At 43.6% G+C, this 144179-nt stretch overlaps 2 protein-coding genes across 7 annotated transcripts; one reads left to right on the plus strand and one right to left on the minus strand.

The window, feature by feature from the left end:
• Window positions 1-3510: 3510 nt before the first annotated feature.
• Window positions 3511-108257, minus strand: dock4b (dedicator of cytokinesis 4b). 6 transcript variants are annotated; one of them, XM_062382923.1, is made up of 53 exons: window positions 108101-108257; window positions 79138-79221; window positions 76478-76518; window positions 74922-74977; window positions 74745-74841; window positions 74027-74175; window positions 71889-71973; window positions 66138-66289; window positions 60866-60947; window positions 60650-60710; window positions 60409-60541; window positions 59479-59567; window positions 53957-54082; window positions 50726-50850; window positions 49990-50152; window positions 47708-47814; window positions 46072-46225; window positions 45005-45102; window positions 44721-44804; window positions 43661-43761; window positions 42729-42810; window positions 40939-41109; window positions 38720-38912; window positions 37943-38079; window positions 36241-36375; window positions 35525-35623; window positions 34387-34481; window positions 33576-33651; window positions 32921-33021; window positions 32695-32753; window positions 31751-31899; window positions 31459-31544; window positions 29986-30012; window positions 29551-29646; window positions 29380-29440; window positions 28849-28942; window positions 28560-28708; window positions 26874-26960; window positions 26438-26542; window positions 26039-26180; window positions 24589-24755; window positions 22320-22406; window positions 21054-21230; window positions 18427-18510; window positions 17327-17446; window positions 16484-16605; window positions 15144-15255; window positions 13854-13935; window positions 12613-12722; window positions 11694-11766; window positions 8910-9026; window positions 8151-8212; window positions 3511-5097 (listed from the first exon to the last, which is right to left on the minus strand). In XM_062382923.1, the coding sequence occupies exons 1-53, from the start codon at window positions 108135-108137 to the stop codon at window positions 4642-4644; spliced, it is 5937 nt and encodes a 1978-aa protein (XP_062238907.1). In that variant the 5' UTR covers window positions 108138-108257; the 3' UTR covers window positions 3511-4641. The 6 variants fall into 6 exon arrangements, with proteins under 6 accessions (XP_062238907.1, XP_062238906.1, XP_062238912.1 ...); XM_062382922.1 differs by having other exon boundaries at window positions 8151-8215; XM_062382928.1 differs by lacking the exon at window positions 29986-30012.
• Window positions 108258-135752: 27495 nt separating this feature from the next.
• Window positions 135753-141733, plus strand: ifrd1 (interferon-related developmental regulator 1). The gene is made up of 12 exons (XM_062382749.1): window positions 135753-135988; window positions 137937-138041; window positions 138391-138472; window positions 138663-138787; window positions 138943-139100; window positions 139250-139300; window positions 139571-139749; window positions 139855-139963; window positions 140199-140333; window positions 140491-140619; window positions 140904-140999; window positions 141109-141733. Exons 1-12 carry the CDS (start codon window positions 135958-135960, stop codon window positions 141193-141195), a joined length of 1287 nt encoding a protein of 428 aa, XP_062238733.1. The 5' UTR covers window positions 135753-135957; the 3' UTR covers window positions 141196-141733.
• Window positions 141734-144179: the final 2446 nt, after the last annotated feature.

Genomic DNA, 144179 nt, shown 5'->3' on the forward strand with positions numbered 1-144179 from the left:
TCTGAACCCCAAATGCAAAAATGTCACTTTCTGGGATCAGCAGAAATTTGTCGCCTGCTTAACTCTCTCTTGTCCTTTAACCAGGAGGGGCTTTGTGTGTCTCCAGTACAGCTAAATGCAGCTCCTTTCTCAATAATGGGCCAACTGACAAGCCTGAGGAGGTTTGCAACTGACAACAATCCTCCCGGGCCCTGCTAAATAGCAAAGGCATGTCTTTCCCGTCGATGAAGTACGCCCCCCCCCCCCCGCCCTGTTAAAAGGGAGACTCAGCGTTGAAGCAGGGAACATGTTCCTTGGCGTGATAATTGCTGTCAAATTGCCAACCACCAACAATTATGACGAGCGATGACAGGTGAGTGGTGTACGTTCCTCATCCGCCATCAAGACTTCCAGACGAGCGCACGCAGTACGCCTTTGAGCAAGGGCGTTGAGGGATTACATGTAATTTACACAAACGCCTAAACATTTAACAATTGTCCAAGGTCCCCCGGTCGAGCAGCACAGTCCAATCAACACATAACTGTTGTTCTGATTACAGCGTGAGACCTGTCTTCAGTTCAACTGCAGCAGTGGGATAATTAGACACTTTGTGATGAACAGGGAACTCGCTCCCATGTGGGAATGTGTCCTCTCCTTTCACACACCAGTAACTCAAGTGCATCCTTCTGAATCGCACGCGGCGGAGCTAGATTTCTATGGGGCTTTGTGTGACAGAAACTTATGGAAAGGAGCCTTCAAGCTAATTATAGCTGTGTATCAATTCAGAGGTTGCGTTCTCCAGAGGCTGCAATCTATAGACAGGTGCGTCTCAGCTGCGTGAATAGGCGGTCCCATTTCACAGGCTCCTTCAAATATGTCCATCAAATGTGTCCTTTAATCCCCAAGGAACAAAAGCTACAATACATGGATCCCCGCGACCAACCTATCCCAGAATCCATTACGCTTCGGTGACGAACCCTTTTCCCGAGAGGTAATGGCGCCTGCAAGCGACAAGTATCTCGCTTCAACTAAACCAATCAGCTTACCTTAGAGATATATTTTTTTTTAAACATTTAAACTTTCTTGTCAAGTCCAACTGCAGCTCTGTTGCTAGACGACGACAACAAGGTCAGGGCGAGCTGATGATGCCGATCATGGAAATCCTCTGTAGATCAAACCGTCCTATTTCGGCTGTTCATGGGCAGAGTAGACCTTCCTCTCAGACTTGGGATCGAGCTAATGTTAAAATGCCCACAACATGATTTTAACTTTCAGTTTGTACTCCTTTAATCTCTTAACCTAGCACTTAACTTAAGTTTTGAATGGTGCTGCATAAATGAAATTGTACCTACTTACTTATTGAGTTAATCAGCAAGTAGTTTGTATTTCTTGAATTTGATTTAGCCTGCCAAATGTTATATTTGTTATGTTAAAAGTGGCAAAATTGGGCGTTCATAGATAACCAACAATTTGTTAAACTAGTGACATTCATAATCCTGTTTTTGGTTTATATGTTTAACATACCTGCTGACAGGAACTCATCTTTAAGGCTAATACAAATACCAAATTGGCCTAATTCATAAAACAAGAGACTATTACAACTGGGATAAACAGGACAAGAACGTAATATTAAGGTCAGAATAATAATTAAATGCTGTTACGTGATCATTTATATTTAAACTCTTTAAACATAAAGACTGCAAACACGTCACATCTCAGTAGTTAGCTAACTAGGACTCGGGCATGCTAGCACTTATACACGGCGGTGCTAATGCCAGCAGGTTAGCAGCAGCATGTTCAATGCGTTAGCTCGTGTGTTAGCATGCTAAGCGGGGATAAAAAACATTAGCATCCTCATTAGCCGTTTTCCAACGTTAGCATATCTGGAAGCAACACCAACTACATAAACTAATTAAATCAATCTCACTTTAAACATGGCTGACAGGAGGCTAACACAGAGCTATCCACAGTTATCAGGGAAGATGGCTAACGTCAAGATGGCCACAGCTATTAGAGAAGGTGGCTAACTCGGAGCTAGCCACCGCTATCAGGGAAGGTAGCTAGCAGTGGCTAGGGTAATGTGCAGGCCAAAAGCGACACAAACATGTCTAAGCAAACCAGCTCCATTTATAAATAAAGAATAACCTGAACAGCGGGCGACACAATGAGTATGACCGTGTTTGTTTTCACTCAAAAAGCTCAACTTTACCTTTCAGTCCACAAATGTTGTTTATCCCCCTGCTAATGCTAACCGCCGCTAACTGTCCTCACCTGGTCAGCAGGTTAGATTGTAGAAGGAGAATCCATAAGATCCACAGTTAATGAACCTGATAACTTTTATACACAACAATTATGTATAACAATTAATAATCAAGATATGTGTTTTATATTGAACATGGACGATGCTCATGTGACAGCTCCAGGTGTAAATAATCTCATGAGGTGCTCTTGACCTTCAGGCTCACATCTTTAACCTTGTGATTTTCATTGTGTAAAATATATGGTTTTTAATTCACACATTATAATATAACAAGTCAGTGTTTTCATTAAAATCGACCTTGGTTTTGCTTTTAGACAAATTAAAAACTTATTTTATGACGAAAATATAATTATATCCGTGTTTTCCAATATCCCCAAATGCCTTAATTAAGAATCATTACTCTGATAAAGCTTTTCTTTTTTTAAATTAGAGTAGACAAACCTTCACCTCTGTTTCCAGACATATTTCTTTCAGGATTCTCCTCCTGACCCGAGACAACTTCGATTTTCAAGGAGCTAAACGCACCCTTGGGTGTTTTTCTCAATTCTTAAGTGAATTAGCACCCTCCTTGTTTTTTTTTTAAATTGCCACTGTGTTCCTGCTTCCACCCCAAATTGTGTTAACCTGGAGGAAAGGCAGAACGTCTAATAATCGATTGTGTAGTAAGTGGTTTCAGTTTAAGATCCTCAATCACAGCAAGAGGCTGTTCACCCACACAAACAGGAAGTAGAAACAAACGTTCATCACAAATCTCTCTGCTCTCATCACGTAGAAATCTGTCTATTGATGCGTTTGTATTACATAGGGCAGTTTATTGAAATTGTAAATGTGTTAGGTGCCATTACGCATGATCTTCTACACTCACAAAACCATAAAAGTTTGAACATTTATAATAATAATAATAATAATCATTTGCTGCTTCAACATTACATTCAAAGCTGTAAATTGTTATAGCTACATTTTTGTTAAAAACACAATATTTACATTAATTGTAATACACAAATTTGTATATTTGGCATACGTACATTAATCTCATCGTATAATTTACAGTTTCTCAAGAAACATACAAACAATACTAAAAGCTAACCCCTCCCCCCCGCCCGCCCACACCCTCCCACAAAAATTTTGCACAATATTTAAGATTGATGAATATCTTATACCAAAAAATGTCCATCTGTTTCACGAAGTTGTTTGAAGTCCGCCCGCCACAGAACACGTCCTCCCCTGCGACAATGGCGTTGAACCGAGCAACTATTTATAGTGCAGTCGACTCACGTCCATTTTTTAATCAAAAAGAAAGTAAATCTCAACTGTACAAATATTTGACAATGATTAATTTGTAAATATTTCTGTGATAGAGTCAGTCGACGCGCCTTTTGAGGTCACCGCTGACAGCAACACTCCAGTTTCAATCACGTCTTCATCACACAGAGACTCCGCGGTGACGGAGCAGATGATAAAATATTGTTTGTGCTTATCTAGAGTTTACATGTAAACTACAGTTTCAATCAGGATGAGTGGGTACAATTCATTTTTTTCAATTCTTAAAAATGTCTCTTCAGCAGAGAATTTCCCAAACCTCTTGAGTCCAGGTCCCAGTTTTAAAAAAAGAAAAAAGTTTTGTTACAGCACATTGTACATTTTCCTTTGGCACAATACTTGGTAGCCCCCACCCCCCTAAATATCTGTTATCATTTACATCATGCAGGAGGATAAGGGTGTGTTCACATAATTGGCAATGACCAATGGTAAACTCTTCATTTGAAGGTTTTATGAAGAGAAGAGTTGCGGCAATTAGCTTTTAAAAACTTTTCTGGTTCTTTAATTTATATCGAATTAAAATACGTTTTTTTTTCTGTACCATTGATTGTGTGGATATGAGAACACACCCTAGTCTACTACACGTCACTGAAATGCATACTAAAGGCCTCTAGCACCTTTTTAGCCACATCCAATACAAATGTACTGAGTTGTTAAAAAAAAAAACGTGCAAGACTCACGGATAAAAGACTCTGTTTCCAATACTTAAGGCAAAAACAACTGTCATATATACCAATATACATATATTTGAGATTATTACATCTATCAAAAACTGTGTTCTGGTAAACATATGTTGCGACTGACCGGGGCGACCTACTGTACGCACTAGAGCTAAAAGTGCTGAATGACTGAGTCGAAGTCAATGCAATGCCCTCTAGTAAATACAAAAAGAAAGTTTCTTCCTTTTGTTTTTTGGACTGCCAGTTAATCGGTAGGCCTGTTTCTTTAATTGGAGAGAAGGTCAGGAATGCCAAACTGTAGATCACAAAAAGAACAAGTGAGTGCCCAGTAGAAAAGTGCAAATTACGCCAGTGTTGTTTCCTTCCACAAACCCTCCTTAGACCTGGAGCCCTCACCAGCATCTATAGCTGGGACACCTTCCTGGGCAGAGGCCTCGGTCTGGGGACCCGCGGGTCCGAGGTTCCGTCCAGCTTCATGCTGCACGTGCGGAGCTGGTGAGGCTTGGGCGGCAGCGCGGGGGGGTCAATCTGTGGGGGGATGGAGAGGCTGTGGGGCAGCGGCACAGGTCTGCGCGGGTTGTTCCTCTCGTACACGCTGTAAGGAGGCGGGGTCTTGTTCTCCCTGCGGATGGGCTCGTCGGAGCTGCTGGAGACCGAGTTTGGCAAGGTGGAGGGCGGAGGCAGCGGGTGGGGCAGGTGGTCGCCCGCGGGCAGCTCCGTGCCCGAGGCCTCCGACACGCTGCAGCGACTGAGCGACGAGATGCCGCTGCTGTAGCTGCCGGAGAGGACGGGAGAGTTGGAGACCAGGCTGGTCGACTGGCACTCGGTGGGCGAAGGGGTGAACGGTGGCACCGAGTTCTGGAGGGAGAAGAAACAACAGGATGTGATATATACTTCTTTTATCTTTTTTTAATTCTCAGAGAGATTCAATCCAAGGATTTTTTGAAGCTCAAACAATTAGATAAAGTATGTCACATGCTTTTATACAACACATTTCTTCAGGGCTTTTTGTAATCATACTGTTTCCCTGTAGATTCATCTCAGGAACCCTTTGGGGTTTTTGACCTTTAAGTTGGAAACCACTGAAATGAAGCATCCTATAGTTACCCTTACTTAATCTCCATTCATCCCTCCATTCATCCCTCCATCCATCTATCCTTAAAGGGTCTTCTGGGTGCTGTCCACTGCACCACCTTGCCGCTCTTGATTTGTATTGTGTTTATACTGTATAGTGATTATGTTTCGATTAAATGATCTCAATGAAATTTTAGTGCAATGGTTATCACTGTTTCCTCATAGCAAGAGGATAAGCAGTATAGATAAAAAAAAATTCTCTGCATTTTTTGTCTTTCAGAAACTCTGTGAGCCATTTCTGTGGTAAGCATGTGACCATAGTGAATCCAAAATGCTGACACAGCCATAAAACAACAATAAAAACTGAGAGAAGAAAGTTGAGTCGGTGAACAGATTGAGAGGAGCAGGTTTTTCCGCCCCGTCTGCTGGCCCTGTGCACTGAGTTGAAATAAGGCAATATGCTGCACCAGCCCCTCCTCAAAAAATCCAATCACTCATCGAAAATGTTTTTCCAAGCAATTACACCATTCTGCTATTATATCTGCTGGGACTTAATTGGATCTAGTGGAGTATGCAATTGATAAGTAAGGTTGTACTGTTCATGCTACAAGGGGTCTACACAAATAGTTCATCCTTTTTACATGCACAATTGACCAAACGTTTCCACGTAGCGGTTAGCCTTGTAACTGTATTTAATACAGTTCTGACGAGCTGATTCAACTCCTGGTCAAGTTTTCAGCAGAGAGACTAAAACTACGACTAAATATGATTTCTACCTCTGGAGATGAGAATGTGCAGCTGTTGTCAGGCACTGTGAGTTTTCTGCCGGTTCGCTACTGTCCTGGGGTTTGTGGTCTGGTAATGGGCCCCTGACTGATGTGTGTGCCTGTGTGTGTCTGTGTGTGTGTGTGTGTGTTTGTGGGTGTGCCAGATAATGGGGCCTGCTGGAAGTCCGTGGAGGACCAGTCTCTGGCTGCGCCGTGATGGGCAGCTTGAAACTTCGCTCCAGGCCTCTTCTGTCGCCGAAACACACAAATGCGGAGACAGGCGCACACCAATCCACACAAGCACACATGCACACACAAATCTGATTGACAGAGTGTGCTGAGTGCCAAGCTGTCACTCACACTTTAGTTTCCTTTCCCTCATACACCTCATACGCGCGCACAGACACACACACACACACACACACATTCTCAGCTGTCACATGTTAGAAGACACATCACACTTGCAACAAAGCCAGAAGCTCAGCACTGCTGCTTGTGACGAAGCCCACAAAGAAGAGTTAACAAGAGAAAAAGCTTTGGTTCTAAACCAAACTCATTCACTGCGTAGTTAACCTCCACTCAACCTCCTCTGCTTCTGCAGACTGCTATAACTACTAAGAGCCTGATTAACATTACATCAGAGCTGGGAGACAAAGTGAGAGTAATCAGTTATCTGTAGATAAACTGAATAAGAGAAAAATAAACGAGGTCAGAGATATTAAAAACTTGTTCTATCACATAGTTTAGAGAAGCTAAAGGGAACATGGAGTACAGTTTTCATCACATGAACTATAAAGGGAAAGAAAAAACACAAATAGGGTTCACGCTTTGAAATTTAAATTCGCAGACAAATGCATGTTGTCAAGTTGAATAAATCTGTCTGGTTTTGCATGTTTATTTCATGCAGGACAGATCCCATCCATTTTGAATTAAAGCAGCAATTACGGGAGGTTTCTAATCCTAAAAAAGCAGCTTCAAAATGAGTTTGATGGCTCACTGACGCCCCTCTCTTTCCACTGGTCAACAAAACAACTAACACCCACTAACATCTGGCTTTTGTCTGCAATGGATTCAATCAGCACTCACTCCCTCTTCAAATGACTCTGCAGCAGACACAGGATTTCATCGGCTCCGGGTCTAGACTGAATTCAATAGAGTGAATGGGCAGATTTGGCGAGACAGCGAGGTGAGAGAGCACTTCATTTTTGGGTGCATTAGTGACTTTGAATCTGTTGTTCCTGAGGGGAAGAGCAGGAAGGCAAGCTGCTTTACTGGCAATGGGGAAACAGTCAATCACCTTTTCTGAACAGGTTTACTCACGTTAAAAAGTAACCTGCGCATACATGCTCACTTTGGTGTGAAAGATTTGGACTTGGATTTAGGGAGAGTGATTTACCAGTCGTAGCTCTGAATGTCTGTTCATGCTCTATGTAATATTTATGAGTGGGTACGATCTCCTGTGAGAAGTGTGGAACTGACTGATAGTCACAGTTTAATCAGGCCCAGGAATTAACGCTGAGCTGCTGATCAGTTAAAAATACTTGAAAGTCATGAAAAACCAGCGATTATCACTGATATCCAGCCAGGAATTTATTTTAAATAGAAAGAATTCTAAACAGAACTTGGTGTATTTGTTAAAGCGGCAGTAATAACAGTGAGTAATGTACTGCTGAGTTCTTGTTGCTTTAACCCTCTGGAGTCTGAGGCGTCATCATCAACTTTCACATATTTCACCAACCTGAAAACATTGATCTCAAAGAACTACATAGGCTTCTAGTGTCTGGTCTCACGTTCATGCCAATGGTTCCATTTGTACTGAAATGAGGGTCCGGTCCGGCTTTCCACGCATTCATAGGTACTTCTATTTCAGTAGGCGGATGCATTGACACTAACCAAGTCGATGCGACTAGTCAGACAGGTCACAGATCTACACATGGACGTTCACATAGGGGACCGTGCGTAACCCGTCGCTGAGCAGGGTGTCTCGAGGAGAAAAAAGCGAAACAGAGAAAAGCCCCAAAACTGAAAACTAGAAGGAGAGAGGAAGTGAGTGACAGGAACATAACCAACCTTTTGTGGCGATCGGGACACGGGGACGGGCGAGTGCGACCTCGTGTTTCTAGCCAAGGAGCCTGCTGACAGTCAGGGGAGAGAGACAGAGAAGAAAAGAGGCCCAATTCAAATTAGCGGTGCATTTTCTTCTTTACACGAGGATGACACAGCGTGAGTCATGCAAACATACACACACGGCGAGGAGAGGGCCAGTCGCTTAAAGCGTCAATGAATCAAATATGTGCTGATGTTCCTGCAGGTCCTTAAGGCTGCTTTAAGCTGTTTCTACATCCAACAGCTGCCTCTGCTCCACGCAGAGAGGGCACGAAAGAGGAGGGGAGGAGGGGAGGAGGGGAAAAACACTCCATCTGCTCATAACGCTGCTGGGCAACGTGATACAACACAGAGCAGTGGGAAATAAGTGGAATCTGTTAGATCTGTAAATAAGTAGATAACTTAAACACAGTCAGAGTTGATGATGGAGAAAACTGTTGTTGAGAGATAATGACATGCATTTCTCAGGGGGGTCGAAAGGAGCAAATATACAAATCCGGGAATTGACTGGAATATCAATCGGCATTGATTTCAGTTTTTTCTCAAAGCTGCTGGCGTCGTCGTGTGTGTGAGCTGAAGCGAAGGAAGCGGCAGCTGAGAGCCTCAGATGGGGGAGGGGGGGGAATGCCAAGAAGAGGCGGAGAAAGCACCAGGTGTCAAAAGTCAGAGAGGAAGATTAGTATCGTTCTTCACTGGAGGAGTCGCAGCGACGGGCCGGTTTACCTGAGTACGGAGGCCTAGGAGGGACAGGAGGGCAGAGCAGTTTGCCCACAGAGTCAGTGAAGGATGGGGCGCCCGTTTTGACACTGTCTAGGCTCCAGCTACTGGGTGTGGGTCTCACTTCACAGCACACAGAGACATCACAAGTCACATGACAGGAAATGGACAACACAAAAGACAACGTGGAGGGGTGGGACCATGTGTGAAGTGGATGATGAAATGGTTTATCATAAAAAACACACCCAAAATATTCAAATGGAGTTTTGTGGTGGAAATAAACACCAGTTCAGTTTGATTGGTGCTCACTTAAGTATGAATTTTTAATAATTTATAGAATAATAAATATTACTGTGTCCTTGTTCTGTTCATTAGTTTACAGGTCACTGTTAATCAAACCTTTAGACGTTCAGACTTTAAAGGGAGAAGTTTCTGTAAAAAAGTTAAGCTGCAGTTTACACCCAATGTTTTTTTAAAGTTCATATAAGCTGTGAGGACTTTGAAGGGATTTTTACAATGTATTTAGTCATAATGAGCGTATTCATTCTTGAGTAATGGCCCAAAACATATCAGATCGAATCTGTTCATCCTTTGAGTCCAGGTGAATGTAAATGTCGTCATAATTTAACAACATATTTTACTGAGCCTATATTTGGAATCCAGAGTTAAAGGTTCAAGACGAATCACACTTTTTTATGCAGTCACGGGTTTGGTGTGAATTCTTGCGCCTTTTTTTATTGTCATATGCACAAAGGTGTGATGTCACCACGTTGTGTCAGTTCATCTGTCTCTCGCTGCATTATTCACAGATCCCACTCCAATCAACATGGAGGGGCGTGTGTGTTCCTGTGCGAGTCTCACGGAAGCTTTCGCATCCACACACCTCGCGCCTCCTTCCGAAGCGTCGTCTCCTTAATTACTTCACAAAGTGCTTTGAAAGCTGCTCCTGTTTTGCGTCTGCGAGCGGCCATGATGAACAAGGGGGAGGAAAAAAACTGCACATGTTCAGTTTTGTGGAAAGTTCAGAGAAAGGCAATCAAACCGCTCAGGTTTCTTGTGTTTTAATTACACACTTGGGAGCAGCTCTCGATTTACATGCGCATTTCTCCTTAAAAACATAAATAAATGAATGGATCCCGGGCTCTGCTTAGCAAAATGACAACCTGGGGGATATGGATTCATACATATGATTATGAATGTCACGCATGTCCCTTAGCCCTGCAGGGAAAGAGCCTGCCATTTTATCAAGCTTATGCACCAAGGTAAGATCAAATGCTATAATCTAAACAGATTCTGCTATAATGAAAACCCAGCATGTGTGTGTGTGTGATCTCACATGCTCCCTGTAGCAGCTGTGTGAAGACAGATGCCTCCAGTCGCTCTGTGGTCGAACTGTTACACACTCACACTGCTTTTCCAGACAGATGACCACCACGCTGGGCAGTGGTGTTAGCATCAGTGAGTAATAGAGAAGGTGTCGGCTACTGCTGCAGCAACCATGCAATATAATATAGTTAAAGCATTAACGTGTTATAGCGACGGAAATAGTGGACTTCTTGCCACGGCCTGCAGCTCCACGGTGACGATCTACTCCCTGAGGTAAATGGAAGAGGATTTTGAGGTGATCTTTGGCCAAGGGGACACCCACCATGACATCACCCAGTGGTTTGTGAAATTCCGTTTTGAACACTCAAGGCATTTTTCATCTTGGTTTTTTGAAACTAGAAGTATTTGGAGGATCGGAGGGTGGAGCCTGACTAAGAGCTCCAGGAAACTGCACGCCCAGCCCCACCTGCAACCTGCGCCCACTGGACAGTACTAGCTGTCAATCACAGAGTAGCCACGCCTCAATAGACAATGTGCCAAATTGTTTATTTTACTCTAAGTGGGGGCATTTACAAAATGAACACCATGATGTATTAAGATGTTAGAATTTAATTGAGAAAACATTTAATTGTTGATTTCTATAGAAACGCACTTATTATGGAGAGGCGGTGGTCTAGTGGCAGAAACTTGGACTATGGGCAGAGAATGTCTCTGGTTCGTCTCTGGTTCGACTCCACGGAGAGACAACAAAAGACGAACCTGGAGTGATCTGTCCACAAATCCAAGAGTCTCCCTACCCTGTCTAGTGCCCCTAAGCAAGGCACCTTGATCCCCCAACATCTGCTCCCCGAGCGCCGTACATGGTCGCTCACTGCTCTGTGTGTCCTGCACCAGATGGGTCAAAAGCAGAGATTAAATTTCCCTACCTGCATGAGTGTGCCTTTGCATGTCTGCGCATGTGTTTGGGACGAATAAATGCATCTTAATCTTAATCTTAATCTTTTGCAACCAGTGGAGTTGCCCCCTGCTGGTCATTTGAGAAAATACAGGTTTCAGGCACTTCAGCAGTTTTAAATTACATTTTTGCAGTTAAATCAGCTGACTATTAAATGAGTTAATGCTTCTTTGCATATGATTTTGTCATTTGAAGCCATGAGCAGTTCTTTATAAACAGTCCTTGCATTGAGCACAGCTAAATTAGCTCACACTGGTTGCAATAGATATGCAACTTGTCTACTTTGACTCTTTTGTATTTAATCATTCGTATATCTTTTGGGTGTAGTTTTTATACAAGCCGTTGTCTCCACCCACCCTACATGCACATTTACATTTCATTCATGCATTTATGTTAAAAAAAATATGACTCGTCACAGGCTGACATTATGATTCTCATGGTGGTGAAAGGTGAGAGTATATTCAAAGGTCAATGCACGGAGGTGAGATACAAAAATAACAGTGTTTTACCTTTGTCTGGCGCTGAGAGGTTGGGGTCACTGCGTGGTAAAGTGGAGTCTCCTATCTGATGGGGAGGAGCTCTCTGCACACAGAAGAATGAGCCCACATTCATTACAAACACACACAGCAAGAACACAATATAAAACTGGTATATAGCAGTTTTAAAGCAAAGCAAAGATAAATTATTATTTTAAGTAAATAAATATAGTGTGAAGTCATTCCCTAAGAAAAGATGGAGGAAAGACAGCAGCAGCAGAGATGGAGAGAAAGAGTGTTGAATGAGTATGGATCTATATGTCGAGCAGTGCTGTTTGTAGCAGTCGGTGAGCACATCCATCCTCCAACATATATAAATAAGATGGGTTTTTTTACCCAGTTGCTGTAATTACAGTAGAATGTATACAGGTAATCTATGTTTGTAATAATCAATATTCCATTAGCAGCGAGCAGTGCTTCACTGTTGTCAGGTTGGAATCATTCTTTCCCTCCCCGACATCAAACCCACTCTTGTGACTCAACTGGACAAGAGAAACAGGGGAACTGTCCCAGCAGCATTGACTGGAAGACGTATGACTCTGAGCAACAAAAACACAATAAGTCTCTGTTACAGCAGCTTTTTCACAGACGACGGAGCGTGTGGGATTGTGTGACGTACTGCCCTTTAGCGAGAGAGAAGAACCTGCAGTATCATGTTGTTCTAGTTGGTATTGTGGGAACATTAGTTTGTTGTGCTGGAATGTGCGTTTTAAATGAATAAATAAACTAATAAATTGACAACTCGATTCAAAGGGCAAAACTCTGCAGTCTTTGTGTCTATGGGTTTGTGTAATTCTATGTTTTAGTACTAACAATTAGGCGATGCAGAAGTCATTATGGTCAAAAATTGTGGTTGTGTGTGTGTGTGTGTGTGTGTGTGTGTGTGTTTTACCTGTGCAGGGTCCAGGGGGTTGGGAAAGATGGCACTGACTGGTCTCTCTCTCGGAGACAAACAGGCGTTTTCTCTGGAATGCTTGTGTTTTTCTGCCATTTGGGGAGATCCTGTAATACACACACAGTATGAGATAACACAGTGTTAACACACGTTTACACACACACTTAAGGGCGCGTGCAAACGCATAAGGGACCAAATAACAGCAAGGTGTTCGACTGTTAGCCACAAATGCTGGCCACAAATCAGGAGAGGCCAATCTCTTCTCTCTCCAAGACTCCACACCATTCTTTCAGCCTCACAAGCTCCACAACATGATAAATGACCTGCCACACACACACACACACACACACACACACACACACACACACACACACACACACACACACACACACACACACACACACACACACACACACACACACACACACACACACACACACACACACACACACACACCCCTCCCTCCCTCCCTCCCTCCCTCCCTCCCTCCCTCCCTCCCTCCCTCACCTCCTTTGTAACACTGGACAATTACAGCTGACTGAGACACGTGCAAACCCTCAAATAAGGAATCGCATGCAACCAAACACACAACTACTATCGGTATACCATTATCATCTGGTGTTAGCTACCGTGTGGATCTTAATCCATTAGCGAAGACGATGGCACTTGGAAGGCTATCTTAGCCGAATGCCGGCAGCTCGCCAAAGGGGGGTGTATACACTCACGTAAACGTCATCATAAATTCATAATCTTTACAATGTGGATCAGGCTGAAAACACAGCTGTTCACACTCCACTGTGAAGGTGGACTTGGACAGCCAGATTCAACACTAGCCTGGCGACCGCACTGAGGTCAAAGAGGGACACTCCACATCGCTGTTTTCGTCTCTCACTGGCTCTTGATTGTTCACTGGGTGCATGTTTCTCTCGACGGCATTTGTCCCCACATCTCATCCCAATTCAGTTTTTCATCTTGGCTCATTTCGTATTCTCTCTATTTCTCAGCCTCTAACTTTCCATTCAAGCCTGTATTCTCATTGCTCTCTCTCTCTCTCTGTCTTTTTTCCCTCCTTGTCCTCATCTCCCTCCTCCACATGGATCCCCCCAGCTGTCTAACCTCGCTGTCTTCGCCAGAGAAACCTCTGTCTGCCAGCCGCTCTGGATTGAGATATCGGTTAAAACCTGTTTACTGTGTATCACGTTGCACCATGAGTGGGCGGCGCAGAGCGCAGGTCTCACCTCTGGCACTGGACGGTGCTGAGCTGGTGACGTTGGGCGAGGCAGAATGGTTGGAGCTGAGGCTCGAGGTAGACGGACTGGGCTGTGTGGGGGGACAGACGACAAAAGAGACAACTGCATTAATATCACCAACAGAATATCATGTACACGTCGTTAACATGATATACAATGAACAACAAGATTAAGCTTAATTTAAACCACAATTACACACTGTGATAATACACCTTACACGAAACGCTACTTGATCTATAGAATTAAAGCTAGGATGATCAAATATAACGTGGTAATCTCTTCTGTCAGATCCTCTCTCTCTCCCCTCATGCTCCTCGCTGTATAGTTCCAGGCCTGCCAGGTGCGGAGTACAAGCCTGCCAGGAGTTGTCAGCAGCTTTCTGAATTGGCCAAATCCAGTTTAGATTACTGCCCAACTCCGGCAGGCTCCCTGGACAGAGCGCACAAAGAATCGTGTCCTTATTTGATATAATCACGACAATTTGCTCGGCCAGACAAAGCTCCAGACAAACAGAGGGGAAGGCGGAGAGGGAAAGGGGGCCAGAGGAGAAGAGGAATGAGGCCAGAACAGACGGAGGGTGGATTAAAAAGTATTTTAAGTGAAATCTGCAGGGAGCATGAGGCCAAACGCCGGGATGTGGATTCAATCTACTACCTTAAGAGCCTTTGTTTGGGTGTGTGGTGAGGCATAGGAGATTGCACTGGGTGTCTGGCAGCTTTTTTTTTGAGTTTTTAAACTCTGTCCACACAAGTATTTTGGCTAAGTTTAAATCCCTGTACATACTAAAGCCCCTGAAAACGCACAGCCTGCACATGAAGGTGTACACAGATATTTAAAATACTAATATAATAACCTACTCAGAACTCTGTCATAGTAAAATACAGAATTTAACTACAACCAGTTGTTAGGAATGACATCGGTGTCAAAAACACTTTTAATTGATCATCCATGTTGCGCTCTACACAGGCAGCCAAGGCTAATGTCTGTTGTTTTCTTATGAAGGGGGTCATGTGATAGAAGTCTAACGAATCAGCAAAGGCTCCATTGTGACTCAAAAAGACCCAATCAGCAACTGTTGTGACTGTCTCTACTTCCTTGTAATCAAAAATCTCCATCCCTTGAGTTTTTTCAATCTATAATGGGACCAGCAGCGTTTCCAAAATTCTGAAACTCGGATGCAGTGTTGACAAACAGTGTATTCATAACAGAGGTAAAGTGTTTTTAAACAGAACCATGGTGGTGTGGATTTAGCCTGAGAGAGGAAGAGAGAGATTGTACCTGCATGTTGAAGACTTCATCTGAGCTCTCCGATTGTCCCGTGATGTTACTGACTTCATTGGAGGCTTGAGACGACAGAGAGGACGAGGAGTAGCGGTTCACCGCCGGGTAGCTGAGGGGACTGAGGGTGAGAGAAGGACAGAGAGAGATGGTTGTGGCAGCTTTTCATAAATGGAAACAGATGCTGCATTAGCTTTGAGAATTTTCACTCACCGAAAAATCACGCAGAACGGGCCGAGCAATGTCAGACGAAAAAGAGGGAACAAGACAAACAGGGAGGAAATGTCAGATTAGAATGAAATAGTCGATTCGGCAATCACAGCATTTCATCAAGTATTTATCTGGCGAAAGGTCAAAGTGTAATAGAAAGGTTATGGAACAAACACAATGTGGCTGTTTAAAGGAAGGTGAAAGCAGAGGACTGTAAACCGTTTTTTTGTTGGCAAACGAAAGGAAGCAAAATCAAAACTCAACAAGCAAAACACGAAATGTCACATGGCGATTGAGGTGATGTGACTGTGTGTATTCTCTCTGTGTGGCCGTGCCCCCTGGGATCAGGCCGAGGAGGCAGAATGTCGCAGGTAGACAGAGTGGTAGAGTCAGTGAACACATCAACACACACAAACACACACACACACACACACATTCTACTCCTAGATGGAGGCACACTCATAAAGAACGAAGGAAGAAGAAGAGAGCGTGATGTTCGAGTCGGGGGGGGGGGGGGGGGGACCAGCTAAGCTGACGACCGATGTCTGCAGGGAAGGGCAGCACATCAAGAAAGCAAAGAAAGGTCAGACACCACAAAGGAGTAATTCAAAATAAATCCTGATCCTAAGGTAGACGAAGTGACATTCAATTTATTCAATATTGAATATATTGTATTTATTATCCAAATTGAATATGTGTGTACGCAGCATAATCTCTTTCAGCGGTTTGACATAATGCTACCTTGCTCGCCTGTTACACTCATTCTGAAAGACTATGGAATAACTTTCACTCAAAATCTGATTTCGCACTATTAGCTGGGCTTATAGCAACGTAAAAAAAATGGTTGCCACATGTTTGAAGCCTCCCAACTCGCTCTCTCTTTTCTTGGCGGCTGATGTATGAAGTTCTCATCTGCTCCAGGTCATGGAGCTAAGGGATCAGTTAGTTAGTTCTCATTCTCAACCTCAAGGTTCTTTGCCTGGATCTGGGGGATGGATTCCTTTTTTTTTTTTATTATGATTGTTACCTTGAAATGTTGTATATTTAGTTTATTTTTTAGATACTCAATACAGACAATAAAAACACATACATACAACATAGAATATTAAAGAAGAGAGAAAAGGAGTCACCTCCGCCTGACAATCCCTCTGCCACCGTCTGGGCTGATGATGTTGGGCACAGAGTTCCTGCAGGTTCGCGGGCTTCCGTTGGTGAAGTGCACCGGACTTGCGCCAACGTAAGCAGGAAACTCCTGGGGTTTCAAATTAGAGATGAGGAAATACACACGATTAAATGCTTATTCACACCAGCATGAGGTATGCGAGTGAAATACACATTAAGTGGAGAGTGCTCCATGAGGGGTGACACAGAGTGCTCCATGAGGGGGGGCACAGGGTGCTTTTGTAGAAGATTCCATTAATGATTAGAGCAAAAAAGATGATACAAGTTGAAAGGTTTTAATCTTTCTTACGCATGATTTATCATCACAAACTAACTTTAAAGGAGACATAATCATCTTTTTTCATGCTCTTATCTTCAGAAAACATAACTTTGCTCATACTGTCCATTGCTGCAGCTCCTCTATTCAGCCTCTGTCTGAAACACTTGGATTCAGATGCTGTCTCTTTAGGGTCCCCCTCCTGATAAAGCCCAGTCTGCTCTGATTGGCTAGCTGGTCCACTCTGTTATGAGTGGGCAACCGCCTATGGTGTGTGGAGCAGACGTCAACCTCTGCTGCCAGTTGACCGGGCTTTATCAGGAAGGGAACCAGACTAGCCAATAGGGGTGCATTATTCAAATGTATGCTACATGGTGCTGAAGTATCCAGAGCTTCAGGAGCAGCCAGTGTTTTCAGAGTTTGAGCTTTTTAACAAATTTGTAAGGAAAGACGAAACTAAGATAGCCTCACATGTTTCCTTAGAGCCTCACATGTCTCCTTAAGAAACTCTCAATGTCCCCATGTATTGCCTTACCTGTATGCCGAGACTGGACTTCATCAAGTGGAACTGGTCCACCAGCTTCTTGTGGAGAGGCCTCATGTCCTGAGGAACAACCTTTTCATGCACAGCCAGGCCGTACTCCAGGATATGAGCCTGTGAGAGGAGAGCTACAAGTTAGAGTCTCCCCCAACATCATCTGTGTATCTCTGCTCGTTTGTTCCACACATTACAATAATAATAATAATAACTTTATTTGTTTCGCACTTTTCAATAAAAGCAACAAAATGATTTACGACAAACAATAAGGAATTCACAAACAATCAGAATCAAGAAATTATAATAACAAAGATCCAAATAATAAAAGTCATAGATATCATACGATAAAATATTTATGCTTGGTTAAATAAAATATGAAGATATTATATGTAAATTGCAATATTTTACATGATTTTACGGGAACAATTTAATCAGGTGACATATCTGGAAATGATATGGGTCAAATCAGATAAATCAACTTTATCTCGTCATGCGTTTTATGTGCTACAGCTGAACTGATTAATTGGCCAACATTAGCTTATCTTTTATAAGTATCAACATATTTGTTGGCTGATAAGAAACCACAGTACAGAAACACAAACGTATAAGGTTCTCAACATGGTACTAGCTGCAAATCACACAGTATCCAAGCCAAAATGAATACGTTTCTTTATCGTCTACTTTACTCTTAATTATCATAATAAAATTTTGTATATACATATCACCAATAAACCTACTCTACCTGATTAACATTTTATCCCCTTTCAAAAATACCTTAATCCTGATATTAATTTCTAATCTAAATGGCATTAAAGCATTGTCACATTAAAAAAACAACACACAGTCGTTTGTTGTGGAGCTTTTGAAAGCCTCATCAAATCTTCATCTGCAGAACAAGCGAGTAAGAGAGCTTCTGGGGAGCGTGTTGTGTCACAAGCTGTATCCGAGGTTATTTTATATTTTCGTTTCCATGTCAAAGGACAAACTCGTTGTCAGATCATTTATATATCAACATCATAAACAGTGTTATTTTTTTCCCTTGCATATGAAGCACATTAGGAACATATACGCCACCTTTTAATCTCTTATTTACCAACCTGTTCAAACATGAGCTCCCTCAGACGCCCGATCTTCTCTCCGTCCTCGGGGTGATTCATTACGTAGTCCTTCACGAAAAAGGCCTGCGTGGAAACAGAATGCAGAGGATCTGTTACGCACACGCACCAGGAGCTGAAGCACTGGCGCTTTCTGCATTGCAGTGATACCTGAATCCCAGCTGGGCTGACAAAGTGAATTAGTGCCCCTAAGTTTTTGTTCATGTTATTGTTAAAAAAGCAAACAGTGTAAACTAACAACAAGCTCTGATGTGGTGTAATATTCCTGCCTGGGTTTGAGTGTGTGATATTAATATCAACTTCAGGGACCAGAACAAAGCTGCAAAGCTGCTAAAAATACACCAACTCTGTGCCAACCGGACGTTTGAGGATTTAAATGATCACACTTTGATTTTGGGGCCAATTCGGTCTCAGGTTTTGAAAGCATTTTTCATGTTCATTCATGTCTTTGCTTTCCTGTTACAGATCACGCCTCTTCAAAAACATCATGCTCCTTGATTACCGCCCTTTCTCTCCGCTTTCCCAGACATAGCCTTCCAAAATAAACACAAGAAAGCAACTCCAAAGAGAAACGGCTGAGATGAAAAAAGCCCCCGGTCCGCTCTGAATCACGATAACGCCAGGTCCCCGCTGTTTGCGACGCCATAAACACCTGTGATGTGTCTGAGGATTATGGCAAAGGCTTTTAAATCTTCATCAGAGTATGCAAAGGGGCGAGACAACTGGCTGATGAAATACCCTGGTTGGCTATCACGCCTTCAAATCTCCACAGAGGGAAACACGAGGTAAAAGGGGGGAGATTGCAAAAAAAAAAAAAAAAGAAGATCAGCACAATTTCTCCCCTCGGGACACAGCTGTCTATCTCCAAAGAAACAGAGCTCGATGCCGATTAAAGAGAAAAAGATGCTGCTTCAAAAGGGAGCAGACACAAACAAGGAGATACTCATCAATGAATCAAGTCAATGGCTCAGGGAAACAAGGAACAACAGTATTCCACTCACACAACAACCTTTATTAAAAAAGCAGAAATTAGTATGCACGGCTCATGATATGATGTTCCACTCGTTCAACAGTATTACTACGTTATTATGAAGTATGAATGCAGTGCAGGAGTCAACAGGAGTGTTCAAAATGTGCACAGCAGTGAAATTATGTTTAGGCAAGAAAAATTCCATCCGAGGACGTCCGGAAAAGCCAGCGAAAAATAATCAATAATCTTCAATGAGTGATGGAAATTTGTCGTCGGGCTGCAGGGAGAGGGACCTCGCCATGGAGTGGTTCAATTAATCATTAGGAAAGTCCAATTAGAGATGGAATGCTGAGGGGGAGGGTGGGGGGGGGGGAATAAATCAGACAGCATTCCCCCTTGAGGGCCTCGACTCATACTTAAGCAATAAATCTGAATATTAACAACGACAATTTCTCCTTCATTTGTTGCAGAGCGAACCTCCACAGCTGTCAATTGGCATTACGCTGAGAAATTAATAGATTTACAGAGGCGCGTTCCGCGGGGCACTGCTGCATGAGAGATCCTGCGATGAGAAAAATGAGCGCCGATGTGAGTGGCAACATGTTTGCTGTAGAAATGGTTCCATCTGGGTCCCACTCTTGCTAAATAAAACCGATACTTTCTATAGTGTGCAATATAAACGTACAATTTAGAAATGGTCGAATGAAGTTGGTGGTCAATCTTTAGCCACTGAAACAGCATTTACGCACTTGCATGCATGGGAACGGAAGCAGCCAACAGTGTATAAAAGTAAAGTGTGCTTCTTTTTTGTAATGGCAGTAAGGGTGGAAAGCACTTGAGCAAAGCCATGCCTTTGTTGCTCTATCAAGTATCCTACAAACCCTAATGGGCTACTTCTTCACAGAGGCACGCTCTCCTACACAAACCTAATAAACACTTGCACGCAACGCACACACACACACACACACACACACACATATGAACGTTCAACCCCGTATATGCACTCCCGGAGGAAAAGAATGGTTGCTATGCGACAAAGAGCTCGTCGCCTGAGCCACTCAGTCTGTTATGAGAAAGATCCTTAGTTGTATTTTTCTTCAATTGTGCTCCTCCTGGTTTAGAAATTGCTCCGTACTGTTGCCCTGCAATTGTCTCCCATCAGGGAGCTTTTGGAGGAGCAGTAGATACAAGTGTATGTCAATGAGATTGACCATATCTGGATGTTGCTGCCCCTTCAGCGTGTGATACACCAGCAGCATCAAACACTCCCTTCTCATTATTTCGGCCATTTTAAATCATTTATCTCGCTCCATTCCTTCCTCCAATCCCTCTGTCTGTCATTTCTCCCCACGTCTATCCTCCCATGCATCCATTCCTCCATCACCATCCATCTCCTTTCCCCGCTTCCACCCCTTCCTGCTCGATACTCATCTATCCGTCTGGTCAGACTTTACCCCGGCCATTCACGCATCCATTCATCCATCTATTCCCTCCCTCCACCTTCTGCAAAACGCTTTCTGTCCATACATCTCCTCGCTAAAACCCACCTTCATGCATCATTAGGCAATCCATAAGTCACGGCTTCTCACACCTCGCTACAAAAAAACTCCAACCATTTCTTCCACGTATCCATCCATACCTCTTGGTAGCGGGCCAGCCCCCCGTTGACAGCGGCGTCGATGACCCCGTTGAGGCACATGGTGAGAGGGTTGATGTTGGACATCTGCCGGCTCTGACACTGGGTGATCAATGTGCGCAGCTGCAGATTCTTGTTCTCGATCACCTCGATGGCGTTCTCCAGCGGGCTTACCTCCACCTGCGAAGGGAGTGGGTATAGAGGACGGAATAAAGTACATCAAGAGAAGAGCTTTTTACAATCTGAAGGTGGGAATAAAACAACCCTAATGAAGGTGAACTGAAAACAAAATATAGTGCTGAGGTCCATTATGATAAAAGTTACAACCAGGATATCTAGGCCGGAAGGCCTCAACCATTATATTTGTTTGGTACGGGGTCAGTTGCATTCAGTGTCAAATTTGTTTAGGTGCTGCTTGCTTCATCAGAAAACAAAGCCAATACTGTCAGGCTGAATCAAAACACCAACATTTTAGGCTGTGACACAAAAACAAGGAGCTGAGAGGGAAGTGCGTGGTTGGGTGATGTGTGGTATTATCTCTACCAGTGACACATTGCACATCTGAGCCACTGTTAATATAAAGACAACGACTGCAGCAGCTTTAAATATAAGACATACTCTGTATTGCTGCAAACGCACACATGATTAGTATATGGTTACTTTAGCACACACTCACGCACAAAAACATTATCTTCCCCTTTCTTTTTCTTCCTCTGTCTCCCACAAAGCTTAATCCCCTTGCTAATAGAGCTTTTGCCAGTTCTGTATTTTATATGCCATTGCACTGCATAACCATCGCAGAATAACACTGGGCTCACCAACCACAATTACACACAGCACGTTGCAGCAGCTCGGCACGAAGGAGCCCACGCTTACACAAACAGAGACAGACAATCGGTTGTGGACAAAACAGCATTTTCGAATCCTCCCACTCCTCAGAGATCTGAATGAGGAGATCCGAGACGAAAGGTGTCCGAGGGGGACTTACGTGCAAGACGGTGCAGAACTGGACTCAAATGTGAAAAGGATTCCTGGCTAAAAAACAGGGTATTGAAAAAAAAAAATCCTGAGGAAAATATTGGTTGGAAAAGTAATGACATTTAGCATCCAAGCAATCCAATGTAGGAAATCAAATATGTCCAATGACCCTGAACTCATGACCCGGGCTCTTATTGTTTTTCGATGTAATGGCCTGAATCGATACTCTAAATCGTAAGTAAAATTGTATTACGGCGTCCCCTGTGTGGCATTTATGTCTGTGTCACTCACCAGCTCCCTCTTCTCCACCTCAAACCAACGGGAGATGCCCGGGAGGCTCTGGACCAGCGTCAGGGTCGTTCTCTCCACCCACAGGCTCTGCAGGAACACACGAAAACACTCAAGAGTTAATAATAAAATCCATAGCTACTTATGCCTGATGCAAACACTTTAATTCCTGAGGCCTAATGCGAGGAAAAACATGTTGAGTGCACCCACTGCCAAACACCCACTTTTAGGTGTAGGTCAGGTGCCGTGTCTTATATCTCATGTCATCATTCATGTTCCACCACTTGGCCTGTCAGCCATCAAGCTTTCAAAACGCCAACCTCCCACAAGGTCATTCTGACAGCACGCGATCTATGGAAACTGTAGCGTTCACAGCAGGCGATTAACATGAGAGAGTCGCACTCACAGTATCGTCTATTCTGTTTGTTGTATGCGTGTGAAGAAATTTTGGGGTCAAGCTTCACCTAATGATGCCAGATGTGTGCTCAGTGAAGTTCCATCCTGCCCGAGTCTCCGCCCAGTACTTCTATATCGCTAATTCTTGTCTATGTTTGAATTCACAATATTAAAGTCGACTTTTACTTAAGAGTTAATTGTTGATACATTTTTTCTTCCTACTAAGCGAAGATGATCAGTTTATCATCACATGAGAAAAAGAGATGCAGTAAATCATCAAAATTGCGGGAGCGAAGCTAAAACGAGTAATTGTGAATTTCTACTTGAAAAAGGACTGATTAAAATTCTCACCAGTAACTAATCAACCCATAATTGTAATTGTTAGTTTCTGTCCTGCTTCTCCATCTCTATCAAAACTAAATCTAATTTTGCTTATTTTTCTCAAATAAACATTGCTTATTTTGTTTAATTAGAAAAAAAAAATACTTCATATAAAGATCCTCAGAACTGCAGTCAAAGCGTCTAAATTGCCCCCTGGTGGCTAGTTGCTGTCTAGGTCATAAATCCTGCCTTCTCCATGTTTGCAGATGGGACATGGACCAAACTCAAAAGTAAAAGTACACTTCAAATACTTTTTTCTCAATAGATGGTTTTAATTGATTGATGCAATAAAAACAGGATCAAACTTCATAATTGACAGCTAAGACTGACTCCTGATTGGTGGAGGGTGTGTATCTGGGAGACCCTGGGAGAAAGGTGAAACTGCATCACCGTGATCACAGCGGTTTTTCTTCTGAGCCCTCTCCCCACAGCCAAGTGAGGAACAAGGTGATGACAGCGTGCCGTTTAATTTAAGTTTAGGATGCAGTGTCTTGCTCAAGGACACTCCAGCAGGGCAGATAAGTGCTGACACGCCGCATCGATCCAGCGTCCTGAGGTAGAAACGGAGGCTTTCATGTCACTACACGACCCCGTTGCCCTTTATTGATTTGGGGCGTTTTAAGGATAAGGGGCGGACCTGAACACCACTTGTGTTACAGTGTAGAGAGCAGAGAAGTTAAAAGATGGAAAAAAAGAACTCAAGTCTTGACCTTTCCCCTGAAGACACAGGCTTCTTTGAAAACTGATTTTTTTCCCTTTCTTTCTTTATCGTGACAGATCCATATGCAGGAGGCCGCACGCTCTTGTCACCACACAAAGGTTCACCATATTTATTATTCCCACCCGAGGGCAGCAGTGTCGAGTCCTGATGGAAATGTGATATCATGATTACATTTATCCAAATAGCCTTGATGGAGCTGCGATAACACGTCTGCATCGAGCGTGTGTGTTATCATTGAATATTTATGAGCCTAATATCAGGGTCTGAGGTGTGTGTGTGTGTGTGTGTGTGTTTTTGTGCGAAGCTTTATACAGCACAGTATGGTATCAGTTTTTTTCGGGGTAATTAGTAATGCAGAAGTCAAGATGAATAAAACATTTGCGACACGCGGACTAATACCTGGGTGCAGGTTCAAACTGTCACTACCTTCACAGGCTCACTATCGATGGTAAGAACGGGAGTAAATGACGGTGTTTCGGTTTGCAGCGAGAAAAAAAATGCAATCATAAATGTATAATTGAACGTTTCTGAAAATTGTTCAGAGCGCGACATCTTGCAGCGACTCCACGAGCAGCGGGAGCCCACGAGTTCTTTTTTAATGCCTTATTTTCGTTCCGCAATAAATTCTGTGATTTGTATGGAGTGAAAAGGGGGAGGAAATTATACGGAAGATGAAAAGGTGTATATGACACTTCCCTCTTCCTACTTACCCATGCTTCATGTGGCTGCCTATATTCTTCTGTATTTCTGGTGAGTCCCCGTCCCCCCCCGTACCTTGAACTCGTTCTCCTTGTCTTTGGTGCCCTTGTGAAAGGGCCGGTCGTATCTGAACCTCCAGATGTGATTGAACTTGTAGAAGCTTTTGATGTTGTCGGGCACCCCGTCCCTCTGCAGCACGTCCTGACTGTCCGGGATCGGAGTGACGGCGTAGATCTGCAGGTCTGGAAGGCGCCGGAAGTTAAGGAAAGAAGCGAGAGAGCGACAGGAGAAAGCACTCGAGACCGAAACCGACAGCGCTTCTTCACTGACCTGAAAGAAACATCGGGAAGTCGCGCGATGCAATTACACACAGATGACAAGAATACACACACACACACACCAGACAGGCAGGCAGGCCGGGGTTTGCAGGGTTGTGTAAGTGAGTCATCGGGGGAGACATTTTAAAGGATCCCACCAGAGGCTTGAAATTATTGGACATGAGTCACAACCAAGAAAACAAATATTCGTAAATAGTTCCAAAACACACCAATGTTAAGACAAGCAAGTCTGACACTGCCTGTGTCTCGTAATCCTCGGCCACATGTTTTTATGGAAAAAGATTTGACAGAGGAGATGCATCAAAGACACACTTGGGTTCCATATTGATGTTCAAGCAGGACACATAGACACAGGATCCATATTTCACTGTACTGACTATAACGACTCGTATTACTGTCACTTAAGATAAGAATTTGTATCCCCACAGTTGCTAACGTCGATAAAGCTTTTACCGTCCGTGCAGACATTCAGACCTTGACGTTTCTGCGTAACTGCACTTCACTCACTCACCATAGAACATCCCTTCCTCTCTTTAGTCTGTGTCCTTGTCACTAGGAATCTGTTGCATGCGAGAGCGACCTTTCTGCATGTGCACCCCCGCCACTGACCTAGCCTGAATTCGTTCTGTGAGAGAATTTTAGCAGCGTTGGTCGTAAAGATGCGATATCTTGCCCCACAGACCTCTTGTGAAACCACATATAAATTAACTAGATGTGGATTTTTAATGGGAACTGGACCAAATAGCACACCCTCATGAATATCAAGTCAATATTGAGCTAGTGTGATGGAATCCAGGTCACAGAAGTCCTCCATGTACTCACTGCGGCTTGTAAAGCTTACAGCGATAAGTGCATCGTAATAAATGAGGCAACTCACATCACCATTTTTATCAATGTGGAGTTTCTCTCATCTGGATTATAGCGAGCACGAGGACGCTGCTCAGAGACGGCAAATCAGCACGGGGAGTTTGTGTGGCTTCCTGGATATGGGCTGTTTGATTATGACAAGAAAGCGATTGTGAGAGGACGAGTGAAGCACGGAGCGTGATAAAGTGCCTCATTACAGGATGTAGTGTGTGTAAGGAGCTGTGTGTACGATGTGCTTTACTTTGTCTGCTCAGCCTGGATGTATGTGTCCACAAACGCACATTCATTTTGTAGTGTCTCTCTATGAAAACCAAGGATACACTGTGCGTCCGCCTGGTAGATGGTCTGGTCCGGCTGGTTGACGTGCTGCATGGCGATGGCGTGGGGGAACTCGTTGAGCATCCGCTGCTGGAAAGCCTCCAGCCTCTCGTAGTCATGGCCGCGGCACACAAACTCCTTATTCTGCAGAGGGGAGGGGGGGGAGTGGAGGACAACGTGGGGTTAGCTTGACATCTGGTGGCCGCGCAGTGCAACTGCAGCCTCATCTGCAAACTCCGCCAAGGACGGAGGCTGTTACATCATTAAATGGCATTGAAAAAGAGTTGCTGAATGTCACCTCACTGGAGGAGTCTTATATAAGGGAAGTTAATTCTTCTTGCAGGAGAGGGTGAAAATATGACTGCTCAACCGTCACACAGGGAATATGGAGATTTCTTTACCCGTAAGAAGAAAGGGAACTTTTTTCCATAGAAGCCGACTCTGAAGAACTCAGGTTCTAGTCTTTGCTGGTCCATGATCTTGTCGTACAGGGAGGCTTCCATCATCTATCAAGGAAAACCACATTGTATCAACAAAAAAAGCTTTGGTCAGGGGCAGATCCAGGGGGGCACAGGGCCCTGCTTGTATATGATTGACCCCTGAAGTGCCCCTGTCCTTAAAATGTGGTAAACATGATGAAATAAACCCAATTCAGGTTGTAATGGTGAAGATATAATTGCAAAGCCTTAACATGTGAGTGCAGAGCTTGAATAATGTTTCAGACTTTATTTCTTTAAACTTAATGTTTTGTTAATTGTCATGTGGTTAGAGAAAGACTTCATCCAACAATCTTCTCCAGGGAGTGTGTCTGCAGCGTGTTTGTTCTGGAAAACTCACCCTCATCTTGCTCAAGTTCCTGTAGTCGTAGTCAGACTCGTACTGGTCAGCCAGCTCTCTGCACAGGATGATGCCATTCTCCCAACACTAAAGAGTAACAAACACACAATCTCAGTGAATACATACAAAAGGAAAAGAAAAATATATCAGAATCCCTCCCACTGTGCTGCTGTGCCACTTCACCCCCAGTGGATGGCACTGGTGAGTCAACGATTTAAGGAGTCAGATCCAGCCTCCTCATGCAGGTACATGCAGCTCTCAGCCATCTTGCTAATTAAATGAAATGCTTTCCCTCCCTGCTGCCTGCTAATCCCTGTTGGGAAGCATCGGCAGATGGCAGAGCTCATGAACGTGAAGGGAAATTGGACGATGAGTAACGAGAGGAGTGTTTTTAATGATTCCGTAGAGATATTATTTCAGCGGCAATGCAGATTTTTCTTTCCTTTTTCAGAGTGTGTGTGCGTGTGTGTGTGTGTGTGTGTGTGTATTGGGAGGTGTTTCATAATGTCACTTTTCCCTGAGAGTGTGGAACATTGACACAGGTACTGAAACCACTTGCGCATCCTGAATCATATAAGCTCTGTTTAAGTCCATTCTTTCATTGCACCACCAAAGCATGCCACGCTTCAACCGTCAGGCTGGCCTTCGCCCTCATCATCATCTCCAGCTATATTTCTTCCGGGGGTGGCGCGGGTAGGATATTGTGTGGATGATACAGATGCAGCTTTAATTAGACTCATCTGATCGAACCGAGAGGAGGTGCTGAGGCTTCGAGCCGCTGTCACAGTTCACGAGAGGTGGATATTAAATGTCTGACCGCAAGTGACATATTTTTTTCCACCGTTCTGTGATTTTAATCTCATGTAGGTGACGTCACGTCTCCAAAAAAAACAAGTGGGGCAACTTGTCATCTGTCGTCTTCTGTTTTGCTGCAGCTGCAATTAACTAAATAAACTAATAAACGTGTTCATTTTTCAATGCAGAGAATTTGAGGTACATGTATATTGTACGATTTTAGCAAATGAGTGGTTGAGGTCTTACAGAGCAACTCGAAAGGCACTGGTTAGAGTACCAAGGCTGATCACTTTTAAATTCACTTGATCCGGATCTGAACCAAATTTCACTTTGACCCACAACATCACTGACTTTTCTCATCTCACCGACTTATTTCTGAGAAATCAATGAAAACTGTTGAAATGTTGAAAAACACCTTTACCAGTGTTAAACAAATAAAATAACAAAAACCTTCCACAGATCTAAATTTGCTCAAATTGTTAATGGGCTGTTCCCTGACCCACATCACATCCTTCCACCGAGTTTCATGTTGACTCATCTTGTAGCTTTTTTTGTGTAATCCTGCTGACTAATAGAAAATAGCAAAGATTGTCTCTTCACAGTGATGCGGTACATTCCCTGGCATCGAGCTGCGTCACAAACCGCTTGTCAAGTGCTGCTTCTTTTGTGTTGCTAAAATTATTGAACCGAAAATGGGTCTCTATCCAGCAGCAGACAAGTCAGCAAATGCAAATGCAGACATCAGTCGTCACCTTAGCTGTTTTTTTCCACCCACCTCGAACATCAAGCTCTCTTCTTCTTCCTTCGTTCTTTACAAGTGTGCCTCCATCTAGGCATAGTGTTTGTGTATGTGTGTGTGTGTGAGTGTGAGTGTGTGTTGCTGCAGCTCACCTTCCCCCTGTCGAAGTTCTGGACGATGGTGAGATGCAGATACTCTTTTCTCTGCCACTCGCTCTGCATGGGGTAGTTGAGGAACTCTCTGAGCGGCCGGTCGGACCACTCCAGCAACTCGTCGTACAGCAACAGAGTGTATGACGCCTCTGTGACACACAAAATCAAACAGTCAGGAGACAATGGAATCTAAAGTTAAACATTAAGGATTTGGTGTCTCAGGAACATGTTTAACTCATGGACACAGATCAGGACACCTGTGCTGTGTGTTCGGAGGCTTTTTCTGTACCTGTGTAGTTTTGTGCTTTCAAGTGCAGGTCGTACAGTTTGTGAATGTAGCGGATGTACATCTCCTCTTTGTTCAGCTCCGTTTTGTAGAAGTTCTGACAGCAGCAGTGGGCGGTCGGACGAGGATTGGGCATGAAAAAAGAAGAAGAAAATCTAAATGATAGAGTTTATACATGCAAATGAGGACGATTTTCTAAAGTGAGGCAGATTTCTCTGTGGTCGAGGCGAAACAATATTTCAGCTTGTGACGAGCGGTGACTTCTGATCCAACTGCCCACACAAACAAAGACACACAAACACGCGCACACACAGACACACACCCACACCCCAGAAATCTTACTATATCAAACAATACAGGCCTTTTCAGAAAAACTGGCATCCTATCATTTGCCTGATTGAAGTCAGTTTGTTTTTGTTTCTTTCACTACTTGTTTCATTAATTGCTACTGTTTTCTCTTGTGCATTTGTTGTCGTTTGTGCATTTGTTTTGCTGTTTAAAGCAAAAACAGAGCTGAGCGTGACTGCTACTCACCAGTAAACTGACAGTACATCCAATCTTTTTACCATCCACCTCTCCCAGCTTCATACAATCCCTACAAAAGAAACAGAGGCCATTAGACATGCACAAAGATATTATTGAGAAGGATAAAGTGTGTGTGTGTGTGTGTATTGTGTGTTCTTAGGTGCATGTGTGCGCTCCCACCTATAATCCAGCAATCTCTCCATTAAGCGAGTGACGGTGGCGATCAGAGAGATGCCGCTCTCCCTCCACGTCTCTCTCTCAATCTTCTTCAGCAGGCTGGAGGACAAATGAAGACAGACAGAGCGAGACAGAAGGACGTGAGGACCCAAGGAGACGAGATGTAGACGAGAGCAGATGAGGAGGGACGGGCGATTGGGGGAGGAAAAGAAAGGAGAAATTACTAAGAAAAAGAAAAGGAGGTGAAGCAAAGAAAGGAAATCCCAGTCACACCAGTGTCACCTATGCTTGCTGGCCTGCCTGTGGGATTCAACAAAGTAAAATACCCCCCCATAGAGGCTAGAATTTGAAAGTGTTGAAATGTTGCAGTTGATTCCCCCCCTCCTGCTGCCCCCTCACACAGACGACACTGAGAGAACAAAGAGGAGAGCGTCTTACCTAGGGTACGGACCAAACAGAGGAATTCTACTCCAGGCGGGGAAGCATAGGCGGAATAAATTAATATTAATACTATTAATGTCAGCACACACAGTCACACAGGTTACTTCAGGGGTTAGTGGAGTTAGTGGGAGGGAAATAAATGAACTGATAAATTAATTTAGCAAGGAAACACAAAAAAAAATTGAATTTGTTAACTGCATTGAGGCTGAATTATAAATCAGCAGCTGTAATGGCTTCTTATGCATAATTCAAATATACAGCACATTATAGATTTTATATATATATATATGGCTTTAATAATATGTACTTATATAACACTATTCTCAGTATTAATTCACATATAAAAATGGTGGCCAAGACGATGATTGACTATGAAGGACAAAGGGACAATTACAGTAGATGCTTTTATTGGTAAATACTTGGATTCACATGTTTGTGATACTTAGAGAGACAAACACTAAGTCTGTGTGAATCAGAAATATGGCTTTGTTCCATGAAATTATATTCTTAGGTGTTAAAGATAAAGAATTTGTAGTTAAGAAAGACATAAAGATATGAAGAGGCACAGAATCCCCAAAAAGGCAGGGATATATATATACACACACACACACGCACACATACACATGCTAAAACACACACAAAGCATGCTAGAGCACAAACCTGGAAACACAAAGACAGAGATGACAAGGACCGACCGTGGAGGAGGTGACCGTGAAGATGAAGGTGACTCGAGATGAAGAGTGATCACTTACCTCTTATTATTATTATTATTTAAACAATCACCTCCAAAACCATCACTTTTAAATTACCAGCTAACCAAACATTTAAGGTATTTGTCGCACACACAAACCTTGCACAGGATGTCCGATGCGTTTTATTATTATTATTATTTGTTTGGATAATTCGCAGCTAACCCGACACAGGATGAAGTCGTATTTATTCCTTAACTTTCGCAACTTTTATTCTTTATTACCAACAAACTTTCTTTTAAAAGAATCGGAATGCAAATGAGATTCGTTCAATTTCAAAAAACACTTTCCTTCTCAGCAGCAGGTTGTCACAGTTTTGTTCAGGTGGCGCAGGGCTTATCTGAGGAGTAATGCAGTCATCTGTGCAGGTTTAAAAGCTCATTTTCCAAAGCAGGAGACTGAGACGCAGATAAAACGGCTGCTTAAGGAGGAAAACCACCTGCGTCGGCCACGCAGGCATTTGCTTGATGAGGTCTTGTGTGGGTCGTATCACTTTGATCTGAAGACTCCACAAACAGCTATCTTGACTGTCAGTGTAATGGTCGTCCCGAAATGGCCTCTGTCCGAGCCAATTTGTCCGCGCTGTTGTTATTTTACTGTCGAGCTCTGCCACTTAACCGCAAATGCTTCTCCTACAAAAAAAACTAAAGAGGCTGGGGAAATTTGAAGTAAATATGCGCCCACACATCAGCGACTATTCCAGTTGCTTTCTCTGACTCACATGCTGTTGAAGAGCTCCCTGTACGTCTCGTCTCCTTTGCCCTCGGACATCAGGCTGTCCAGTTTGTCGATCAGCTTGGCCTCCACCTGTGAGGAAGGGGAAAGAATATGAATCTCAAAAGAGGCTGCAGGATCAAACGATTGGGAACCAGTGTCAGTCCTTCAGAGATTGAAATCGTAAGTCGTTGGATACAATCATTTATTGAAAGAAAGTTTCACTCCGGATGATAGAGGCGACGGATTCCTTTCTCCCAGCGTCCACTAATGGGAGATGAACTTTCCCTGCTGAGTACCTGTTTGAAATTGCCACTGCGTCTCTGCTCCCAGTCCATCATGTCGTGGAAGATGGGGATCATGACATTCCTCAGATCGGGCTGTGGCACGAGCGTCACCTCCAGGAAGGGACCAATCATCGCCGGGATGAAGTTCAACTTGTGTTCCCCTGGAGGAGAGAGGTGACACTGGGGTCAGAGTCTGAGGGCAGCGAGTCAGAGGCAATTTTCAACATCTATAAAAACGGATTTTTCTAATGTTGCTTCCATGCATCAACCAAACTCCCCAAAAAAAACTGTATTTTCATCAAACTCATGATGCGGTTTTTATTGTACAAAAACACTATTTTTTAATCCACATTAACAAACCTGTGATTATTATAAAAACCTACAATTGTATAAATTCATCACTGAAGCAGAACAGAACAAAAGCCCCCACACAAAGCACAGTGAGGGATCCAGCTTGTTGCCATGGCGACAAATCATTTTTAGCATAAAGTAAAAAAAAAGCAAGAGTGTTCAAAGAACTACCAGAGTTAATTTTCTTTTACTTTCTAATGTTAGTGCGTCCCACTGACTTCAGACTGTTAGAGATACAGGACATGCAGCTGGAATAAGACAGACAGTTTTCTGTTCCTCACTTTACGGTATTTCCTTTCTTTTCAGAATAAGAGTGACTAAATAATATTTTTTAAATAATATTGAGGAGATGGAGCTTGCAGATTCCGTGACTCACACTTCTTAAAATCTATTTTTACAGACCTACCTTTATGTGATGTCATCTTTTTTTATGTTTCACGACATCTTTTTATTTCTACTAAATTCCTATTTTCTTTTTATTGTTCCTATTCTTTTATTTGCAGTTAAGGTTTTAACAGGGGTGTTATTGTCAAATGGCAATAAAAACAACAATATAGTCCATGTTAAGCATGCGTGTTGGGCCCATCTACGTTTTATCATCTTACCTAAATTCTGCCACATGCTGAAGATCTCACAGCCCATCATCACCCTCATGTCTCCGTACCTGCATGAGAAAATGTCGGGGTTAGAAATGTGTGCTCGCTGCAGGCAAGAACAGCATGCTAAGTACTTGTTGTGTGTGTGTGTGTGTATATGTGTGTGTGTGTGTGTGTGTGTGTGTGTGTGTGTGTGTGTGTGTGGTAGATGCATACATTTGCAAACAACACTTACTTTTCTAGGATCTTCTTCCTCTTGGAGGGGGAGAAGGACTCCAGTTGAAGACAGGGCTGGTTGATGAATATTACAGACAGATAGAAATACGAGTCCCACACCTGAAAGTGGCAACAAAAACGAATCAGTCAAGGTTTCAATCAACTTCATTAACAACCTCGGACAAATGAACTGTTCACGGATTGAGGTATAAAAAAATAAATAGATCATTTAATATTAGTATCTGTATTGAAACTACAAAGGGACATGTGTATCTATAGCATTTTTCAGGAAGAAAAGCATTTAATATCTTAGTTTTTGTTGCTGTTTCTTCTTCTCTTTCCTTCCTATGTCACTTCTGCCTCTGTCTATTTTGGTTTTCTGGCTTCCAGTTGGTTTTATCATCTGCCCTCAGTTCTTGACTCATGGATTTTTATCTCCGTTTTATGTCTGCATCTCTGTTTTATGTCTGCATCTCCGTGCAGGCTTTTGTTTTGGAAAAAGAGTGACGTGCAAAAAAAAATGAAAATGTGCATCTGCCTGTGTGTGTGTGTGTGTGTGTCTGAGGGAGTGTGCACAGTTGCAGTGATGTTTGAGGCTCGCAAAGTTTTGAAGCACGGCGGCGGCGCTCAGATCTCCACACGTCTACAGACACACGGCACATCTCTCCACCTACCTTGTAGTCGAACTTGTCATTGAGGAAGTTTTTCCTCAGAGCGTCGGAGAGGTACAGGACCGTCGTGATGATGACACTGAAAGTAGAAGCGAGCAGGAGGTGAGGAGGGTCACCTGCCTCAACATGAAGGGTCTACATGTTTATCAAGTAGCACTTTTAGTAATTGCGCCACCAACTGTCCATTAGGATGACCCATAGAAAAACCCACAAAGATAAAAAGAGCAATGTGTCTCTTTCCTTTGATCTGAGATTGTTTGACTAAGGATACGTAAGTGTTACAATGTTAGTATCGACAGACTCTGGTCAATTTCTACTTGAGCATGTGCATTGACCTTTAGGTGTTTCACAGTGTCCTCCATTGAGGTACAGCAGGTTAGCCTTGGATTAACTCTCCCTTCATGGAAAGCACTACATCAAAATCCCTCTACACTTCTGGTTAAATATTTTACTTATGCTTGTGCCTTCACCTATCAGTAGTCTAGAAATCTCGACTTAGTGAGACAAATCATCCCGTTGGTTCTTACTGGTGACCGTTGAGCTTTAAAAGAAGATAATAGAAATGTGGAACCCACTGGGCATACAGGAACAAAAAAGGCTTCTTCATAAGTAAAATGGCAAACTGCGGAAAATGTCAGGATTATTAGTTCCATGTCACAAAACAGCTCATGACTCGGATTTCCTCATGGCCCAGTCTAAGATGCAAACCATGTAATTTCCTTTGTATTTTATTTGTGTACTGTGTTGAATCTTCTCTCCTCTGTATGTGTGTGTGTGTGTGTGTGTGTGTGTGTGTGTGTATGTGTGGTCTTACTTGTTGGTGACCAACCGCATGACGGTCCAGTCTTTGGGGAACATTTCTGGTCGGATTAGGATCCTGAAGACTGTAAAGATCTGAAGGAGGAAGTCCTGGAACCACAACAGCAGACGAAGTGTTAATGGAAACTTCATCATCGTCTCTCTCCATGGTGCTGAAATTGTTGCTGCACTGTTCACTCTGCACTTATTTAATTCAAGACACTATCGTTTTACATCCCTCCCGCCAGGTGTTGTGGTGCATACCTGTACTTTCACAAAGAAAGACATTATAATATATGATATGTATAAAATATTTACAAATTATAACTGCATAAATGAGATTCAACTCAGCCCGAATCAGGCGTAAAGCATTGCAGACTTGTAGGACTTAGTATGCAGTCTGTGATGAGCAGAGACAAAAGGAAAAAACTCAAATTGAGAAATAGGAATAGAGACAAACAGATATGTAGCACTATATCCCTTTAACAAGTCCTTCTCTTGTCTTTTGTTTTATAAATCAAGTCTCTCAGTTGCCCTTGAAACTCAGGAGGATTTTCCCTGTGGCTCTAATGATGTTTCTGTTCCTCTTCAGAACGCCTCTGTCAGTGTCTAAAAAGAACGACCTTGGGGTGTTGGCAGCTCTTTACACAGTTCCTGGAGCTTCCTCAGTGGTGATCCACACTCTCTATCCACAGGTGAGTTTGGCGACCAGGCTCCAACTTCCTCACCTCCACAGATATTATTACATTGATATAATGTATTTCTACCTATGACTAAAATGTTGCTCTTGGTGCAATTTTTTCTGTCCGAGCCCAAGAGAGAACTGATCGAACCGAACCAGAGCAGAACCTGGTTTTCCAATTGTAGTGTAAAATAATCAAAAATAAAGCGTGTCCAATGTCACCAGAACCTCATCCAAGCCCCAATATAATTCCCAATGTTTTGTATGAACCCGACCCGAGCTCATCAGGACACATCTGGACTGTGTTTAATGAATGACACTGACTGTATTCATCTAGCATTTCTTTCATTTCAGATTCACACAGGTACTGAGTGCAACAAGAAGTTGCCACAGACAGACAGACAGAAAGAAAGAAAGACAGACAGACATAGATGCATATAGAGAGAGAGACAGATGGAGGTGGGGGTCTTACCCTCAGGTCATCTTTGCTGCTGAACGCCTGCAGCAGCTGCTGATAGTGTCTGTCACTCATCTGTCGCAGCAGATTCAACAAACAAGCCACAAACTCTCCCTGGTGGCAAAACACACACACACTTTTATTTTGAACCCTCATTATAATACAGTTACAATCAGCTTCAGGTGCCATATTTAACAGAACTATGATTATTGGTCACAACAATCACATAGAAATGAGTCAAATAGTATCACTGCAGTGGGACACATCTGACTTTGTTCATTACATGTTGACAAGAAATTAGAAAAAGTTTAGGAGAGACATGTGTTGCTGTTCCTATGTATCCATTAAAACAAGTAATATAAAATAACGCATTTGATTTTATTGAATCTATTGTAATTATCTTATTAACCTTTATTAGCCTCTGGCAACACATCAGAATTGTAGAAGATTAGTAGAACTGTATTACAACCCTCCATCATCACACAGTGATAATGATGATGGCGATCTTGTCATTATCCACTTCACCGTTCTTCACTTCAGCGCTGTATTACAAATTTTAATTATTGTTATTACTGTTAATAATGTTAGTGGAATCAGACTCGCCTTAGCAGCAGCTCAATTTAAAAATCTATAATTACTTTTGCACATTTTGGGAAGTCCCAAAACAATTTAAAGGGGGTAATACACACACACACACACACACACACACACACACACAAACACACACATACCGTGACATCCTGGAACTGAAGTCTCATGGCGGGCCCAGCAGACGGCGGCCGGTTGCTAATTTCCAGGATGGTCCTGAGGAGAACTCCCAGCAGGCTTTCCACAATCAGCTCCACCTCCTCAGACACCACAGGCTCCTACACGGTGAGGAAACACACACACCAGCTAATGACAGTGTTCACAATAACACAAAGGAAGAAACATGAAATCAATTTCTCTCCAAAAATACATGAATGTTCCCTGAAAGCCATCTCTGCTAATTTGCATCCGCAACCGTGATCGGCAGCCGATGTCATTCAGCCTCGGAGCCAAACTCTGCACCTCTTGGCCCAGTTATAGCACTTTCATTGCAATTTTAATGAACTGAAGTTTCATGGCCAAAAGCAACGTTTGTATACAGTTAGTTCACATAGAAGAAGAAGAAAGAACTAAAAGGAGTTGGAATACCAATGAGGAAGAGAAGGTGAGAGATTAGAGCATTTGAAAGGGAGCAGAGGATAAAATGGTGTGTGTGTGTGTGTGTGTGTGTGTGTGTGTGTGTGTGTGTGTGTGTGTGTGTGTGTGTATGTGTGTGTGTGTCTGTGTTTATTTGTGAGCATCTCCCCCTAGTCTCTACCGCTACAGGCAGGTCTTGGACAGAGCGATAATGAGAAGGAGCTTGAGACTGGCACGTTGGCTGCCACCGCTGTCACTTCCCTTTAGATGCAGTGCCACTCTGTGTGTGTGTGTGTGTGTGTGTGCGTTTGTGTGTGTTTGTGTGTCCCACTGGACGCCTTTACCAATAGCTGCCCCTCTGGCAGCGCACAGTACAAGTCAGGCCAACCCAGGCTGCACGCACACATATATCACACAAACATACAGTACACACACACACAGCTCAAAGTGACTGCCACTTGAACAATTCCCCGTTGCTAAATTGATGGGTCTCATTACCGTACTGTGAGGCCGCCAAAGTCCCTGTTACAGAGACTAATTGACCGTAAACACACAACAAACCAATCTGTTGTCGCAAAGTATTGGCGAGGAAATTGCCATAAGACTAATCCCTGAAGCCTTGACTTCCTTTAAAGCGATTTTCCAGTTGTTATGTAGGCAAATCGTACACATTGCCCTCCAGAATAGCAGAGAAGTTGTCGCTGCAGCTCAGGATAGTGTCACATGGTTGTGTCATCTATAATAACATTTATAAGGCACTTATCTATAGGAGGGAGATCTGAGACAAAGGTACATCTTGTGTTGGATTTGAACTTATTTGTTGAAGCTGAATTTCTACAATATTTTTGGAAAATACAGTTGATTGAGTCAAATCACAACATTGTCAAATTACTCTTTAGACCTGGTACACCTTTAAAGCTTGGCTGGTAAAACAGAATCCAATTATAATAAAAATGAATAATAATACCTTATATAAAGCACTTTGCAATGACAAAGTGCTTCACAACAAGCATAAGAGATTTTCACTGTTGTTATTGTAAATTACTGTTCGGAGGAAATAAAATCTTGAGTTTACTCCAGTAGCATCTATACTGATGCTTCAACCTCTGTAAACATCTTACAGTGTTACATTTATAGAGATATACACTATTCATTTTAGGCATGACATTTCCCAGCAGGGGTCTGGGAAAAGGGCCTCGTCAGCAGGAGGCTAAAAGACGACACCGATGACCATGTCGGCGTAATTTCCTCGGGCAGGTGAACACTCACCGCGGTGCCGTTCTCCTCCTTCTTGATGAGCGACAGCATGCTGGTGAGGATGCGGGCGCACATGACCAGGTCACGCTGCTCCTGCATGTGAGCCTGCAGGACACGGAGCACCACCGGCAGCAGGATGCACCGCGATTCTGCAACACACGCACACGCACATGCACACACACACACACACACAAACGGTAAGACATCAAACGCAGAAAACATTTGCATTCATTTTCTGTGCGTGGCTTGAGTTCATGTTTTGCCTTCATTTAATTTCTATAACATAATTAAATGTATATGTGAGGTAATTCTCTATGTGACATTAATGTGTTTTGCATGAGGGATGTTTATCATGTTACATTTAGCCTTCGGGAGCAGACTGGAAATAAAACACTGCCACACTAATTAGTTTCAGTCCACCGTCTTTATTAAGAGCAGCTTAATGACATGAGTTGGTTGCACTGTAGGGCAACAATTAGCTGAGGTGTGCTCTTGAATTAGTGCACGGCTGTGTCCTGTAACAGTGTAATATGGACTAAAAGCCTGTGTGTACAAGCTGCAGGAGAAAACAACATGCCACTGATCAGTTTGTCAGATTTGTTGTGGATGAGTCAATTTATTCTGTTTATCTGTTTGGCTCCCTCTGTGCTATTTACTTTTTCTTTTCATTTCATAATCTCTTCGCAAACATCTTTTGTATTAGTGTTATTTGCTCAGATCAGTGTGCTTACCAGGCTTTATCGTGCTGGTGTTTCAGAGTGTAAATAAACTGTGCGGCTGTTTGGTTACCTGGGTTAATATAAAGCTGGCTCTCCACCGTCTTGGCGATGCACTGCAGTTTGACGGCCTCCAGGGGGCAGTCAGCGTGCACGGTGGTGGGCAGGCTGCCCAGCATCTCCCTGACGAACCCGGCCACCTCCCGCACGGTGAAGATCTTCAGCAGCTCGCCGTAGACGGCTGGGAATGTCCGCAGGAACACGGCCTGGACAGAAACAGGCAGAGTTGGGCATGCAGACACAAAATGGAAAAAGCCACCACTGGCAAAATATAATATATTTCTGAAATTAATTTTTTTGATGCTTGACAGGCAATATCCCTCAAGCAAAGCATTTCAATATATTCATATATTGCTCAGTCAGTGCATTTCAACACAGTTTCCACATCACATACCATTATACTAGTTATTATAAGGGAATCACATTATCATGCTGATGTGAAGCTCCTGGGCAAAGCTTAGAAATAACAAGTTCTGTTAAATGATAGAAGTGCTTATTACACACAATTCTGCTCATTTGATTAGCAATATGCAACAGACTTTAATCTAAATCTAAATAGATTAAATCAATTGTAGTGTGTTGATTTGACACACCTATGCATTCAACACACCAGTTATTGCCACCAAAAAGTTGAAAGGTAAAGGTGATGTTTCGCAGGTCATTACCAACCCGGGAGGACAATGCAAGATAAAAAAGATTCTGAGAGCATCAATTGTGTTTGTGAGTTTGTGTTACTATTGTCGAGCATTGAATGTTTATCAAGTTTGGAGGTTTGTTCTTCTGTGTATTTTCCTGACGAAAAACATGGTCACAGGTCAACACAGATTGTCCCAGTGAGCATTTAACAGAGGATTCAAACTCCATCTGTGCACAAATCCTGTATTGACACGGAATTCACAATATTCATTCATCACCACTCTGATGGGACGACATCAGATGTTGAGTCGACCTGTGATGAAAAGTCTGACATTAGAGGTTCCAGATTATGTGTACCTGGCTCCGCGGTCTGTGTGTGCCCACGTGCCACAGATTAACTGGGACTGGCATCAACCTGACCTGTATCCTCAGGCTGCAATTGTTGTGTTGAGAATACGGATTAGTCCAAATCAGAAGTAAGTGGAGGGATGACGCAGCGCTTTTGACATTACACAGAGGGAGCCTGACTAGAATCTAACGTTACAATCATGATCTCACTCTCACGTACGGCGGGGGAGGCGTTTCACTCAAGAGCTTTAAAACACGAATCCAAAAGAAACCAAAGTGAGCCATCGTTTGTGAAAACCCGAAAAAACTGAAACTAACCTTTTCACAAACGACAGCTCACTAACCTAACATCTATGACTTGACCACAGTGAGTTACTCTGCTGGTTTCATTGTAAACATCCGCTGTCCCTCACTTCCGTCCTGGTTGCGTTTCCGTTGTGTTGTGGCTTTTGCATCAGTGTTTTCAGTGGATGTCTTCAAAAAGAGGCCGACTCAGTACAAAGGGATTTCTGCTATTACAAAGAAGAACTCTTGAGCTTTTGATGACGTTACTTTTTCTGTCTCTCGAGCGCATCGGTTTAATTGTTCAAATGAGCTGTGAAAAGAGAACCTGGTGGAGGAATGCACCTGACGAGAATTATTTTTGCCTTAATCCTTGAACAAAACGTATGCTCAGGGCCGACAGGGGGGAGATAAACGCCAAGAAATTAAAAGAAAAGAAAGTGCTATCACGCTTTGGAGAATTAACACACGCACAGAGGTCTGACTTGAATAGGGAAAATACAGGAAAGGAAAAGGAGGAGCAGACAAATGGGAGACGGTGATCAGATAAAACCCAAACAGACTCACAGAGGAACACACAGGTAGCGCCGAGGCCCTAATGTGGGTATTTCTCTGAGGATAATGCTTAAAAAAAAACGGCACACACAAACAGCCGCTGTGTAATTACAATTATCTTTGGCGTCTTTAACTTGTTTGTTTAGCACGGGTTTGAAAAACGAGCGAAGGCGGCCGTCCCGCTGTGCGAACCTCCCACCGGAAAAAGGGAAAGCTGCCGCAGAAAATCCCTGTTCCGACTCCAGGCCCTCCGGCGGCGTGAAATTAAATTACAGCCAATTTCTCACCTATCACGGCAGTCCTCCAGATAGAAAGCGTCATGTGGTGAACATGTGCCAACAGGCGGAGATTTACATATCCACAGACGCACACGATGATCACAAAGAGGCGACAGCGGCACATGCACGGTACCTGTGTTTGTGCGACGGGGCTGGCGCCTTTGCTTTCCTGCGACAGGAAGAAGCGGATGGACATGAAGAGCTCGTGGATGCAGACCCTGAACTCGTCCTCGCTCTGGCCTCCCGTCGCCAACGAGAAGAGCCGGCGGGATTGGATGATGTACTTGAAGATGTACTCGCTGGCCTGGAGGACAGAGGGAACAAGCGTTTATCATTTGTGCTGGGTAATAAAAAAAAAAGAGAGCCAGACTCCCCTTCAGGCGGAAGAACAATGTCATACTGAACTTTCACCTGATGTGTGCTTAAGCCACAGATGAAGTTTTATTACTCAATTCAATTTTAATTTTACTGAGAGAGCACTTGTGTTGAAATTACAATGACATTTGCCAACTGTGATAGTAAAATCATGTTTAAAGTGATTAAGGATTTCATAAATATTTGCAAGTACTGGCAAATGTTTGCTTGACCTTTTTATAGTGTGAACAGGAGATATTTTAGTTTTTGAAAAGTAATCAGTGAAATAAAAAATGTAAGCAGCACTCTTTCTAAACTTGCTTTGATGGTTCACTGACGAGTGTCTAACTGTCAAATAGCCGTAGCTAGTTGTTTTCTGTTACTTGAGTGGTTTGTTGTTTTTCTCTACATGAAGCAGGGGGCGCTGTTGCTCAATAAATCAACACAGTGTTGCTTTAAGACCGGATCTTGGATTTGGGATTTATGACGGTTAATTAACATGATTTTCATTCATTTTATTGAAATATAACTGGACAGGTAATTAAAGGATTTTGAGAGACAAAGATCAGGTAGTATAACCACATTCTGACAATGATTTAGATAACTTAAATCAAACATTGTTGGATTATTTATAGTTCTACATAACTCTGTACTATTGAATTATCATATCATTAAAGGTATCAGAAAATGGAACTTGATAACAGCATGTGGTCTAAAGCAGAGGTTCTAAACTTTCAGCCCCTGATCCCAAACGAGCGGTGCCTTGTGACCCCCCCACTGCCCCCAGAGAAGGTTGGGGCATACAGAGTATATTGATCTGAGTGAGTCCACAGAAAAATTGCCTACATGCATATGATTCCTGATAAACTGTAAACTGAGGGATTCAAAGAAAGCCTGAAAGCAGAGTATATTCTATTGATAGTTGTATTTTAAATTTAATTTATCATTTTTTTTTATGATAATTGCTGAATGGGCTTCTTCTAATTGTTTGTTTTCTGGGAACCATCTCGTGCCCACCCCTCGTCGTCCAAAGTTTGGGAACCACTGCTCTCAAAAGCCTGACAACAGATGTTTTATTGATCGTGTTCATGAGGAAACACATCTGCTCTCTTATTCATTATTTCCTGCATGACAACAGCTACTTGCATCAAACATTAGCTCCTGGTGCAGGATATATTCGGTGAATGATAAATGGGGAAACTGCACAACAGGAGCTGCACGTTGCTTCTCTGATGGTGCATCTGCCTGAGCCATTAGAATAATGTGATGTGCATTCCAAGCACCAGAGGCACTACATTTTACTTTCTGCTGATTAAAATTGCAAGCGGCGCATCAGACAGAGGAAGGGAATAATGAATGGCGTTGTGACATATTCACTGCTGATGTGGGGATAAATTAGCCCGGGGGGGGGGGGCTGACAGAAGTGTCAAGTTTGTTTGTTTGTTTGTGTTTCTGGATGCATCTGTGTTGACTGTGTGTAATGCTTGCGCTGCTTGACTCTGCGGCTGCACGTAGGAGTGTACGACTCGGATATATCTCAGTCTGCTTCAGTGATTCCAAGCGCCTCACCTTGAGGACCTGCTGTATGTGATCCTGATGCTCTGCGTCAACAATGCGGTCCACGTACCACTTCAGCACTTTGATCAGGTCCCTGGAGAACACACACAAACACACACACACACACACACACACACACACACACACACACACACATGCACACCATCAGCATTCCCCTCCAGCAACATCACACAAGGTCTCCCACTGGATTTTGAAAAAATAAAGATCAAGCAACGCACAGTTTATAGTGAAACGCTTCACCTCTGTTTACGTCAATTTCTGAAAAAACTTCTACCACTCATTTACTCATAAATGTTTCATGAAGATTTTAATGTATAAAAAGCTGTGGTGGGGAATACTGATCTTAGAATGACCAACAAATCCAATAAAACATTTAAATATGGACATTTTGGAAAGAATATTCGATATCAGATACTCAAGACAGACCTTGTTTCCATCCAAGAGGAAACTGATGTCAGAAAAGAAAATGTTCTCATTCTGATCAGGACTAATTGACACCTTGCTTCTCTAATAATACCCTCAGATAGTTCCAATTAATGTGTGACACTTCTAATGAAACAAAATCACAGGTAGAGGAGTTTAAAGCAGATGGATGTGGCAGCGGCAGCAGCAGCCTGTGAGCAGTGAAAAAACCATGATGACACCCGCAGCACAGTGTCTTAGCCTGTGACAGATTGGAGGAGAAGAGTCGTGATTTAATAATTCACTTTTCCTCAGCCAGGGGGCACCATAACCATTTTATTCGCACTTCAAATCAAAGCCCGGCGCTGAGTGGAGCAGCCTCTCAGCTCTGATGCCGGTTGACCTCTACGACTGCCTGTGATGTGACACTTCATTATAATACAGTACTGCAGGCTGGAGCTGTCGTCTTAAAACAGCCACATGCACAGACATGAAGGCAGAAATGTCCCCGTCACACGTACCTGTAGGACAGAGCTCCAGCAAAGTGGCTCTCGATGTAGGTGTCCATGACGGGTTTGAAGTGCTGGAATTTGCTGTCCTGGAGAAGGTTGATGATATGGACCTGGACGTAATGTATTCAGAGAATAGATTATTAAACAGGATTACTTTGCATAGAACATGCTGTTCTTTTAACCCTTTAAAATACAGTTTTAAGAATAAATCCGACCAAGAACCAACAGCCTCCTTAAATTCAGTCATGTGGCACCACATTACACACACTCGTGTTCATTTCTGGAATTTTTTCGTCAAGATCCATGAATTATCCAGTGATATATTGGTAAAAACGTCACAAGATATTGATGGTTACACTGAGTGAAATATTCAAAGTGAAAATTATACATTTTCCTGACCATACTCTCATCAGATGAGCATCTCGTCAATAAATGTACACACATTTACCACACACATTTGGTTCTTTGACGACTGTGGGGGAGATTAAACTGCTAAAGACTAAACTGCTCATTTAATTAATTATAGTGATATCTCTCAGAGAGGTGATTTATGAATTTTCAACTTGAAATTGATTGGGTTGAAAAAAAAGATTAGATTACACGTTTGAATATGCAAATCAAATCCAAAAATGAAATAAAATTGTATAACCCCCAAAAAACTAAAAGTAAATCAATAATGACAAGCCAGCTACAACCATTCGGAAAGTTCACTTGTCGGATTGATCTCAGAAACCACAAAAAGGAAAGTTGATGACTGCACCGGCTCGCTGGACCTTTCCATCATTTATAATGCTGCGCTGCGAGGAGAGAGTGTACGTGTGTCAGTGTGAGAGACTGATGAAGAGGGAGAGTTAGAGATATCGATTCCCCACCTCGCTCTATCGGCGCAGTGCAGCATGACCGGGGTGAGATTGGTTCAGCGAGCTCTGGAGCGGCACATCATGAGATCTTTCACCGGCGGTTTGTGTCTGTTTTTCTGGGTCTGACTGAAATGCGATGAGATTTGTGCTCGACCCAAGGGAAACGGTAAAATGTTAAAAAACCTCCACGGAAAAGACGACTTACTTACCAGTGAGTCAAACACCTTCAGCCCGTATCTCTGTGAACTTTCATCCAGAATGCCGAAGAGCGTGTCCAGGGTGTCCTGAAGGAACTGGTGATGTGAGAGGGAGAAAAAGGAGTTTGAACCAAGTGGCACAGAGCTGAAGCTTTAAATTAACTCTACTTCTCCACAGCTTGCTGAAAAAAAACACACGTGGACTCAAATCCAATCAAAAACAATCAATACTAGGAGAAGAGAGAGAGAGCAGGAGAACTCAGGGGGCCCGAGAATGTGACGATGTGTGAGCCTACTTTGACAATCTCCGAGCCATCGATCTCCTTCAGCTTGGAGAGGCTGTCGTTGATCCGCTCGGGGTGCGCCCTCCACTTCAACAGGTCCAGCATATCACCTGCAGGGAAATAAGAGGGAGATCAAACAGTGAATGAAGAAGATACAGAAAAGCAGAAGTGACAGGCAGAAGAGGATTGCTTTGTTTGTTTGTTACGAGCGCCGCCCACCTCGCCACACCCTTCAATTATCGCCCCAAAATCCAGATAAATTGTATTTTCAAGTGCAGGGGGATAAAGGAGATAAAAAGTCATTTTTCCTGAGACACGGTACCCAAACGTAGGCATGAATAAATCATTAGCCTGGAGAAGAAAGTCTTTCAGCCGTCTCTTCGGATTCTGTTCAACCTGAAGCGTGCGTGTCTGCAACTTTATGTGGGAATTTGTGTGCATGTGTGTATCTGCTTGTGTATCTATGTGTGTTGTTGCTTTGTTTGTTTCAATCTGTCAAATACAGTCTCCTTCAGCAAATACTTTGAATCAATTCGCCAACAGACTCCAGTATATTAAGGAAGTCAATTCTGCCCGTAGCTTTTTCTGTTTATTTATTCTACCAGATATTTTATGAGATAAAAAAAATAATTATTCAGTCTTTGAAATTCTGAGGATGCACTTGACTGTTAATATAGTGAAGTTTGAAATGCAAAAGTGACTGAGGAGAAGAAAAACAAACGTCTCCTTTGATGTTCACTATATTTCAATTCATCCTCATGGTTGGATAATGATTCTTTTCATCACAGATAAGGCTACAGATCGGTAATCTGCAGCCTGGATGCACATACACATACTCTTCTCACTTTCTCTCGCGACCAGGTATTAACATCCATCATTTACCTCAAACATGTGGCAGTTCAGCCTTTTGTTTGCCCTCTGTGAGGTGTTGATCACCATCTTTGGCAGCAGTGCTTCAAGTGCTTCGCTTTCTGAATTAAACATATGCACGGAACTGGATTGTGCAGCAGTATACACGCTAACTCACACCTCGCTAGGCAAGTAGCCAAAAAACGCCTCAATCCCCGGGTCTAGTTTACCATTCTGTGTGAGCTTGGTGGAGCAGAGGAAGCTGGTGATCCAGAAAGACTCTTTGGTGCCCTTCAGCGTCTGGTTGTTGGCCGGGAGGTTGGCCTTAGAGAACGGCAGCTTCAGGTAGCGCAAGCAGTCGGCCAGGCTGGTGTTCTCCTCACACTGAAGAGATACAGAAGAGACAACAGACCAACGCTTAAATGAGAAGAAGGAGGCGATGCTAAAGATAATTTCTTAACATATAGATTGAGGGTTTGTCGGCTTGTGTTAGTCATGACATGTGAATCTACCAATCCCAGTCCGTCAACAACATGATGTGGTTTCTGAGATGTGTTTTCATTCTGTCGGGATGAAGAAGCTGCACAGAATGGTGAGGTTTAGTTATTTCCAGGGCTTGAATGCGGAGCCCTGGTGCACAGCTGAGGTTGTTTGAGCTCCAAAGCTTCCACACAGTTTGGACTGATTCGTCTGTCTATTTTGGGTCTGAGGAGAAACTAGGCCATGCCGGTTTCATTGAGCTTTTCAGCAACTTCCATCTGGCATTACAATGGGCCCTTAACTCCCCCCTCCTCCCCGTCCACCCCGATGGTGGGAACACACCAGGTAACCAGAGTTGTCCTCCTGAACTGGCAGGCTCAGGCTAGGAAGTTATGTAACGGTAAATCGGAGAAAGGAAAAAAAACTAGGACCATAATAAGAGGAGACTTTGTTTTATAAGACATCTTAAATAAACGGAATAAATAATCAGACTTTTTGGTCACCGCTCCGCCACAGCAATAAAATGTATTATTGTGCTCCATGCTTTTTACCGCTCTCCGCAAAAGCCTTGTTTGTGCCCACACCCCTCTTGCCTGCAGCTGAGGAAAAGCATGTAGTCTGCAATTATTGTCAATTACACCCAAGAGGATTCTCGCAGAGGCTTTTAACTCAGGAAGACGGACATTTTATTTGCTTTAGTCGTTTGATCTGTCGAAGCCGAAAAGTGTGAAAAGATGACTGCGAGTCTCCGAAGGTCTGTAAAACCCAGAAACTGGACATAAAGGTCAAAACTAAACACTGAGATGGAGACGGGCGCTGCAGCTCTGAGACGACATGCGTCAGCTTGGGCCTGAAACGAAATGTGCCAGTTCCAGTCGAACGCCAAGTGTTTCTTACAGGAGCAAACGGACATATATTAACACTCACTTGTGGTAAAAATTGAAACCTCACAGCTTGGCGATGTTGCATAAGTGGACGTTAGTCACCGAGCTGTCAGGCCGTAATGGAGGGACGGGAGCTGTTTGTCAGGCTGCAGCGGCAAACGGCTCAACAGCAGGGAGACGGCGTTTTGCTATTTAGAGCAAATGATTCGCGTGATCATGTATAGATATAAAGTAGCCTTGACGACCCGTGTGACAGGAAACTGTGAGTGGGTTCACAAATGATGAATTCACTGGGTGATCATGGATATTTGACCCCTCTGCTTGGAGAACTCTACTGTTATGTCCGTTATTATGTCAAATCTCCAATATGAGGAATTAAATCCTGAAATTGAATCAAAATATAACTGTGTAGCCCAAATTTACAGATCTAGATGAACATTTCTGCAGTGCACTGTGTCCAAGCATTGTCCGAATGCTGGTAGTGAGGGTGTGTGGGTCTTACCTTGTGGATAATGAGCTCATGGGTGCCATCTGGCAGAGTCCTGCCATCCTCCTGCATCAGAGGAACAAAGGAGTAGCCAAACAGTTTCTTCTCTCCCTTGTCTTTAGCTGCCAAACAACAACACATGGACATGACATTGAGTCCAAAGCACACCAGCACAGGCTGCCAGCAAGCAAATACATATCAAAAGATAATATTGTGACACCGGTGCCGCTTTGCCTCAGAATGCAGTCTGTATGTTGAAAGAGGAGAGAAGAAGAAGAATATGAAGAACTCCGAATTTTAAACTTTTCATCGGGGCAGAAAACTATTGTGGAACTATTCTGTCTGGAAGTTAAAGGTACGCTGAGTTGTGCTGCGGAGCGGAGAACCATTATTACCTCGGCCAAAGTCTTCACACCCGACCGTTTGTCTGCAGGTTTATGCAAAAACTACCTTCCATGAAACTTGGTGGAAGGGTGGGCCAGAGAACAACCCGTTAAAATTTGACATGAAAACGGACAGCAGTGCAGAACAAGGAATTTTTCTTTTTTAATTCCCTGGTGAAGTTGTAGTTTCGGCTTCAATGTGTTCATGTAGTTTGAAAGTGAAAAAAAAACAAAAAACATGGAGGATATAAACAAAATGTGCTGCATTTATGTGATTAGAGCGTTTATATAAAAAGAGTAAAGAAAAATAATAGGGTGGGACACGCATATAAATAATTTCAAACATTGGCATGTTAATCATATAAACATCTGTATTGGCTAAGAAGTGATAATAGGTGCTTGTGAGAGATGAGCAGCCCTGATGAGGCCTCAATGACAACAGCAATGCATTTTGGTGAGTAACACAACAGGAAACCATTAAGGGTCGACCATAGCATGGAAACACTGTTGTGGGCAGTGTGACATCTTATGCATCTATAAATACATCGTTACCACCCCCCCCCCCCCCCCTCCACCCGGCCTTCTAAACAACCTCCACCGAAGGCACTAACAGCGTCTGATTATGTTGCCTCTGTGTATTTAAGGAGCTTTTTAAGCTCTGGGGGTCTTTTGCATGATTACATGTAATCTGATTTATCGGCTGCTTTGACAATAATGCGCTAATGCGCGCACAGCAGGAAGCAAAGGTTTCTTTTCGGTTTCATTCATCCAGCGTCAGTCTTGTGTTTATGTTTCGTGTCTGTGTTGTCTCCCCCAGGGGAAGCACGAGTTACTCCACCGGTGAGATTATATGTCTGTCTCGCTTTGCTGTGATTAAGTTCTCACACCAGGGAAGTTATTGCTTATATGTTGTTTTTGTTTTTTTGCTTGTCGTTGTGTGTGGTTCCCCTCAGACAGGGTTTACCAATATATAAACCCTCACAGACTTGGGCACAACGAGATTAGGGAAGATTAAGTGGTGCTGTGAGAAATGCAGGCTTAGCGGAGCTTGGCAGAACAGGTAGAGGATAGATAGATGTGTGTATGTGGAGCAAATACACTACACTGTTGTCTGGAATTCAGGGTTTTAAATTTCCAAATTTTCAAAGACCTTGTATTTTATTTATTTTATGCAAAACAAAGTATTTGCACTACCGAGGCTGTCAGGTCCTTAAACTCCACTTTAGCCTCATTTAGGAACAACTCTCAACTCCCTGCAAACAAATTAACCAATACAGCTTGCTGCATAAAAGCTACAAATACAAGAGCATTTAAGAATAATAACAAAATTTGCTTTTTCTCTCCCTCTCTCCCTTTTTGTCTGCACATGGAAGCAGGGAAGTTGTCCCCAGAGTTTGTGAGAATGATATGATCTCCTCAGTTCGGTGTCCCCACAGGCTCCTGAACCGGGCTCCTAATGGGCAACCCTGGAATGGCAACGCTAGCAATGGCAGCGCTAATAAGGCTACTATGTCTACTGCACACTCCCAGTTTGGTCTGATAATATCAGCTTGTTATGAGAGAGGAGATTTGGCTTTTCTCTCCCTGTGGCCCAGAAAGAGGGCGGGGGAGGCCGGTGAGCCGTATTTTGGTCATAATTAAAGCTTTGTCTCATTAGGAGGTGAGGAGTCGGAACAAACAGTCTCATTATGAAAATACTGAAACAAGCGCATTATGAGGAAATAGTCTATTTCTGAGGCGGCAGCAGCCTCGGTGCTTGAGGCTGCATGGTTGGCAGGTTGAAGCTGGAAGAAAAGTGGAATGTTCATTGTGTTGCTCTCCATGAGAACACCTCTTTACTGCTGCACCTCCAGAGGATGCATGAAACGGTCTGGAGTGATGGGATCGAGTATCCGCAGTCCCAGTGCGACTTACTGGAGCAGTGTCGGAACTCGAAGCGGACGTGCGACCCCCGAAACATGTCGACCGGGATGGGGAGCTTGATCTGCTCCGCCCAGCGCGGACTGTTGTTGTGGTACAGCACCAGGGAGTGGTACTCGTCCCCACCTGGCTCCCCCGAGCCGGCAGCCACGTGACTCTGAAGGAGGGAGAGAGAACGAGACAGTGAGCAGAGCGGGAGGAGGCAACTGATGCAGAGAAAGAACAGGAAGTGAAGAGAGGAAATGAGAGGCCATGACAGGATGTGGTGAAGAGCGAGCACGCGATGAATTAATATGTGAGCCATTGGTTGAAAACCGTAACACACGCGCCACAAATGGCAATTGAGGGGGGAATGACCTGGTTTGTGTGTGTGTGTGTGTGTGTGTGAGGGTTGCGTGCGCCACGGTGGCAGAGGCGGTGGCAGCAGGGTTATATTTGAGTCTATTTTCTTTCTGAGGCCGAGGCAGCGCAGGAAACCACAGAAGCAGACTGTCACTGTGCTGCAGCACAAATGAGCAACACACTGGAAAGGCACTTCTCAGTTTCTCATCTGGGTCAGCAATATTTAAATAAAGAGCTCGGCTCCAAAAGAACGACACAGATTATTTAGTAAAACTGTGAGTCGAATAAGAACTTACATTTTACTGTTCTTAAAGTACTTCAGAAATTAAGAATTTAATATAGAATTTAGATAACAGTGATGGTCTTTGTTAAAAAGATGTGTTCTTACCTTGAGGATCTGTCCGTCAATATCCAGCACGTACACGGTGATCTCTACGTTCCTGGCGACGCTCTTCCCTCCCTTCTCAAACTCTCCTTTCTCCAGTGCGATGTAAAGGTCATTCCTCATCTCTCCTGTAGGAACAAGGGGAAAAAAGGCGACAGGGCATTGATTATGCATACAAGCAAGAATTATTAATGATCTGTCTGCAGCTTGACGACAACTTCTGGTGTAATAGTCCGTGACAGCGGTGGACAGCTTTTACATTGTGGCCATTTAAAGATAAATCCTCAGCTGACATGAAATCTAAGCTTCAGCTCCTGACCTTTGACCATCTGAGAATGCAAGATTTAGAATATGCCATGTCAGATCCTGTAGCGATTATACCTGCGCCGGTCTTGCGTCCGATGGATTTGAAAATCTGATGTATTTTTAGGATAAGGAATCTGAATGACCTTGTTTTGAAAGAGTTTATAGTTTTTGAATAATCTCATGATGACAGTAGCTCCTTACACGGCCTAATGAGGCCTATTTCTTCCCATCTCCAAACCACATGATTTTTTCATGCGTGTAGCCCCGGCTCAAGTGACATCACTTCAAGTAAATTAGATTTCTGAATCCACAGTTGAGCTACTGTACCCAACACTCTCTCACATGCAGATGTGCAGCAGGTGTGTCAGGGCAGCACGTTGTACAGATTGTTAAATAGTTAATTCTGAATATGGGCTATACGAATAAAGAATGACTTGAGTGGATTACCTGGCCCATAAAGGGGATAAAATGTTCAGACATGATCAACATACATGTACACAATGAAGAAAAACAAGGTGTCACAGTTACCTGTTCCTGCACATACATCTCAAAAGACTTGGTAATAGTAGGAGCGTGAACAGTGAATACAGGGTGTGGAAATCATAAAAACAAAAATATGACCCATGAACTCTGATGCAACTGAGTCTATGGTCAAGTGGAGTATGAGGGAATAATCCTCGGAAGTAATATTTGTCTCTTTTTTGTTATTATTGCAGCTGAATGCACAATGTCTGGCTTAGGCAACACATTAATTTCCTTCTGTAGAGGAAGTCAAAGTGATCTGGGTGAGGAAAGAAGAGGCCTGTTTCCTCTGTAGTCCGACACATTGTAAAATAAGTTCCCTGGGTAACCTCTATGTGTGTGTGTGTCTGTGTGTGTTTGTGTGTGTGTGTGTGTGTGTGCTCATCATATCTCCATCTCGAGGGTCAGCATTGATTTTCTGCTCTTAACAACAGTAACCGTGGCAACGTGAGGCATTCTATACACACCCATACTGTCCGCTGGCAGCGCACACACACACACACAAAGACTTCAGGAAGGTGGACACACAAGGGAGCAGTTTTCTTAAGTACAACGGAAAAAAACAGGAAGTGGGGAAGGTAGGGGGCAGAGCGGCTGGACGAGGGAAAGAGTGAAAGGAAAAAAATCGGAGAAAGAGACAAAGAGATACAAATCCAGAGAAGAGGGAGAGTGTGTGGGGGGGGGGGGGGGGGGGGGAGAAGGGGAGACAGTTTCCTGAGCCCAAGGGCAGAGTTACACTTGCAGAAAAAAAGGGTGAGAGCGCTCAGCGTTCGGGGTTTGTAGTCAGACAAAGACAAAGACAGTGAACATAAATCTGTGTTAGTGAGACGCTGGGGGACCCACAGTCTGGGCTTCCTCTTTATCTCGGTGACCAGGCAGCACACCTCACTTATTTAAAAGAACTGCTCTGCTGAGGACCAAAAAAAATAACATAAAAATCAGTCCCCTGACGTCCAGCGCTCATAAATGAATGGAGAGACAAAGGGTGGGACGGCTCATTCAGCCGCTTTCCCTTTTTGTACGTTCCCTCCTGTATATGTAAATATCTTACATATTACATCATGTGACATTCAAGTGGCTGTACATTTGTCACCTAGGCAACAAGACCCCATCCAGATAGGCCCGGGGGGGGGGGGTTCTGCAGGGGGCTGTATGAGTGATGTCTATCTACCTGAATCAGGGGGAATATTTCATCTATCTGAGGGAGCGCCCTTAGGTGGAGATCACTCACGCAGCAGGCGTTACCTAGGCAACTACAGCAGACGGGATGATGATGAGGCGAATCAATGTCTACTATGTTAACACATCATTAAGTTCTTAGCCTCGAGGGTGTCAGCTAAAATATCAAGTCGGAGGTACACATTATAAAGATATAGATATAAATGAACTCAGTTTACTTTGGAAACAAGTATAGGTTATCATAAAGAAAAGACGTTTAACTGAGACAGTAAAAAAGCAGGATTGTTTTTCTACAATTTATTGGTCGGAAATTGTAGTTATGATGAATAAACTAAAATATCGCCCCTCCAGTGATCGCACCGCTTTATTTTTCCAGGAAGAAACGGTTTCCCAGGAAGTTCAATGAGGGAATTCAAAGAACCCTTCTAATCCAGCTGGAAGCCCAACAGTAAATAAGGTTGAGTTTTGAAAATGTCCAAACAATTCCAGGAAGTCTCAAAAGAAGCTAAATCATTTAGTAAGGCGGTAATACTGTGTGGGGCTGAGTGGTTCATCCACCATCAGACTAGTTGGGCTATTTCCATGAAACTGAAAATAAGGAAACTTTGCAAAATTCAGTGAAGCCACAACAAAAACTGAAAAAGAATCCCAAAGCTTTAACACACAGAGAGAGACAGAGACTCTGGTGCACGGACATCTTTTTACACATCTTTGGTACATGTCTGTTCATTCAGATGTGAAGGTGACCCTTCATCCACATAGCAACAACACAACGTGCAATTAACAGGAAAGTCCTCTTTTCAGTTTTTTGGCGATGAATCCATGTTCTTTCGATCATCCAGGACTAAATTGAGTTTTTCATTTCTGTATTTGTGCGGTCTGCCGTGATATAACCTCAAGCACAACGGATAGTTTGTTAAGTTTCAGCTCGATTGACTAATGTAATATCTGATATTTTCATTTTCTGAACCTGAATTCAACCATTGATTTGTTGCATCAATAGTCTTTAAGAAGTGTTTAATTACACAAAATCACTACTTATCTGTTTTTTATTTAGGCCATATTATTTATGTATCATTTCGCACTAGATGAAGTATATCAAGGGATGATTTCAGAAGGAGGACAATTGAACATCTGGCTCAAGGTTGCAGAGGCCGACAGCTTTGCTTTCTTTCAAACACCTGCTCTGTAAGTTCTGGTAGTGATGCTGTGTTCGTGCTGCTCTACCTGGCATGATGACGTCGGAGAAGCCCAGTTTCCTGGTGATGGACACGCCGCGGGTGAACAGGACCATGTACTCCCGTCTCAGCTGCTCGATGTCGCCGTGGAGAAGCTGCAGAGCCACCGCCAGGCCTGAAATGAAAAAAAACGGCAACATTCAAAACCTTATATCGTATATTCATATTTGCAGAAAAATCATGGCCATTTTTAAACCTCATATCTTATACCAAAGACACAAACAATGAATGTTCGAATTCAGAAAAAAGGGAATAATTCAGATGGATAGAATATATCTGTTAAACCTGCTATCCTCTTCTGCGCGTATGTCCATAAAAATAACATGGACGCCCAAATGCAAACAGCCTGTGAGTCATGCAGCAGTCTTTTTTTAACAGGAGGAAATCCCACATAAAGGCCGCTGCCTGGAATCAATATCCTTATGCAATAATTCCAAATGTCAGCACAGCTAAATTAAAACACAGCTCCCGAAATGCAGCTCCTTGATGTGCATGTGTGTGTCTGTCAGTGCTCATGACAAGGAGAGGCAGATACATTAGGAGCTAAACAGCAAGGGAACACACCAGAGACGATGACGATTATTGCTGTGGATGTTTTCAGGAAAGTTGGGAGGCAGCGGTGAAATGGTTCATTAGCTGTGTGAGAGATTTCCGTCACTGAGAGTCAACAAAGAGACGTGACTTGTTTGTTAACGTGTTCGCGATGTGCCAAACAAAACAGGGCCGCAGAGGCAGAAGAGGTTGAGGAAAAAAGAGGTTTCAGGTTTTCGAGCTGGAGCCAAATTGAGGATCTCAGAGAAACACACTAATATAGAAAACTTAATTTTGTCATGGCTGGATAGTGTTCTCGTTTTATTAAGTTATGTTGAAAGGGAAAAAATGAAACGATAAGATGCCAGGTGGGTTACAATCATTTTTTTTAGACTTTTTCCAAAACATATTTCTGTGGCCATGATAGTGTGTCTGGTAAAACACAAGTGTACTCTTAGTAAAAATGTAGACAAATATTTAGTCACTGTATTTTATAGTATACAGCTACAGCTAATACCCTATCTTGCCACGTCATCTAGACTGTAGCTGCACGCCAAATTCTAATCTGTCTTGCCAGAGTTTGTGTGGTGTTTTTAGCTGTTACTGCATTGTGTAGCTTTGTGCAGTGACATCGGCGACCATAAAGTTGTTGGACTGTGAGTTTTCTCACATGTGAGAGCTCGTTTTTCCCTCTTTAGCGCATGGCCACAAATGCGAGAAGGCAAAGCAAATATCACCACCAATGTATTTATTCATCCTCCCCCAAAGTGGAGATCAACTTTGGTGAACTTTGAACCTCAACTTTGACCCTCAACATTTGCAAATCTGATCTGCAACAGTCGGATCCTGTAGCCCCATGAGAGCGGTGTTGATATGCGTGCATGTGAACCTTCCTACTGTCTGTCTCAGATTGAATGAGTTCTTTTGGAAATGCTGCAGAGAACTTGAAACAAAGTGCCTTGATCTACCCATTTATCTGGAGCCGTACCAAAATAATAAATAATTCAAACCGACACACAGTCCATCAACTGTAGTTCAAAGTGGCACCAAGGTCCTTTGGGAATTGAGAGGAGAGTCCCATTTTCCCGTTCCAAGTTCAGGGGAGAGTTTTTTTTTCCACTCAGGCCTAATCTGCTGGCCCCTTAATGTGGATCAAGCCTTTGGCATCAAAACACACATTAACACACACACACACACAGGCTCTTAAAGCTACAGCCGGGCTACATTAGGCAAACCAGATTCAGTACTATTCTGCCTGAAAGATGGAGCTGATGCTGATAAAATACAAAAGAGTAAAAAAAAAAAAAACAATCTCAACCCTTGCTCCTCTCTGCCCACCCGGCCTGCCTCGTCACAAACTCCAAAACAAAACGTTGGAGTTGTCGCAGCCTCTTCTGTCGCTGCCTACGCCTGCGTGTGGAGGTGGGAGCCGATTCATCCACCTGACCTGACTCACGCACAGCCAGATTCTTATGAAAGACGCTTCAACAGTTACACTCTGCTACAAGTGAACGGGAATCAACCTCTCCTCTCATCAACTCTGCGTCTCGTCTTTCGAGTTGGATCATCCCGAGAGTGACCCTGAAGCCTACAGGTACAGAACAACGAGATATTCATTAGGCTACATGCGAGACAAAACAACTGTCTCTCCCTCGCTGCCTCTTTATTACCCAAACAACCCCGTGTTCTTTATATTCTAAGGGCCGTGCATTCGTCTCTCCCCTGCTAATTGGCTGCTAATAGGAGACTTCTGGCACACTGCCAGGTCTGTTTAAGAGGAGAGGATCACAGCGACACACACACACAAACACACACACACACTCACGCAAAGACCAGGCGCACAAATGGCACACACATATGCGCACATTACGTTATCTCAGTCCACTGCACTCTTGTTTTAATTGCCCTCCTGACACTAAGTGTAATAAATGGTGGCCTTTAAATTATGTATGGTGTTACTCAATAACTCCTGCACGGACATTCTACCGAAACATACTGAAGGGGAGACCCTGACCTGACCGAAAGATGATGCGTTCAAGTGTTACGTATTCTTTCATGTTTCTCCGCAGCAGAGTAATCGCCCTTTGGAAGGAATTGACTTTTCAGACGAGTAGCGTTGAGCTGTAGGCGATGCTGTAGCTGCTTTGCATGTAGTGTGGGCAGGACACTGTTAATGTACGGGCAATTTAATGCAAGACAAATTAAAAGCAATCTCAGACCTTAAGGCCGTAATGTTTAAATGTTCTCATTGTGTCTGTGCTGGTTTTGTCCGCACCAGATTCCTCCCACAGTCCCACAGGTTAAGACAAGCTCACACTTAATGATGAAATGCAGTTGGGAGAGCAGACACACTAGTCGGGGGGGCCTCACTAGGGGAAAGTTCAGGTAATGTGTGACCCCCTGAACATCTCAAGACCGCAAGTTGTGAAAGAACGCACGCAAGGAAGAAGAGAGGCTGAATGATCCTCCTGCTACTGTGAAATCACAGCTCATAGGCTGGAGGAGAGCTCAAACGCTTCTATGACATCACAGTTGTGAAGAATTGCCTAGATATTTAGTCTGTTAGAAATCGTGTTGGAGTCTGACCTCTCACCCAAATCAGCTGGAATAGGATCCAGTGCCTTGCGACCCTCACACGATAAACAGGAGGGATGGCTACTACCGGGAGATTTTTAGTTTACTTCAAACCAGCTGCTGAATGTGGATCTTCAAAAAGGCAACTTGTCTCAAATGTTACCAGTCCTGCTCGATGCAGAGGCAGAGCAGTGCGAGTGTGTGTGTGTGTGTATGTGTGCGTGTGCGTGTGTATGTGATATAATTAAAAGGGATAGAGGAAGTTAAAAAGAGCCAATAAGAGCATAGTCCTTGACAAGTGAAACTGAACTATGGGAGCTAATAAAAATGGTGATTAATACATGCAGCTCAGGCAGATGAATGGTGCTCATAACACGTAAATGAAACCTGGCATCGAGCGTTCATTATCTTTTGAAATTGAAGCGATTACCTCCGCCTTGTGATTAAAGCGCTTTTTCCTTCATTTCATGGGATCAATGTCAAATTCAGATAAGTGGTGGAAACAGGCTTTCGGGACAAAGTTGTGTGAATTAGCTGCAGCTCTCCTCTAATGCACTTTGAAAGAGGAGGCACTGCAGCAAATGGCCCGTTCGGCCCGATCGATGTCTCGGGGGGACAGTTGATCAATAGCTAACATCCAAGTGTTTGTGATAAACTGCAGCCAGAGAAGGACAACAAGCTCTTTCAAATAATTCACTTACGTGGGTTTATGATGTGTGTGCGCGTGTGTTTGTGTTGGGGGAGTGTGCATAATGCTGTCAAATCAAAGCCTGAAGCAAACACGCACAAGATGGAAAAAAAAAACATCACAAGGAAATACAGTGTCTTCAGGCAGCGTGCAGCCTTCTGTCGGGGGAGGTTGGTTTTTGATGAGAAAAAGTATTAATGACAACCAGCAGGCACAAAACACTGTGCAGCTTCTACCGGAGACACACACACTCACCTGTTGTGTGCTTTGAGTTTAACTACAACAACGATATCTGTGCTAACTAATCTCTACTTGAGTTTTTATTGATTGACAGGTTTTAATAATCAAATCTATGGTTAAAGTATAAAATATCAAACCCCAAATACATTAATATGTTGGGGTTTGATACCGACATCTAGGGAATCATTGCCAATTTCTTTATATATGTATATCGGTCGATATATCAGTTTCGGAAATGTTTTACTACCTTATATCGGCGCCGAGAGTCCATTTTAGTGCCATTCCTCAGTTTTATGTTTTATCCGAAATTAATGTCAACTTTTGAGTCTGCTCAGAAATACAAACGCTTTACATCTCCACCTGAGATTTGAGCTGGATGTTGCAGTTTTGTCATTCTCGGGTATTTCAGAATGTTCCAAACGGCTTTGTAGTCCTTCAGTTTAATTACGGCATCCCTTCAAGCCTAGTCGTGATAACTCGACACACTGGAGCTGTACCACTTCTCCTCAAGTAATTATTGGCGTTTCGGAGCGAAGGTAGAAAGAGGAGCTGACTCGGTAGATCCGTCTCACAGATTCTTGACATTCATATCATGTAGCCTCATTTTCCACAACTCCGGTTTGCATGCGTCACGCTACTTCAATAATAATCAACCTTTTCTATGGAGCCGGGCTGTAATGTGCCTATAAGAATACACGAGGGAGACGTGAGAAGACAATCAGCTGCGTGAATGTGGAAAATGAACGTTTACCATTATGAAAATTACAGCCCGGAAATCGTTATGTAAATCAACATCAAGGGAAACTCCTGATGAACTGTTGCTGCCGGTTGTGGATTTGACCTCCCGATGCAAACAGCTGCACACGGGCCGGCGCTTTCCAACGACTGCAGCGCGTCGTCTCGCTTCTGACTCCACTGCACATTCTAATTTAAAATCACAATCAAGACGTTCATCGTCTGTTTGCGTACACAAGATTATTGGCAACACAACTCCTCCGACAGCTGTAGCTTGATGATTCTGTCTGTAATCCACAGGAGGGATGTACAGCCCTCGGAGCCAAACAAGCCTTTCAAATATCAGACGACATTTCTTTGACGTTTGAAGAACTCCGTGTTTTAATTCTCCGCCAACCTGTTGCCACGGGAAACTGCCGACGTTGTTGTTCCATGTGGTGCAAACGCGTTTATTTATAAAAAAAAATCCTCTGAGTGCGGTTGCAGCAGCGAGCTCCGTGCATGTGAAGAAAGAGGAAACTTCCCACGCACGTACAAACTAAGTGGGACTGACCGGAAGCTGATTATCACATGGAAAGAGACTGATGATGATGATGATGATGATGATGATGCAAGTGAGCTGCTAGGTTTGTCATCACGGGACAACGGATGACTAAACCCCCCTCGTTGTTTTAAGTCCAAAGGCCAAGTGTGATGTGGAGATGTGAGGAAGCAATATTGGATAAAAGAGAAGTGGCTCTTACCGGTGTTGGATCCAGACAGGTTGTATCTGGAGCTGGCCTTTTTGATGATGTTCTCGTGGATCTGGTGCCACTCGCTCTCTGTGTTACACCTGAGAAACAGAGAATGAATAAAATGGAACAAATGAACTAGAGATTTTCATGATTAACGCGGAATTCCAATAACCGAGTCTTGAATGTTAATGCATTTATGGTGCTCACGAGAAACAGAGACAAAGATAACACTGGGTCCTTAATTTCTCATAATGCAACAAATCCCAAAACCCCAGTTTGAAACTTTCAGATAGAGATTCGTGGTATCCAAACCCATGCAGACGTTTTCACAGCAGACACAATTCAACTGTTTCCACAGGCTGGATTGTTGGCTTGAGAAATTTGACTTTTTTCTCTAAAATTGGACAAAAGTTAAGTTAAGTTGTCCCAAGGAATTAGTAGCGTGTCTATCAGGCTGTTCATTTCATTGCAGATGGGGTAAAAACTAATCATTCAACTGAGAACTTCCATGCTAATCCAACTGAAAGCTCTCAGTCTTAGTGCAGGTGTAGAGAAAGCGGTTGTGTTTTTCTCCTGAGCTTTGTGTATTTGGCCAGTCAGTCTGATCCAGATATAATCTAGGTCAAACCACTGTGTCGACAGAAGCCTTCTCTGTCCCTTGGGACCTTGCGCAGACTGGAATGGATCACAGAACACTTCCACGGCTGCTCTTTACCTCTGAAGTGCAAGAGGGAAATGTGTAACGTCTACCCTCTGTTTGTGAAATGTCGATGCTGCTGCCAGTTAATTGGACTACGAGATAATAAGATGACTGGAATTGAATTGCCTGCAGTTGCATGGAGCTTCTTCCAAGGCACTAGATTCCTGAGTTGTGAGTTGCCTCATGATAGTATATTTGTGAGAAAAGGACTTAGATGTGAGTTGTCTGCAGTGACTTACGCATAAACCTTGAGCAGGTGGTCGTCCTTAGAGTCAGCAGTGAGGAGGTCGGCGATGCTGACGACAGCACAGCCAAACGGCCGCCGGTACTGCACACTGCACAGGTTCTTCTTCTCCCCTGCTCCCATCCTCCCTGCGCACAAACACAAAGAGGGATTGTGTCAACAGAACTGCTATGGAAGCCTGAGGGATTTGAAAAAAAACGATGTCGTGTTCAGAAGATTAAAGAAGCAGCTCCCACCTATTCTTACGATGTGCACAACGATGTAGACGTCTTTTCGCAAATCGCTGCTTCCCAAATCCTGACAGAAGACACGGGAAAATACACATTAGCATCGGAATCAATCGTTGTCAACCGGTTGCAGAGCACTGACTGAGCATCCTCGTGCTTTCTGCATAATGTAGCATGACAGAGTCAGGTCAGCTCTACACAAGTTTAGACTGCTACACCACTAACCACAAACAGCGTGCATTGTCTCTCTGTCTTCTCCGGCGACTTGGGCAAGCCGCTCTTATTCAGCCGGACGAAGAACCTTTCACTGTACAGGAGTAGATACAGAGAGAGAGAGAGAGAGAGAGAGAGGGAGAGAGAGGGAACACACTCTGAGATGAATGGGGTCAGGAGTGACGGCTGGCTGTCGTCGTAAACAACTGCATCCAAGCCACAGCTAACAGGAACGGAATAAAGATTAGAAACAATGTCAGAAATGTCAAGCGCTGCACGGTGGGCACTGGAGAAATGTCTTCAAAGTTCAGACTTCAAACTGAAGCGGTTTGAAAACAGGGTCGCGAGGCGGGAGAGAGAGAGGCAGGCAGACGGGGGAACTGAGAAAGACGGAGAGGAAAAAAGAAGATATACAGAGTTTGAATTTCTGAACCAAATCCCCGACACAGAACGTCTGAAACATATCCGACGGATGGAGCGCACCTCCACAGCGGCTCCTGCACCGCCAGATTAAATATTCACGGTGTTGTTGCATGCTGTGGATTCTCGAAATGCACTTTTGAGCCCAGATACTGGACCGTCAGCAAAAATAGTGACAAGCTGACAAGAAGAAACGCGAAGAATTTCCGTTGTGTAACTGCCAAGCCGGTTTCATAAATCAAGTGTCTGTGAAAGGGGCGAGACTGAAACCCTTACCAGCGCGTTGAATACAGAAGGAAACTCAGAAACTAACTGATAAGAGCTGCTCATCGACGAAGGCACTATGCTGTCAATGGGATATTTGGATAAAACATTGAGAAATAATTGCATGATTCACACGTGTAATTGCTTGGTTCAGTCAAGTTAAATAAATCAGTTTGTTTAGCATAACCATCCCAATGTCAGTGAATGTCAACCTTGGAAGATGCACCATGGTAAGTATGTTACTTAGATAGAAACAGACAAGCAGACAGCACAAATACAAGCCTATGGACTTCATCACTCTGTCCACAGAACTACAAGCTGCTCTGTCAAATACAATGTTAGCCTGATGGTGAAGCAAGAAGTTAAGAAGTCAGGGGAGCACCGAAGTCTGTGGAGCTGCTTCACACATGCACTATACATTTCCCCCAAATTTTCTGGAGGGGTCTGTATGTGAAAACACAGAATGTACAAACGTCAGTTGCCCCCAATGAGTCAATTTGAGAATAGAGCAGAAAGAATGTTGTTTCTGACTGATGCAAAACTGGAAGAAAACAAATATCCCATGTTGACAAAGATGAGACTGATGAAGATGTCAATGTGAAAAGACAAGGAGATTCCTGAGTGTTTGGCGATAAGGGCTGATGTCAAAGGTCTCAAAAAAGTTGCAAGGACCAATTCACACACTTTTAACAAACTCTCGGGAGAATGAATGTACGTACAAACTAAACCAATCCATCCCATAGTAGTAATAAATATATCAGTCTGGGCCAAAGTGATGGAACGACCAGGTGACAGACAGACTGACATCCCCATCCCCAGTTCTGCGATGCTATAAACAGCAGCACTGAGACAGTGTGTCTGTCTTCCTGTCTGGAAAAACACTGAATCACAGTTTGGATCTTTTGAACGCACTCTTCAGTGAGACTTTGAAATATCATAGTTTGAGAGCAACACAGCGAGCTCTGAACAAACTGCCTGAAAAGAACAGCCCTGGCCTCAAACGCCCCACGCAGCCGTCCGTGCGCAGGCGTCCAATGAAGTGCATGTCGAGCACAAACAGAAAGGACGGACACAGACCGCCTTTTCGTTCTCTTTGTGCTCCGTCCGCTCTCGCTCGCTCGCTCCCTCTCTATCTCTCACGCACTCTGGAAGCGAGCGGGAGGCCTCCTGCTGGGCCCCGTCTCATCCTGGCTGGTGAGCTGGTGGGCTAATCCAGTTAGGTGACTTTCACAGTCCACTGATACGCAGAGAGAAAACCTTGTAATGCACTGGCGGCCGATAATGAGCCAAGTCGCTGGCACGGCTAACAGGCGAGGCTACGGCGGGGCCATTCAAACCAGAACAGAGTTTACCCCCCCCCCTCAGATCCTATATGACTCGACTTCCTGCTGCATGCTGCTACATTGGATTAGGATGTTTTATAATAGCTCGAGCCAGTTAGAGCTCACCGTAACTCAGTGCATTTGTACATGTAGGGCAGTGGGTGCCCACGTTTGAATTAATTAGGCGCCTGATTATTAATTATACAAATGCTTATGATTTTTCAAACATGTATTCCTTCAGTAGAGTTCTCCTTCTGTCGGCCGTATAGGAGCAAACCAGTAGAGAGCCAGTTAGCTTTGGACGCGGTCGCTCCTCATTAGCCGATCCGTGACTTTCCAGACCATTTATCCCAACACGTGGAGACGGATTCCTTTGCATTAGACATGAGACTTGCGTGCATGCATTCCTCAACCCTAATTAGTGCTCTGTTGTTGAAACCCCAACCACCAATTAACAGCCACTCCTGCAAACACAGACACACACACACACACACACGCCAGCCCTCTGCCTCCCTTCGCACGCCCTCACAGCTGCAGCGTGTTGATCACCCGAGCTGCGAGCACCAGTGCCCCCAGTGGGACCTTATCTCTCTCTATCACCGCTCGCATTAACATAACATGAATAGCCGGTTTCCCTCCCCTTCGGGCCCCCACAGCGCTCGCTATTCCCTCTCCTGATATCGATGATTGCATTAGGAGCTGTGAGCTCACCCGACATGGGGACTGAGGAGTGGGGATTGGGATGGTGACAAACTGGCGTGTAAAATACTGAATAAATTAACTGCCAATTGAGCCTACCACTCCCAACAGCTAATCTACCCTCAGAGGCCATGTCAAGGCTAGAAAAGGACTTTTGAATGGAGAAGTCAAGGAAAACTTTACCCTGAAAAACACAGAAGTCTCTTCACACACAAAATGTGTTCAAAAACCTGTGTGCACCCGCAAATTTTGTCATAGAGCTGAAAAAGAAAAGTATATTTGACAGCAGAGTCATGCAGAGAGACACAAAATGCACACTTAGCCTGAGGTCTCTCCTGAAAAGCACACACACACACACACACACATGCTGCGAGTTCAAGTCCAGCCATCCATGGATGACCTTGTTAGAAGTGAGCGGAGGTCAAAGTCGGAAGAGGGAAGAGCAAGTGTGCGAAAAGTTGCCATAAATGTGTGTTTGCTTGGAAAGAGCCACTAAACACACAACAAAACAGAGAGAGTGTGAGGATGGTACAGCATTCCCCTGTGTGTGCGTCTGTGTGGGTGTGTGTGTGTCCTGCTGAAGAGCCATCCAAGTCGTCTGAACTGAGCACAAAGAAGCTGCCATGGTGCACAGGGGCTGCTGGTGTTGGCACGGTGCAGAAACAACGGGTCGGACACCCATCTGGTCGCAGACACACACTCGCACACAAACCACCGGCACTGAGGGAAGCGCAGAAATGGCTCCCTGCCAGGCAGCTTGTGTAAATGTGTGTGTGTCTGCTTGTGTGCGACCAGACAGTGAGAGACAACGTTGGCAAGCTGCCATTGCAAGATTTTCCTTGAAGACAACCGATGTCATTGCCACACACAACACACACCCACACCCACACACACACACACACAACACAATGGTTAAGACCTTTCTCTGCCTTAATCTCCCAAAACTGATAGAAAATTGGTAATTAGCTGAATTAGTTAACAAGATAAACTGTAGTGAGGAAACTCAAGCTTTGTTTCTGTTCATTATTCTTGCTCCATGCTGTATTCACTTTGAATAAATGAGCATCTTGTTCGCAATGTACACTGAATATCCGAAGCTGCTGTTGTGTGACAAAGGTTTTCGCGCCACAACTAAAGTCGACATTATTGTGTTTCATTTAATGCAAATCAAAGTGCAATACACGACAGAAGTGTAGGAGTCTAATGACTCATACCTGGCTGAGGTACTCAAGCTTTAAGAAAGAGAGAGCAAGACAGACGGAGAAAGAGAAACATAATGAGAGAGACGGAGAGAGACTGCGCTTCAAGTGGAACTTAATTTGATGCTGCTAGGTGGTCATTACCCACTTCAAGACAAGGCACAGACTGCGGATCAGAGAAAATGTACCTGCATTACTGCTGAGCCTTATAGCTTACACCCGGATTCTGGATGTATGTGTTATAAGAAACAGGAGCATTTTGAAAAACTCTTTGCAGGTTAAAATCGCCTCTGATCTCCTGATATATATACAGTTTGGTTGACGAAGAAGTTCGAGTTCGAAAGAGGAGATTCGAGAGCTTTAGGTGATAAGGGCCGACGCTGGAGTGGATGTGACGCCCCAGCTCGCCCGAGTGCTATGGACACTTTCCTGTTGTTGTGAACGCGTCTCACTCCTGCTGCCTTCTTCTTATGTCCGTTCTTTGAAACAGCATTTTCACTTTCCACTTTGTATAACACAGAGCCCATTTCCTTGGGAGCTATTTATTCACACTGACGAACATTCTCCGTGTGAGGGTTCGAAGAAACTTGCATCAACCCACTTTGCACAACAGTAATTTTGATGACTCATAAATTGGAGTTCAGCAGAAAGTAGAAGTGGAGAAACAGTTCCCCTGCACACAATAATAAAACAATGAGTCCCATCAATGTCGCCCCCGTTCCTCTGATGTGACCCTAAGGGGCGGAGAGCGGCGTCAGACACGAGAACGACTTCTCAAAAGTCATTTCAACCCACTCGTTTCCCCTTCGCCTGATGGATCCGCTTGTTTGTGACGTGCCTTGAAATTTGCTTTGAACTGCGAAACTGAGGAGCTTAAACACAGTGTTCTATTTGGCCGACGCCCAATCAGGAGGCTGCGGTGAGTGTGTTGTCGTGTGCGTGCGTGTGTGCGTGAGTGTGCGGGTGACGTGTTCAGACTGTGATGGTGACAGGCCCCTTTTATGTGGACAGCAAGGACACGTTTTATGTGGGGAAAATAGCACGGCCTGGCCCATTTTTATGTGTCCAAGTGCGTTTTAACAACCTGCTTCATTTAATAAATCTTCAGGAATATAATTAGAGCAGAGTTTGTGGCACGAGAAAAAGTGAAGCTATTAGAGACGTCTGCTCTTCCACCTGCTACGCAACCTCTGAACACACATAAATCCTTGATTAAATATCAAAAGTATAATAATCAAATAGCTAAATACAAAAGTGATGCATTTTCCCTCCTTCTCTTCAAGCTGCTTTCAGACATGCACCTGGTTTTCAGACATTTTTCCAGAGATTCCTGAAAACTGTATTAAAAACAGTAAGGGATTATTTTCTCCAAGCTTCTACCTGAGGGGCCGGCTCTCTCGTCCGTCGTATATGTGGAAGAAGACCTCGAGCTCCTCTCCCAGGTTGGCGCTCATCAGGCTCTTCACGTGGACAAACAAGTGATGGGTGCTTGCGGGCGCGGTGGTCTCCTTCTTACGATGCCGATGTTCCATCTATGGAGAGGGAGGAGAAGAAATGTCACCACGTTAGTCTGCAAATACACACAAATGCAAAGATTCAATAAACTAAATGTGATTAAAATACGAAATTCCTATGCTGTTGTATGAAAGGTTGGAGGGTCTGGATTTTGGGAAGGTTAAAAAAACTGTCAAATCCATAAGCCCCCTAAACCCAGGCTCAAAGCTTATCAAATTTAATGCTCGGGGAAAAAAACAACATGTTGGTTCTCGAACAAGAGCTGCTGTATTTAAAGTGCAGAGTTTCCCAGTCAAAGATTAATAACATCCCTCTGAGAGTTCTCACTGTTTGGAGGAGATTTTTTTTTTTCCATATATATTTGAAGACAGTCAAAAAAAGATATAGATTCGGTTGATATTGATTTGAGTTAATATAGCTTGTGATAACGCAGCCTGTCAGCGGCACTTTAGGCTAAGAAGTGAGCTTCATTGTGAGACTGTGTCTTTGTTGCCAGAGGATTCACACAGGACGCATATATGGATGAGAATACAGACGCTCACATAAACACTTTCAAGTGCTTGGTGATGTATTAAAGCAATTTGTGCTTTCACAGAAAACCATTATGTCCTTTTTACCTAGAAAAACATCTTGCATAATCTCAAACAGGTATAAAAGCAACCATCTTGTATTTATGTACCTCTTATCTTGAAGTAGGCTAATTAGTTTATTGACACAAAGACATTTTAGCTGCCGTGATCTGCATCCCCCTTTTCAAATGGAGTCTTAATCTCCGAGAAATAGGAACAGAAGCTGTACGAATCACGCTGAATACGAATGCATGCGGAGGAACAGTCGCACAACCTAGAATCGAATCACATCTCAGGGTCTGGTGGTGCAGAGGCACTGTCTGATAATGCATGCTTTATTAAGTCAATCTATACCAGAGTATATATTAAAAAAGCCCCACAGAGCACAGTGCGGCCTTGTGACTACCATCCAGATCAGCTCGCACATTACGGCTCCGTTTTTTGAGAGGTTCGTCCTAATCCGCCGTCAGCGTCCAAAAATACAAGGACACACAAAACGTATCCAAACACACACAGAGCACCAGATGGCCAAACGTGCCCCCTGCCAAATGTTGCTCCATATTCACTTCTGTAGTGGGATGTAAATAGATGGGTAAGGGAGAGGGGAGAAGGAGGAAGATGGAAGGTCAGAGTGCAGTGGAGCATCAACACAGGAAAGCATCAGTGAGCATTGAGAGCCAAATGAAAACAGCCAAAGTCGCAGTCACCTGCAATTTGCTGCGTTTCTTTCATCAAGATCCATGAATTATGCTCTGAGAAATCAATGAAAACGTTGGAAACGCACTGAAGTTGAATGTGTTCTTCCATCTATTCTCATGCTGCAGTGAAATGTGAGATTTACAGCCACTGTCTGAGGCACAGGTTCCTAAATGTGTCAGCCCCTGACCACTAAAATAACAGTGTCAGAGACCTGGGACCACTATTATACCAAAAGATATTGATTTGAGGAAAGAAGAAATAAAACGTGCTACTTGCTAATGTCACAATGTTTCCTGTGTTGCTGTAAATTAACCTGAAAGCAAACGATTCTGTCACAGTTTTGTCAAAATCCCTGCAGGTTTTTTTTTCTGTCTTTCATCTTTTGTTTCAATTATAGCTCAAATATATTTATTTAATTCTTGTGAAATTGTTTGTGTTTCTTGGAAATCGTTTTTTCTTTTCCTGGAAACCCCCCCAGGTGGTCCCTACGCCTGGTTTGAAGGGCACTGGCCTAGAGGGTAAGAAACAAATCAAAAAAACAACAGCTGACTGCACTATATAAAGACACAACCATGGTCCTTTAAGAATTAAACACGACAGAACATTACATTACAAATCCTTGTACAGCTGCAATATCTGTCAGGATGATGAATATGTTTCGTTTGGTCCCGACTGTTCTGGATCTCAGCTCCCGGAAGAAAACACACTGGAGGGCGATCTAACCACAACAACAAGGCTCCAACACTGTTTTTAACCAGATCTGTTTTTTTTAATTCTGTGCACAACAGGGCTGAGCCGGCTTTGACGCAGAACGGCCACGTCTTGAAAGGTCTAATTTATGCTGTGGGATTTTATTATGGAGGTTATTTTCAGTTTGTCATTAAAGTGGCCCGGCGGGAGCACTGTGTGGTTATACGACAGCATCGGCATGACTAGACACAAAAGGCGTAGACCTGACAGCGTTGGAAGAAGGCTGGCGGGCCTGCTGGCAGCACATAATGCTTCGGGTAACGAGGGGACGCCGAGAGGGAGAGATCGCTGAACACAGGGGGCATGGCCGTGTCTGTGTTTGGCGGGGTGTCTTATTACTGTGGACTGTGTAATCTTTCCCTAAACCGCGCGACACGGCACCGAGAGGAGCGACTGTCAAAGCACAAGGAGATTCTAAAAAGGAGAGAGGAGTCAAACTGAGGCCACCTGAGACTGAGACTACCACATCCCTAAACCGTGGAGCCATCTTTCTCTCACTTCCACATGAAGCTTCTTTTTAAACTGTCAATAGTGCAATCGATGAGCGTTCAGGTTTTTAAGTTCAACAGTGATAACTCTTGTCAAAGGCACATTTAAGTTAGTGCCCAACTAATATGTATCTTTGGGTGCGCATATCATAAATATGTAAAAATCTAAACATACAATTAAAAAGCATTGAAAACACAGATATTAATACTCCTGTGAAAGGGTCAAATTGGACGATTGTTAATTGGCCAAACAATAAATTGGACAGGCTCTGGTTTTATTGCAAAAAATTCAACACAAATGTTCCCAGATTTTCGTTGGAGAAGTAAAGTCAGATGGTAGAAGTCTATGAGTCACCTGTGTGAAATCTTTCTCATTCAATGCACTGACCTGCTATAATCCTTCTCAGTATCCTCTTTATTTCTCCCTGGGCAGAGATCCCATAATTCCTCGACACAATGCAGCAGTAAAGCTACTGTAGATTTTTTTCCACAGTAACACCCCACTGCCCTTCCAACACACAAACACACACAGCCAGACACACACACACACACACACACACACACACACACACACACACACACACACACACACACACACACCAGGTAATCTCTGTCTCAATTTAATTAACCCTCACCACAGCGGCTCGGTGCAGAATAGAAACAAAGAAGCTGCTCTCGTAAACAAAGATCTCACAGAAAAAGACTGATGTCATTAAGCTCAAGTGTGTGTCATGTCTTGTTGTGAGCGAGATGTGTGTGACCAGTGGATGCCTGCGCCTTCATCTCGTCCCCAGTAAAGGACTGGGATTGCAGTCATTTGCTGATTGTGTACTGTACACCATTTAATAGAGGTGCATGAAGCTTTCATCCTGCTGCCTGCTTTTGTTTTGACTCACAAAAAAAAGAAACAGATGGATTAAGAGCTTCAATTACCCCTACAAGGGAAAGCCGTCACAGTGTGTGTGTGTGAGTGTGTGTGTGTGTGTTTGTGTATCTGCGTGTGCGATATAATTCTCGCCGCACCGAACCAGGGGCAGAGAAGTGGTTGCCACGGTAACAGCGGTTGGGGCTTGGAGAAAGCGGGACGGAGATGCAGGGAAGAGGGGAAGAGGGGAAGGGAGGGGGGGGGAGTGGAAGGGGGGAGAGAGGGAGAGAGGTTTGAGGACAAATGGAAAAAAGAGGAATTTATTCATTTGATGCTCGTACTGGTGCTAATCCAGAGTGGCTAACATCGAAACTGAGATTGTTAATATTGTGTAAGGCAGATAGGATGCTCAATTTAGCACAAAATTATAATATTATTTTGTTTGTAATTGCCGCTGGACAATTTCTAGCCAACAGGGACACAAATGCCTCAAAAGTACAATAAAGAAGTGAGGCTGGAGTTTCTTCAAGCCTTTGAAGTACTCAGACAAATTGATATTTGTCTGCACTATGGAGCATAGTACCTCTTATACACTAAAATTAGAGTTTTGGGTTAGGGTATACGCAGGTTAAACCCGCTTAAAAGGGCGATTCACTTCTTTCCCATTGCCAGAAGAGGAGTTTAGCCTTTTAGTTCTTTTCCCAGTACGTCATATTCCACGTCACGAAAACTGTCTTGCCAAATTACACCTATTCACCCGGGGGTCGTGAAGACCAGTCTGTTATTCTCAAATTAAGGTGGTCCATTTAAATATGACGCGCTCTTCCATGATCCCTGCTACACTATTGCTGCCTCTGCTGTTCATCTCCACTTTTCCAGTTAAGGGTTTTAACCACATTTTAAATGGTCCTCAATGTCTTGTATAGGGGCATCCTGCATTGCACTCCCTGTTTAGCTTAGCATGCTGCTGGGCTAATCCAGAGAGCATTTTACAAGTGTGGCTGTCAGCACCAAGCCTAATTGTGTTTTCCATTAGTTGCAATAGATGGTGTAATAATGATGAGAGTGTTGCTGACTCAAATGAGTTTCATATCTTTCTAAAACTGGAATTGTGAAATCCCAGTTTAAGGGACCTGGTGTGCTTAGGTGGCAGAATGGGGAAGGTGTGATCTGCCACCTGCCAGCTGAGAGCAACAGGTTTCACCGACTGCTGTCAGTGATGGATAGCTTCTCTCCGAACCTCGGAGGTTAGCTAGAAGAGAGACACTGGTAAAACATCCCCTCGCCTGCCTGATGCGATCAGCTGACGGATGTTCCTCCCCACGCAGGCTGCTTGAAGCAAGTAGCAGCTGTAGGTCAGCGAGGGACTATTTCAAAACATATTATTTTCGGCAAAATGGTCACAAACTCGATATATGACTGCAGCTATAGACCAACGGATGGATTTATTATCTCTACAGCCTTTGAGGGCCGCGGCTGACATTAAGCGAGAGGCGGGGTACACCCTGGACAGGTCGTCAGTGTACCGCAGGGCTAACAACCATCGTTGATAAAGTTCAAACCTGTGAGGTGCTAACCTCTGCACCACCATGCCCCTACAACAGTGACACATATAATACAAATGTACAGAACCATTTTAAGCTATTTTGAGTATATGTACAGCCTTAGATTTTGGTTAATGACTCTTAACGGATACTGTAGGTGAGAGACAAGAGTTTGAGCTTCTGGTTTCTAATTCTCCTTTGACCAATCACGTTTGAGCAGGCTTTGGTTGCCCCCAGGTAAACTGTCTGTGTGGAGAGCAAAAGAGGCAGAGCATTGACTGAAGGGCATCGACTTTTTAATTTATCTGTATTCTACAGTTAGCTGTTGACAGAGTTTAACCAAAATGTCACCTGGGCCCAAAACACTATGTTTTGTGTGTCAAAAGTCAAACTTTAAACAGACAGCGAACAGATATACGCTTTCTGTTGCGGCCAAGAGAAAAATGTGTTGTCTGACGATAGCTAATGGGCTCTGAGACTTGAGTCCGACCTACATTGAGAGATAACGCTCAAATAAACAGCACTTTCAAAAATTGTCACAAAGAGGCAGAGATGAGCTCTTTTGGACTTAGCCTCTCACACAAGGACACTTCAGCAGGTAAGTGTTGAAACAGATCCTGCAATCACCCGCACTTCACCCTGCGACTCCCCAGAGGAGAGGGAATACAGATCACGTTAAGAAGAGGTGTAAGACCACTCACCAGTTTGTAAAGCTCTGTGACGCTGATTTCATCTGGGTCCACCATGCTGAACTCTCGCCTGGGCACCAGGTCCAAGCCAAGTTGTCTGTAACACAAAGACACACACAGGATATACACAGGATCAGACAGATCATACACATATTACAAAGATATTTAATTCATATCTTACTCTGTGGTTGACAAAACAGACATGGTCGACTGAATTGAGAATCATCTCCAAGTGCACACACACACACACACAGACACACACACACACACACACACACACAGACAAGTGCTGTCAGATCATCCTCGTCTCTGAGGAAGAGATGAAAGAAAACAATCCTCTCCCTTTGGCCATCTGGTCTTTCCGCTGTCCTGTGCATCCACCTTCCTCCAACTGCTGCCCTGCACCTCGTCCTCTCTCCATCCTTTAACACTCTCTGTTTCTATGTGTCCCCGTCCGTTTCTTAAAACTACCTCTCACTTTCTCCTTTCTTCCTCCTTCTTTTCCTCTCCTTATCCTCCTCTTGGCCAACTCCTTCTCAGTGGACCAAAACAGAGTGTGTCTCCTTGGCAGCAATAAAAGAGGCAGGCGCGGTCAACCGCACAAGTGCCCACGAAGAGGGGCCTGTCCGGCAATCTCCTCAATAAGGAGGAGGGAAAATGAAGGAGGGTGAAGGGTAAGGACGAAGAGAATGAGAATGAGAGAACCTGTGTGTTTTTTTTGTCCTTGTTTCACCCTCATGGCATGGAAAGCAAAGAGAGAATAAAGAATGAGAGTGCAGCGATGTCTGTGTGAGAGGGGGAATGAGACTTGACGGAGTGAAGAGAGCGCCTGCAGGGAGGGTAGGTGACAACAAAAGACAGAGGAGCAGGGAGAGAAGAGAAGAGCCCAGGGAGAAAAAGAGAGAGTCGAGGGAACGAGTGAAAGAAGAGTTAGAGAGCTACAAGGAATGAAGAGTGAAGCCGAGAAGGGAGAACAAGTAACTCTTTTATGTAAAAACCCAAGTGAAGAAGCTTAATATAAACGATTCACATTGTGGTGAGTTTGCAGATTTAATTGTAGCTCATTAATTACAGATCATATATGCTTGTTTTATCAACAACAATTAAATCATTTAAAAAAAACAATTGTATGTGTTGCTTGCTAAAGCAGTCTTAGCAGAAGAATAACTTTTAACTCTATCCAGTCGGATATTAAGCTTATTTATTAATTTGTTAAATCCGTTTGTCTTTAAAATGATGTGATGTAGAATCAAGCAACAGACGATGCATGAACAGACCAAATCTTCACAGCTGAGTCCAAAAAGGAACTTTGTTAAGTTGAATATAATAAAACTGTTATCTTGGTGCCAGCAGTTGCAGCAGTTCTTCAAACTGTCTTACAGGCATCCTGTAATATGTCCTGAAGTGGCTGTAATCCAGGGAACCAGTGGAAATAACCAGTTCCTCCTCTCAGATGTACCCAGGTATTTCCTCTTCTTGTTCTCTTTCAAGGTAAAAGAAACACCTGAAAGCAGCCAGCCTTCTTCTTGTGCTCTGTAACCGTTTCTTTCACACCACTTGGAAATCCAATTACATAATGTAACCTTGTAACGTCAATAAACACAAAAAGAAAGGTCCAACCATCCCCCTAATGATGTTAGTGGCCGCCAGTGGTTGTCTGCTGTGGGTGTGAATGAAGCTGTACAGGAGTTGTGTTTGACCATCCGCAGAGCAGGGACTTTACTGAGGAGCTAAACTTCTATCAGAAAGACTTTCTCTCTGCCCCATTCAGTCTCAGTTCTCACTCTCCCTACCTTATAACCATGGTGTTTACGGTTATCCAATCAAATTTTGCCATGATCTCAATCGGCCAACCGTGTCGTCGCTGTCAAACTTTAAATCTGCTCTCTCTTTCGCTGTCAGCTTTCATTTCAGTGATTCGCTGTGACCCTCCTACTCCAGTCACCTCCAGCCTCAATATCCAGAGCCCTAGTCGAGCCCAGCTGATTCCACTCATCACATAAACCTTCACCAGTGTCTAGCACAGTAGGTTTCCTATACTACTCAAGGCCTCACCCACTTGATGATTATATAACGGCTCTGCGCTTGAAGCCATATTTAGGACATTTGAAAAGGAATGCCCACTTCCTGTCCGCTCGTCGTCTACTCACTCGTTGCCCCAGTCCAATCTCGCCGTGATGTGCTGCTTGACGTCCCTCATGCGGTCGTGGGTGAGGTGGCCCACCAGCACCTGCCTCCTCAGGTCCAGGATTTCATTCATCACGTGCCAAAGCCGGTGGAACAAATCCCCATCGCTCTTCTGCGGAGGGAGAAAAACGGAGAGGCGGAAAGAGTGAGAGACGGGCGAAGGCGATGAATGAAAGGGGAAATTGACAGATGAGAAGATAGAGGGGTAGGCAAAGGCAATTGATCATGTGAAAAAAACACACAGTTGTAATCAAACCCCAGAAGTGTACAAAACAAAAAAGCGGCACGACAAACGGGAGAAAGCTGAAGAGTTCGAGAAGAAGCGGGCGACCCAGACAGAGAAGCAGACGGAGACTTCGAATGTATTTGTGCAAATGAGCTCCAATGTCCTGCTGCTTCTTTGCCTGAAATGTACACTTTGATCCCTGAGTATTCATCAGCACCCCAGATAGCTCAATAGGCCACAAACACAATCAATCTCACCAATGAGTGTGCACGTGAAAAAAGCTTTGACTGTTTGTAGCATTTAAATTACCCAGGGCCAGATAAATTCCTTCCATGAGAAAGGTAACAAAAAGACAATTTCGCTAAAGCAGAATTGCCATTTGAATCTGTGTGTGTTTGTGTGTGTTTGTGTGTGTGTGTGTGTGTGTGTGTGTGTGTGTGTCAGAGCACTCTTACCACGTAGAGCTGTTTCCACATGGCACCCCAGTCTCGCAACGTTGAAGTCATCTCTGTGATGACGGAGTCTTCGACGGGGGTGACCGTCTCATATTGCCTGCAAAAAGGAAACGGATAAAACCTTGTTTCACAGCCTGCACACACATAGATGAAAAAAGAAAAAGGAACATTACTCACCCTTTATTCTTGACGTGGGCATTTTTCAAGTGGATGTAGCTGGAAGGGAAGATCCCCTTTGGGAAGAAGGTAAACAGGTTATTGAGAAGTGCTTGAAATGATCCTCAGCCTTCCTGCAGCATTGGAGTTTAACTGTTTATGTGGAAATGATGCATGGGATCAATAAAGTGCATCGAGTGTGTTTGTGGGTTAAAAGAAGGAGCTGAAAAAGAGGTAAAAGCACAGAGCAATGGGATTCAGGAGACAAAATAAGATGAAAGTGTGTGTTTGTGTGTGTGTGTGTGTGTTCCGTTAATAAACTCCCTGCTGCTCCCCACAGACTTGTGGATATCAAAGTGGAACTTATGTTTAAGTATCTCTGGATAAATAGAGCAGACACACACTTGACGCTTTACTCCACAAGCGACTGCCAGTCACACTTTGAGCTGCTGTCGCTTGTCTTCCATTTTTTTTTTGTGCCATGCAGTGTGTGTTATGTGCATGAGATGTGCAGCTTAATAAGCAGAAATTATTATACTGGGTTTAACTAGGTGGTTTTTGGTTTCGACCGCTAGCGACTTGAAGTAATTAATATCTTCACATATTAATGTTCTTTGTATTTGTCTGCTCAACCGAGTAGAGGAAACTTCTGTTCCTCTTAGAGGGGGATTATTGTGTCATTCTATTCTTTTCATAAAAATCATGATACAACAATGGTAGAGGAAATGAAATATATAAAGTCTGTTGAGGCCAATTTATGATTTGTGATAATGGGCTAAAGAAAATTGACTTTTTGGCCTATTGCTGTACCAGAGATCAACCATCACTTATTTAGTTATATGTAAATGTGCAGTTTCCGCAATGACATATCAATGAGTAATGGCTGTTATTAGACCATTTCCAATAAAGGCCCTGAACGCCCACGTGTTTCAACTCACTGGGGCTCATGAGGCCTCTGCTCAGGTTGAAACTGTTGTGGGAATTAAATTATGCCAACAACCCCCGCAGAGGCCTCATAATAAGACCCAACCTACGAACAGACCTAATGAACTGTCTAACTGCAGGAGAAGCACAGGTGTTATATGAATGGGTGCAAAGAAACTAACAGGCGGGTGACTCAGGCACAGTCTGTGCACGCCCTCGCAGCTCGGAATAAAAATTATTATCGGGCAAAATAATGCGAAACACGTGCGAGGATGGAACGTGTGTGTGAGGTTTAGATCCAAACTTAACAGATGAAGGGGTGGAAGCTATAAGCACATGCAGCCGATGATACACACATGCTGTGCGTGTTACCAGACTAAAATGTGTGGTGGAAGCGATTGACAAACAAATTTGATAACATTAATAGTTTAGTTGATGAATTGTGTTACTGATGTGTCTGAGGTGATACAAATCATCCAGCTGGTGCAAATAATGATGGACCAGAAAGGAGACGTTTAGTTTGAAATCCTTGTTTCTGTTTTCGGTTTATATAGCATTCATTTAAAAGTAGAGTAAGAGTTGAATTGTTATGTATGACAAAACATGAAAACACACACACACAAACACACACTGCAAAGAGTTGTTTAACTCACCTTGATATTAGGATTCTTCAAGATGAATCCTCGGTACCAGCCTGCAGAGAAAAAAGCAACACTTTAATTTCCAGTACGTCACTATTAATATTGCACCAGAGCCGTCTGATATGGATTTTTCGGGGCCGCTTCTGATATTAGGGACTAAAAATGTTCTGATACTTTTTTCAACGTAAACTATAAAAATAAATACACATCTTTTCTGCATTGTTCACTCTGTAAAATGAAAGCCTTCTTATCGCAGGATAAAGCCTGATATATCGGCCCATTTTTTGTGAGAGAGAGGCATCATGTGTGTTTCTTCTGTGTCAGAGCAGCACTCGAAGATCCGATAAATAGCAACTTGTTTCATCCCCAGCTGTGTATGTAGTTACCACAAGCTAATGCAGCAAAGAATAAAGAGACACACAAAAATCCAGTGCACGCTCTGTAAACCTCAATATGACATGTCCTCTCGGAAGTGAGGAGAAACACAGAAGAAGAAGTGTAAAAGCTGTGGCTTTCATGCGCTCACACAGTCCAATCTTAGCTCAAGCCAAATTTATACGTTTTTGACGCTTCAGCAAATCCCAACCCTGACTGAAAAAATCTAATTAAATTGGAGGACTGGAGCTCACCCTTTTTCCCCAAACATGTGATATAAAGCTCATTTCATTGTTCCAGTCATTGAAAGTCCCACCAGATAACAGCACTGGATGAGTCTAATAAAGGTGAGTTTAGCAAAGCATCTGTGACCTAAGCAGTGTTTTTCTGATTTGTGTCGAGACATGCACAGTTAGAATAGCATCTCGTAATGTGTCTGGGTCTGCGCTGTGGAACGTAAGCTCAGTATTTCCTAGATGACTCAATTTTTCAGTAGCAAAGGTCAAACGCTGTCGTAGCTGTCTGCAAGGTTTTTATATGGGTCAAGGAGGGAACACATCTGCAGTAGATCAGTAGGTTGTAAATACTGATCAATGTTTAAATGAGTTATTCTCATATACACTACAGCAGAGTTTTTCCTACAAGATAGACAATATTCCTGGGACCTTCTCATGTACAGTGGGTCCCTTGGAAGGACTTTGACGTGCCTTTTTTGACACTACTACTTCGTCATGTGAAAGAACAACATGAGATAAATGTCTTGGAAAGATACCAGACATGTTTCAAGAATATATCAGGGTAATTTCAGTGGATGAAACTTGTCATGGACCCCCAATCACTGCTGTTACGTGACATGTGTGTGATGCTGATCTTAAATCAATATTGTTTTTCACAGAAACCAGTAAACAACCTCTTACACTAGTCTGAATGAAAGTCTGCGGTACGATACTTTCCCTACACTTACTACAAGATAATCTCTACTTTGGAAGGCGTGGGAAATCTCAGTTCTAGTCAAACACTGTTAACGTGTGGACGAGAGAATCACACAAAAACTCATGTGAGGAACAGGGTGTCAATATATTGTCACACGAAGAACATGTGACCTACATGTTTCAATTGTACTAAAACATTCTGTAATATGTTCTATACTGTTCTAAACAACAAAATCAACTTAGAGCTCAATGACAGGTCAGGTCAAGAATGAACAACTGAGGTGTGTTTACAGACAGGAGCGACATGTGAAAGTCACCTTCACTCAGAATGCTCGTGTGTTTTTGACGTGTCAACAGTGTCAACACGGGGTAAAGTCATTAGTCTGTCTCCTGTGTTGTCAGCCGCCCATCTCTCAGTGCTCTCACTGCTTCTAGTGCTTCTGCGGCTGGTGCTGGCAGGATTCACATTTTGTTCCCCCCCTTCTAGGCCAAGCATTCCACTGGCTGTGCTATTGTCTACTTCCCCTTTTACCGCAATATCACATCCCTCAAGCTGGCAGGCTGCACGACTGACTGACTTACTGCCTGATGCTCTCAGTGCGAGCGTGGGCTTCTGCCTCGGAACAGGATGTGAGACGGAGTGTGTCAAAAGCTCCGAAAGAGAGAGGTGTGTGTGTGTGTGTGTGTGTGTGTGTGTGTGTGTGTCAAAGGTCAAGGACGAAACAATTTTGAGTCTCTAATGCATTATGATCCCCACTCTTTCCCTTTCCAAAAATGTTTTATCCTCAAATTTCCGTCGTTACCTTTACTCTCGGGTATAGAAGGAGAAAGAAAACTTTAACATACATGGGGAGAAACAGTGAAGGAAAGTGAGAAAGCATGTGTCGGAGAAAAACAGACACTGTGTGGGCCGGAAGGCGGGAAACGCAGCCAGCGCCGTGGTGCAGGAAATGGTTAGAAAGGTGAGTTTCAACAGGCACGGTGCTGCTCACTTTGTGTGCACGCTCCACCACGACGCGCCTCAGTAACAAATGTGAGAAGTGTGTTATGTTATCTCAGTGGAACCCCACCAGGTGAAGACACAGTACTTGCACTCATGGTTGCATGCTTAAATCTGTTGATCAATGCATGTGTGTAATGAGTGTGAACATGTAACCGTGCAAAGTGTGTGTGCATGCCTGTATCTATTATGTGTGAAAGCTTTCACAGGAAAAGTGTGTCAGTGCCCCCTCACTTCTCTCCTCACTTGAAAGCAGTTACTTTTATATTATATACAATTCTATTACGTTTCATTTTGTTTCCTCACATAAAGCAGCTAATTGTAGGGCAACATACAAATACTAAGTGTGCACATGTGCAACGTACCTTCACATTTTTCCAGGATCTGCACTGTGTCTCCAATCTCCAGTGGGAGGCCATGCTGGACAGTCCCCCGGAAACTGGCCAGCACTGCAACGAGAAGAGGCACACATACACCCACGTGAGTTTTTGTTTTTTTTTTGTAAAAATGTTCGAGCTCCGTTATGTAGCGTCAGCAAAAGGTCCTAAGCCAGAATCAAAGATTAAAAAAACAAAATGCTAGAGGAAAAATAACTTTGAGAGAGGAGGTGCAGTCGATATTCTGTGTAGGTGAAGTAAAATGAAAGCTTAAAAAACCCAGCACTTCTGCAGAAGCTCAGAACTGCAGTGATACACAAAAGTTGCATGAATACATTCAGACTAACATGGAATAAACGATGTCGACCTTCTATTTAAAGAGTATTTTAAGTAAAAAACATAAACCTTCTGAAGGGTTGTGAGGAGAGACACAATGATTCTAACGTTTAAGTTTTGCAGAGATGTAGCACAAGTCCTTCCATCCTGAGCACAAACACATGGGTGAAACACGTGGAGGGAACATCATGCATTCGAGTCATCCTCAGCCAACCCAGGGAATCCAGGGTTTAGGATGCTTGACCAATACCAGTGACTAAAAGATATCTTGACACGGAAATACAAGGCTTTTGAAAAACTGGACCAAAATATAGTTAAAAGCTGGAATGCTGCAAACTGGAATGTACAGCTGACTCATTATAATGTTATTTTTTAGATTGAAGATTGCATACTGTAAAGATACAGTACATGGATTTCTGGAGAAAAGAAACGAGAACCATTTATTTCTTTCCAAAAAGTTGCTCAATATGCATGAACTTGGGTTCCATACATTTCTCATGTGACCAAAGCAGCACGCCAAGTAATGTGTGACCCCAAAGTTGTCAGCCGAGATTTAAGATTTTACTGTTCTGAATGTTGAATAATAAATAAAACCTGAACAAAAAAGGAGAAGAAGTAAAGAAGCAGGGGCAGTGATGCTCAGGTTCCATTAGCATTGAGTGGTGCATTGAGCTGTGAGGATGTAATAGTCATGAGCAGAGAGTGTCAGCTGACAACTCTTCATGTAGCACTGACACACACACACACACACACACACAAGATGAGTTAACCCACACACTTAAACCTACATGTACACACCGATATGTCAACCGCTGACCTCCGATGGCCGTTTACACAAACACACACGCTGTAGAAATGTCTACACAAGCTCTTACACAGGACTCACACAAGTGGTCTATTTAAAAGAGCAATGTATGCGAGCACACATGGACCCACAGAGACATGCATTCACACACACACACACACACACACACACACACACACACACACACACACACACACACACACACACACACACACACACACACACACACACACACACACACACACACACACACACACACACACACACACACACACACACACACACACACACACACACACACACACACACACACACACACAGAGAGAGAGGGAAAAGACAGCTTCACTCGGATTTGGACAGGAAACATAAATATAACAAGAGTCCCTGTCATGCAGAACTGAGAGGGATCCTGTCACAGCCGGATTGTGCAGAGAGTATTTCATCTCCTCTGCCTGCAGGGATTGTCCGGTGTACCTGAATGCACCGCCCAAACAGCAATGAGGAAATTACCCCCTCGCTGGAAAGGGATTTCATTTAATCCAAAACAGTTTAAGGACAGTGAGATGCAGCCAGAGACCAGGAGTGCAGAGACTGTGCACACTGACGTTAGGTTTCCTGGACTGGAGAGCACATAAAGATGCTGCATTTGAAGACACACCGGTCTAAACTATTCAATGAATCCAAAACAATAAGTTGAGTTGGCTTCCTTGGGGACATGGCTCCAGAGCTTTTAATTTGAAAATCCATGCTATTGTAGCAGAAACATTTACTCAATATTCCTGGTTTCAAACAACAACAAAACATTTGACCAATTGTGTTGGGGACTTTCTTAAAATTGCTGCTCCTACTTTACAATTTTGCTTTTCAGCTGAATTAACCATCCACCCACTCTCTCTCATGTTAACATTGGGTCTGCCGATGAAATAAAACGGCAGCTCGACCCCTCTGTGCTGACTGTTACTCGTGTGTGTGTGTGTCTGTGTGTGTGTCTGCGTTAGTCTGCGTCCTTTTGCATTTTATGTTGAAGCTTCGCCCAACTCCTTGTTATCCCTCATCCTGCAGAAACACTATCTCTACAAGGGGATTTGTCACAAGTGTCACATCTGACTTTGTAATTCATTCAAAGAGCAACCGCTTGCACACACACACACACTTTGTGAAACACAAAACTTGGCCACTTTCTGTATTTCATTCAAAGCCCAATCACTCACTCACACACACACAGCCCCAATCACAGCAAACACACTTACACTCACTGTGTGCCCAATGCATGAATTATCCAAGTGACTTTCCCAGCTGCGGTGAACTGAATTATTCAGTCGCGAGTCGCCTTTCTTTCTTTTCTTTTTCATGCTGCTGTGAAATGGAAGCTTCCCGCCTGTCGAATCCACAAGCCAGCTGCTGTCTGTTGGTCTGCCCCTAACTGCCTGTCATCCGTCTGTCTCGGACTCTCCTGTCTGTCAACATGCTCGGATTGGCCGACAGCCAGACGATGAAGCGCAGAAGGTGACGGGAGAGGTGTTCACTCTTGAGGGAATTGATTTGTTGTTGTTTTCCCCCATTTGCCATGATTGCAGTGTGGAAAAGACGTCATTTGTGGCTGTTCGATCACACAGTTGACGCAAAGTACAAAATCCTATATCCTATCCCAAACGTGGCAAGTTTCAGTGGTTGCAAAGAACACCCAGCACATTTTTTGATTTGCCAATAAAACTCACTGCTTGAGCCTTTCATGGACATATTGGTATCTGTGTTAATGTTTGCAGTTGCACCTGTGTGCTGATATTAAAAGACGATGGAAAAAACGAAATGTGATTTATCACCGATACCACATCTTTAAAGACTTTTATTTTAATACAGATATGGGCTCAGGGTCAAATTGAACTCCACGCTGCTTTGCATCAAGACGCTGATGTTTTCTTTGCCACCTTGCTCGCACAGCTTGCAGAGAGTCAGCCATTTCTACATCCGAGCATGTGTCACCTGTTCTGTTTACCTTTTTTCAGAGCAGTGAAGAAGAAGTGATTTCTGGTAGCGCAACATAAGCCAGAGCAAGCAAACATGTCAGCAACTGGAAAGTCTAAAAAGTAAAATGGCGACATGTAACATATAAAAGACTTTGGTTTGAGGGGTGGCACCAGTGTTGCCAATTACAGTACAACAATGAAAAATAATTGTTTTAAATGCACAGAGTCTAGGTACTGGAACCAGTATCGGGGGATCGGAACATTTCTAAAAAAAGCAATGGCCCGCAAAGACCCATATTGATTGAGCTCTAGATGCTACTGGTGCATGAATATCCTTTTGCAATGACTGAACGATGCAGACCTGATAAAACTTGGATCAAATTAACACACACACACATCCCCGTCTATTGAATGTGTTAGGCCCAGTTTCCACATGACCAGCATTTTAACCACCAAATGGAAAAACTCATATCGTTTTAGAGACACAAAAATCCCCACAGTCTGATTCTAAGCGACACCAGCCCACTGGGTCATGGCGAGGACGCTGCTATTCTTAACCAGACCATCATCCCTCAAATAGACTTTACAGAAAAGGCGGTAGCCCGGAAGAGCAATGTACACACGGCTAAATGGACAGAAGCACACTGACTAGGAGCGAGAGAGGCCGTGTAAGAACAATCCATGCTGTCAATTTCCTCGAGAGAAAACGAGGGATGAGGGAATAGAGACTGACAGAAGCATCAACAGAGGAGAAGAGAGCAGATACACAAGCTAAAATAATGCTCAAGAGGGTTTCTGGCGGAGCGTCAGTGGTTTGACACTGATGCGTTGTGTCACAGGGGCTTCACGGGGCAGCAGACATATCCATCACTCCACTTGAGAAGGCCACCAAGAGATGATGGTGCAGAGGTCACAGTTGGCACAAAACAAGGACAAGCACTTGAAACAGTGAGGTCAAATCACAATCTTAGTCACAACTTATTTATTGAGGCAGAATACAAAATACTTCAATCAGAAAAATATGAAACATATACATCGTTTGTTGAAAAATGTTGTTTTCCCTGAAGTATCCTGCTCACATTCATAAATCTCAGTTCCCGCTAAGTCTTCATTTTTTTTCTTCAATATCCAGAACCGTTCCCAAAGAAAACTGTGGAAATGTCTGGATTCTGGATCTAAGCAACTTATCCGAATCCACACCCAAATTGCATCGCATCCTTTCACCAAGTTTCATGGAATGAAATACAAAGCAGCCAACAAACAAATGGACAGAGGTGGAACATAACCTTCTTGGCTGGAGGGGATTATTGAAAGTAGTGATAGCATCATCTATAATGAAAACAATAACTTGTTGCAGCCATAACCAAGATATCGAATCAAACTGCGCTGAGAGCAAACAGTCTATTTATCAACTGACAGCAACTGTGTCCAGACGGGGACTTGAGGTCAGAGGTTGCATTTCGATCTCTGTGATGCACTCTCCCCTCGCTCTAATCCATTAGTGCTCGATTCGGCGTTTGCTGGTTTGCGAGCGCATACCGCCGAACCAGTGGACATCCCTTGAAAGCCCACTGGCTTGGATTAGGCTTACATGTGTTTCAGGGCTGCCACTTGAAGTCATGGCCTGTCAGCCCGCGTTGCGTTTGGTTTCCTCGTCGCTCCGTCTAAGCTTCTTACGAGGGCAAACACTGCCACGAGCTCTGGGTACAGAGAACGCCGAGCCTCCTCCTTCAAGAACACACTGCGCTCCTTTGAAACAGAAACGGATGAGTGAGGCAGGTGAGGCCTGCGATCACAGCTCAACGTTATGTTGCTGCTAAAATCAAATTTATCGAGACCTCGCCTTTAAACTAAGAGAGAATAAGCATGAAACAACTGATTTCTATCTCAAAGCTCTAAAAAAAATTGCCTTTTTCACCGAATCGAATTGCGCTCAAGGCACTCAGTGTGCTTTCTAACCTCATTAGCCTGACCCTTTCTTCTCCCCAAATGATCTGACAATGATTCACGTGTGTAATCCACTCCCACATGTTAATTATACAGCATTTATATCATTAATATGCAAATCTGACAACACGGCAACTGGTGGCGCTTCATTGGCCTCCACCGCTGCCAAATGTAAGGATCATGAATATTTCATTGGTGTGTGGGAATATATGTGTGAGTGTTACCAAACGCGCACAGTCACACATGTAAATGCACATTACTGTGAATGCTTAGATTCAGAGGGGGAAAAAAGATGGATGGGTTGATTCTGAGGAAGGCAAGAGAAGTGATAAACGGGGGGGGGGGGGGAGTAAAAATCTGTTTTTATCCTGTTTCTTTCTCTCTCACACACAGACGCTCTTCACTCCCTCACGCAGAACATTCTGCATCACACTGTCCAGAAGCATTACAGTCTGTTGCCAAACCCAAAACTGCCTTTTATTCCAGCAATGTGACTGAAACATTCCTGCTGAGACCAAAGCCAGCTCAGCTATGATTTCTCTTCGCCAACTTTATGGACACTGTTTTCCTAATCAATGGCTTCAGGCATTTTTATTTCTATGTGGTAAAGAAAAAAGAAAATAAGCTAAAATTCCTCCACGTCATGCCTTAATACTGTATGTGGCCCACCACCTTGTAAATTTCAGCCAGCGAGAGGGTGAGTGTGGTTGGCATCACACAAGGACACACTCGCGGATCTTGTACAGTGAGAAAACCCAAACCACAAAGACGTGTTTATGCATATATATGGAGCGCACACATGCAGGAGTGTGACGGAGCAGAGGAAGTGTCTGACAGCTGTAGTGTCGCTAACAGACATCAAGTCAGCGTGTGTGCATCAGCGAAAAGGGGATTTTTCCGGTTGAGCTTGGAGAAAAGGCATTTGAAAGCAGGGATCGCGACAGGAAGACGAGAACATGGAGGTATCTGAAGTAATAGCGGTGCTGAAAGGGCCTTGTACAGGAATCAACTTGGCAGAAACAGACGACAACACAGGCGTGTGGATGTAAAGGTCTGATAGGCAGCGCAGACAAAAGCCAGGCTGGTGGAATCACCCAGGAGGAACAGCTTTCATTTAGTTTCCTCCATCTCCGTCGGCCGCCCTCCAGGTTCCCCTCGCCGTCTTTGTATGTGCAGAGATGAACCATCAGAAAACCGCTCACCAGCAACAATAACCCCTCGTTTGAATCATCCCGCCGGAGCAGATCCTTTCAGAGCAGAGTCGGTTGAAGAAAGTTATTATGGTTTCTTTTTTTTAATAGCTGCCTGACAAAAAGTGCAATAACACAGCGTCAGACACTGAACGTGGATCCTCTGCCTAACTATCAGACTGGTGAAAGAGCTCTGAAGCAAACACAAACTGTGCAGGTGAGATGCACAGCCACTTATTAAAAAGAGAACGTGTCTATAAACTGCTATGAACTCCTGCCGCTTTCAGCTCTGCATCTCCACCAACACGATGATCACTGTGGAGACTGCTGCTGTAAACACATCCACTCACGCAGATACACACTGAGTTTCTCAATTTAACATAGAAATGAAGAAAAAGCTGCTTTTTGATCCATTAGCTTTTTCATTTGAATGTTTGCTCAGGGTATAAATTTGATACACTTAAGACCACCTGAAAAGTAAGAACCAATTTGTAATGAAAATACGCACGAAAAGTGAAAATATATACACATTTATGTTTGTTAGAATCCACTACCTTCATCCCTATTATCCCAAGTTTGATGACACGGTGAAGCAGCTTGGGATCCTGGGAGGTCACCAAAATTGCAGAAGAAAATCTACCTGACACTCAGGCGCAAATCATGTTCAAAGATGAGATAACATAAAAGATGTATTCACATTACGCAACATACAGGAATGATAATTAAAAAATCTAAATATAGGTATGTATATATATATATATCTTCCTCTTTTTAAGGGTAGAGAAATTTTTTGCTGGGAATTTTTGAAGTGACAGGCCTAAAATAGACCCATCCAATCTGAATCTAAGACATTTTAATACTTTTTAAGAACCAACAGGAACCTGGTTACAAGAATTGGTTAGCTTTTTGCCCTAGTCATAAAATACAGGTACACAGACCTATAGTCTGTCCTACTGGCCTGAGCAGGAGAAATCATAAATGATCAAGATTAAATCAAAATATAGGTCAGTGCGATAAAACTTCACTTCATTCGCAGACATTAATCTGACTGTGTGTGCCACGTGCACGTAGTTTCAAAGCTAGCTAAGTTGCGGCATTAGATAGCCCACTGCTGCCGAAGTACAGATGTGATAATTATATTAATCCTCTTGGGAGGTTTAACCTCAACTATATAAATGTGTCAGATTTCACCTCTTGTGTAAAATTGTAATATTTCTGTCCTTGAATCTATGATATCTAAATAGTTAAGCAGTGAACCGGCAGAAAAACGCTTTTTATAAATGTTATGCCTGTTAATAGACCCTCAATAGTTGCTCTATGGCTATGTGTTAGTTATGATGATGGAAATGAAAAATTTGTTTTGTTACATAAGTAAAATATTGAGTGCTGAGGTTGCACCTGTAGTGGGTTGGGGTATAAATAACAGTTACATTGTCCTATATTTTAGGACAATGTACCTCCACATCCTCCCACTATCCAGAAATGAAGCGAATATATCCTGGAGACAAACGCTGACATCTTGCTTATTTGGAGCCAGAGTCTTTGCAGTAGCAATGAGGGGATGGAAGAGTAGCAGCTAGGTCCCACTGATATATACAGGCTCGATAAGTCTCTGCTGTCAATCATGAAGTTTCACCCCGATATTATAGCATCAAGTTACTAAATAAAACCAAGCTTACCAGAAAAATAAAGACAAACATCACAGTGATAGGAACTACATGAAAGGACAGAAAGCAGCTTTGAAAAAAAAAAAGCATTCAGCATTTACTTTATTTTGCTCCGTATCCCATCTACTAACATGGAGGAGGCCGGATTTAATTATATATTCTGCAATCAGCCACCAGGGGGCGCTTACAATGCTTTGGCTTCCCTTTTGAAGAGCTATAATGCTGTCCATCCACATATCCAGTCTGTGTTCAGAACAATGGAAACGATCGGGCAATAAAATTATAGAAATAATCGCAATTAAAATTTTTAAAACCAGTGCATGTTGATGTATTGCTTATGCATCATCCAAACACAATGAGGAAGTGTAACACATCATTGGTTGTAATCGTGCACCTCAGATTTGTTTACGATTTTCTGATAATATTTCAATCTTGATAATGGTTTCAGCCACATCGCCCAGTCCTACCAGCTTGTGGTTTCTTGAGGTTTCTGAGGTTTCTGTTAAAAACCAAGACCTCAGACCGACAAAAGCAGCCAACATCTCACTCTGATAATCTGAACACTGAAGACGTTGAGCTGCATTGTGTTGAATTTCCAGCAGCAGTTGAACTCACACTGGTGCCTTCCCATCCTCCCACCCTGCAGAGAGGAACACAGAGAGGGGAGGAAGAGTGGCGAAAATATACCCAGCAAGAGGAGGGAAAGGACCGGTGTGGTTGAGGCCGGAGATAAAGCTGCAAGAAACATATTTAAGGAGGGAAAGAGATACTTGTAGAAAGTGAACGATAGAGGCCGAACAGGAGATAAGTGGAGAGTAGGATGCAGCTTCCACTAACAAAACGTAAGAAAGATAGAAGATCTTTTCTTCTTTCAGGTGCAACGGTTAAGGCGGGAGTGTCAAGTGAAACCCAACGCATCGATCGGCCTCTCGTTCTGACTCAGCCACAACCTCTCTCCACATCCTCTCTATTCTCACTCGACCATCAGTGAACCCCGCTCTCTTTCAGAGAAGGGGAGGTGTGACTCACATCAATCTTTACTTGAGCCTCTCGTGAATCAAATTACAGACTATGCACTTCTGCTGCAGTAACAAACACACACACAAGCACACAAACATTCTCAATCCATGTTGCGCGTGTTGGTTCCAGCTACAGCATTAAACAGTGTCTGAATTCACACTTCACTGACAGGACATCAGTGCAAAAGATCCTCACCCACCACCAATACAAAATAAAAAAAGAAAAATAAATAAAAAAACACGCAATAACTTCATTGCTTCGGGCTACAGCTGCCCTCACAGCGGTCAGGTCCACATTGACGATGATGAAACCATGATGAAAACATGATGAAACTAAATCCACCAAAAAAAAAAAAGCATCTGTGGTTTTATCTTGAGGAGCTGGTCGACCAAAAAATACAAAATTGAAGGTGTAGCATTTACATGAAAAAGGGTAAAGTGAGGGAAAACGCTTCTTCAAAGTGAAATCAAGTGGATTCCCTAAGAAGAGCAGGCACAACTGGGATAATGGCTTCCTTTATTTGTGTTTAGGTGTCTGTCAAGAGACTTAGAAATTGGAGAGAGCTGCAGTGTCGCCCGCAACCAGCCCCGAGCTTGTGTACTGTACAGACAAAATGTGATTTGTGCTGAGTGGGGAGCAAAGGGAAGGAAAAGACCGAAAGAGACAGAGAGCATGAAGGTGAAGGACAGATAAGGACGGCGGAACAGAGAGAGTGTGTGTGGGGGGGGGGGGGAAGCAGCAGAAAGAGACGACAGAAACGAGGAGAGACAGAAAGAGTGAGCGAGGGAGAGAGAGAGCGAGAGAGAGAATCAAAGCGATAAGTAGATGTCGGCTCTTCCTTATCTCGCTCCACTTCACTTTGTTTGCCGCTGTGCTGAGTGTCGGCTCCCTGTCGGCTCGCACACAGGTACAGGCCGACAGCAGCAGGTAAATATGTGATAACAATAAGATATGAAGTGAAGAACTTGCTTAAAGATGTAAAGGTGAAGGGTTGAGGTTTTTTTTAAAAACAAATATAGTAGTACTGCACCGACAATGCATTTTCCACCAATCAAGCACTTCACACGTCCCCACATGTCAGTTTCAACCTTGCTGTGATATCAATGTGTAAAAAGCCACTGATTGCAGTTTTCCTGCAGGCATCGACAACATGTACACAAAGAAAACAAAATAGTTTACCACTTATTTTCATCTTTACAAACAGACAGACGGCCCTACGCACAAGCCATGTCAAAGAATGACATAGTGGCAAAGCTCCCACTTGTGAGTTACATATTTGAGTTATGGATTTGATAATTTTATCCATCTGTATGCAGGAAGGAAGCAATAAATAAGTAAGACACTTCTATTCCCTCTGAAGTCGACATCTTGCTACCAGAATGTCAGCTTATGAAATACAACCTGATGCTAACGCACGCCTGCTCCTTCTGCTGCCTAATGATTGTCAGTTTAGTCTAGTGTAGAAGCAAGGATGGGATTTCTGGTTTCCATTAGTTGTCTTTGAGGTGTGATGTCAGATCTGCATTTCTATTTTCAAAGGAGACATATTCCCGATTCATAATTTTAATTTGGGTTATTACTTCAGACTTTGGGCTTCTCATCTTTTCCTAAGCTTAACACAGTGCGGAGGAAGGGTGAACAACTGAAAAAGCATAATATCTCCTTTAAAGTCAATGAGTTGTGTCGAGTTTTTTTTCTTTCTGCTTCCATTTAATGTGCAGGTGAACTGTCATTTTCAGGCGTTCTTGAATGAACTAATCAGACCTTGAACTCTGAAGTGGTTTGTGTCTCTCCAGCCTTAGGACCCTGTGTGGCCGTGTGCTGCTCGGCGTTTGAGGGATCGTTCTCATTTGCACACTCAGCGTGTGTCAGTGTGCTAATGTGCTGGAATCGTACCATTCGACTCCATTGTATCATATTGGACAGCTGGTGCTTATCACCTCATTAAAAGATATTTCCCCACCCTAGTCTGATTGAAAAGCATATTGTTCTGCACACATTTAGCCTCTCAGCATGCATGAGGCTACCAGAGAGGTCTGTAGAGACACACACACACACACACACACACACACAAACACACCCCTGTGCTTGTGTTGGCGTGGTGAGCTGGGGGAGGCAGTCCGGCGTCTCTGAATCGGCGCTGAACCAAAAACAACCATATGGAGTCTTTTCTCCTTTGTTAAACCCGCTGCATTGTTGCACGACACAAACCTGGGAACAAGTTTCATTTTGTTATTGCAGGCAGATGCAGCCTGTTTTGGACACTGGATCGTTGTTAAGGCAACGCGCCGCCCGCAACATCGCCACCGCTGCTCTCAATTGCAGGCTGCGAGCCGTGACACACGAACCCACAGACGGAGGATGAACTTGATAGAACTCCACAGAGCGCACAAACACACCTCCTCTGAGCTCAAATGAAAAGCATTGTTTGGCAGAATGAGATCCGTCCACGTATATCGGTGGCCTTCCGTCTCTTTGGGAGCAGATCAACACATAGATGTACTTAGAGGTAATTCTATCATGCACGGGCAGCGATACGCTCTCGCTCTCATATTTTGAAATCTGTGGCACAAAGGTCGGTGAGGAAATGAGAAGGTGCATTTCCCTGCTTCGCTTCTGTGCAAACCCACAGCCTGGCCCCTTGCTGTAAATACACTTATACCTTGGTATTTATCAGGTAACTTAGAATGCCTACAGTATGTTTTTGTACATGTGCATCGGTGTGTTAAAGTGCACTGTTGTGTGTGTGCATTCATGCCAACAGTATCTAAACAAGCCTAAACCGCAGGCTGTGTTATTATCGTCCCTGTGGGCAGGAAAGCCACTGCCTCATCTGATTAGCAACCCTCTGCTCGGGGGCTGCACACACACACCCACACACACACACACACAAACACACCCACGCACACACACACCCACGTATGCAGAGAGAAGAGAAGGAGGAGGTGAAGGGTGAGACTGAGAGCTGGGTCGATCAGGAGGGCTCGGTGGACAGACACGGTTGAAAGGATGAAGCGGTACAGGAAGAGTCAAGGAGAAGGGACAGTTAAGTAAAAAGAGATTAACTTTAACTCTAGAAGATGAAGACGACATTAGAATAGTATAAAAGCAGAAAGACGTTTGGTAAAGATAAAAAAAAACTAGGGCGAGGGTAGGAAGACTGAACCCGCACCTAACTGTAAATGTCAGCAGTTAAGCTGTGGGGTTAATATTGACTCATTACCACGCTGGTTATATGTCTTCCATTAGTGATGAGCCTGACCATACGTGTCCCTTTGAAGCACGGTATCAGTAAGTCACGGACAAATGACCCCATGCTTCTTCCGCTAAATGCTAAGCCTCCCAGAAGAGGCAGTAACTAGAGTTCAAAGTAAAAGAGCGGGGAAGAGGGGAAGGATGCCAGCGTCAATGATATGGCTGTAGCTAATAGGAGATGTGAAGACAAATCAATCATGATATCACTTGTTTCCCTCGTCTACTCATAAAAAGTTGGTCGTTCTGGCACCGACCACAAAGAGTCTAATTTAGCCTAGTTTGTTGCAAACAAAGATCAAATCGGGGGAGAATGAAACAATCGAGACAAACAGATGAGAAAGAGGAGTATCCCACTGGCCCAGGATCCCAAACGCTGTGTAGTCATTATTCTGAATGTTCGCTTCACATCCTGGCCTAGTGGCCTTCATTCGCTTCTCCACCCAAGGAGAGGAAACACAGGGCTCAGTGACAAACTTGAGACAGAGTCTCAGAGACTGTATAAGAGAAGAGACAGCACTGGAGCGTCAGTGAGTGATTCCAGTCAGTGGGGAGTGAATGAAAAGACCCCAGAGTGAGTTGTCTGCGCTGAGTTGAAGGGGCTGGCTGCTCGGCGTGGGTCTGGAGGCTGGATGTGAGCTCAGGTTGACTGCGTGGCCTCGAGTCGCAGGAAGAAGTAGTGACTGAAACGTGCACAGTCACAAGAGCAGTACACACACACACACACACACACACACAGACAGACTGACAGACGGCAGCAGCCTCCGAGCAAAGCCAGGGTTTTTGAAGACACTTCACAGGAGGTGGAGGCGCGGAGGAACTCTGAAACGCACACACGCACTCGCACACAGATCACTCGTGCACACAGTGGATGCACTCAAGGACACACAGATGGCAGGTGCAACACAAATACAAGCCACTGGAGCGCACCTTATTAACAGTTCAACCTGCCAGCCAGCCTGCAAGTCACTGCCTCACAATAGGAACCCGTCCAGAGCCACGAGTCTGTGCGCCCCCCCAGAACATGAGGGAAAAGAGCAGCTACGCTAAAACAGTTAAAAGAGAACTTGCTTATATCAAACATCCAGAACTAACTGTATTTAAACCCAGTGTTATCAGCACAGAGGCATTTTATGAAAAACAAAGCAGTGCCAATTAAAACAAAGCACCCAGACCTTACACGCTGACTGCACACAGGGTTTTCCAATCAATGCACCGCTGAAGAGACGTTAGAGTAAAGAAGAGGGAGAGCAACTGAGGCGGAAAGGAAGTTAACAAGCATGAATCCATGATGCGCGTAGACCTGAAAGGTGCCATGGCTCGTTTCAGGATTAATACAGCTTCATTCATAGGTGTCAAGAGGGAAACAAATGCTTGATATAACACATTTTTATATCGTTATTTACCATACAAAAGAAGACAATTTAGACAAACCTGCCCCTACTTAGGCATCTGCTTCAAAGTTATTTACACAAATGATGTTTACATGAGTTGCTTATAGAACTTTCCATTTACATGTTACAGAGCATAAATTGATAATGACATAATTACGGCTTATGATGTTGTGCCAGTTGTAAAACTTAAACCTGAAGTAGTTGATGAGCGATGCTACCTTATACCGTCTCGGAGGTTTCTTTCCACATTTTCAAAGCTACGACTCCTTTTTATTCATTGCTAACGTTGCCTTTAAGTTCCATAGTTTGGTTTCCAACACAACTAGGAGAGGTGGTACCGATATTGTTTAGCATCCTTGTGCCTACAAACAAAGGGGCATTCAACAGTGGCATTGCCAAACACACTGTGTACAACTGGGTATCAGGCGATTCTAAGCAACAGCGAAACTTTGTAAGCTCTGCCACAAGTCCGTCAGAGCTCAGCAGACGAGAAAAAGCAGGAGGAGGCGACAATGGAGCCGAACTAAAAATTACAAGATGACGAGGGCGGTGAGTGGTGACTTAACCAACGAGTACGACAAGTATGCAATCTGTCATCTAGCCTCAGAATAAAAGTAAAAAATGTTCATGTGATACTGCTTTCCACAGGCCACAAAATATGGAGAATGAATGTGTGTGTGAGTGTGTCAATATTGGCCCTAATGTTCATTCTTCCCAATAAAAAATAGCCAACACACTGAAAAAATGTGGGTTGGATTATGTGGCCTGTTGGAATGCCTGTCCTCCTGACATCTGCTATAACTTAGATCAATAATAGATGTCACACACACATTAACACACATACATACAAACACACACAGGAATATGGGCATGAATTGGGGCGTATCAGTAAGGAAAGTGTTGATATACTGTGGGTGCCTCACAAACCACTGCTTTACTGGAAGCTACAGCCACAACTGTCAAACAACTAGAGGTTATTGTTTCACACACAAGCTGTGTGTGTATCAGGGAACTAATTTGCTCTAAGGCTCAATTATGCTCAACGTTAGATGCGTATTGTGCACTTCTTCTGACAGCCTACGGCTCCGGATGCAACAGACAAAACGGAGCAGTACCACTGGAACTTAGGGGGGGGGGGGGGGGGGGGGGTAGTATAGCCAATAGTTCAAGTGAGACAACCATCGGCCTTGAGTCAGATATTTAAACAATGGCGGAACATTTTTGTGAGATTTGGCGGGTTGGTATGTTAGACCATCATTGTTTTAAACGTGACTGACTATGTGGTTGAATTGCTGAACAACCATGCCAACGTAAGGACCGCATGGAGGTATGTGGGCAGGGGCGATTACGTTAATCCAAACGGACTCTTTTCGTGCATAAAGGCAGGAGAAATGAGCCTTTAAGACATCTAATGGGTTTCTGTAGGAAATGAAATTTCCTTCCTTCCTCTTGCTTTAGTCATCTTGCATGGGGCCTGCTGTCAGGAAGCGCAGGCCTCACAAATAAAAGCTAAAAGTAAACAAGGCGAAGGGGGCCTGCAAACTTTAGAATGAATCACGTTGTTGTGCTCTGCACTGTGCTCCACTGTGTGTTGAATGTATGGCCTGTGTGTGTGTGTGTGTGTGTGTGTGTGCACATGGTCAAACATTCCAGCCGGGCTAAGGGGTTCAGCTGTCCTCACGGCTATTTTCCCGTGCGCTACATGCCATTGGTGGATCATGGAGGATTACTCCTGGGGTCGGAGGACTCTGGGCTCGAAGAATTGAAGAAGAAAAAAAACAGAACCACTATGGTTTGGATCGGTTTCTTTCGGGAATCAATCTCGGGCAGGAGGGAGCGCGGCGCGGAGCTGTGTTTGTCAAAGCAAACCACGTAGGAAATCACAGAGCCAAGAGCTACGGCGAGCGAGAGACACAGAGGGACAGAGAGAGTAGCCACTCAAGTCATCCTGCACTTTAAAAATAATTAACCGATACTCAACTGTCACAGCAGAAAACTCCCTGGTGCCTGCTTTGAAATTCGAGGAGTTGCTTCACACTTTTCCTTAATCTTGTCCATTACTCGTGACTACAGTGGTGTGAACAAAGAGGCCGCACTGCAATTTATTTTTTGATGGCTGGGATTCCCAATTCCCCTCAGATACTCTCCAGATTAAATTGGGAAGAGAAGAGGAAGGAGAAACATTTGCAGTGCACTTTAAGTTACGCGCCGGCTAATTCAGGCTAGGCTCATTCAAATGCAGCAGCGGGGCCGAGAGAGCGAGAGTGACAAACTGATGGCCGTGCTCTGGTAATTTGCTAGAGCTCACAGACAAAATCAATAGAGTGGAGTAAGAAAGTTGGAGGGGGCGATGTCCCAGTTTCCTAATTTAGGCCAGCGACAGTTGTGTGCACCCTCTAAAGCTTTCTGTAATTACATACAACTAGTTAAAAAGTCTGCAGGAGCTCGGAACTTGAAGAGGGACACGAGAAGGGAGGGGAGGGAGGGAGGGGGTGAGGCTGCAGTGATTAATTTCATCTTTGTTTTACCCCTCCCATAGTGGCGAATGAACACCATCGCACAAAGTAGAAAGGTAGCCTCATTTGCGTGGCCCGTTCAACGCCTGCTGCTCCCCGGGGGATGCAAAGCATAAAGAATCTAATGAGCAACAAAAAGAATTCCTGAAACACACACACACATACACACCCGCACACACACACACAGGGGGACGGGTGCTCTGCCAGCCTTGGCAGCTCGGCTCAGAGGAGGAACTCCGTGTGGACCCGGCAATTGACAGCCCATCAACCATCACATTCTGTTTCCGTCTGATTCTCTCCGCCTCACTATATCTCCTGCTCCATCTCCACCTCCTTTTTATTTCTCTCCCTTCACATTCTCCTCTCTTTCTGTAGTGGTAGAGCCTGGCGCGCATGGTGATTGGGACAGTTGATGCATTAAACCTGATTAGTGATGCACCGGTGTATCTGCAAACTCCTAGTTTCAGCATAAATGTTCCACAACTTGAGATTTACTTAACGACGGCTGATGAAGCCAAGATAAAGCACACTCCATCTAAGCACTTAAGTTATGTAAAACCCTGTTATCTCATCATCTTATGCACTCATCATCAGAATACATGTTAGTATATTTCCGATGTATGTCAGTCTCAGGTCTAAGACAATCGATTCAAAGACAATGACAACTTTTTACATTTTAATAGCATCTGAGTTGAAATAAACACTATGAACAATAATTTAAAGGGTTTAGTATCACAGCTACTTCGTAAAACAAGACTAATGCATATGGACCACACATCTTTTACAGGATCCAACACTGTTCTCTCTGTTGAGGAGCACCAGATTTATGTTGCACTGCTGTCAGCTCCAAGCAGGACTTATTGCCTCAGTTATTACTGGTATTAATCAATAAGGACAACGGAATTCATAAAAATGTAAATATACTTATTTTTTTCTTTTCTTCATGTTGAAAAGCCAGCTCGGCCACACCTTCAACCTGAACCTATAATGGACTCCAGCTTCTGTCAGTGATGTCTGTCAGCCACGAGCCACCCACACAAAGCTTCACCTATCAGCGGATTATATTGCGGTTCAATTTGGAGATGGTTAGAGCTCGGCAAAGGAGGAAGGATTAATACGCTGCCTGACAGGATGTGCTCACAGTGGGCAGGAGATGTTTGTTTTACAGCTATACCCAGCGGATGTTATGAATGATCAGGGGGCAGCCTAGTATCATCAACCAATATTGCAAATTTAAATATAGGTATATTTAAGGCCTAAAATAGCAATTGTTTTGTCTGCAATCACACTGCAGTATGAATTATATAATATGCATGTATGTGTATTAGGGAATAATAACATAAAACTAATCCAACAAAACCCTTGCTTAGCTTGCCTGAAAACATTACCTTCGAAATATGCTCTCATATTTTAAAGTATTTAAGTAAAATCATAAAATGAAGCACAGTTAGAGAGCACCCCATACTGCTATATTCCTAGGGGACTTAAAAGCTTGCCTGTAATATTTCAATCCATTCCAACATCTATATGCCAGACGAGCAGACACAGCCAGCCCCTGTCAGCCAGTCTCTAACCCTAGGTGGTGGTTACACTAAGGTTACTAGTGCACCAGGATAGACTGTGCAAAGAGGATTATGGCTGCTGTCCAGATGAGGGTCCAGGAGGGGGGGGCTTGCGCACAACGCATCACCAACGATGATGCCTGGAAACATCCCCCCCCCTGCAAATCAATTCGCCTGGATGCATTCCTGTTCAATTGCTACCATTACCACACTAACCTCTGAACTCAATACAAGCTGGAGGAGATGCCACTGCTGAACGCTACAAAATGTCAAACTGAGCACATCCATGTACCTGCAGATATTGTGATATATTAACAACTGGATCTACATGTGTAGTCCAGGTCACCATCCGCTGATCAAAGGCATCTTCAGAAGGAAACAGCTGCACTTTGGTTTGGTATCAGAGGGCAAGGAATATTTCCTTTCCTGCTTCAGATAACCACAGACAACACCAGCATCAGCAGCCGCTTTAAAACATATGTTAAAATCGTGTGCAGTGCAGCATGCTCCATTTGTGCATCAGTATTTTTAGCATCCACACACTCATTATGTCAGCACGGTGCAGCAGAAGGCCCGAGCCGCTCTGAGTGAAGTGAAAGACGGACAGGGAGGAAGACGGGCCGCGATTCTGCCTCAGCTCGGACAGCTGCTCAGGCATGATCCTCCATCACATGGAGCCTGGCAGCGCAAAGAGTGTTCTGCTCTTCGCTACTTCAATTAACTTTATTTTTCAAGGGAGATGGAAGAGGAATATGCCTGGTTTCACTGGCGTAGCTGTGAAACCAGCCTGCTCCCGAGGTGCTTTGTAAACAAAGCTGAGAGGATGGGATTCATGTTTCAAAGAAAAAGTCATAAATCACAGATGCTAAGCTTTCTTTCTCACCAGTCTTTCAAGTCAAATCGAATGAAACAGCATGAAAGCATCTTACTTCAAGCTCAAAGTGCTCAAAGACTGAAATATGATACTGGGCTTGGTGATGACCACCAAGGTCAGAAAGCATCCAGTGGCAGGTCATTAGGCTTAAGATAAATACGTAGGGGGATACGTGTTACAAAAAGAGATTTCCATTATTGATCCATTAACAGCGCAGAAAATACTTCCTGTTGAGCTGTGATGCTATTTCAGAAGTCCTTGGGAACGAAATGGAAACCAGCACAATCTCAATGTTTTTACTTGACCAACAAAACCATCTGCGTCAGAGGGATCCTTTGCAATAAACAGCAGTAAATGTGGGCATTTTCTAACCAGCTTCTGAACTGTTTCCATGCTAGCGTCTGTATATTTTATCTGAGGCCGCCTCTCAACACAAACTGCTTGTTAACAAGAATAGCCAGGGGCCTCACAAGGTATGAGAACCATCCGCCGAGGGAAGCCACTGTAGGATCGCAATTTGTGCTCATGTTGTGTACATAGCTATCATACGTACCAAAACATATTCCTTGCGTCATCTCCTGCGCTGTACTGAGCCGACAGCCCGAGGTGTCGGTTTGCCACCGACGGCCTGACCTAGGGCTTTAACACGCTACACAAAGGCTGTCACAGAGGGGAGGGTTTCCTTCGCATTTCCCCTCCTGCCCCCACACAAAGGGGATCCATTTCAACCACTTTTAGCAGCGCCACTTTCCGCTTTTAGTTCTTCAGACTCCCTCCCCTGAGGGTATGACTGGTTGATGGAGGAAAATAAAAAGGCACCAGGTGGATGCTTGGAGAGGGATTAGGCTTGTGGCAAACAGGGGGCACTCAAGCCGACCCCACTGTGACGGGATGTTGTCTGTGTTTGGTAGCGCCTGTTAGAGACAGAAGAAACTGATACTTGAGCCGGGAATGTCTGCTTTAATGATGTGTTGCTTCATGTGATCTGAAGGCTGGTGCAGCATATATGTTCTCATGGAAGGAAAAGTGTTATATACCTATTCATTTTCCTGAGATGAGAAGATTGATACTTAAGGCTACAGCCATCAAATCGTTTTTGATGACTCAGCCTGACAGTTTTATTGCTTAGCAACCATCTGCTTGCTCTTGCTATACATTTAGTATATCATCATGAGTGGAATCAATCTTCCTATTTAACTCCCCACAAACAAGCAAACAAGCATATTTTTTCACAATCTTGTAATTAAAAAAACACATACAATGTCTATTGTATTTACTTGTAGATCTTCTAGTACAATGGTGGGAAGAGGAAAAACCCAGCCCAAAAGGAATGCCTGATGCAAGTTGTAGAAATGGAGGACAAACAAAGAAAATAAACTCTACAACGCACTGTGACGCCAAACTTTGGTGTCGCTGGAAGACGGCAGTAAAGGCCCCATTCAATCAACGATGAGAGGCAAGAAGGGGGAAGACACTTGGTTTTTCTCCCCTCAGACAAACAAAACTTCAAATGATCCAGCAGCTCAGATGTTTGAGGGGAGGGGGGTTATTGATTCAAGATTCAAGCATTTAACTAAGAGATCTGTTTCTGTCTCTGTGTGGTTTGAAGGCTTTCCTCTTAACTGGATAAACATCCCAAATAGGAGCAGTCCCCGCTGAGAGGCTGGGTTGAAGGGAGGAGTCGTAAGAAGTGAACTGGGTCGCAGTTGGAGGTTTAGTCAACCTGATGAATTAAACAGACTCTGTGAGGCAATAACACTCTACAACACCCACACAATTAATTTGGGAGTTCACAAGAATCATTCAGCGGGGGAAAAACAGTCAGTTTTCGGAGGAATTATATATTGGAGCTTTGTCGCTGAGATTAGAGTAAATCTGGTTTCAGAGTTGTAACCCCGTTCTTTTGCCCCATAAATCTAAATGAAATAAAAACCATTCCATCCTATAAGTTCTTCTACTGTAAAATAAAGCCATTTCAATCAGCTGAGCAGTCTTGCATTAAAAAAAAAAATCAATTGCAATTGGCCTAAAACACTTCAGTCTGCTCCCTGCAAGCAAGGGAGCAGTAGCGGGCTGCAATGAAAAGCCCTTTTGAAAGTCAACCTGACATTAAACTGGCTTTTCTGTGTGCGGGGCAGAGAGAGGAAGTGAGGGGAGCTGCCAGAGGAGAGGTGAAGAGGACGGGCCGCGAGCCAGTGCCTTGCATGCAGCAGGTTGACATGCAGGAGAGTGCCAGGCCATCATCTGAACGGCACAGTCAGAGCAGGAAGCAGATCGCACGTACTTCCAAGCGGGACAGCGAGCGAATGTAGAATCCAAAAAAACACAGCAGAGGAGGAACAGAGTGAGCGGGTAATAAGGCTGCTAACAGCAAGGTCAGAGAGGCTGCTGGCCAGAAATCAGCCAGGCATCAGCGGATCCTCCCGGTGTGATCTCTACAGAGACAGAGGCAAAGATAGTGATGGGCCAAACAGTTCAATCGCACTCAAGACAGGAGGCTTCTAACGGATCGATGTCACTGCCTCAGCTCCTGAGCCCACGGCCAATATACACCACTAATATGACATACCCATGGTGGACGTGTGAAATCTCAGTATTTGCCAGAGAGATTTGCACTGTCGCCTCTGTGCTGATCATCGCTAAAACCTGCTCACTGGTAAATGTTTTATCAAATAGAAGGAAGGATGTTTAGTAGAAGCCGAGTAACCAGTATACAGTCGGTACAGTTCCACTCCAAAGCACCTATAGTAATTTATAATCTTCAGACATGCAGTCCACTGGGGCTGCTAAAAACACACACACACACAGAAATACAACACACAAACATGCACATGTGCGCATCTTTGCACACAGAAAAGCATATGCATGTATGCAAACACACACACAAACAGTATCTGGGGATATCTGGGGCAGGTGAGAATGGATTCAGAGGAGGGGAGAGTGAAAAAAGAGAAAGAGACATGTGTGGAAGAGAGATAAAGGTCGAACTGGCAGCAGCACAGATAGAAGAAAGTGGGCTACAGAAAGGAAAGGGATGAGGGGGAGAAAGCCAGACAGAAAAGGAAGGAGTGAGTGAGTGATAGATGAAGAATAAAAGAGGCAGAGCGAGAGATAAGGGTCATCACAGTGCGACCTGCTGTCTCTGGAAACAGTTCGCTCCGAGGGAATGAGCGGGAGAGTGGAAAGGGGAGAGGGAAACGGACACAAATGGAGGCAACAGGACGCAAAGGAAAACCAATTCAGTACAACGGAAAAACACAAAAGCATTTCCATTTAATTGATGAGCTACAAAACAAAAGTAGAAGGAGAGAGAGAACAGATGAGGGCAGGTCGTGAGGACAGCGAATGTGAAAGACTGAGTCAAGGTCGAGCTCTGGCACCCAGCAGCTTTCTGTCTGAGGATATTTTGCTTTTTTCCCTCTGTCTATGATCCTCTCGCTGGCATTAATCCACCTCGCTGCTGATAAACTCCTCAACTACCTGCTATGAAGAGGAACTAAGCATTGCTGAGCCATATCTATCTCTGCATGATTTGTATTCAGAGCATCTTTTATTGGGGCCATCCATCCACATTAAACTACTAACATAGCCGACTACACTCTGATCTTAGGCATTACTCTCAAGTAGAGACCAACCAACAAATTGACAAGGCTGGTGCATCCACCTACATTAACATATATTTTCAATATGCCATTATGAGTCTACCTACGTATTGGTATCACCATGCCATTATGACAACTTTTATTTTAGAGAATAAACAGAAAAGATTGTACCCAAGATTTATGCTTATTTCCTTCATTCAAGCTCTATATATTTGGTTGTATATGTGCTTTGTATTTATTCATCATAAAGTTTATGCTTAAACTGTAGGATATAAATTCTCAATTACATTTCTTTAATAACATAATTTAAAAAAATTGGGGGAAATATATGATCGGCCAATATCTGTGTCAAAAATGTTTTACTATCCAATAGCAATATTTGTATCAATATCGAAATCTGCCTGAAAAAATCCTTACCCATCAGAATCTAATCATGTAACCAACCACTTGTCATACGTTGGCAGACTTGGTATTCTTCAGTTGTTTTGGCATTTGTGAGTGAGTACAGTATCCAAATGTGTCATGCTACTGTGTCAATGTAAAGCCACAAGAGAAGATGAAGAGACAAAAAACTGCCCTTGTATGGATCTGGACTGACGAGGGTCAAACATCCCGCAGAGAAATAGATTAAACAGCGGCACAAAACAAAGAAGTGAACCACAGTGATCTGTGTGAGTCTCCAGCGGCCGCACATCCCCCACTGTGACCGTGTGAATCACACTAGAAGCCACTTCTGTATTCAAGAATTAACTGGGTAATTTAAGACAAGACACAACCGCGACCATTACCTCTTCACTTTCTTAAATTATGCATATGTCCTTTAACCAAGGCTTGACACTGAATTAGCCATCAATAATCCATTAATGACATAAGATTCAACCCAAACAGACCATAGCTACTCCTTTTTAGTAGCGTGTTAATAATACACATTGGTGAGTTGAGGTTAAACAGAGGTAGCGGTTACTGAAGTGAGATTCATGGGAGAGCGAAAGGCTCGGGGTCATTACAATGCACTGGGTCACCCACACAAACGCTTGTACAAATCAATGTACTTCCTTCCTTTATGGTCAATACATGCGAGCCTGGATTACAGCCACGGGACACAGATAACTGATGCTGGACCAGCGCAGGCGACCATATCTCTGGCACCATAACAGTGTGTGCTTGACGCATAAACAGCCCTTCTCATTCGCCAATCACAGTTATTGTCACTTGCAGGCACCCTTCACGTCAGTCATTCGCCCCCCCACCCCCCCACCCCCCGCCGTCCCCTCGTTAACAAACACACACCCATGGACAATCTGCACTTGCCTCCACTCCAGGAGCGCTACTGATCAGTTAAGCTGCTGAATTCCTAATAGGACATATCCCATTAACCTCCCTCACGCAGGGATCACAGACTGATATCGAGGATGGGGAAACCACAACTGTACAACAACACACACATAACGGCGCCTAACTGCCAGCAGGGGAAAAGGTTTGACTTCTTCAAAAGCCACAATCTCCTTTCAGTTTTAGGAAAACAAAGAAAAGTCTCATTACCAAAAATATAAAAGATCCTTTTGTTGGCTAAGATGTTTCTGTGCGTTCTGCGTTTAAAGGCTCATTAATACAAGCTTTACATGTGAAAAGTGATGCGTCAGTTTCAAACTATGTAACCGTCACTGCTCGCTGACTTCCATGCGTTCTTTACGTTGACCTGGTTGCTAAGCAATGTCAACGTAATACATCCTTTAAAATTGTCCGATAGTCATCTTGTTGAACTTTCAAGGGTATTGCTAAGTTTCCTCAGTTTTGTCCATTTCTGTAAGCTTGCCTCAGCTGTGCACAAATAGAGGAAATGAACAGAGAGTATGTACATAAGGCTTCATCCTTTGATGTAGATGTTTTGAATGCTGAGCATTAATTAGCTCCTTGGAGTTTTAGATGGACAAGTCACTGACAAGTTATAAAACATATACTTAATGGTTTAGGTGATGAACTGTTTGTAAATTAGGGCCGTTGTTTACCATTAATTGCTGAATTGTTGCATTGTACTGGATGTATTTTATATTTTCCTGCCCAGGTACCACAGATGAAAATTAGCATCTAACTTTGGTTCGACGATTGGGTTGGGTTGTGTGCATGGCTCCTGTTCAATAGACATAAACTTACTACAACAAGTGATTAATCCAGCAATCAACCACCAGAATAATTCAATATGATTGTTTCAGCCCGAAAACCAACGATGCCCAAATGAGCCTGTGAGAAGAATATTAGCAATCAGCAGACAGAAAAGCATATGACACTAATAATTTCTGTCAACCATATGTGATATAATGGTCATTACAACAGCCAGATGCATTCTGGTAAACTAGAAATCACTCGGCCATGTCTGAGTGGAAGCATCAACTCTACAGCAAGCACGACCGACTGGAGTGAAAATGCATAGAAGCTCTCTCCCGCTGCCCGTCTCCACATTATACATGGATGTGGACACACAATTACAGCATAGTGGTTTGTTTTATGTCCAGTGAGATTTGCAAGGGTGTCTCTGGTGTGTGTAGTGAAGACGAGCTCAAAGGAGGTGGAGAGAAAATGTGTGTTCAGTTCCACAAAACACAACAACACAACCGTCTCTATTGCTGCTGGGTCTCGTGTTTTTGGTGTTTTCTTTCATAAGGAGGGACTCCATCATAAATGGAGAATGATTTAATTGAATAACACAAACGAACCAGCAGTTGCTTGACTCCAACTCCGTCCTCACGTCATGGGCTGTGTTTGTGTTACGATTGCTATTATTGTCGGTGTGAATGTCATGAATAAAGCACAAGCCCAGCCCGTCATATGTCGCATGTCCATGTAGATTTATTTAACCCTTAGATGATGCACACACCAGGGAACAGCCTGTGGGACTGGTGATTAACTCTGCTGCTTTCTTTATTTTTTTTATTTACTGCATCTGTTTAATTCAGCAGGGAGCCTCCCACTGTCTCCGTCCCTGCTGAACAACTGCTCTGGAGGAGTGTGTGTGCAAAACCGTGGGCGCGCACAGAAGAGAAGGGGCGCTATCTCTGCAGATGGAGATGAGGTGACGGGTGAGGAAGCAATTACAAGCTGGTAGGCCTCGCCTCGCCCTGCCCCACCCCCCACTCTCCCCCACAGATCGGGCTTGCCGCATTAGGGAATCATGGGTATAATGGTGGAATGGGCCTCAGGGCCCTCAAAAACAACCTGCTAATCCCCTATAGAGTGGAGGGGGCTGGATCTGGGGGTAACAGGGCAGTGTGGATGCCCTGACAATGAGTCCACCCATGACACGCGCCAGCATCTCTAAACCACCCGCTACCCCCACCCCTTCCAATCTCGATCAACCATAGCGACATCGCCCCAAGGGAGGAACCAGCCATGTCAGCCGTGGGAGAGCAGCAGAGAGCCCAGGGCCTGACATCGGCCTGGGGACGACACCGGGCCCGGGGCCATTCAATCAGGCCCCAGCTCCATCCTGTCTTCTACCCGATGGAGCTAGTGGCCTTGTCCACAGAGCTCAAAGAATGGAACGGGGCTACTCACTAAATCAAGCTTCTCCAATCAACCTCTGGCGGTGAACTGAACTTGCCCGCACGCGGATCAAACCCAGCTCGTTAAAATGCTTTAATTATGTGTCTAAATTATGATGAGCAATGACATGCTTGACTGGCTGTATCAGACGGCCTTAATGAGGAGAAAGGCCTCACTCTGTCTGTGGACTGTCTTCAACACAATGCAGCCTCAAGTACTTTCAGTAGTCAACGTCTGTTTGTCTTTGGTTACATTTACGACAGATTGTCCATCATCTACTTACACAAAGACATCGTCCAAGATGCTGTTTTCTCAATTCTGCATCATTTTTGTGCTTCCTCTTGAGCTGATTCCATTCTAAAAGTTTGCCTTGTCCCAGGAGGACATTGTGCGGGACAGACGTGTTCTGGATTTGTCTGGTTTAGTCATTTGGACCTTGAGTCATTGCACCTTAACCCACCTTTGTCTGTAAAAACATGACAGATACAAAAGACTTTCACCCATTGGCTCAATTTAATGTCTCCATATCCCAAGCTCAGCGAGCACATTAAGGAATCAGATATTCAGGTCGGCTCATCAATCTCCCACCCTTCTTGCTTCAGTTCAAAAACCAGTAATCACTCCACTGGTGGACTAATGGGTGCCTTAAAATCCACTCACGAGAGCCCACTCATATTTTATCAATGGCAGAGGCCCCCGTCCACCCCTGGCCTCACATCTCTAGTAAGGCGAATCGACATCAAACGCTGCGACCTTCCAATTACACAGCGACACATTCGGATCTCATCTCGATTTGGCCCGAGATCAAATGTTCAGGGATCAGCAGAATTCCCTGTTAGTTGGCCTGCCTCCCTGTCAGAAGGGGATCAAATGTGGGCTGAAAGCACCTGGAGGGGATCACATTTAAAACTGCTAAGGTAGGGACTTACTTGTGCTAATATTTAGCACAATTCATCACAATTCCACATAGAGAGGATATTCACGGAGGAGCCAACACGTCTGCACAGAAAAGTACAAACAGATGTGGATCAATGACGTTAATTCTACTGAGGTGTGATGTAACCCGGTGCCGTTTCAGGTGGAGACTCGGAAAGTAGCCTCCCCGCCCTTACATATATCTGACATCCAAATTCTAGCGAGGCTTCATCCAATCATATCAGTCACATTCACAAACACATTATCGCTGCATGACAAGCGAGGTGTGACGTCAGCACGGTTGGACCTTCTCTCCCAAGCTCACTCTTTCACCTGTTACAACTTTTGTGACAGGACGTGCAGCGTTATCCTCATATGGACACATCCTGACCATCCTCATCCGGGCGATGTACAGTACAAACAAAACCACAGGTCAGATGCACTTACACTTGTCTTAACCTTGGACCAACCTGAGCTGCCAAACACCCCCTCCCCGTATCTTTGTGTGAGCGTGCGTGTTTTTCGCAGATCATGTAACCGGAATTTCACAACAGGAAAAAACCCAAGTTCCTTCCTGAAAAGATCCAGGCCACAGAGAAGTGTGCCGCTGCCAAAACATGTCTAAAAAATAAATCAGAGCCAATTAACAGAGTCTTATTGCTGTTATTGAGGAGGGGAAGGGGATAAGGAGCCTTAATCCCATTAACAGGGCCCCTTCTAGGAGTTTAGGGACAATGGCAAGTATTTAGCCTTGAAAATAACTGTCCTCCTATTATCCAGCCAAGTGAACTTTGACAGGAAACGGGTTTAAGTGGCCAAAACGGAAGAAATCTATCGTTTCCTATCAGAATATGGAAGCTGTGGGCTCCAGGGGGCTCAGCTCGGGGTAGGATTAAGAGTGATGTAATATAACTCCACGGTAAGTGACATCAGGTTTTTAGCACATTGACATGGAAGGGAAACAACTCCTAACCAGGGGAAATTGCAGCCTGAGCAGTCAAGTGACCAAGTGTGACAAGGGCAGGCCAGAGGCTGGTTACTGGTTCGCAGTGCCTCACTGGTTTCAGGTCACGGTGGCAAGGTGGCACCATAGTGCATTTTTAGGACTAGAGGGAACATTTATAAAAGAGCCAGGGAGCCTTATTACGCAACGGCCCATGATTCACACGGGGGAAGTGAGAACAGCGAGGGAGGGAGATGTATAATTGAGATGGTTTAACACTTATCAAAATACCAGTTTTATTAGTTTAAGGAGGTTTCTACGGGGCCACTTTTTTTCCTGGCATGCTCGCGAGAAAAATTACAAAATGATTACTGGCTCGTTTTCACAGGGCTGCGGGATCATGTGGGGCCCAGAGCATCACACGCACACGCACACCCACAAACACACACACACAGAGCAGGCCAACATCTCTAGTGAATATTATTAGGAGACATTTAAGCCGCCTCTCAGCAGCCGCATCTCAATGAGCCCTTATTTTGTGTGTGTGCGTGAAGACAACGCAAAAAGGGACAGAACAGAACAAAGTCTGTGTGGGATTTCTTTTTCTCTTTTTTGTCCCCCTCTTCTCTCCTCCCCAGCTTATTTGGCTTTGGCTGCCTGCTTGTCGCTTGTTTGTCTCACTTCGCCGATCCAGAATCCACCGACAGCCCCCCCCCCCCCCCCCCCCCCACCACCACCCCCCGGAACAATGCAGTGTGTGGCTGCAGGACTCCATCCCGGTCCCTTACATACAGCAGGATCAATACAGATTATCATTGTCTTTGCACATTTGCTTTTCTTCTTCTTCTTTTTTTGAGAGAGGATTAGCAGAGGTTGTTTTATTTGAGGGGGGGGGGGGGGGGGGGGGGTACACAGACATTCAGCGACTGACTGTGGTAAGCAGCTGATTTCGCTCCCCCCACACCCCCTCCTCCTTCTCCACCTCCTCCTCCTCTCCCATTCAAACAGTAGCAAGAGCGAATACACAACACTCCAGAGCCAAATGGGATGACACCCGGACGATGCGCACAAACACAAAGCAAGAACAAATGTCAGCACGAACAAATAAATGTGAATATGTGGCAGCTCATTTTGCAAACCGTGGGGGGGGGGGGGGGGGGTCAGAGCTTTAACCTTCTGCTTTGCAATGTGGCAGCGAGACTGAAGAAAGAAAGAGAGAAAGAAAGAGAGAAAGAGAAGCTGATGCTGCCTGGCATTTAAAAACACACAAACACTTTCCCCCCGTGCCGCGGAGCCAGCTCACCTCTACACACAATTAACACATGCCCTGCGACTGGAGCCCAGAGGACAGCGGTGCGAGGAAAACACACACACACACACACTCACACATCTACACGCGAGATGAGGGGCAATGAACTTACCGACGCCGTATTTCTCATTCTCAGTAGGTATCCACATGTTTACGGTGGGCGCATTTAAGCGAGGGCTCGGTGTAGCAGCGAGACGCACGGGCTGTGTGCTGGGTAACGCATTCTACTGACGTGCTGTCCTCCGGTCTGTAGTAGGAGTCATTGTTTAGGTTACAGACGGGGAGAGAGAGTGAGAGAGAGAGGGAGGGAGAGAGAGAGAGAGCTGCTGCTGCTGCTCAGCGTAGTGGTACAGAGACCTGCTGCCTTCACGGGCTGTCGGAAGATGTGGCTCCCACACAGTCAGCGGACCCTGAAGACCCTGTGAAATTAGATTTGTTTTGGCATTTACAATTGCCTTTCAAGAAATTGCTGCACAGAAATGGGTAAAAACCCGAAATTAAATAAAAAAATATTATACAAATAATCCCCCCACAAAAAAATATGGCAGTCTTATTTTCTCCACAGTCGCCAGTGTTTGCTCAATGTGGGAACTGTTTTTAATTATCAGGTCTTGACCTTTTTATGATTACCACTTGCTGTCTCATTCCAAGCCCTTATGATCACATATTTTGAGTTATTTAATCTTAACATATATTTAAATAGATGTTTTTTCCCCCCTGTCTTTATTCAAGAGAGCGCTTTTCAGTTTGAAAGCAGGACTCATTGGTTTCACGTTCTGGTTTTGAACCGTTTTCCCTCAAAACACTGCGCTCGCACTCACATAGCCCCTGGTTGTTTCTTAGATTTACGCTGCTTGTGATCAAACTGTGCTCGGACAAATTTCCTGCGCTTCAGCTTCAGCATCTCTCCTTGTGCTGCTTCTGTGTACATGTGACACAACTGCTCTTTTCTTGCGTGCAACATGTCTGTCCAAATTTCCCAAACAATAGAATGACATGTTGACAAATAAAATTGTCCTTTCCTCTTACTGGGTAAATATTCCTCAGCAGAGCATGAGAGCTGGGGACATTGCTAGCCACAAACATGCAGGTTGCACGTGTCCATCGTGGAAGCTTCAGCAAAATGCATCATTATCTGCCACCTGAGGTGTTTTCAGTTTTCCATTACTGTGACTGCACCACTAATGAGCTGGGTTAAATTGAGTACAGTACAGTAGGGTCTAAAAGGGGCTATTTTAATCTTTACACATTGAAAATGTGCGTGCCATTTGCTTGTGTGCACATCCTGATCAATTCATAAATCCTTCCTGGTGATTGGATCCAAATAAAGTAAAATAATAACTGATAAGATTGAAAATGAGCGAACAAATCAAAACACTGATGAAACAAAACAGATATTTAGACACATCAATTAATAATAGTGATGTTTATGGGGTAATGTTTGTAAGGTTAAGAAATAACAGGTCGCAAACATTAGACATTGTTAGGTCCTAACATGAGGTAATATAGAAAAAGCTGTAAGATTTAATATCTTATAAATTCTATGAAATATTCAAATTTTGACATGACCTGCTTGTCACCAGGTAAAATTCTAGTAGCATAAAAGGCCAGTAGGCTAACACTTAGCTTACACCTTTTTTCATAGAAAAAGTTGAGCTAGTAAGCTACATACCTGAATAAAAGCTAATTTTTGTGTTAACCCTTACCTTCTAACATGCTAGCTTGTCTGGGATTTTACAGGTATGTTTCCCTTACTGAATTTACTGCCATTTTTAAGCGAGATGGACATATGCTTAGCTTATTAAGAAAACATTTTTTGCTAGCATCCATAAACGTACTGTGGCCTATTCCAGCAAATATCCATTTTAAATCAGCCTTTAAAAAGTCAAATATACACAGAACACTGTGGGACTCTTCCCCCAGGAGCCAGTGAGTCTCGTTGTGGAAGTCTCAGTTTTCGAGATGTCATTGAACGCAGCAGCGTCGCGAGAAACGAGAGCGATGCATTATGGGACTTGTAGTAGCATCCAGTGACGTCAATGAAGGCTGTTCGTCCGCAAGCATCTTCACATCTTCACATCGCAGAGCGCACACGAGTGGGAAAATGATCGATCACGTAACTTCACTGTGGGAGAAGCCTGTAAATTATAAAATATAAAGAAATAAAAAAGAGAGGAATCTGATGAACACATTTGTTTATATGGAACCTGTGATTATCTCTCTATCCAATAACTAGAATCACATTTATCCATGGATATGCAAATCACACATTATAGACAATAATCAGAATCAGGGTTAACTGCCAAGAAGGTTACAAGGAATTAGCTGTGGTGTGTTGAAAAAGCAGAAAAACAGTGTCAAATTATTTTAAACACAAAAAATAGAAAAAAGATACGTGTGAAGATATTTACAATTTGAGGTTTGTACAGTTATGACCGTTTTTAGTCTTGGAAAGCGCAAGTATAAAAGTCATAGATGAACGTGCAATGATGAGGTCCCGGGCCTTGTTGATGATGCCAAACAGCATTTTCAAGAAGAGCTACAGATCTTATGTGCTGAGCCACACAATAATGGCAGCCATTTGCATGACCCTTGTACCAGTGAGTCCTCTCTTGCACACGCAGGCCTTCTACTGGGATATGTGGTGAGAGGAAGAAGCAGCTGGAAACTGGAGGCAGAAATGAAAGTTCAACTCGCAGCTCTCGGTAGCTGTGTCTCAATTCAGGTGCTGCACCCTTCAGGGGAAGTGGTTCTAAGTAGCCAACGCAGTGTCCAGGTTGAGTGCTAGGGCACGTGGGCTCACACATCTTATATGGGCATCACCTTGTTATACATCCATGTCACTCAGTAGTTTTCAGTATATGAACCTCCTCACCTGTCTGGATGTACCTTGGTGTTGCGTTTTTCTTTTCCTAAAATCCTGACGCAGGTTCATTTCCCATGCAGCAAATGGCGCATTAAAAATGCTTTGAAGTGTCAAATGTGCCTCTCGTCTCTCCCTGTGTCTCATCGCCCGTTCGCCTGTCCACTTACCCATCCACCTTTGTAGTTTCTATGGTGCATTATGAATGGATGTGCCTTTGGAAAAAAAAGCAAGCAACCCGAGGCCCCGGTGCTGCCGGCTTTGTGGTTAAAAGAGCAAAGGTCACCTTTTCTAATCCGCCCTGTTTGTGCACAAAAATACATACATTTAATTAAAACACCGACTTTACAGGACACAAAGCTGGATTCGTTTTACAGTGCGTTTCCACACATTGGATTTTTTTTTCCTGATTGGAGAGGTGGGGGGTTGTGGGTACAGGGTGCGGCGGTGTGTGGGGGAATGCTCTACTCTCTATATGAATAAATCATAAGCCGGGGAGCGAAGTAAGACAGAAACCCCATGGATTCATTTCTGAGAGGGGCCGCTGACTGGAGCCGGTGTGCACTTTCTCAGAGTGGAAACTATATGTTCTACATCACTGAATCTACGTGCAAACTACAGCTGCTGTCATATTTGTTTGTCAAGTCAAGGACTCCTTGCAATATCATTAACAGATATACGCAGTGGAAAGGGAGAAACCTTGAACATGCTGTCAGTGGGCGACCATCTGCCTCGTGTGGTCGTGAGGGAGAAGCCGCGAGGAGGAGGAGGCAGAGATGTATCGGCCATCATTCAATTTGATTTAATTTGTATAGCCCATAGTCACACATCACAATTTGCCTCATATAGGGCTGAACAAGGTGCGGCATCCTCTGCCCATAAACCTCGGCAAGAGTGAGGGAAAAGTAACAAAGATAAACTTCAATCGAAAAAAGTGGTTGAGATGTGAAGGATCCCTCTTCCAGGAAGGACAGAAGTGAGATAGATGTGGTGTGTAACAGAGCATGTCAACAAAATAACAATAGTTACAACGTTCATGAGAAAAGAGGGCTTCTAAAATAAACAGAGAGGTGTTTCAGTATTTTTACAAAAGATTATGTCTGACAGAGATGAAGGGAGCAGTAATGACAATTGTAAAGCTAGAGGTGTTTCCAGTAACAACAACAATGGTACAAGGACAAATAACAGTAAGACTAAAAATAGGAATTGTAGCAGATGGCTGCTCGCAGTCACAGATCCAGACTCCAGAAAGTACAGACATGAGAGAGCACCAAACTACAGGAGAGGGAAGGAGCCAGGTAAGTCTTATATATTAATGAGATATGAATGTATTCAGATAGAGAGAGAGAGGAGCATCATGGGAAGTCCCCCCTGCAGTATAGGCTGACAGCAGCATACCTATAGGGTTGTAGGCCTGAGCCAGCCCTATAACTATAAGCTTTACTAAAGAGGAAAGTGGAGAGGGCTCCTGGTTCCAGAGGAGGGGAGTCTGATAGCTGAATGCTCTGCCTCGTGCTGCCTGGGCGCACAGTGGTCTAATGTTATACTCTGGTACTATGACCTCTTTAGGATGTGGTGGTGTTATGGCGCCACTGCAGAAATAGTAACACAGGAGAAATGTGATTTATTTTGCCAGTTCCTGTGAGTGCCATTTTCAGACTTTAGAAAATGGCCGAAAAAATTGGGTCCAGTCATTTTTCCAGAGTTTCACATATGACTTACACAGCAGGATATTGTCCAGGTCTGACACATTCGCTATAACATAAAATAAATATATATTATAAATATTATAATGAGCAAGAGGTGGTATACACACCTTATCACCAAAAGCTCTTGACTTTCCAAGGTTACATCCTAGTCTGTGTCTTTTTTTCAATGATATTAACACATAAGTTGCTATTATTGTCTGTACTGTACATGAGTACATGTTGTACTTGTACTCCAAGGAAAAAGTAGCTTTAACTTCACTATATTTAATTGCTAGATAAAGTCACATTCCAGATATAGAATTCACATATGAAACACATACGTCAGTTAAAACAGTTCTAAAGAATTGCCAACATGTGAAGGTGACTGATTCAGCTGGGGGGGGGGGGGGGGTTTCTGTGGAGTTTGAATGCTCTCCCAGTGCCTGTGTATGTTTTCTCCGGTGTACTCCAGCTTCCTCCCGCAGTCCAAAGACAGATGGTTTGATTAATTGGATCTGTCCAGGCTCTCACACAATGTCAGCTGGGATCAGCGACCCGCAAAGAAGCGGTATACACAGTGGATACAAGACAACACTGACAGGTCATGTTGTGTTTTAAGTGTACTTTTACTTTTTGGGTACATTTTTTTCAATAATTGTCAGAAAGACAACTCGCTAGCTCTTTTATCCCCCTTGAATCCACAGAACGTTCTCATGCTGACAATATTAAGCACCTGAATAGTAATCATACATATATATAGAGAGGGAAATGTATCATCCCCTTGGTTTACTATAGCGAAAGGAGAGGGACTGGGGATGGAAAAAAAGAGTGATCAGAGGTGTTCACAGTTCACAAGCACACTGCAGGATTATCATGGTGGACTGAGGAAAGACTAAGTCACCCAGCATCCTGCTCTGGTCCTCCTGCCCTTCATCCCTTCATCTCCTCTTCCCTCTCCTCGTGTACATGTCTTCATGTTTGCTCAGAGTTTCATCAGGGACACCCTTCTGTTCCCTGTGGGGTGTCATCCAGATGATAGAGGGAAGATATAGAGAGACGGCCATGCCACAGACATATCCACTACCCACAGATGGGTTCTGTAGAAAAAGCTCAGCATTTCTGCCACTCAGCCATTAGCGTCTTTTCCTCTCTGGCGCGTGCGTGGTCACAAGTAAATGAAACGCCTGCGTTCAAAAATGGCCAAGGGGGAGAGGATGGATATGTACAGGACTCCATAAACAGGTTGTATCTAATGGAGGGGATTGAAGATGACATGGACAGTGATGTGTTTCCAGTCTCATGCTGGGACAGCCCTGTATGCTGTCTTTTTTCTCGCCCTCCCCATATCCCCCTGAAACTACAACTAGTTTATTTGTCAAAAGAAAGTGAGACGACACAGCGCTGATTTACTTTTGCTTGGCCGGCTGGAGCAAAAACTGATAGTGGCTTATCTCAAGAGAACACTGCCTATCACCACTTCTCAGTGCTCCTCAGCTTGGATTTAATTCACACCAGGAAGTGTAGGTCGGATGGAGGAAAAACATATGCCTCCCTCAGCTCGCACCCAGCATGCAATATCCTCACCTCCAGTAGAAACAGGCGGCTAAATATAGCCAAGAAAATAGGCTGTGCCTTACAAGAAAAACGCCCGTCTCAGTGTATTGTTCCATATGACGACTACATTTTACAGCCCGATGCCTCTAATAAAGGGTTTTCATACGGGAATACAGGCCGAGATAGCAGCACACATAGAGTACAGGCACATGTAGTGTAGATTAGAAGGGATTAGTCCTTTGTTTTTTCTACCGATTATTGTACGTCATCCCTTATTAGGACATAATCCAATCACAAAGCTCATTCATATTTACAGATGCATGTGTATGTGCATGCACACACATAAATACAGAGCTCACACATGCAAGACAGGCTAGCTTCGCATAGCATGTGTGAATCTTTAATATTTCAAAACACATCGACTGATCAAAAGGGGGTGAAAAATGACAGCTAATTTTAGCAGAATGCTAACATCAGCATGCTATCACACGCAAAGTGACAATGCTAGCTCGCCGATGCTGAGCTGGTACGTCTAATCTGTCTTATTTCAGCTCACTGTACATAAAGAAAAAAGTGAAGCCAAATTAAGTGTACGTCTCAGTCGCCATCTGTTGGCAGGCAGCAGCATCGGCCATAAAGCCAGCCTCCTCCATGTTAACAGATGAGACAAGGGCCAGACTAATTGATATTAACATTAACACTGATGTTCAGGCACTTATTTTCTAGTAAGTTTAGTTTGATTCGTTATGTGATGCTGGTTTAAATGTCATGATTCACACGTGAGAATGACTTGCGATTGGTCGAGCTCGTTGACCAGTGGGACCTCACTTCATCCTATAGCAGCTGTCGTTGTCTGTTCAAATATTTCATGGCAGTCAAAGCCATAGGTGGACATGTTTCATTTTGGGCCAAAGCTCTGGACTGTCCACTCTTCAAGCTACAACATTCTCCCAAAAATCCTTCACATCAACACAAATGTATTTTTAACCAGATTAGTGGGCATCATTCTCTGTATTCTCCTTCTGAATGATGAAGCAGCATCCGCAGATCCCAGCAACTGTGGATGAGAGCGGCACATCAGCTCAACTTTCATTTCTCCTCTCCGCGGAGCCTTCACTTCAAACCTTGTTTTGGCTGGATGTAAAAATAGACCTCCTCCGTCTCCCTCTTCGGCATCAGAGCGGAATGCACCTCGGATGGTTCTTCATGGGTTTTGATGTGCAAAACCGTGCTGAGACGCAATGAAAACTGGTTTGCTGTACAAGAATCTGTCCTGTCACCTTCGAGTGGGAATCAAAGGACTGCAGAGTACAGCGTTCCCCCACTCATGTTATCTCTTATCGAGTTTAACCGCCTGTGTGATAATGTTGAAAATGTTAACCATCAAAAAGCTTATATCATATTCTGTTTTTCAGCTAATGCTTATTTTCAACTGCTCAAGGAATTTGTGCTTCCTCGGTTCGCAAAGTGTTTCAGCTCGCAACAGAATCCCATCGACTTCGTTGTCCATGTGATCCGACTTCAGCCTTTTCGCCACTTTACTTCCACTTTCTATTAAAGGGAGATTAATGGAACTGACTCTGTTTTAAATTTCTTCCAAAGATACAGAATCGACGAGTCACGGGTGTTACAATGATTCCTTCGAGCGTCCATTATTTGAGGCTAACGACATACGACGTGCAAAAGTCTTAACACTTAACCCTAAAAAGCCAGAGTAGCACATGTCCTCAGGGAACACTCTTTGGTTTATTGTCGCAGCAGGATACATATTTGGCATTTACGAGTGTATCTTTCTGACTAACGTGCCCTGCTGGGCTCCTGCATCCCCTGGGCTGTTGCATATTGTGTGTGCAATATTACAGTATCCAGCCACCTGGACCTCGACACCCACCAGCGAAAGCATAATTGTGCCTGCAAGTGTATGCTTACACACACACACACACACACACACACACACACACACACCACTTATATGCTGGACAGATGGCTGTCATAAATGGCTGTATCTGTTAGCAAGTTGAAAGCAATCCTTGGCAATGTGTCCCCTCCCTGCACCTACTCAATGACCCACATACATGTTTCATATCATCTGCTGACAGCACACTCTTTATACCCCATAGCACATACACATACGTATACACACGAATTTAAATAGCATGTTGAGAGTCCGTGTTTTGCAGGACACAGACATGCAATCATTTGTTTCTGTGCTCAATCATCTGTCTTAGTCATATCTGTAAGACCACAGACTAGCGAGAGCCCGACCAGCTCTAAGTGGCTGTTCTGCTCTTTTTCTGCCCGGCGTTGTAACTCTCCCACCAGCCTGTTGGTCTGTGGGTGTTTGGTGTGAGGAGCAGTCTGTGCTGCAGCGTCTGTAACCGCTCCACCTCCATCATCTAATCCCCACGAAGGGCTGGTGTGAAAGATTCACTTTGCGGGCGAGGTGGTAATTTCTGCTTCTCTGATGCAGCGGGGCCCTGCATATACAAAATGTCAAGAAGGGTGTGATTACCCTGGCAGCAGGTTCACATGGACTAATAACGTGAAAAAGAAAAAAAACATGCTGACCCATGTAAATTATGCCAATGACACTGTGATCCTTCTAATGCCATGAAATAACATACTGTAATTGCTGATGCTCAGATTTATTTGAAGGTCAGCAGTAGGTTCATCTCAGCAAAATACATGTAGACGTCTTCAAGGACGAATAATGTGAGAGTTATATTTCTTGACTTTTTTCAATATTATTTTCAATATTATTTATTGTCCTCTTCAAGTGTCTTTGTAGTACTTTTTGTTAGTTTTTTTAATTAGCAGTTGCCTCTGTAAAGAGTACATGTCGGCTGTCATGGTAAATTTGTATTCCCTCCAATCAAATTAAATAAAGATTTTTTTTAATAAAAAGATATATAATGAGATACACAATACATATGTGGAGATATTAAATATGACAAATAAATTAATACATAAAACTATATAAATAAATATTTAAAAAATACATAGCAGCAGGAGGTGTGACTTTGTTTCTAGAAAAATACAGAGGCAAATATGAATTTCCATATATCTCCGTTTAAATTATAAAGCTTACTGTTTCATGTGTGATCACAGTGAATATATATGTGTGTGTGTGTGTGAAAAAAGAAATGGTGTTTTTGTGTCTATGTGTGTTTGCATGGAACCAGTGTGTTTTTCTTCTTTTTTTGTATCAATGTTAATAACTGACCAGTCCGGTCCTGATTTTGTTTGACTGAAACTTGGTGGAGCGATAACACAAGGTCAATGGGCCAGTTAATTTAATTTCGGCGGTGATCTAAATCTGGGATTTCCGCCATGATGCGATTATCTTTCTTCATTATTGTTGTGGTGAGCTCATGCAGCAGTGGGAAGAAATCCTGGAGATAAACATGTAAAACTGCAATAACGACTATATTTCGTCTCAGAGTTGTTAGAATAAAAAGTTGAATTAATTAACATCTAAGCTGTCGTCTGTTTCTGTAAAGACCCTACACTTACATGCAGGGTGTGCATGTAAATGTGTGAGCACTATTGTGGCTCGTGCACTCGTGTAGTGTGAATTTGGCTTGTCAGCAAAACCAGAAACAGGAAAGACTGATCTGTACTGATAAGTCAACAATATTGCAAATCACAGCAGGATGTGGACCAGCATAGATTTATTGCCTTGATAAGCTCGGTCAGCGTCCTGTGTCACATACAGTATACATAAATCACTAACAGGCCTCCGTGCTGCACTGTCACATATAATACCCCAACATGGTGCAAATAGAAATCATGAGTCGACAATAGAAAACATGTTTCTCATGTTTTTAAAGGTGTTTTTTCTCCTCAATATCAAATGCACGCTATTCTAGAAGGGCACTCAGAAGAGCACGTACCTCTGACAAGGCCCAACTGCCACCTTAGATTCAAACAAGCTGCAGGTACTCGGTCATAAATTAATGTATCGGAAATAGTTTGACCTGATGGTGGCCCTAGATCAAAAAGGAAGGGATCATCAAAGTTGTTACAGTTCATCATAAAGGAGGAATATTCATTTTACAACAATTCATCCAGTAGCACTCAAAACCCATCATGGGGCTGCTAGAAAGTCAGCAGATCAACAGAGTTGTTGGGGTTCATCTTCTGGGGACCATGAATGTCTGTACAAAATTTCATGGCAGTTGATACCATAGCTGTTCATATTTTTCGGTTTGGACCAAAGTGGTGGACTGTTAAACCATCACTGCCCTCAGTTAGCAAAACCAAGCTGCTATAAATCCTTCAAAATCAATAAAAATCGATTAAATGCCAGATTTCCAGGAATCATTTTTGAGAGTATCCATATTGTGGTGTTTTTCCCTTCGATATGGCACTCAGTAGAACACACACCTCCATCAAGGCCTAGTAGTCCCCTTAAATTCAATAAAGCTGCACTAAATTTAATACAATCATAAATATCAGTTCCCTAAATGAGCATGATTTTTTACATCAAGATCCATGATTCCCTGAGTAAATGCAGATCCGGGATCCGATGCCCCCTGAACCGGGACCCCGCCAAAAATTAAAGGGTTCTTCCCTGACAAATGCACAGGGGTGACAACATAACCTCCTTGGTGGAGGAAATAAGCAAAAGCAAGCAAAAGGATGAAATACATTTCAGCATCATTCTCTACTATCTCATAGCAATGCGGGGAATCAACTTGTTAACTGTAATAATCAATGCTAATTTAACTAGGAATGTAGATTCAGCACTTTGTCAGTTCCTGTGACAGTCTGCACCACCACTCTCAAGTGAACACTTTTAAATGGTTTCCAACCCTCCACCCAGAACATCATCGACGAACACACAACACCACAATCAACACTTGTCGATACCAAATAATTAGCGGCGCAACATTTTGCTGAGCATGTGTGTGCACTTGCGCAACATGTTCACCATCAAATGTTCCCGATAAGGCTGGTTTACAGGTAAGAGGAAGGTTTGGGACGAAAATGAATGTGACACGGTGGAAAAAGCTTTTGTGAATAAATGCTGTGAGTGTGTTTCTGAGTGTGCGTCTGATTTCACTGCATTAAGGCACAGATGAAAGCTGCTGCAGGGGCAGGTCTGTGCCTCCTGGCTCAGTGGGAGACACACCAGGCTTTACCCTGATAACTCTCTGAAGGTGAGGTGGTGGTGGTGGGGGGGGGGGGGGGGGGGGTTGCGTATTGCTGCTCTATTTGCAGCGGACAGCAGCGCAATACAGAGACATCCACGTGAATCCAGTTGCAGCACTCACACAAACACACAGACACATGCACACAGTGGGGGAGTGTTGCAAGTGCATAGAAAAGGGAAGAGAAATAAAAGAGAGGGTTGTCAAATATTATGCAACTGACAGAAACAAAGACAGACGTGCAGTTAGAGGCGGAGAGAGACAGACCGATTTGGAGAAGCAGAGAGAGACAGATCTGTTCTGCCTCCCACATCAAAAACAAAAAAAAGGCTTTGCTTCCAAAATGTCAGGACAGCTTGATATCAGTCCTGCCTGTGCTTCTGCGTCAGGCCGATCCTGGTTTGTTTCCCTGACCTGAGACCTTCACTGCACTGTTACATGCTCACATCTGAGATGCAGCTGCAGCCACAAGGAAAGGGAACACAACAAGAAATGTCATTGCAAGAGGGCAGTGTCCATTTTAAGCCGGGCCTGTTTGGAATTGGTCTGGTGGTCTGTGGTGATGCTGGTTGCAGCTCTCTTCCTGAAACCAGCAGATTCTGGTTGATTTACTCGGCCGTGCTTTTTGTGAAATGAAACAGAATCTGCTTCAGGCTTTTGCTGCTCACGTTTGTGGCTTGTATTTAAATATGGAGATCATGTCAGCGATTCCAGAGACACAGTCTTCAAATCTCCTTTTTCAAAATAAAGCTCTGCAATTCCACTCGTCTGCATTTCTAATCAAATTATATTAATAAAACATATCATTTTCGAATCGCACCAAATTTGACACTGCCCTTTCGCTGGCTTTCAGCTATACACATGCCAAGTGTGAAGTCGATCAGACGAACGGTTCACGAGATATGCGCTCCACATACACACACAGCGCCAGACTGACAGGCAGACGGTTCTGGAATTAGTAGGTGGATGAATTGATGCGTGAGGGTTCGGGTGACAGACAGACTGGCACCTGGTGGTATACACAGAGGAACCGAAACAGCAGTTACTTTCCTATGATTACGATTCATCACTCCAGGTACTGTGTATGTTAAAGTCGGACCAACCGATCCCGCCCCTCACCTTTGCTAAAAACCTTGCAGGGGCAAACAAATAGACTGTGTCCGATGTCCCTGACCACCATGTTGTTGGATAAGCTTCAATTTATCCCTGAGCTTGGGTGTTGTTTATATATAAAAACACAGCCTTGAGGGAAACTGTACCTCCTTCTGAAACAACACTACTTCACCTGCACAGATGTGAATGGCAGCACGACATTAAATCAAGGGGATAAAACTAAACAATTCACCTTCTTCTTTTCCCCTCTAGCTTTCAGTGCCTGTATAAAAACCTTCACTCAAACCCATTTGCTTGTCTTTGTCTATCTCCCTCCCCTCATCTCTGGCCTGTCAGAAAGAGCTGAATCCTTTTCTCCTCCGACTGTCACTGGCGATGACATAACCTTTAAAAAGCCCTTTGGCTCAGTTTCTTGCGTCAGTCTGCTCTATATTTCTAGGCAGCGGCCCACCATGATTGCAGCAATTTTTCACTGAAGGCTCAGCCCGGGCTATTGTTAACCGAACATGACATGTAGCACTCGAAAATGAAGACCGAATCGATGGAATGATTGCAGCACAGCACAGTGTCAGGAAATGGCACGGTGGACCTTAATATGTCTCTGGAATTTAACTATCATCAGAGAGAAAACAGTGAGGAATGAAGGAAAACATCAGTTTAGGAACATTTAAATTTGTTCTACTTTTGAGTATTGATGACATACTCATATTAGCCTGTTGGCTTAGCAATGTATAAAACCTGGAGCAACGAAAACACCCTGGCAGGACAAGCTCAATAGGTAGACCAGACCATCTCATTCCGGTTGCTATCAGAGCCAGGCTAGAGGCTTTCCATTCTTACCATACAACACGAAAGCTATGGTAACAGCTGCTAGCAGTAGCTTCATATACCTGTATTCTAACCATTTAAAAAAAAAATCAAACCATTTATTGAACTACAAATACACATTATGCCAAAGTTCGGCCTATTCTTAGCCAGGAGGCTTGTAGTCGAGCGTTAGCGCTGCCTGCACCCTCCTGCAGAGCTGTATTTACTCAGGGTCGGTGCAGTCAATCTACCCTGGCTTTGAGGCCTCACAATCAGTGATTCACCTTCATGCTAGAGCTGTATAATTTGACCTCGAATGAAGGCGGCACACATGGAAGCATCTGACATCAAGACCCGCGTTCCGTGTCCTCTCTTGCCTGGGGCCTCGTCATGGCGCTTTTGAAGATATACATGCATGCCTGTTAGCAGCTCACATACGTACTCGAAAGGGGCGATACCAGAATACGATCTTCTGTATGTGTGTGTATCTTTGATCTCTGCGCTGGCTGCATACATTACCGTGGTGGATTTGTGGTAAAAACACCTTAGAGGAATAGAAAAAATCTGGAAAATTATGAATTCCCTGGCAATTCTCCGGAGGGAGTTAAGGCTTTATTATACATGAGGCAGGTTGGGGGTGGATTGGATTCATGGCTGTCATTTTTCTGCGAATTATGTAGGCTATTAACACTGGAAACACAATGTTGACACTCAGGTATTTTCAATTTCAGTGAAAAGCCAATGCTTGCATATATATTAGCACAGGTTTACAGACTAGTAGTATAGTAATGGCGTTTGAAAAAAAACAACAGATTTTCCAGTGTCCCTGCGTCACTTACACCAGTTAAGTACAAGACGGCTCATCAGACAGCGTGCTACAGTCTAGTGTCAACAAGCTGGATCTCTTGTTGCAAAAGCAGGGGCAGACAGGGGGGGTCTAACACACACATGCAATACACACTGGCATTGCACACAAACAAACAGCAGGAAGCAGCGCTGCCTTGAACACAAGTGCCAAAATCAGAATCGATAAGTGAAGGAAGTAAAACAGACACATGGGGAGAGACGGAGAGTGAGCGAGCAAAGAGGAGACGTAGACTGGAGATATAGACGGTGCACACTAATGTACAAATAGTTTTTTTTTGTAAACGCTATGCTGTCTCTCTGCCAGGCCTGTTTCTTTTAGCTGACAGCAGCCAGACAGCCAACAAAACATCCAGGTGGGAATAGACAAAGCCTCCTCAGCCAGCTGTTTACGCCCCAACAAAAATAAGAGCCTCTCTGTTATTCAGCCTAAACACATTATGCACGAGAGCCTCCAGACCAAAACAAACCAGTAACAAGAGCTGTCTGCACGTTGGAGGATTTTCTTCTGCTCTGATATGAGCCTGACTTGAAACTGAGAACCAACAATACACACATTCTGTGCAATGATATTTTTCTTATGGCACACATTTTCAATTTAAAGCAGAAAGTACAGATATGCAGTCATATGGCATGGAGGTAAAAAGGGATGTTTGAAATTATGGAGGGGAAAAGAAAGAAGCGGTAAAGATAGGGTTCAAAAAGAGAATGCATTTACATTACATTTTAGTTTCAACTGGAGGAGGTGGATCTTATGACCTATACTCCAGCCAGCCACCAGGGGCCGATTAAAATGCTGAGATGATGAGCTATTTCAATTATGTGTATTTCGTGTTTTTTATTGTTAATACAGTTAATACAGTTTCTTCCAAGCGCCATTTCCCAGTTTGCAGCTCCGACAGCACCTCCGGCCCATAGAGACCTTATAAAGCTGCTCCAGTAAAAATGACTGGAACTGACTACAGGCAGTCCAGCACTCGGGTAACAAATAGCAAAGTAATTGATCAGATTTAAGGAGACCTATACTCTGTAATTTAACATGTTGTACCCTTTATCTTCCGGGGTTGTCTCCTTCTCTGGCCTATCCGTGTCTGTCTCTCTGAATTACTGAGCGCCCACTGGCCTCGCAGGCACACAGTGGTAATAATTCACAGTCAATCTGTGCACTGGACCGCCACACAGACTCATTTAAATACTGCCCACAGCCATTACCATACTTCTCTGTCTCTATCACTTCTCTCCATCGCTGCTCACTTGACCTCCCGACGCTTTCCGCCTCGACTCTTTTTTGCTCTGTCACTCATTCCTGTTTTCACTATTTCACCTATCCAAAAATAATAATTACAATTTTTATCCTCGCTTTCATTTTCATCGTCTTACTTTTTACTATTAAGCTGTTTACCCTTTCCTCGGTGGCTCGGGGGCTGAGCTGCCTGGACGCCATGTAGCTGATTTACTTGTCCTTGTTTGTGGCCGCTGGCGATAATGTTAGGGTTCAGGCGGAGAGCGCAGCATGGGCCGTGTGAATGTGGGGAATTAGTATGCCATCAAGATGCCTGGATGCACATACTGACTGAATACTGAATGAACGTGTGCGGACTGACATGTATAATACATGCGCAGTCTAGTATCTGTTGTATATTTGGCTCTCCTCACGTGGACTACATGCGTTTTATAAATTCCATCCATCAGTTCAGACGTACAGTAAAGTCATATATAACATCCGCACAGATTCCATACAGCACTTTCTTTGTATATACTGCACTGACTCGAAGCTTCACTACAAATGTTTCTTCAACACACTTGCCAATGAACAGTGTCTTGTGTTCAGCCAAATATAATTTCAGGCATCGTTTTGTGAGGATGCATAGTAGTTGACTATTTAAACTCACCCATTATAGCTGTTTAAGGTATCGTGGCTTCCAGAGTCCAGGTGAGAGGATGCAGAGTGCGGTTCCAGGTGAGTGGAGGGGGGAAAGGGGAGACAATTATCACATGTGGTTGTTTACAGCCCATCGGGTCATCATCAAAAAGCTCTCGATTCTCTCATCTTTCAAAGGGGACATCTAAGTTGGCGTCTTCCACCTGTACGGCTGCTCTTTTTCATCCTGAGATTCATTCGTTTTGCTTTTGTGCTTTTTCTTTTTTTGACCTTGAATCTACCTCTGTGTATGAAATTTGTTTTATATGTTCCTGCTGTATTCTCACAGGGGCTCACTCCGACATTTTGGGAACATTTGACTTTGACAGTTGTGTTCTCAAATACAATCCCTCAAAGTTCCGGTCAGAAAAGAGCAGGAACTAAAGGTCTCGAGTGTGGGGACAAGCATAAAAAGATCTAAAGAAGGCCCAAACCATCCCTGGAACAAGAGGTGACCAGAAAATAATCAACAATCCACAATCGCAACATTTATCCCGATGACTTTGCTGGGATGTGACAAATGCATGTGTGTTTTCATGGAAAGGCAAAGAGCCAAACAGTCTCCAAATGTACCAAACTCACTTGCTCACTCTTTATTTGGTTTAATGGGAAGAGCAGAGTGGATCTCAGCGCACCACAGGTGTCCCTCTGCACTGCTTGAAGACGGAGGAGAGTGGAGGAGGGGGTGAGCGAGGGGGAATTGGAGCATGGTGAAGGATGCAACCTGGGAGTCCTAATCATCTCCAGCTGCTGCCCACCATTTCTTCCCCATTTCTCTGTCGTTTTTCCTTTCTCCTCCCCGATTCTCCGCTCTCTCCATCCAAACCGACCCCCTCTTTCTCCCCCTCTTCTAACCCAGGGTTATAATCCACCACACAGCTGCAGGCAAATCTAGCTCGGTGCACCCATGGGCTGTGTTTATCCCAGGCTCCACACTCCCCAGGGCGGCCGGGGAGGGGAGAGAAGAATCCCCTGCCAGGATTCACCGCAGGTTCACCGGAGGTTCTCATGGCTTCATCTAATGCCACCCTGCAGCGCACAGCTGGTGCTGACCTACGGAAAAGAAGACACCATCATGGATGATGAAGGCAGGGTTATGGATGTGAATCCATCAAAAGAAACCTGTGTAGTTTATATAGAGTTTCTATTAGGGCATTTATTTAAACTTTTGAGAAGATGTTACATCCTGAGATGCTGATGTTATTTCCCCCAGTGGTAGATTGGTTAAGTGGATGCATAACTGCTCATAGTCCGGTAGATTTTTTGTTTTCAAGATCTTTCACAAACCTATATAACACACTAGAAGAAAGAGAACCTGAAAAAGCATCATTATATAACTCCTTTAAAGAGAAGGAACCTAACCTGCTTTAATTGATTCTTTCTTCTCTTTCAAATTTGTTCTCCCAGATTCTATAAAAGAGAAGAAGTTCTAGGAAGGCATTGTTTCAGTCTTTCTCCACGAACTCATCCCTGCGGTTACATAATGTCGTCATAAGCAGCACCACACTTCCCCCTCTTTGTGGCTACAGAGTTGCCAGGCAACTCCAAGAATGTCTGCCTGACTGCGTCCCTACAACCTTTTTTTGTTGCTCTCTCTCTCTCTCCCTCTCTCTTTCTCTCTCTCTCTCTCTCTCTCACACACACACACACACACACACGAACAATCCTTTTAATCACCAGTTCTCTCCTGAAAGTGTGTTGCCTCAGAGGTAGAGGGCTATCCAGGTCCTGTTATCTCTGCTTACCTAAGCTAATGATGCTGGTCAAAAGGAGAAGTCTGGAAGGAGAACAGAAACTTCCACTGGACACCAGATGACAGCGTCAGGTTTCCCAACTAACTTCCTGGACTCGGACGGCCAAAGGAACTTGGACCCACATTGAGCCTGCAGCCAAGTCTGTGACCTCTCTGAAGTCTTGTCTGTTTGGAGCTTTATTTTCTTTGCCAAAGGGTTTTGTCGAAAAAAGAAAACTAAAGTCTGCTTCTGCTTGATCTGTAGTGTGTCTGATTTGGCTGCTGCAGAGCTGGATGATGGAGTCATGGTTCATAGCGAACAGGGAAAAACACAGAACTGACTTAGCCACTTCAGAAGCGCAACATTGTTTTTGCTGAATGTGCTGAATTGTCTGGAAGCTGTGAGTCTCCGTCCGGCGTCTGGTCACTTTTAGTCAGACAGACGTGACTGAAACGAATATAGATTTGTGAATCATCAGGATAAACAGGTAGTGAGACTGAGCCGAAGAGGTTTCTATGTAATTTAGTATTGCCCATACATATTTAGTATTGCAGATAAATAATGAGCAACAGTGCTATCATGATTTAAAAGAAAAGTCAAAAGCAGCAGTCAGACATTTTCACACTGTGGCTGTATGCAGGGAATTCTACTGTTTGTGTCAGATGTAATAATATCCCCTATGGACTCTAGATCGGTTAGATCCCCAAATTCCCTCAAGATGTTATTGAGATGCGGCGTTCACAAGGTCACCTTGACCTTTAGCCACAAAATTGTGTAAAAAGGGGGGGGGACAACCCATAAATTCCCATAATGCAACTCATTCATTTGGCCCTTTGTGCCCTGAAAATAAACAGATCCTTCCAGCAGCATGCCCCCAGTTCATTACACAGGCTTTCTGCAAAAACCTGAAAGTCTCAAATCCAATCAGAGAAAAACCCTGATGACGTGAAGTAAATGCTCACATACATATCTACATATGATCATGTCCACACAACATGGCAACTGGTTCTATCTAGATATGTGTATTTCGCGGCCCAGTTTCGCTTGGGTTACAAAAGGTTTGTTCGATTTTTAGCTGAGCTTCACATGACCCTGTGTGAAACTCATTTCCAGTGTAGCTGCTTGGAATGACCACTGTGCTCTCTGTGTTTTTGATTCACCGCAGTGCTTCTATACTGTGATTACACTGTGCTCTCAGACCGGGGGCTGCAGGGGCTCCATGAGTGAACAACCCACTCACTGTCCATCCTCTAGAATGCATCATTATGGGTCTTGGAGATGGATGTTCTGGTCCTCTGTGTGGCGGCTGCAGGTGCATAGACACTGTATGGTATGGAAGACAGAAGCAGCTCTTGTAGCCACGCTTGCATTAAGAAAGCAGGAAGGTCTTTCTGTGACACGAGAACTAACTTTCTGCAAAAATCTAACTCCTCTCCTTCTCGTACTCTTTCATCTGCATCTTTTATACTCTGGGGAAACACAGAAGAGAGGTCGAGGAGTCGATTTGCACCTAGATATCCCAGTTGTGGTAGGTCCTACAGGCACATACCCAGACATGAATACCAAAATGAAAAAATAAAGAGAGGGAGTGATGAAAGAGGTGGGTGGGGCAGATATTGCACAGTATACAGGGGGAAATAGATGGATAACATACAACAGTGCAGGTGTAGTTATCCTCTGTTGCAAGCCGGAGCGCTTGAGATTTCCCAAAAGATAGTTTGCCTGTTTTAATAGCCTTTGTTGGGCGTAATGTCCTCTCTTTAGATGGAATTCCATTGTCTGGAAAGCAGCTGCCTTCCCACACACACACACACACACACACACACACACACACACACACACACCGCAGCAGCAGCAGCATCCACAATTACCCACAGTAGGCATCTTATTTTGTTAATTGCTCATTATCCCTATTTGCCACTGAATTATGAGGCTGACTCACGGAATCATAACTTAAATCTTATGGCATGATATATATGTTAGTAATAAGTATAGCCGCATGTCCTCCCTCCTTATTCCCCCACTGACCTGCGCTGGCTTTACAAGTTCACAATAAACACCAACAATCATCATGATGTTATTATGACCTGAACAGTACTGGAGTTTACTTTGTGTTTGTTGGACACATTGAAGAACAAGTCCAACACTTTGCGTGTAAGCAGTTCAAATGTCACACACGACACGAGACAAGGACAGCAGGGTTATTTCTTAATATAACTGTAGCTCTGGGGTAGGGGGGACCCCAGATTGCCACAGGGTGTTTAGCCCACTGGTCCTCACAGCTCATCTCTGAACTGTCTTGCTCGGTTCAGTTAGCCTCTCCGGATGGCTGCACTGAACCTTAAGAGAGGATGTCTGAACTTATTTCAAGTGCTTTCCTGCCAACCTGTTTTCTACAATCACTCCCGTGGAGGAGGAAGGCAGCAAACAGAGGAAATTCCCCTAATAGGAGAAGGGGGCTTTTCAGAGGAAATAGAATTGCACAAGACGTCTATCGCTGCTCGGACATCTATTGATTCAGTGCATGGGGCTTTTCGGTCTAAAGTGGTTAGTGGAAACCTGCGAAATGGACCTAACGTCCCTGTGGTTTGTTTTAGGTCAGCTACAACATCACAAGTGTCACGACTGCAGGATGGTGGCTATCAGAGAAGGCAGCAGGTAATAAGGAGTGTGTGAAGGAGCCATTCTCCTCATGAAGCCATAACCAGCCACTGAATGTGTTTTTAATCAACCTAATCAGATGACAGCGACATTAGCTCATACGCTTTGTGTGTGTGTGTGTCAGTGGTGCCGCCATTGCCAGTCCAAGGCTGGCGTTCCAAATATATAAATAGATCCAGCTTGTTTGGATTGTGTGATTAATTTGGCTTTAATTTGCAAACAGCTAATCAAAGCCGTGACTCTGTGCTCGGAGCACGATCGAGTTTGAAGTCGACATGAAATGTCTGAGCAGGTTTGCGGCATGCAGGTGTTTTCTGCCTGACCCCCCCCACCCCCCCTCCTCCCCAACCTATTCTCTATTCTTTTTAACTGTCTTTGATCCACAATAACAAAAAATTCTCGTCAGGAATTCCTGGCACACCAGGACCTCAGAACAAAGACGACCCCTCCCCTTCATCCATCTATCTGCCAGGAGCCTCCTTTAAAAAAAAAAAAAAAAAAGGTTAATGGTCTGAGATTGAAAATATGAGCCGGTAAGACAAATGTGTGCAGCAGTGGGGAGGTAATTACATCGACAGGAGCGCAGCCTGGATGTCACATCGTAAGCTGTCTGGCTAAAACCGTCTCATTACAAGAAAATAAAGAGGAAGGAATATGGGATTGAGCCAATGACTAAGAGCCTGTAATTAGGGGCTGGATGGAGTAATTTGCACATTACACCTCCATCAACAAGCAGCTGAAAAGGGCTGAATATTTATGCTCAAGCCCGGAAGAGTTAGTAAATTTTCACACGAGTCACATCAAGTTAAATTGACTTTGAGTGGTGTTGAAACAAAGAGAAAAGCCAGGTATGACTTATCTGTATTGTATCATATCATATTTAAATCAAAGGAGTAGTTTTAGATCTTATTTATACAAGGGTTGTCTATTTCCTTTTCCTGTATCAGATTTATAAGTATACCTATCCAGTTTAGTGAACTAAACGGGAGATAAGATTTTGGATTAAACACATGCAAAGCTAAGCTAACATCTAGCGGCTTTAGCTTCATATTGACAATACAGCAGGGACACTGGAAGGCAGCACCCTCTAGAGGTGAGAGACAACAACTGCAAGGCAAACAAGTTTTCTATAATCAATTTAAGAAACTTTAATTTAATTTTCAACAGTAGCATTTTGAGAGTAGCACAGTAGGATCCTTACAACCTTTTTTTTATATATATAACTTCGGAACTTTCAGTGTATTTTCTATGGAGCGCATTCGATGCACAAATGATGTGAACTGCAGAGATTGTGGATTTTTGTTTGTCAGAATTAATCAAACATGTTTCAGATCTCTGACGCCCTAAAGCCAAATTTTATGGTTGTTTGCTTTTCTAAAACTGAGACATGTTGCTGGTCATTCAGATGAATAGGAAAAGGCCTTAAAAAGATTTGATCTTAGTACACCTAACTCTGACTGACCTCCAGCGTCAGTATACATACCATGGAGTATGTTGTAAGTGTGCACACCCAGAGAGGCCTGTGCAATCCACAACCCGGATATTTCATTGATATAAAAGTCTCGTGATTCAATAAATGACCAGTAAAGGAAGCGATCACTCATTCTTCTGAAATCTCAAAGAGAAGCAGTTCAGGCTTTTTTCAAGGAGAGCCCCTCGGCCAAGCTTTTTGTACGATGCACTTCGATCAAGCTATGGAGCCTGAGATCCTTTTCTAACCCTGCTCCCTTCCCTGCCAGGCTAAACCCGAGCAGCTTCACCAAATCGCTCCAGGCCACTTCATTTATGAATTATTTAAAAACACACATGAAATTAAAATTCTGACATTTTTCATTATATGCTGTCAGCTCCCTCTCACTCCCTCCCTCCCTCTCCCGGCTATCTGTGATTTGGGTAATGATCTGTATTCCTGAGGCATTAGGTCAGTCCGGGCCTGTGCCCATTGATGCAACGTGTCAGGCATGCTGAGTGAGGCTAGACTGGGCCGCTCTGTTGTTTCCACGCTCCAGCACTGGTTTACTGGCAGGTGATTTCTCCTCTTTCCACTGCTCACTGCCTTGGCTCGCCTGCACCGATCCAAGCCCCCTTCCAAATAAAAGTCTGCTTTGAATACTTTCATTACTGATCATGCATATTTCAAAATGGTACTTTCACACTTGTCCAAACTGGTTTTTGTTTTGTGATATTTTTTCCTCGCACGCTTCGGCCTATTTAACGTTTAAAGCAGGAGTCGGGCTCAGCGGTGAGCACAGTTCACTGACTCCATAAATCATTCATCAAAAAAAAAACACATCATCTCTGGGAATTTCACTTGCTGTGGTGCAGGGGGAGCAGCGCGTCCTTGGAATTTCATACAGAATGGCTCCCCCTAGTGGTGAGGACCGTTATGAACTGTGGAGGCTCACTTCTCATCAAGCAAATATAGGTTTAACGTCACACTTCAGTTGTGTAATTGGTATCTTAATGATTAAAAAACAATCGAATACAAACAATACCACTTTAATTTTGGTTAAATACATTAAAACAGGACCAGGTAAGTGTGAGCCATTCACATTCATATATAGATCTAATTTACATATAGTGCAAATATATATATCTATTTATGGTTTATTTTTATATATACAATATATAATAACACGCATGTGAACAAACATTGCAGACTAGACATGGGTACAAGTTTGCTGCTGAATTAGCCAGAATTTGGTGGCTCTCTTAAAAGTGGAGACGTTTGCAGTAAATTTCACAACAAACTCAACATATTTCAGCCTCGGTGGTGTTGAAGGCTTTAATCGACAGGGCGTCAAAGGAGGGTTTGGAGGAGGTGCGGTGTATCCGTGTACCGTCTGTCTGAGGGGACGACGTGAGTTGAGTCTAAGATGATTTTTCGGGGGCTGTGTGATTGTGGGTTGTTGGAAAATGACTCTTTTGATTTTCGTGTTTGTGGGTAGAAGTCGGATGTTTAGTTTTGCAAATGTACACTCCTTACTGCTGCTATAAAACCCAAACTCAGCAGATCACAGTCAAATTTCATAACATCAACATTTCACAACAACGACATTTGGGAATTTGGGAAATAAAAAAAAAGAAGCAATTAAGAAAATATAAAGTCTGCCATATATATTATTGAGTGTTTTTACTTACCTTTGTTTTTGTCAGATGTTTCATTACTACTTTGGCTGGTCCGGGTGACTGGTGTTGGACTCCTGGATCAAACAGGGGGAAATTTGAGATGATGAAACTCTGGAATCATTTTCTTAATATGTCTGAAAAATGTGTGAAAAAATGTGCAGCTTAAAACATAATCAGAATAAAGTTTCCTGCTTCAATTGAGGAAAATGGTGAAAAGATATCATGTGACAACCAAAATTACAAACATATATCGAAAGCACAAATATGGCACTGAATCTTATTTTTTAACAAACTTATTGAGGAGTCGAGGGTCTTGAACAGGGATTCACCCTCTGGCCCTCAAAGTCGCTCGATTTCAAAACCTCCCAGAGGACGTCAGGTTGAGTGAAATGTGTGGGTTAAGAAATTGAGAATAAATAAAATGTTTATCTTATTAAGATGACTTGTAAATCCGTTTTAGGCTGGGCATGACACATCGACAGAAATCCCTCATGTTACTCGATGTTTCCTCTTTGACCGCCCCACACTTTGTTAACACAAGCCGCAGCTTCACACCTGATGAATAATTCAGAGTGTGATGCCACAAACAGAACTGCAGCTCTGTCCAGGCGCTGTGCCCCTGAGGTGCACTCTGGCTTTTCTCTGGGAAAACGAGTGCAGGCTGCTTGTGAAGCATCTTCAGGGTAAAAAGTGTTTGCCACCTCGTGTACTCACATTTTATTTCACGTGCAGTTACTCCGCTTTTCGGTCCTTAACTGTTTCGTGAAAGTCACACTTAAACTTTCTGTGTCTTACCCACTAATGAAGGCTTTCGACGGTGTAAGGAGCTGTCTGTGCTTTGATGAGTTTTAGATTTTAAGTGCTGAGTCCTGCTGCCGTTGGCTGCTGCCTGCTGTTTGTGCTCTTGTACGAGGCCATTGTTTGTTGGAGCTTCTGTGCTTGTTCTTTATTAATATCTTGGCAGAACATTCAGGAGAGCTGCTGAATGTGTGTTTTTTTTTGACCACCCACGTCTTGATACTGCACCTGCTTCCCCGGAGAGAGAAGAAAACATGATAAAAAGCAGCTTCCTTTATTAAGGTATTAGATATTAAGGTAAAGGCTGGAGGCTTTCGACCAACCTGTAGGTGGGTTTGGGATGCAGCCCTGGAAACGTCCCAGTGGCTGAAGATGAGTTGCATGAAAAATGAGGCTTTGGAGGCTGCCAGCCTGTGTTGTGATGTTTGTCAGGTCGTGTAGCTGGCAGGAGCGCCGCTGACAGTTGGACCGTGGGAACGCCAACAAGGAGGCTGCATCTGTGAGATTTTCCACTCGGTAAGAGATGACGGGGGGGGGGGGGGCTATTTATGTTGCATAAGCAAAAGCCAGAGTGACTGGAAGTAATAGAAAAAGCCAGAAATGATAATTAACAGGAACAGGTTATTGGGATGGAAATCTAATGAGCTGGTTTGGAATAACGGGAGACAGGGGGCCTCATTTACAACTGCTGCGTGCGCACAAAACAAATTGATTGATGTGTACGCCACTTCTGCAATGCATGCAAAAGTTGGGATCTATAAAAACAAACTCGACTCTGACCCATGCTTGACTCCATATCAGTGTCTTCACAGTTCTACTTGAGACAGACAATGAAGTTTAGCTCTTGGGGTTTTAGACCTAATGAGAGAAGTAGTCCTTCAGCTGTCAGAGGTCGATCCTGGGTTTACCCTTCAAACTCTCCATAGACTGTGGAAACCAACATACAAGCATTACACAGCTGTATGTTTGCATGTGATATAAGGGTTTTCAGTTATAAATATAGCAAGTGACTGTGCAATTTGAATATCGTATATATGCAATCCAGTTACACTTCTTATATTCTGTTTACATTGTATACATTATCAAAAATAAAATGTATTACTATTTTTCACTGTCCCCTTTGCTGCTATAAAACTGCAAATTTCCCACTAGAGGGACTAATAATGGATTGTTAGTTTCTTATTATAAAATGAACACTATATAACATTCATGCAACTTCAGACATGCCATCAGTTTACCTTCAGTATAAAATACAATGCCATCAAAGTCCATACAGAATACTGGAGCTAAAATGAAAGACAGAGCAGAAAACTCAGAGTATTAGAGAACAGACACTGGCCACATGCCTGGATTTTACAGGCCTAGAAGCTCATGTGCCACTGATTCACACTGTTCCAGATATAGCTGAGGAAACGTACTTCTGGCTGCACTACTGAAACATTATTATTATCCTTGACACTAACTGAAATACAAAAGAGGCTTTTCTGTTGCAAGCCAAGCAAATGCACAGTAAGCAAATCTGACATGGTGCGTGTATGAGTATCATGTTAATTTGAATGTTCCCTGGGATGATGAGGCGTCTTCTGTCTTCTACAAAACATAATCACACTCATACTTAATCAAACCAGTGAAACTACTTTGGAGCCCATTACCATTGGATGGCGATTTTGCCAAACAAGCATTTCAACTTTTAGATTATGAGAAACAAACTTTACGCTGCGTTAGCTCATCAGATTTGCTGTTTACTGCGATGCCGCCAAGCTTATGTGAAACGAGCTGGAATGGATTCTCATTCACAACGTTAGTATTAGAATAAATCCATAACTCCTTATGCTTTTGTAAATAAAGCGACAAGACTGAAGCCATATTGGGATTGTTTAGGGAATAAAAACATGTATATTTCTTTCTTCTAAAAAGGGAAGACATTAAAATATCTTAGTTTATCAGCTGTACGTGTTGAGAAAAATGTTCTTATTCTATTTGCCTTTATTTACACCCAAACAAAAGATGCAAATGTTCAGTAAGAGGACATTTAATTGATGTGATTTGCAGGCCACTCGTGTTAATTGCTTTCTACAACACAATGAGGAAAAACATTATTGATTTTAATGATGATAGAGCAAGAGCAATTGAGTTTTATCATGTTCTACTGCATTACATTGAACAATAAGTCCATTCTTACGTATTGTATCTCATTTATGGATCTGCCGCTTTGCATTTAGTTGCTGTTTGCATGAGTTAAAGGGTAAAAGCATGACATACACACACATTTCCCTCAGGATCATCACACAGCTGAACTTAAAGTGCACCTTCCCTAAATTGATGGTTACTGAGGAAATAATTAATTGTAGAGTAATCCTGTTATTTTGTCCCCCCCAGTATTAAGGCATTACTAAATGTATTCTGGATCGTACCTAAATCTTGGAGAACTGAAAAAATGCTGTTAATTAAAATACAGCATCACATTATATTAAGCATTATGTAATACAGAACTACAACTCTATCAGAGTAATCTTTTAAAATGACTGCATCCTAGAGCCCAGTGCTAACAGTGTCAGCTGCATCACAGAGCCCAGTGGTAACAGTGTCAGCTGCATCGCAGAGCCCAGTGATAACAGTGTTGGCTGCATCACAGAGCCCAGTGATAACAGTGTCAGCTGCATCTCAGAGCCCAGTGATAACAGTGTCAGCTGCATCGCAGAGCCCAGTGATAACAGAGTCAGCTGCATCACAGAGCCCAGTGTTGACCGAGTCAGCTGCATCACAGAGCCCACTGAAAGCAGAGTCAGCTTCATCACAGAGCCCAGTGGTAACAGTGTCAGATGCATCTCAGAGCCCAGTGATAACAGAGTCAGCTGCATCACAGATCCCAGTGGTAACAGTGTCAGCTGCATCACAGAGCCCAGTGGAAACAGAGTCAGCTGCATCATGGAGCCCAGTGACAACAGAGTTAGCTGCATCACAGAGCCCAGTGGAAACACTGTCACCTACTTCACAGAGCCCAGTGGAAACTGTGTCACCTGCTCCAGAGAGCCCAGTGATAACTGTATTAAACTGCATTAGTTAGAATGTACATTTTCTTTTCTTTATTCTATTAATAATTGAAACTAATCATCTGTTGTTGTTGTTTATTGTATTTGCCACACCAATACAAGTTCATAGTGTTCCAGCTCCATCAGAGAAGCCATTGATCTGAACCACTATCATAACTATTGACTAAAGTATTGTATAAGTTGTATGAAGAGATGTCTTCCAGTTTGTATTATATATAAACTCCTGTTTCATATGTGAGAATTTTGTTATCTCTGTAGCATGTGTTACATCAGTAGAAAGTTATGATGACGTTTCACCGTGTTTGTGTGAGTGCTCGCTGCATCACGCGCCAACACACGCGACGCCCTGCTCCCGCCCCCTGATTGGTCAGCGGTGCCGGGAAACCTCCTCGTGACATGTCCGCCGGTATAAAGCTCCGCCGCCGCCGTGCGTGCACGCAGCCGTAGTGTATGAGGAAAATGTATCGTCTCGGCCTCCAGTCTTTCTCCCAGATCGCTCTCCGCTCCTTTTCGTCCTCTGCTCCGCGGGAAGGTTTTCATTTTACGAGACAATACAGTAAAAGCTGGTCGTGTATCGGGTGATTTTGGATCAAGAGGTTTCTGTTGTTTTTCCGCCTTGATCCGCACGGAAAATGCCGAGGACCAAGAAAAAGCACAGCCGAGGTGAGTGTGCCGAGCGGCCGCGTTTCTCCGGCCTTGCCCCGGTTTGGCTGACGGGAGTTGTAGTTCCCAGAAGCGCGGGTCGACCATTGACTTGAGTGGAGTGAGCTGGCGGGGAGGACTACAAAAGATGGAGGCTGGCATACGTCAAAACAACAAGCGGGCTAGCTGCGGTCACACAAAGCGGCGCTGTTATTGACAACCTGCTTTCACCCGACAACGTTGTTTAGCTTCATATGTGTGGTCACACGTGTTTACCAGCCATTCAGTGTTTTATTTATTCGACCAGAGCTAAGGCTAATGGACTTTGTACGCTAACAGCTGCTAGCTTAGCGTCAACTAGCAAGATGTCGCTTTGGTAACTCAATGGCAGCTGATATGGTTGCTATTAGCATTAAAGAGGAATGTCTTGGCAACACACTTTAGCTCACAACTCGTACAACGTGACTTCCTTTTGTTTACACGTTGACCTCAGTTAAACTTTAGCCTCACGGTTCGCTCCTGCTGTTGGCGTTAGCTCGGTTTAAGCTAGTTTGTGAGGTGGATATTATAGTTTCCACACAGTGGGCGGATATTTTGGACTCCAGAGAGCGGGGAGGAGGATTTCTCAGAAATCAGCTGTAGAGTGTGGAGGGGGTTAGAGAGTCCACGTCAACACCGAACACACATGGATTAAATGGCTGATTCGATTCTGATGGAGTTTCCTGTAGCTCTAATCCTCGTTCGCGGAGTTGCTCTGAATCCATGCTTGGTTTTGAGTCCTGTAAATCAAACAGTAATACGTTGACATGTCTATCAGAGGTGAAGTCAGGTCATGGCACAGACTCCTGCTCAGTCTGCTTTCAGTGCACAACAGTGTCTGCTAAAAATGGTTGTTTATATTTAGTTAGATGTGTTTCTTAATAAAATTGAGTTCGACTATCATTTAGTAGAAAGCATTTTCTAACCAAGGCCCAACAAACTCCATAATGATCCACATTTAGACAAATTTGTGTTTATTTTCCTACAGCAGACAAATCTTCACGAATGTTTGTCTCAAGGGAAATATCAAATTGACCTGGAATAGAGACTAATGGAGAGGGGGGGAAACGATCTAAAACCCAGTTAGACACACCAATCCACACTTTAATGAACTCCTTCTTCAACCCTCCCCATCCTTTTTATGTTTCAAGCTTTATGAAAATGGGTTTAGTAGTTTTTGCGTAACTCTTCTATCTACCAAAAAAAAAACAAATGCTGGTAAACAATCTCCTTTGGTCATTTTTCCAAATCGTTAAATGATTAGCTCTCCAGACTGATTTTCACACCCACTTTGCTGCTAGTTTTCACACCCCTCCAGTTTCCAGGAAGACTTTAAAAACATAATATCCAAAGACTGGCAGCTATACAAGTATTGTGTGTTTTAAGTGCCTGTTGTCTGCAGGTTTTCCTTCCAGAAAACAATCTTCTAACTGTGATTTATGTATTGTAATGATAATCACATGCACCATCTGTGGACTCTGAAAACTGGCTTCTGTCTGTCCCTGCATGACACGTGGATGCTGACTCTTGTGTTTATGGAATGCACCCAAACAGCACTTGACTCTTCTGAATAGCAAATGCAGTGGTTCCCTGTGTTTCTGTCATGCCACGTCTCTTAGTTCGCCGTGTGCCCGAGCCATGTGCCGCCGACCCACGCAAGACGACGAAAGCAATGTCGTGTTTACACAGCAAATAGACGTCCCCCTGACCCAGAAGACGTGGTCACGGTGTATTTTCATGTGAGATAATGAAAAGTACAGCAGGATAAGGTCTGCTACAGACATAAACTGATTAGATAACAGCAGCTTTTGCCACAGTACCTGTGTGGAGCTTGTGTTATGTAATGGACTTTCATAGACCTGCTGCCCTGTCCTTAACACATTTAATTTGATTAGGCCGAATTACATCACCTGTTCTGTTTTCTTTCCAGGGGGGCACAATGGCAATGTGCAGCCCTTCAGTGATGAGGACGCCTCTATTGAGACCCTCAGTCATTGCAGCAGCTTCAGTGACGCCACCAGTGTAGCGGACGAAGGTAGGTTTGTGTGTACATTACAGCTGGGTGTGCGTTTGTCTGTATTACGTGTGCTCATCCTGCTGCTGCTGCCAGTTGTTAAGCATTCATCGTCAAACAGGAATGTACTGGATGGCTGGAGTGTATGAGATAACTCTTGGTTTGAATCTTTTACTGGAAAGTTTCTTATTTGCAAATAAACTGTTTTGTAAACAAAAGAACTCAAATTTTGGTTTAGTCCTCGAATGTTGGAGAGGACCCACTCAGAAAACCTCAGCTCCTCTGTTTTTTGTCAACAGACTTTTTCTACATTTACTCGGTGCACACCAGCAGGTGAGCGTGCATTTAAACTGTCCGTCTGTGTCTCTAGGTGGCGAGGCTAGTGAAGACACAGCCCAGGAGGATTTTCAGTACAAGCTGAAGGGCTTCATAGACAGCACCGTGGATAAGAGGTAAAAACCTGGCCCTTTTTCACCCCCAGTCTAAACATGTTTGCTGATCACAGCATGCAGATCATAGCAAACCTGAGCAGCTAATGGGTCAATAATGACTTAGTGACATTTGATGACGTGCATCACTCCTCCGTCAGATTGAATAATTTTGTATAATAATAACAATGAATGTTTGTATGTGTTTCCTCAGTGCTAAGACCCGTCAGGGGGCACTGGATGGACTAAAGACGGCAATGGCCACAAGGATCCTGTACGAGTTCATCTCTGACAGAAGAATGACCATCACAGACAGCATCGAACGCTGCCTTAAGAAAGGTACCTGAAATGAATTCAGCTGTCTGGTGTTGCTCTTTTTGTTTTGTCTGAAGGGAATTGGAAGGCTGGGGTTTAATACACAAAGTAAATAGCTTTTGTGCTTTACTTCTTCAAAATCCGACTTGTCTCATAATGCCCATCTCTCTGGATGCCAGGTAAAGGCGAGGAGCAGCGAGCGGCAGCGTCTTTGGCCTGCCTGCTGTGTATCCAGCTGGGCTCGGGCATCGAGAGTGAGGAGGTGCTGAAAACCCTGAAACCAGTCTTCAAAAACATCCTGGCAGACGGATCAGCCAACATACAAGCCAGACAGGCTGTGAGTACAGGATTTATATTGTGATGATGTCTGCAGATACATTGGAAATATGCATCTTGGATAAAGATGCTGTAAAAAATGTTGTGCCTGCATCTGTGAGCTTTTTAAAGGAGATTTTTCACTGAAAGATGTCTCTGTATCTGTCTTAGGTGGCAACAAGTCTGGGACTGTGTAGTTTAGTTGCAGAAGATGACATTTTGGTAAGTTTCTGATCTCTTTTGAAGTATTTATTTTAGCTGACCCTCTTAAGCTTAAGGGCAAGACACATTAAAGTATTTTTTTAGAGCCTTCTGTCGGCCGTATTATTTGTTCTTATAGATTCTGGCATTTTGCCTCTTCCTGTTTTACCATTCATCATGTCAACTGCTCTGGCAGCTGAACTCTGTACCGCCTGGAGAAATTAGTCAGAAATGATAAACCTGTTATCTAACAGCTTTTATGTGCTTGCTGCTCACCGCTTCTTGCTTCAGGACGTGCATGCCACCATGGAGTGCTTTGAGAACCTGTTCTCCCGGTCCTGTGCGAGGTCGGACGGTACCTGTCCTTCGGTCAGTCCGCAGATGAGCCAGCTGTACACCAACGCCCTGCTGTCCTGGGCACTGCTGCTCACCATCTGCACCGCCAGCCAGCTCAAAGTCGTCCTGCACAAGTACGACCCGCTGTCGACCTCAACATTAAGTTACTAGTTCACTGCAACCCAGAGACGTATGGGCGTATTTGTATTAATATTAACTGCGTGTGTGCGGTCTTGCAGGTACCTGCCGAAACTACCGAAGTTGCTGGAGAGTGAGGATGTCAACATGAGGATTGCTGCAGGGGAGACCATTGCCCTTCTGTTTGAGCTGGCCAGAGACATGGACGCTGTAAGTTCATATCTGTCCCACTTCATCTCCCACTGCTTATTATTACTACATTCATCTGGACTTAAACTGCTTCTTAATTACTATTACATGATGCAAATGCCCCTCATTTGACTATCTTTAACTAAATCTGCATCTTCATCTGACTTTGAATTTGATAAATGGTGTCTGCAGATTGCGATTTCTAATTTTTACATTGGACTTGAATCCAGAATTTCTACCTTTTGTCTCCCTTCAGGATTTTGACTTCGATGGCTGGGAGGAACTGTGTGATAAACTGAACTCGTTGGCCACAGACTGTAACAAGCACAGAGCCAAGACGGACAAGAGAAAGCAGCGCTCTGTGTTCAGGGACGTGCTCAAGGCTGTAGAGGTGAGTTTGACAGAAGCTTGTGTTTACAGCCTAAACTCTTGAGCTTTGATTCAGATTCTGTTCTTTGTCAGAATGAAGTTGAGAGGAAACTTTTCTTTTTTGAATGATCCGTATTTGGTCGTGGATATTTTTCTCACTTTCCTTCGTGTCTCTCCAGGATGGTGAATTCCAATCTGAGACCATTCGCTTCGGGACAGAGCGCATGACCATCGACAGCTGGGTCAGAAAGAGGACGTATGACGCATTCCGGGAGTTTGTGGGCTCTGGGATGAATGACCACCTACAGGTAGCTTACTAATGACTTGATAAATATCTGTCTCACTGCCTAACTCTAAAATGAAATGGGTGCTTCTACAGGGAGATAATGTAAGATGGAAAAAAACAACCTATTCCAAGTATCTGGCTGTGGAAAAGTGTGACATTTCACATGTGAAGATGAGAGAATTGAACATATTTCACAGCATCTAAAAGTTACTTGCTACTGCCGGTTAGATTGTACTTCATGCTTATAAAAAATGATTCTATTAACAGTCGGCATTAAATAATATATTTGTTTTTTACTTGAATCAGGGAAATGAATTCATCAGAGACGTGTTTGAACTTGGACCACCGATACTGGTTGATGCCGCCACAATGAAGGCCATGAAAATACCTCGCTTTGAAAGGGTACGTACACTACACAGGTTACTGGTGTTTATTAATTATTAATCACCTGTGGCGACTTAATTATGCCTCTTCGCATATTCATGACACAAATCCCATCTTTTTGTTTTAGCATCTGCACAACTCTGCTGCATTCAAGGCTCGGACCAAGGCCAGAAGCAAGTTCAGGGACAAGAGAGTGGATGTGGGAGAATTTTAAGTTTAATAATTATTTTTTTTGGACTCTAGTAACCCATTTATCATGCTTTCCTGCTTTTTTAGACAAATTGTTCACATGTGTTCTCCCCTGAAATCATTCGAGTCTCTAACACTCTCCTTCTGTTGACGTAAGAGTCGGCCATATCAGACACTCTGCTCTGTAAAGGACGATGCTTCTTTTTTTTTTTTTTTTTTTACAGTAGCTACACTTTACATCTACAGGAGGTGGGTGTCAGGGCTTTGTGTGGAGTCCAACATTAATATATTCACACATTAACTGGTGTTGTACATACAGTGTGTATTTGTTTTCTTGTGTTAATATTAATTTTGTGGCCTTTTTCTTTGGAGCGTTGTAATTTATGATTTTTGTGAGCAATTGTCTGGCACTATGTATTTCTCTTTGGTTAATAGTAAAAAAAACCATGTAACTGTCCTGTTGTATTATGTTGCACTACCTTGGTATTACATTAAGTTGTATTTTAGTATCAGGTGTGTAATTTAAAGACAAGGGTGGTGAAATAAACTCTAAAAAGCTGTAACAGGTGGTTGTAATGTTTAAGTTACGAAATATACTGTGCTTAATGGACACATCCTCGACATAGATTTGATGTCTTGGGTCAAAGAATCACTGGAAATGAAAATGCCAGAAGGTGAGAAGATGGGTTATTTTTTCAGCTTCACTTTCAAATCCCGGGAGATAAAGAAATGTAATTTGGGCTGAGGGACAAATCTTATTAGAGTTCAACCAAGGTAAAGTTATGGTGGGGGGACTGAGCAGTTCACCCCTGCCTACTGTTCACCTTCCCAGATAGATCTCAGACTGAATGTTTGAGGTTTCTGATATGGCCGTCAAAAAAAAAAAAAGGCTCCTCTTTTAAGAAGTCGAAAAAGAATCTAATTTAAAAGAAGTAAAATAACCAACTTCAACTAAGATTAACAAAATGACTGCTGGGTAAAACTCCAGACCCAACCCACAATGCATCATAGTATCTGGGGATATTTCTCTAAAATACCCAACTTAAGAGGTAAACCCAGCGGCACATCTTTGATTTTTCTGAATCGGGGGGCCCTTATACATCCATGCACAATTCCTGATTCAGTAAGTTTCACATTTAAGTCTTTACTAAGTTTTTACTATTAGCTTGAAGCTTCAAATAGTCCCAACAAAAGTGTTGACCTGTTGCAGTTAGAAACACACACGCTGCATTTAGTTCAACAACTCATTAGCCTCACAGAATTTTAAGTTGACTTTTTCTTGCTGTTGCTTGAGTACATTTTGTCAGGTTGGTCTCTATACACTGTAGACTTCCTCAACAATGAGGACTTAATGCAGGATTATGTAACAGAATATATATTGATCTCACAAACTCACTAGATCTGACAAGGTTTTTCGAGGTGGTAACAAAGGAAATGTAAACTGCCTTGTCGGAACAGGTTTGAATTGATACAGCATCCCAAAACGATAAAAAGCGTGTTCTACTTATTGAGCGTTGCTGATACACATGTCGCTCCTACATCTACACGCCTACATTACCCACAATGTAAAAAGCCAAGGAATGTCATGGCTGAGTCTGGATGGAGAGGTTGGGGGTGATATAAAGGTAGCAGAGATGAGGAGTGGGCTACAGAGGTCATCCAATGTAGTTTTCTAATTTTTACATTTGTAGTCTTCCACCACAACCAACATTGTCAAGTGACAGCGACGTCAATCATTCTTAGATCCTCTGTATTCAACAGCCATCCATCCATCCCAGCATACACTTGATGCCAACAAAGAGATCAGTTTTTGGCCACCCGGGGGCAGCAGAAACAAGCTGGCCAACACATCACTGGTTTATTGCCAGTGATTCATCCGGAACGATGAGCTGAAAGAAGTAGGAATACCCTTCAGAGCTTCTCTGGAGTCTTCACCCCCAGCAGCCCCTCTCATACATAACCATTTAAATAATATTTAATAAAAAAAATATTGATTATAGCAGCCTTTAACCAGATTATGTTTCTGCAAGAATTTGACTTATTTAACATAATTTGGTGGAAGAAATGTATCCAACCATTCGATTAGGTCCCTGCTATCTTGGACACAGTCAGTTATAGAAAGGAATGTGGAGAATGCTAATGGCCCATTGTTATTATTCCCATTTCATCACAATTGGTTTTGCACAAAAAACAGCCAACATGATGCAATTAGGAGGAATAATAGAGGATAAAAAGAGCGAGAGATGTGATAAGGCATTTTCTGTTCAATCACTAATTAGTTTGGTTTTGTGTTGTGTGCCTGACGCAATTTTAGGAGACTGAACGCTCTTGTTCCGGTAGCTCCTGGACTCCTGTTGTCCTGCTGAGTGCGAGACGAGACACTGCACTGGAACCTGCAGCGTAAAACATCTACCAGCCACTGGTTGATGTGGTTGTTATGGTTATGAACGTTCGGTTAGCGCCAGTTGACCTTTCATGGCAATCGATTTTAGCTGGGATGCCTCTCACTTGAGTTAATGTAGTGTAATGTGACACTGTGTTGGTGAGCCAGTCAGTAGACTGTCCCATATTGAAGGCTTCTTCAAATACGTCCTTTCATCCCAGAGAAACTAAGGCTCCAACAGGTGGCTCCTTCCCGGCACAACCTATCCCAGGAGCCATTGCGTTTTGGTGACTAACTGTAAGAGGTAATGGCGCAAAGCAACGAGACGTTCAATGCTTAAGTATCTCGCTTCAACTCTACAGCTAACGGTACACATAACTAAACTAAAGGGCATTCAAACGTTCTCGTCATGTCCAACATAGGCTCTGTTGCCAGGCAACAGCAATAAGGGCTGGACGAGCTGGTGACTGTGATCACGGAGCCTCTGTAGACCAGGCCGTCTCATTTAGGTTTGGCCTTCATGGTCTGTGTCTCACGAAGATCGCCTCCTCCGTGTGCCGCATAGACTCCGAAGGATGCAGCCCCTGAGTTGAGATTCAGCTAATTGCAGAAAAAAGGCCTGAACC

Source organism: Platichthys flesus, chromosome 23 (assembly GCF_949316205.1).
Source record: "Platichthys flesus chromosome 23, fPlaFle2.1, whole genome shotgun sequence".
Classification (NCBI taxonomy): domain Eukaryota; kingdom Metazoa; phylum Chordata; class Actinopteri; order Pleuronectiformes; family Pleuronectidae; genus Platichthys; species Platichthys flesus.

Bases quoted from the DNA above. Each gene is read 5' to 3' on its own strand.
- ifrd1 (XM_062382749.1), top strand. From the start codon at position 135,958: ATGCCGAGGACCAAGAAAAAGCACAGCCGAG. The intron at 135,989-137,936 runs GTGAGTGTGCCG...TTTTCTTTCCAG, and splicing joins CAAGAAAAAGCACAGCCGAG to GGGGGCACAATGGCAATGTG. The intron at 138,473-138,662 runs GTAAAAACCTGG...GTGTTTCCTCAG, and splicing joins GACAGCACCGTGGATAAGAG to TGCTAAGACCCGTCAGGGGG.
- dock4b (XM_062382922.1), bottom strand. From the start codon at position 108,137: ATGTGGATACCTACTGAGAATGAGAAATACGGCGTCG. The intron at 46,226-47,707 runs GTAAGACCCACA...GTATCTCTTCAG, and splicing joins ATGAGCTCATTATCCACAAG to TGTGAGGAGAACACCAGCCT. The intron at 26,181-26,437 runs GTAAAGAAATCT...TCCCCTCTGCAG, and splicing joins AGTTCCCTTTCTTCTTACGG to AATAAGGAGTTTGTGTGCCG.